The following is a 105496-nucleotide window of genomic DNA, read 5'->3' on the forward strand; positions in this document are numbered from 1 at the left end:
AATACTCTGTAGGTCAGGTAGGATCTGTGCGGAAATATCAGTAAAGGACCAAGGGGAGAACAGAGAGCAAGAATAGTGAAAGAAAGAGCATGGACAAAGCAGAAATGGGAGACTAGGAAATTGAAGAGAAAAATGGAAGATAATATTTGGGTTAAAAAGGTTGGGATTGAGTGATGGGTTTGGAGCACGGGCAGTTATAGCTGGGGGCAGGGAAATTATGATGCGGTGAGGCCTGACTTAGGATGCGTGGATTGGAAAAATAGGCTTCAAGTGAAGAACACAAATGATACGTGGAGATTGTTCAAGGAACAGCTAATGGGTGTCCTTGATAAGTATGTACCAGTCAGGCAGGGAGTAAAGGGTCTTGTGAGGGAGCCGTGGTTTAATAAGGAATTGGAATCCCTTGTGAAAGGGAAGAGGGCGGCCTATGTAAAGATGAGGCGTGAAGGTTCAGTTGGGGCGATTGAGAGTTAAAAGGTAGCCAGGAAAGATCTAAAGAGAGAGCTAAGAGCAGTGAGAAGGGGACATGAAAAGTCCTTAGTTGGTATGATTAGGGAAAACCTTAAGGCTTTCTATAGGTATGTCAGGAATAAAAGGATGACTAGGGTAGGTATCGGTCCAGTCAAGGATAGTAGTGGGAAGTTGTGTGTGGAGGCGGAGGAGATTGGTGAGACACTAAATCAATACTTTTCGTCAGTATTCACTCAGGAACAGGACACTGTTGCTGATGTGAATATTGAGTCTCAAGTGATTAGAATGGATGGCCTTGAGGTACGTAGGGAAGAGGTCTGGGGAATACTGGAAAGGATGAAAATAGATAAGTCCCCTGGGCCTGATGGCATTTATCCTAGGATCCTCTGGGAAGCTAGGGAGGAGATAGCGGAGCAATTGGCCTTGATTTTTAGGTCGTCGTTGTCTTTGGGGACAGTGCCAGAAGACTGGAGGAGAGCGAATGTGGTCCGCTTGTTCAAGAAGGGGAGCAGGGATAGCCCAAGTAACTATAGGCCAGTCAGTCTCACTTCTGTTGTGGGCAAAGTCTTAGAGAGAATTGTAAGGGATAGGATTTATGAACATCTGGATAGGAATAATGTGATCAAGGATAGTCAGCATGGTTTTGTGAAGGGCAGGTCGTGCCTCACAAACCTTATTGAATTCTTTGAGAAGGTGACCAAGGAAGTGGACGAGGGTAAAGCAGTAGATGTGGTGTATATGGATTTTAGCAAGGCGTTCGATAAGGTACCCCATGGCAGGCTAATGCAAAAACTACGGAGGTATGGCATTGAGGGTGCATTAGAGGTTTGGATTAGGAATTGGCTGGCTGGAAGGAGACAGAGGGTAGTAGTTGATTGTATAGGTTCATCTTGGAGCGCAGTTACTAGCGGTGTTCCACAAGGATCTGTTTTGGGACCATTGCTGTTTATCATTTTTATAAATGACCTGGAGGAGGGGCTTGAAGGCTGGGTGAGCAAGTTTGCGGATGACACGAAATTCGGTGGAGTTGTGGACAGTGAAGAAGGATGTGGCAGGTTACAGCGCAATATAGATAAGTTGCAGAGCTGGGCAGTAAGGTGGCAAATGGAATTCAATGTAGCTAAGTGTGAAGTCATTCACTTTGGTAGGAGTAACAAGAAGATGGATTACTGGGCTAATGGTAGACTTCTTGGTAGTGTGGATGAGCAGAGGGATCTTGGTATCCATGTACACAGATCTTTGAAAGTTGCCACCCAGGTAAATAGTGCTGTGAAGAAGGCATATGGTGTACTGGGCTTTATTAGTAGAGGAATTGAGTTCCGGAGTCCTGAGGTCATGTTGCAGTTGTATAAGACTCTGGTGCGGCCTCATCTGGAGTATTGTGTGCAGTTTTGGTCGCCATACTACAGGAAGGATGTGGAGGCAATGGAACGAGTGCAGAGGAGGTTTACCAGGATGTCGCCTGGCATGGTAGGAAGATCGTATGAGGAAAGGCTGAGGCACTTGGGACTTTTCTCATTGGAGAAAAGAAGGTTTAGGGGAGATTTGATAGAGGTGTACAAGATGATTAGGGGTTTAGAAAGGGTTGACAGTGAGAACCTTTTTCCGCGTATGGAGTCAGCTGTTACTAGGGGACACAGCTTTAAATTAAGGGGTGGTAGGTATAGGACAGATGTTAGGGGTAGATTTTTTACTCAGCGGGTTGTGAGTTCATGGAATGCCCTGCCAGTAGCAGTGGTGGACTCTCCCTCTTTATGGTCATTTAAGCGGGCATTGGACAAGCATATGGAGGTTATTGGGCTAGTGTAGGTTAGGTAGGCTTCAGTCGGCGCAACATCAAGGGCTGAAGGGCCTGTACTGCGCTGTATTTTTCTATGTTTCTATGTCCGAACTCTAATTGTTATTGAACGTAGGGGGCAGAGTGGAATGCTCTTGGGAAGATCGAGTGTGTTGCTGGGAAAGCATAGCAACATTCCTGATGAAGGGCTTATGCCCGAAACGTCAATTCTCCTGCTCCTCGGATGCTACCTGACCTGCTGTGCTTTTCCAGCAACACACTCTCCAATCTGATCTCCAGCATCTGCAGTCCTCGCTTTCTCCTCTTCGGAAGGTCGGTGTAAACTCGAAGGGCCGAATTGCCTGCTTCCACACTCTAAAGATTCTATCATTCTGTGAACATAATGTCTGATTAGTGCAATTAATACCAAAGCATCCAATCTTTAAAAATTTTAAAATCAACCTATTCAGAGGTGTTAGGGACACAACACGTAGGGGCAGGAACACTGCCGCTGCACCACAAGAAATTCAACTTCTAATCTCTACTATGATCAGTAAGATGCTGTCGGCTGCACTGGCAAGACCAGCATTTATTGCCGATCTCTAATTGGTGATTAGCTGCTGCTATTATTGTCAAGATTCTGGAGATTTTGACCCAATGATATTGAAGGAATAGTTTTATAAATCCAAATTAAGATGATGTGTGGCTTGAGTAATGTGCAGGTGGTGCTGTTCTCACACATCTGCTGCCCTTATCGTTCTAGGTGGTAGAGCCACATATTAGAAAGGTGTTGTCAAAGGAGCGTGAGTGAGTTGCTGCTGCATATCTTTGCTCTCATTATCCATCGGTAATGAAGGGTGATGAATGGGATGCTAAGCAAGTGGCCTGTTTTGTCCTGGTGGTGCTGAGCATCTTGAGTGCTTTGGGGAGATGAGATCAGTTACTCACTATAGAATTCCTTGTTCCTAACCTACTCTTGAAGCCATAGTATTTATGTTTCTGATCAATGGTAACACCCAGGATTTTGACAGTGGAGCATGTTTTGATGGTAATGTCGTTGAATGTCAAGGTTTAATGGTTAGGTTGTCTTTTTCGAGATGGTTACTGCCTGGCAATGGTGTGCAGTGAATGTTCCTGGCCACTTATCACTCCAAGCATTGACATTGTCCAGGTATGACTGCTGATGGAAACACGTTGCTTCAGTATTTGAAGAGCTGTGAATGGTGTTGAATATTTTGCTATCATCAATAAATACCCCAACTTTGACCATATGTTGGAGGGAAAGTCGTTGATGAAACATATGAAGAAAATCGAGCCTAGGATGTTGCCATGAGGAACTATCTTCCTTTATGCCAGGTATGAAAAAAATTGGAGAGGTTTCCCCTTGATTCCCATTCACTTCAGCTTTGATAGAGCTCCTTGATGCCAAACTCTTGTTAAATCTTGCCTTGGTGTCATAGCCATTAATTGGCACCTCATCTCTGGCATTCAACCTGTTTGTCCAAGTTATTGTCTTGAGCCAAATAAGAGTGGCCCTCGTGGAACCCAACTGAATGTGTGAGTTTTTCTGATCAAGCACCACTTGGTAACACTATCAATGACCCTTTCCATTACTTAGATTTATAGTAGATCAATAGGATTCTGGATTAGTGGTGCTGGAAGAGCACAGCAGTTCAGGCAGCATCCGAGGAGCAGTAAAATCGACGTTTCGGGCAAAAGCCCTTCATTACCTAGATCAATAGGACATCAAGTGTTCAAATTGGATTTGTCCTTTTTTTTGTGTACTAGAATTGCCAGGGCAATTTTCTACATTGTCGGGTGTATGCTGGTGTTGCTGTCAGTCTTACAAACTATTGTTGGAATGTGGACAATCTTTTCAGTATCCAATGCCTTTAGACATTTCTACATATCATGTGGAATAACTTGAATTAGCTGAAAACTGACCTCAGTCGTGCTGGAGATCACATTAGGTGGCTGAGATGAATTATCCACTCAGCACTTTTGGCTGATGATGAGTGCAAATATTTCCGACACATTTATGCTATTGTGCTGGGCTCCCCTATTATTGGGGAGCTGCCTCCTGTTAGATGTTTAGTTGTCCACCATGATTCATGTCTAGATGTGGCAGTGCTGCAAAGCTTGCTGCAGGGATCTTTTGGATGTACAATTGCCTAACAATGTTTGTTGCATGCTGCTTCCACTGTTTTGCCTAAAGTAGTCTTGTTTTGTAGCTTTATCCGGTTGACACCTCATTTTTAGGTATGAGTGGCTCTGCTCCTGGCATCTCCACCTATGCTCTTCATTGAATCAAGGTTGGGATTCAAGACGCGCCCAAATCAAGTACTAACATCAACCCTTTAGACCATCACCCATGTGAAAGTTGAACTCATAACCTTTGTTCTGAAGGATTGGTTCAGAAACTTTTACATTACACCTGTTTACACATTGTAGCCATGGTGCAAATCTTTAAGCATGCAGTGCCAATCAAGTGTGCTATTTTGTTCTGGATGGTCTGAGGCCTAATGAGCGTTGTTGAAGCTGCATTCGTTTAGGAAAGTAGACAATGTTCTTTCAATTCTTAGAGCCTTAGAGATGGTGAAATCTTTGGGAGTCATGAAGTGAGTTACCTGCTACAGGATTTCCATTCTTTGACCTGCTGTTGTTGCCAAAGTATTTAGGTAGCTGGTATAAGTTGATCTCCAAGATCTTGAAGGACGAGGACGCAGATATGGGAATGTTATTGCGTGTCAAAGGGAGTTTATTAAGTTCTCTTTGATTGGAAATGATCATTCCCAAACACCAATGCTGTTCAACTATCAGCAAAATTTATCTCTTTTGACATTATGATGTAAGGAAGTTGAAGCAGCTGACAGTGGTTAGGTCTAAGACACTGTTCTGAGGAACTATTGTAGTGATGCCATAGGACCAAGATGATTGACTTCCAACAACCACAATTATCTTCCTTTGTGCTAAATATGACACCAGCCAGTGAGCTTTCTGTCTGATTTACATTGCAATTAATTTTAATAGGATTCTCTGATGTCACAAACTGTCAAATTTGTCCTCATTGTTATAAAGAAGGTTTTTGCTCAGTCAGTGCTGTGCACTGTTTATGACACTTTCCATCACATTAGTGTTTGACATTTGGGTGATAATCAACAGCATTGAGCATACATGCTTTGCTTTTTGAGGTGATCCCCAATTAACTTTTGTAAGCGGTAGTATCAATTTCTTCCCTAAAGGGAGACATTTGGAATGAATGCACACTTGTCGGTAAGAGCTGTTAATCTATTGGGTATCTGAATTGTTTCCATGATCTCAGAACCTCACATCTCATGTGGGTACCAAGACTGACTACCATATTCTAGATGGAGCTGGAGCTCTGTTTGCCAGTACGGTGCTTTTTGTTATAAGTTTGATCATCTAAGCTGTACATCCTACATACTTTCACAAGCAAAGCTGGATGGAGTGGACTGGGAAAAGAATTTAGCAGCAAAGACAGTTGAGGAACAATGTCAGACATGTAAGAAAATATAGATCATAATTCACAGCAAAGACACATTCCAGTGAGGAAGAAGTTAGGAAGGGGATAAGCCAACCATAGTTAACCAGGGAAGCTATGAATAGCATCAAGTTTGTTGTCCAGTTCCTCCTTAACACAAGTTAGACAACTTCAACAAGAATGCTATGAATGAATTTGCCGAGGTGTCCCACAATACTGAAGCGGTCAAATCACAATGAACACAAGCCGGTGCCAATGCAAAACAGTCCCAACTTTATTAGGAAACCAATTACAAAAGCTTATACTACAAAGCAATGCTGTCTCTAATCATATTCAGCCCCTTAAATGTACAATACTTCCAAAGTCTCTTGTAGATTTGCGCAGTCTCTCTCTTTCTTTCTCTCTCTCTCTCTCTCTATCACTTTCTGTACTCCGTTTTTCTCTGCCTCTCTCTCCAGATGGTCAGTGGGTCTCTGCCATTGGCCTTTTTTTTTAAGTTTAAAAATATACTTTATTCATAAAATATCTTTATATACATATGTAGTCACTGAAACAGCTCGGTTCTGTATAGTCAAGTTTGAAGAAATAAGCAAACATTAGAGTTTGACTGTATCCAACAAAAAACCAATGGTAGTCAGTCTTGGTACCCACATGAGATGTGAGATTCTGATATCATGGAAACAATTCAGATACCCAATACATTAACAGCTCTTACCGACAAGTGTGCATTCATTCCAAATGCCTCCCTTTAGGGAAGAAATTGATACTACTGCTTACAAGATTATGTTTACATACATTTGAGACACCGAGAGGTTCTGATAAGTAAACAGACCCCTGATTTGACTTTGGAAGAAATATCTAGTTCTCGACCTTGGAATGTGCAAGTCTGCAATACTTGGTCACGGTCAGCTCGTTGCTCTGGAAGACCAACAAGGTTCAGGCGCACCAAAAAGCATCTTTCACCAAGTTGATGGTTCTCCAGGAGCAATTGATGTTTGTCTCAATGTGCATCCCACAGAACAGCCCGTAGAGCACAAGAGCCCTGTGTAACAGAGCTGCTTGGGATGAACCGTGATAAAAAATGCTAAATCTTTCTCCAGAATTCCTTTCCAAAGGCACATTCCAGCAGGAAATGTGTGACAATCTCATCAACCCCGCAGCCGCACCAAGGGCAACGTAGAACGTCCAGGTGTACATGAAGGATCTCACATAGTGCCCTTCTCATTAAGCGTTGTCATGGTGCTTGTTGGAAAGATCTGGCAGAGACATTCTGCCAAATGAATTTGACAGTCTGCTCAAGAAGCAACCTGACAGGATCCACTTTCTCCTTTTTCCGCAGGATGTCAAGGGTGCATACTGATCTCCTCAAAAGGTCCATGAGATTAGTCTGCAGATGTACCCTGGTTTTATACCATTTTGGATAGTTTAGTTCTAGTTAATATGATTAAGCAGAGTCAGCATAGTTTTGTAAAGGAGAAATCATGCCTAACAAATTTACGAGAATTATTGGAGGTGATAACAAGCAGGATTAGATTAGATTAGATTAGATTACTTACAGTGTGGAAACAGGCCCTTCGGCCCAACAAGTCCACACCGCCCCGCCAAAGCGTACCCACCCATACCCCTACATCTACCCCTTACCTAACACTACGGGCAATTTAGCATGGCCAATTCACCTGATCTGCACATCTTTGGACTGTGGGAGGAAACCGGAGCACCCGGAGGAAACCCACGCAGACATGGGGAGAACGTACAAACTCCACACAGTCAGTCGCCTGAGGCGGGAATTGAACCCGGGTCTCCGGCGCTGTGAGGCAGCAGTGCTAACCACTGGATAGATAAAGGGGAAGCAGTGGATGTATTTTATTTAGATTTTCAGAAGGTGCTACATATTGGGCTACTTAATAGGATGAGCCCATGGTGTTGGAGGTAGTACATTTGCATTGATAAAGAATTGGCTAACTACTAGAAGACAGAGAATTGTGATAAAGGGGCAACCTGTAACTAGTGATGCGCCACAGGGATCAATGCTGGAGCCACAATTATTTACAATATAGATTAATGACCTGAATAAGGAAAGTGAATGTAATTTAGCTGTATGTGGATGACACAAAAATAGATGCGAAGGCAAGGTGTAAGAATGATACAAAGAGTCTGCAGAGGGATATAGACAGATCAAGTGAATGGGCAAAAATTGGCAGATGGAATATAATGTGTGAAAGTGTGTGTTTATGCACTTTGGCAGAAAGAATGAGGAACTACATATTGTATAAATGGAGAAAGACTGAAGAAAGCTATAGAATGAAGGGAATCACAAAAAAATGCCATCCAATTTCAATGAATAGCAGGGAAAACAAATGGAATGTTGTCCTTTATTTTAATGGGAATGGAGTATAAAATTAGGGATTCTGGATTAGTGGTGCTGGAAGAGCACAGCAGTTCAGGCAGCATCCAAATAGCTTCGAAATCGACGTTTCGGGCAAAAGCCATTCATCAGGAATAAAGGCAGTGAGCCTGAAGCGTGGAGAGATAAGCTAGAGAAGGGTGGGGTGGGGAGAAAGCAGCATAGAGTACAATGGGTGAGTGGGGGAGGGGATGAAGGTGATAGGTCAAGGAGGAGAGGGTGGAGTGGATAGTTCGAAAAGAAGATAGGCAGGTAGGACAAGTCCGGGCAAGTCAAGGGGACAGTTACTGAGCTGGAAGTTTAGAACTAGGGTGAGGTGGGGGAAGGGGAAATGAGGAAGCTGTTGAAGTCCACATTGATGCCCTGGGGTTGAAGTGTTCCGAGGCGGAAGATGAGGCGTTCTTCCTCCAGGCGTCTGGTGGTGAGGGAGCGGCGGTGAAGGAGGCCCACGACCTCCATGTCCTCGGCAGAGTGGGAGGGGGAGTTGAAATGTTGGGCCACGGGGCGGTTTGGTTGATTGGTGCGGGTGTCCCGGAGATGTTCCCTAAAGCGCTCTGCTAGGAGGCGCCCAGTCTCCCCAATGTAGAGGAGACCGCATCGGGAGCAATGGATACAATAAATGATATTAGTGGATGTGCAAGTAAAACTTTGATGGATGTGGAGGGCTCCTTTAGGGCCTTGGATAGAGATGAGGGAGGAGGTGTGGGCACAGGTTTTACAGTTCCTGCGGTGGCAGGGGAAAGTGCCAGAATTGGAGGGTGGGTTGTTTGGGGGCGTGGACCTGACCAGGTAGTCACGGAGGGAACGGTCTTTGCGGAAGGCGGAAAGGGGTGGGGAGGTAGTGGGGTCTGTTTGGAGGTGGCAGAAATGTTGGCGGATGATTTGGTTTATGTGAAGGTTTGTAGGGTGGAAGGTGAGCACCAGGGGCATTTTGTCCTTGTTACGGTTGGAGGGGTGGGGTCTGAGGGCAGAGGTGCGGGATGTGGACGAGATGCGTTGGAGGGCATCTTTAACCACGTGGGAAGGGAATTTGCGGTCTCTAAAGAAGGAGGCCATCTGGTGTGTTCTGTGGTGGAACTGGTCCTCCTGGGAACAGATCCGGCGGAGGCGGAGGAATTGGGAATACGTGGCTACCCCTTTGGTTTGGAGGAAATGGGAGGATTCAAAGGAGAAATTTGTTAAGGGTGAGGACCAGTTCGGCCAAACGAATGAGAGTGTCGGTGGAAGGGTACTGTTGGGGACGTCTGGAGTGGAAAAAACGGAGGGCTTGGAGGCCCTGGTCGTGGCGGATGGAGGTGTAGAGGGATTGGATATCCATGGTGAAGATGAGGCGTTGGGGGCCAGGGAAACGGAAGTTTTGGAGGAGGTGGCGGGCGTGGGTGATGTCTCGAACGTATGTGGGGAGATCCTGGACTAGGGGGGATAGGACAGTGTCAAGGTAGGTAGAGATGAGTTCAGTGGGGCAGGAACATGCTGAGATAATGGGTCGACCAGGGTGGGCAGGCTTCATGGGCACACGTATGGGCCCAAGCTATGCCTGTCTCTTTGTTGGCTACGTAGAGCAGTTGATCTTCCGTAATTACACCGGCACCACTCCCCACCTCTTCCTCCGCTACATTGATGACTGCATTGGCGCCACCTCGTGCTCCCGCGAGGAGGTTGAGCAATTCATCAACTTCACCAACACATTCCACCCTGACCTTAAATTTACCTGGACCATCTCTGACACCTCCCTCCCCTTCCTGGACCTCTCCATCTCCATTAATGACGACCGACTTGACACTGACATTTTTTACAAACCCACCGACTCCCACAGCTACCTGGATTACACCTCTTCCCACCCTACCTCTTGCAAAAATGCCATCCCGTATTCCCAATTCCTCCGCCTCCGCCGGATCTGTTCCCAGGAGGACCAGTTCCACCACAGAACACACCAGATGGCCTCCTTCTTTAGAGACCGCAAATTCCCTTCCCACTTGGTTAAAGATGCCCTCCAACGCATCTCGTCTACGTCCCGTACCTCCGCCCTCAGGCCCCACCCCTCCAACCGTAACAAGGACAGAACGCCCCTGGTGCTCACCTTCCACCCTACAAACCTTCGCATAAACCAAATCATCCGCCGACATTTCCGCCACCTCCAAACAGACCCCACCACCAGGGATATATTTCCCTCCCCACCCCTTTCCGCCTTCCGCAAAGACCGTTCCCTCCGTGACTACCTGGTCAGGTCCACGCCCCCAAACAACCCACCCTCCAATTCTGGCACTTTCCCCTGCCACCGCAGGAACTGTAAAACCTGCGCCCACACCTCCTCCCTCACCTCTATCCAAGGCCCTAAAGGAGCCTTCCACATCCATCAAAGTTTTACTTGCACATCCACTAATATCATTTATTGTATCCATTGCTCCCGATGCGGTCTCCTCTACATTGGGGAGACTGGGCGCCTCCTAGCAGAGCGCTTTAGGGAACATCTCCGGGACACCCGCACCAATCAACCAAACCACCCCGTGGCCCAACACTTCAACTCCCCCTCCCACTCTGCCGAGGACATGGAGGTCGTGGGCCTCCTTCACCGCCGCTCCCTCACCACCGGACGCCTGGAGGAAGAACGCCTCATCTTCCGCCTCGGAACACTTCAACCCCAGGGCATCAATGTGGACTTCAACAGCTTCCTCATTTCCCCTTCCCCCACCTCATCCTAGTTCTAAACTTCCAGCTCAGTAACTGTCCCCTTGACTTGTCCTACCTGCCTATCTTCTTTTCCACCTATCCACTCCACCCTCTCCTCCTTGACCTATCACCTTCATCCCCTCCCCCACTCACCCATTGTACTCTATGCTGCTTTCTCCCCACCCCACCCTCCTCTAGCTTATCTCTCCACGCTTCAGGCTCACTGCCTTTATTCCTGATGAAGGGCTTTTGCCCAAAACGTCGATTTCGAAGCTATTTGGATGCTGCCTGAACTGCTGTGCTCTTCCAGCACCACTAATCCAGAATCTGGTTTCCAGTATCTGCAGTCATTGTTTTTACCTTATAAAATTAGGGAGATTATTCTAAAACTACAAGGCACAAATCAAACCACAGTTGGAATACTGTGAACAATTTTGGGTCCCTTATCTAAGGAAAGATATAGTGGCATTGGAGGCAGTCCAAAAAGGGTTCACTATGCTGGTCCCAGGTATGGAGGGACTGTGTTTTGAGTAAGTTTGGCCTGAACTCACTGGAATTTACAAGAATGAGATGTAATCTTATTGAATGATACAAGTTTCTTTGGGGACTTGACTGGGTAGATGCTGGAAGATTCTTTCCGCTTGAGTGGGGGCGGAGGAGGAGTCTAGAACCAGAGGGCATAATCTCCAAATAAGTGGTTACAAATTTAAGACAAAGAAGAGGAGGAATTTCTTCTCTTGGAGAGTACTTCTCTGCGGAAGTCTTTACCAGAAAAGGCTACCGAGGCCAGGTTGTTAAGTATATTCGAGGCTGAGATAGACTTTTTAATCAGTTAAGGTTTCAAGGGTGACTGGCCACAGAGCATTTATTTCAAATGTATTGCTCCTTGCGGTCTGTTTCCTGTAGAAGGAATACCATCAGACATTTTATGACCCAGCTGATTGCACAGATTGCTGAGCAGAGATAAGAGGCTTTTCCTTTTATATAATTCTGTTACTTCCTACGATTGCTTTTCCCCAAAGAATAGTTTTGTTGAAAGCAACTTTTGATGCAGGCTGTCATAGCAGCATACTACTTTTTTATAATGCAATAATTTTCCAGTCATACTGCTATGATGAATTGTTTTTTGGAAGCTTATAAATTGAGAGGAAAATATAAGCTCTTTGAGAACACTTTCAGTCATTTGTGTGTGTCTATATTACAGTTTTGGCTTTGTTAGAAACAATAATAATGTAAAACCATAAACAACTTATTTATATTGTACCATTAACATCATAAAACATACATAGCTATCCTTTCACATCCAAGATCCTCTACCTTTGCTTGAGAGTTACCCAGCGACTCAACCCACGACTTTGCTAGACCTCTGCTATGGAACTTTTTTATTCTCTGCAGTATATCCGTCCTGGTTCCCAGCCCCACTTGATTCTATTCCTCTGCAAAATATCCAAGGAATTTAATTGATGCATGGCAGATTTTATTTTTGGCATCACTGTTCCTCCCAAACCTTAAACTTTAATACTGTGACAATTTCTCTGTGTGCCAATGCAGAATTATAAGCAGCATTGTTCTCTTTCCTGGAAAAATGACCAATCACCCCTTTCAAAAGTCCCTTTTACTGCCATCTCACATCTAATTTACTAATTGACCTCTACCATCATTCTCAACTCATGACAACTCTGGTAGTTATCTTAACTCCACTTTCCTATCCATACTCCATAATCCTTGACTCGCTTGTTTATAAAAATTGTACCTCACTCAATGTTGAAAAACTTGAATGTCCCAGCTTTCACTCTTTTCTGGAGAAGAACAGGAACATTATATACTGCTACATGATATTAGTTCCTGCACAAGCACCACCATTTTTACCATTTCATTGATGTGGTTTGTTACTTTTATATAAATAAGTTTATCTGTTATATAACAATTTTTAAAGGCAAATTAGAAACTCTGATATAAGACAGTAAATGCCCACATACTTTGACCGTGAATTCAGTATCTCAGTCTGGGCCTTTTTCCATTATCCACTTGGACTTTCTTATTAGTTATTATCTTGCATTTATTCCCGCACATTAATTTTTCATGACTAATTCCGGATGCAAGTTCGTGCAGACTGTGATGCTAACTTAGACTGTGCAACCAAAATGAAAAATTGAGTTGAGATTAGGTCTTTTCTTGTAGACAGCAAATAAAAATTCCAAGTCAGTTCATCTTAAGATAATACATATTGTTAATATTAATCAACTCCTGGTTCTTGTCAAAGGCCTTGGAGCTAGTTGCCTACCAACTATTCCAGCTAACTATTCCAGGTGAGTGATGAAAACTGGAGATGAAAGAAAAGAGACAGAGATAGTGGAAATAGTTTCCATATAAAATCACACTTCAGTCTGTGTCGTAGTTATTTTCAGACACTTGTTTACCTTCGAGAAAACAGTCACTGAAGGATTACTCTTTAATGATCAAGGGGTATCTAAAGCACAGGGAAGAAATTAACCAGGTGTGCCCCAATGACATCAGCCAATAGAATAGCACAGGGATTTCTCCTGTCTGTTTTATAGCTGAGCAGAGAGAACTTGTTACACAGTGATTGGAAAATTCCAGGGAAACTGTACAGCCCTCACAGCACACACTCCACTTCGTTGAGTCAGGAACTGGGCTGCCTAACCAGTGATCCTTGAAGAGGCTGCTGGAGGCCACTCAAAGAGCAGAAAGTACTCCACAAGAAAATCATGTCCTACTGCCAACATGTTAACCCCCCTACCCCCAACCACTACCAGAATCACCCCTGCTCCTTCTTGAGCTATTGGCCAGATCAGTCAGGCAGCTAGCTAACTTCTTGCCATTTCTAAACAATAAGCATTAGCCTGTAGCTGCTTGGTGATATTCAAACACGGCCTAATGCCTAAGTTAGTTTGGGCCACAGCCCACTGCCTCTCTGCCAATTTTGCACTAGCTTTGAATTTGCTTCCTGGTAAGTTATTAGTCTTAAAGTCTTAAAGCTTGGAAATATTAACAATTTGCTCACTGAGTACTCTGCCCTGCCCATGACCCTCTTACTCCAAGTCCCTGTTTGTTACTACTTGCAAACTAATTTCATATACACGCTTCCAATCAATTTGAGCTAATAATTTATTATTGCATAACTTTGTAATTATGATGAAGTAATGATGCATTAAATAGGGATCATTAATGCTGGATATAAATTGGAAATTATGTTTGTTAATAGAAACGTGGTGTCTTGTGTAATTCAGTGAGATTATGGCTGGTCTGTGATGTAACTCCATACACCAGCCAAGGCCCCCATATCTTGTGAATAAAAATCAATGAATCACAGTTTTCAGGTTAACGATTGATCTAGCAGTAATTGCCATTTGATTATAATAATAAGTAGAATTTCAAACTTTCACCACTCATTTCAATCACTCTTCCTTGATACCTATATCAGTATCAGTAAAAGAACGACTGGAGGTTACCTCATCTGTTAAGGAAGCACACAAGTGTAAGTTGAGGATTGCAGTCAACTGCTGCAGGTTACTCGCAGGGACACAGAAGATAACAGAAATATCTTGGAGAGGAGCCAGGGCATTGGAAATCCAACTGGTAGATCTTAAGGGAGCAGTGGCAGAATCTGTCAAATGTTTTATGTGTGTAGTGATTGGAACCAGGTTGATCTTATTGACTATGAGATCCTTGATTGGGGTCATTAACCTGGGCCAGTCAGGAAACCCTCACCGACCAATATAAACAGGGGATTCAAAATCTCCTCACTTCAGGGATTGATTCTGAGCTGGCTGAACACAGCCAGTATTGTGCACGTGCACAGAATTTATAATCATCTCGAAAGGAGTAAGTTGATTAGAGATAGTTAACACGGTTTTGTGAAGGGTAGGTCGTGTCTCACTAACCTTATTGCATTCTTTGAGAAGGTGACCAAACAGGTGGATGAGGGTAAGCCGTTGATGTGGTGTATATGGATTTCAGTAAGACTTTTGATAAGGTTTCCCAAGGTAGGCTACTGTACAAAATACAGAGGCGTGGGATTGAGGGCAAATTAGCAATTTGGATCAGAAATTGGCTAGAAATTGAAAGAAGACAGAGGGTGGTGGTTGGTGGGAAATGTTCATCATGGAGTTCAGTTACTAGTGGTGTACTGCAAGGATTTGTTTTGAGTGCACTGTTGTTTGTCATTTTAATAAATGAACGGGATGAGGGTGTAGAAGGGTGGGTTAGTAAATTTGTGGATGGCACTAAGGTCAGTAGATAATGGACAGTGCTGAAGGATGTTGTAGGTTAGAGGGACATAAATAAGCTGCAGAACTGGGCTGAGAGGTGCCAAATAGAGTTTAATACAAAAAAGTGTGAGGTGATTCACTTTGGAAGGAATACCAGGAGTGCAGAGTACAGGGCAAATGGTAAGATTCTTGGTAGTGTAGATGAGCAGAGAGTCTCTGTGTCCATGTACATAGATCCCTTAAAGTTGCCACCCAGGTTGATAGGGCTGTTAAGAAGGCACACGATGTGTTAGCTTTTATTTGTAGAGGGATCGAGTTTCAGAAACATGAGGACATACTGCAGCGGTACAAAACTCCGGTGCGGCTGCACTTAGATTGTTGCGTGCAGCTCTGGTCACCACATTATAGGAATGATGTGGAAGCTTTGGAAAGGGTTCAGAGGAGATTTACTCGGATGTTGCCTGATATGGAGGGAAGGTCTTATGAGGAAAGATTGAGGGACTTGAGGCTGTTTTTGATAGAGAGAAGTTTGAGACGTGACTTAATTGTGAATGTAAGATAATCAGAAGGTTAGATCAGGTCAACAGTGAGAGCCTTTTTCCTAGGATGGTGATGGCTAGCACAAGGGGGCATAGCTTCAGATAGAGGGGTGATAGATATAGGACAGATGTCAGGTGTAGTTTCTTTACTCGGAGAGTAGTCGGGGCATGGAGTGCACTGCCTGCAACAGTTGTAGACTCGCCAAATTTACGGACATTTAAATGGTCATTGGATAGGCATGTGGACGAGAATAGAATAGTGTTGGTTAGATGGGCTTCAGATTGGTTTCACAGGGTGGCGCAACATCAAGGGTCAAAAGGGCCTGTACAGCACTGTAATGTTCTATATACTATGTTTTATGTAAATAGTTGGTAACTTGCTGATGGGTACTAGCCTCTGTGCAGTTATTTCAACATGCTTCAGGAAAGAATGGTCTATCATATGACTTGGACCATCAGATCCATGTTACAACATTTAATGTAAGGTAGGCAAGGAGCAAAGCACAAGTCAATTTATCACAATAATGTAGCCAAATGAAAAAAAAAATTCAAAATTGATACTCCATAACAATGGATGCCTTGACATTAAGGATTCTTGAGCATTGCAAGGATACAGCAAAGGTGAGGGGGCTCTTGTGATGCAGAGATAGTGTCCCTACCTCTCAACCAGAAGGCCTGACTTCAAGTCCCACCCGCTTCATAGATGCAGTGAAGGTGCATTGCATCCTTCAATATTGCAGGGATAGCGTGTGTAAGGAGCAATCTCAGGAGGTGGGACAGCCCCCTATATTCAGATGGGAGTTGAATTTCTAATGTGACTCATATGTCTTTGACTCGAGGACCATTTTAACACAACCATCCAGGAGTATGTATCAAAGCTAATTAGTACTAAGCTAAGGCTTGCACACATGCTTTAGCTTTCACAGATGTGAGGAGATCAGAGATACAGGCGAAAGAAAAAGTCAACATTTTATTGCTGAAATAAATCAAATTGAAAACCAATTCAATTTGAAAGGAATGTAACATACAGCAAGAAAAGGACTGACTGCCAGGTAAACACTAAAAATAGAGTGCAACAAAAGAAACAGGTATCAGCTTAATGCTTATTGTTGGAAAGATGTTAGCGCCTATTATAAAGGATTTGATTAGATTCCCTACAGTGTGGAAACCGGCCCTTCAGCCCAGCCAGTCCACACCAACCCTCCAAAGAGTAACCCACCCAGACCCATCTCCCTCTGACTAATGCATCTAACACTACAAGCAATTTAGCATGGCCAATTCACCTGACCTGCACATCTTTGGACTGTGGAAGGAAACCGAAGCATCTGGAGGAAATCCACCCAGTCCTGAGGACTGGGATCGAACCTGGGCCCCTGGTGCTGTGATGCAGCAGTGCTAACCACTGAGCGAAAAAGACCTTTGAGTGCAGGTTTGTAGCTCCTTGAAAGTGAAGTCGCAGGTAGATAGGATAGTGAAGCAGGTGTTTGCTATGCTTTCCTTTATTGGTCAGAGTATTGAATATGGGAGTTGGGAGGTCATGTTGCGGCTTTTCAGGACATTGGTTAGGCCACTTTTGGAACATTGCATGCAATTCTGGTCTCCTTCCTATTGGAAGGGTGTTGTGAAACTTGAAAGGATTCAGATAAGATTTGCAAGGTTGTTGCCAGGATTGAAAGATTTGAGCTACAGGGAGAGGTTGAATAGGCTGGAGTTGTTTTCCATGGAGCATCAGAGGCTGAGGGGTGACATCATTGAGGTTTATAAAGTCATGAGGGGCATGGATAAATAGACAAAGTCTTTTCCCTGGGAAGGGGAGTCCAGAACCAAAGTGCATAGATTTAGAGTGAGCGGGGAAAGATACAAAAGGGACAACTTTATCATACAGGGTGGCGCATGTATGGAATGAGCTATGGTGGAGGCTGGTTCAATTACAGCATTTAAAAGGCATCTGGATGGGTATGTGAATAGGAAGGGTTGAGAGGGAGATGGGGCAAGGGCTGGCAAATGGGACTAGATTAGGTTGGGATAACTGGTCAGCATGGACGGGTTGGACCGAAGGGTCTGTTTCCATGCTATATATCTCCATGACTCTACGATTCACCTGCCTGCCTGATTGTGATCCCCCTTCCCCAACAGACTTTGCATGACTTTCATGGTTGACCATGGCCCATCCTACACAGACACTGCAAGGCATCCCTGGATAACCATGGCCCATCTGCAAGGAGACATCAACTGAGCGACCAGCAAGGCCTGAATTGATTTTTGTTGAGTTAAAAGATTAAACATTGCCCAATCCTGGATTGAAAGGATGCCAATCCCTGAACTTGCATTGGACCAACTCTCCTCGACTGAAAATGGAACAGCTCTAGACTGTGGCACTAACCCCTACCTGACTGGTGTCCATCATTGACCCACAAAGCATATCTTCTCTTTCCCATTCACATATCATCATGGTATTCATCCACGTGCACTGCATTTGACAAGTACGCTTCAGACAGATATACCACATCTGACATCAATGAAGCACCATACCCAATACCTGCCCCCCCCCCCCACCCCTATCCGTTTCACTATTCACTGTTTTTTTACAGTCACGTGTCTTGGCTTCTGCATTAAGTTGTCTCTGTCTCCACAAACGAGCCCCCACTCAACATTGAAAGGAGGCTGTTGATGAAGGCATCTTTTCCCCTTCCAATTTCTCACTCAAGGCCTGAGTAGGGATTTCCAGGTTCCCTTCCTGCTGTTGAACATCTTCCAATCTGAAAATTAAGGCTAGGTAGGAAATGATCCAAATATTGCCATTAATTGGCCACTTAAAGGCCTCAATTGGAAAAGGACGGGTCATCCGGCTGAGACCTTGCCTCCTCCCATTCTAAAACTTCTGAGAAATTGGGATAAATGGGAGACCACTGGGTAGGCCACCCAAGAGGTTTACTGGTCTCCATTCACTAGAGAGAAAAAATAAAACTCCCCCCTTAGATTCCAAACCCTGGACGATGACCTTGAGGTGATTGATTTGAAAACTTGTCCAGGGAAGAATTCCTCTGTGCATTACATGTAACAATACTGGTAAACTTTCATAAATGGATTTCCAAATTTGTTTCAAAGAAAATATTCTCCAATATTTGGCCACTAGATGGAGCTGCTCTACAGCAGCAAGGCGGTGTGTTGGCAGGACCAAGGTGAAGATCAATGACGTTTTGATTTAAAGCATGAAGTAAAATGTGAGTGTTGGTAGGTAGAGAAAAATTGAAGTCTGGGAATGAAAGATGCAACACTTAAAAACTAGAAAATGTGAAGAATGAAATTGAATTTGTTTCTAATAAGTGTATTAAAAATTTGGGCATGGGGAATTAGTGCAATCAAGTTTATTTCTAAGAGGTATTGATTACATTGGCACATAAGTAGCAATATAAATAACAGCAGGTGATTTACGTGCATCACCAGTACACAGAATAATGCTTAATCACTGCTGCAATCAGCTACTGTATATCTACTTTTTTTATCTTGCAATTTTAAGAAACCTTTTCACTTTAGCAAATACAGTAATTAGATTTAGACTGGAAAATGTAGAGTGAAATTGAATGTGTTTATAATCACTATATTAAAATTTTGGGCATGCTGACAGAGTGCAATTTAGTTTATTTCGAACTAATATTGATTACACTTGCAAATGATTAAAGTAGCACTATAAACAAGGTACAACCTTCATGGTAACTCAGCCAGTTTGGGATATTTAGCAATACAGTAATTAGATTTCGAATTGAAAAGGGTCTTGGGACTCAGGTTTCACTCTCGCAACTCCAGGACTGTAACCTACAAGTTCCTTTACCATCCAGTCTGTCGATCAGGCCTTAGAAAGATGAAGTGGAGAGATAGTGTTGTTAGTGGAGGGCAGATCTGAGGGAATTTTGATGCTTACCTCCACAAAAGCTCAAGAAATTCAAGGCTATGATTAAGATTACCATTGGGACAGTCAAGAAAATCCACTCGAGCATCTCCTCAAAATATATGCAAATAAATATAGATCAGTATATGAAAATAGTTCAATGATTCTATCTCCTAGTTGAGTTAAGGTCAAAGAATATGTTCAGTGTATAAAAGCCTCAGCTCATTTTAATTAAATTCCTGTATGTGTTCTTCTAAAGGGCTGACTCCCTGTTTATTTTAAATGTGTTAACAGCTCTATTGAGATTGTCATTGGAATGTAAAAGTAAACTAATATCCAGGTTGCACTTGAGATGTTGTTTAAAACATGATGTACAATATTATTTACTAAGATTTATACAATTAAAGTTCATATTTGTTATTGATCAATGTTTCTCTCTACTTATATAATTCTGTTTAATTACAGTTTCAAAATATCAATAAGTTATTTACTCTTGTATTTTTTTCTTACCTTTTTTAAAATAAATGAATAATTACAAGGGCAAGAGAGAGGAACTGACAACAATCGACTGGAAACAGAGCCTAGTGGGGAAGACAGAGCACGAATGGCAGGACTTTCTGGATGTATTTGAGGACACAGTACAGAGGTTCATCCCAAAGAAAAGAAAGATTATCTGGAGGGAGATTAGACAGCTATGGCTGTTTTAGGATTGAGTCCTCCACTATCACCTGATGAAGGAGCGACGCTCAAAAAGCTAGTGTGCTTCCAATTAAACCTGTTGGACTATAACCTGGTGTTGTGTGATTTTTTTAACTTTATGGCTGACAAAGGAAGACAGGAAATGTGTCATTGAAAAAGAAAGAGCTTATAAAATGGCCAAGAGCACTGGGAAAGCAGATACTTTGTGTCAGTCTTCACTGTGGAAGACATGGGTAATATCCCAACAATTAAGTAGAGTCGAGGGACAGAGTTAAGCATGGTAGCCATTACAAAACAAAGTGCTAGAAAAGCTAAAAGGTCTAAACATTGATAAATCTCCTGGCCCCGATGGGTTCCATCCTAGAGTTCTGAGAGAGATAGCTGAAGAAATAGCAGAGCCGTTGGTTGTAATCTTTCAAAAATCACTGGAGTCAGGCAAAGTCCCAGATGATTGGACAATCTCTGTTGTAACCCTCTTGTTCAAGAAAGGATCAAGACTAAAGATGGAAAACTATAGGCCGATTAGCCTAACCTCAGTTGTTGGTAACATTCGAGAATCCATCGTTAAGAATGAGATTTCTAAATTCTTGGAATTGCAAGGTTGGATTAGAACAAGTCAGCTTGGATTTATTAAGAGGAGGTCATGCCTGACAAACATGTTAGAATTCTTTGAAGAGGTAACAAGTAGGTTAGACCAGGGAAACCCAGTGGAAGTTATCTACCTAGACTTCCAAAAGGCCTTTGATAAGGTGAGGCTACTGAATAAGATGGTGTTCAATGTGAGCGACTGACATGGATTGAGGATTGGCTATCTGACAGAAGGCAGAGAGTTGGGATAAAAGGCTCTTTTTCAGAATGGCAGCTGGTGACAAGTGGTGTCCTGGAGGGTTCAGTGTTGGTGCTGCAGCTGTTCACTTTATATATTAATGATCTGGATGAAGAGACTGGGGGCATTCTAGTGAAGTTCACCGATAATATGAAGTTAGGTAGACAGGCAGGTAGTTCTGAGGAGGTGGGGAGGCTGCAGAAAGTTTAGGAGAGTGGTCCAAGAAATGGCTGATGAAATTCAATGTGAGCAAATGTGAGGTCTTGCACTTTGGAAAGAATAATACAGGCTTGGACTATTTTCTAAACAGTGAGAAAAATCATAAAGCCAAAGTACAAAGGGATCTGGGAGTGCTAGTCCAGGATTCTCTAAAGGTTGATTTGCAGGTTGAGTCTGTGATTAAGAAAGCAAATGTAATGTTGTCATTTATCTCAAGAGGGTTGGAATGTAAAAACAGCAATGTGCTACTGAGACTTTATAAATCTCTGGTTAGGCCCCATTTAGAACACTGTGACCAGTTTTGGGCCCCACACCTCAGGAAGGACATACTGGCACTGGAGCGCGTCCAGTGGAGATTCACACAGATGATCCCAGAATGGTAAGTCTAACATACATGAAAGGCTGAGGATCCTGGGATTGTATTCATTAGAGTTTAAAAGGTTGAGGGGAAATCTAATAGAAACTTACAAGATAATGCACGGCTTACATAGAGTGGTCGCTGGGAATTTGTTTCTGTCAGGTGGAGATACTAGGACCTGTGAGCACAGTCTTAGAATTAGAGGGGGTCAATTTAAAACTGAAATGAGGAGACATTTCTTCAGCCAGAGAGTGGTGGGCCTGTGGAATCCATTGCCACGGAGCGCAGTGGAAGCTGGGACATTAAATGTCTTCAAGGCAGAAATTGATAAATTGTTAATCTCGCAAGGAATTAAGGGATATGTGGAGAGTGCGGGTAAGTGGCGTTGAAATGCTCATCAGCCATGATTTAATGGCGGAGTGGACTCGATGGGCCGAATGGCCTTACTTCCACTCCTATGTCTCATGGTCGTATGGTGATAACAATAATTTCTGATAATAACTGTTAGTAGCAGGGCTTTGGGTCAATTATTATGTATTTCTTCCTTAATTTGGTCCCCTTACTTGTGGGAAAAAAAGGAATATAGATATAGTAAACTGCTGAGAAAGATCTTAACGCAAACAGCAAAACAAAGTTTTGACCTGTTTCTCAACACTATCCATTACACATACTAAGATCCAGAGATTTTATACTCCTATCTCAACTCTTTAACCTTTTACTTTTTTCATGAACTGCAGAGACATTTCTACAATTACTTTCTGATTTATAAGTCTGCATATATTAACTTTTCCCAATTCTGAAGGATTGCAACTTTCTCAGTCTAACAACTTGAATACTTCAATGCAAGCTCACCTGGCTTAGAAGTTCCACAGACTAGAAAACACGTCCACAGAGGTGACTGGTTCCCCTGATCTGAATTGTGAAAACTTGATATTTGCCAGGAAAAATTTTATTCTGAACTGAATTGTCAACTCTTCTGATCTGAAATCAAAACAAAGCTCAATCTGTCATAAACGCACCAGTATAAACATCATATCAATTAAATCCATGGGCCGCTGCAAACATAAGACTTGTTAAAACAGATGCACTAAGGTGACTGTCCAATTGACTTTTGACCTGTTTAAAAAATCCTTCACGGAACTGACAAAGTTCCTCTACCTTTGTTTTAAAATCTGACTCACAAAAATGATAATACATATTATCTACCTTTTATCACAACATAAATACAGATGTCAGCTGAATCTTAAAAAAGACATAAATACATAGGCTAAGAAGAAACCAGCCTTCAACATAAAAGAAATTGAAGACATTAATCATATCTATAATTTCTTCTTTTCAGAACTATACAATATTTTAACATTAAAACATTGAGAAATTGGCAAGTTTTGAGAAGATTTGTAGCTCAGGTTGAGGTTCTGGATGTAGGTTTGCTCGCTGAGCTGGGAGGTTCATTTCCAGACGTTTTGTCACCCTACTAGGTAACATCTTCAGTGGGCCTCTGGGCCAAGCACTGTTAATAATTCCTGCTTTCTATTTATATGTTTCTTTGGTTTGGTGATGCCATTTCATGTGGTGATGTCATTTCATGTGGTGATGTCATTTCCTGTTTTTTCTTAGGGGGTGGTAGATGGGGTCTAACCCGATGTGTTTATTGATAGAGTTCTGGTTGGAATGCCATGCTTCTAGGAATTCTTATGCGTGTCTCTGTTTGACTTGTCCGAGAATAGATGTGTTGTCCTAGTCAAAGTGATGTCCTTCCTCATTGGTATGGAAGGATACTACTGAGAGAGGGTCTTGATGTTTTGTGTCTAGTTGATGTTCATGTATCCTGGTGGCTAGTTTTCTGCCTGTTTGAGCAATGTAGTGTTTGTTACAGTCCTTGCACGGTGTTTTGTAAATAACATTAGTTTTACTTGTTGTCTGTATAGGGTCTTTCAAGTTACTAGGTGCTGTTTTAGTGTGTTAGTGGGTTTGTGAGCTACATGATGCCAAGGGGTCTAAGTAGTTTGGCAGTCATTTCTGAGATGTCTTTGATGTAGGGGAGAAATAAATATAAAATGGTGGCCAACACCCAATATGAACCGTTAGTCAAGATTTGACTGGCCTTGAGTAGCAGGCTAGGAAGTGGGGGGAATGTAGAATGCTGGGGAGTCCCAGTGGGTAGACAGAAACTGTTCCCACGAAGCCAAATGTTGTCACTAAGTGGGTTATCCCTCAAACATCTCTCTCAGTGGTCCTATGGAGAGCCAGTGTGTCATTTTTAATCAGATGATACCAAATCCCTTTTCACAGGGTCCCACACTTCCATTTGTACTCAATGCTGATCAAATCCTGGTATTACTTCTATTTCTCTTCCCTGGCCTCCTAAGCATTTCCAGTACATTCTGTTTTTAGTTCAGGTTTCCAATGGATGGAACCAATTCGTGTTACTCCTGGGGATGAAACTTACAGTTTTCTGGCCAAGTGCAGGTTGTATTGAGTTTGATATACAGATTCTTGTCTCAAGATTGAGTATCTCGCTGTATCTTCCAGTGTGTGCCATATTAATCGCCATAGCTCACGTCACACAGATCCCTGTAATATTCTGCTTCAAGTCTTTTTTTCCATTCTCTCATGGGACATGGACATCGCTGGCTGGCTAGCATTTATTGCCGTCCAGAGTTTGATTTGATTTATTACTGCCACATATCGAGATATAATGGAACGTATTGTATTATGTGCTAAGCAGACAAATGGTGCCTTACATGGTACAACAGGGTAATAGAACAGAATGCAGAATATAGTGTTACAGCCACAGAGAAGATGCAGAGAAAGATCAACTCTAATATACGAGAGGTCTGCTCGTAAGTCTGATAACAATGCCTGTTGGCATATGTTTTCAATCCATTGTTATCTTCTGCCCAACAGAAGAGGGTGGAAGGAGAGTATAACTGCAGTGGACAGAGTCTTTGATTATGTTGGCTGCTTTTCCAAGACAGCAGGAATATAGCTGGAGTCAATGCAAGGAAAGTTGGTTTTCATGATGGACTGGGCTGCATTCACAAATCTCAGTAGCTTTTTGTGGTCTTGGACAGAGCGATTGCCATACAAAGCTGCAATGTATCTTGTTAGGATGCTTTCTATGGTGCATCTATACAAACTGATAAAAGCCATTGTGGACATGCCTAATTTCCTTTGCCTTCTGTGGAAGTGTAATTGTTGATGTGCTTTCTTTATGTAGCATCGAGGTTGAGGGACCAGAACAGATTGTCGTTGATATTTACACCTAAGAACTTGATGGAATACTCCCCATTTGCTTGGATGCGCGCAACTTTGACAACACTCAAGATGCTTTACACTATTCAAGACAAAGCAGCCCGCTTGATTGGCCCCACATCCTCAAGCTTCCATTTCCTTCTTTGATGATCACTAGTAGTAGTGCAAGTGATCTGCAAGATGCACAGCAGAAGTACTTATGCAGCACCTTCCAAACCCGGAACTGTCAAAAAGGATAAGGGAAGCAGATACATGGGAACACCAGGACTGCAGAGCTTAGTTCTGATCCGTTGATTGTGGGATCATCTAGCTCTGTCTATCACTTGCTGCTTAGCAGGCAAGTAGTCATGTTTGGGAATTTCATCATGTTCACAGCTCATTTTTAGGTTTACCTGCTGCTACTCCTGACATGCCCTCCTGCACTCTCCATTGAACCAGGCTTGATAGTAATGGTTGAGTGGGGGATTTGCCAGGCCATGAGTTTACAGGTTGATTGGAGTATAATTCTCCTGCTGTTGATGGCCCACAGCACCTCCTGGATGCCGATCCTTGAGGTTCTAGATCTGCTTGAACTCTGTCCCATTTAGCATGGTGACAGTGCCACACAACTATGATGGAGGTTATTCTCAATGTGAAGGGGGGACTTTGTCTCCACAAGGACTGCGCGGTGGTCACTCTTACTGATATTATCATGAACAGATGTGTCAGCTGGCAGATTGGTAAGGATGAGGTTAAACAGGTTTAATTTTGAGACAAATGTCTTTGAAGGATTGTTTAAATTCCATCCCCTCACATCTTTCTTTAGCCTCAAGGTTCTTGCAGTATCTATGTGTGGTTCCTGGCTTGACCTTCTTTATACATAAGCCATTATTCCCTAATACCTAACCCTTCTTAGTCTCTTCCCACCAAATCACACAGAACACAAGATCGATCCCCTTTTCCTCCCCAGCCTTTATTCACTCTGACATTGGCTACTCTACCAGTACTATGCTATTCCAAGTCGAAAAGACAAATCATTACCTTTGTAAACATCAAATGCCCAGTCATTGTCAGAATGCACTTTTTTTTAGCTTTCATGCTTAATCTAAAAGAAGTAATTGGATATACTTATATACACTGTATGAATGTATGTATAATGTAAATTTGTAGATTATTATTGTTTCAGAACTCGATTGTAAAGTAGAGGTGAAAGAGTAACAAAACAGTGAATGCAAGAGAAATTTAGCAGGTTTGACAGCGTCCATCCAAAATGAAATGCTTGCAATCCCTTTAGTTGAGTAGAGATTGAACAGTTAAGATGGGTGTAATACTGTTGTTAAGAATCTGTAAAGAATATTATTGCAAAAAAAGTTGAATTTTTCTTTTCTGCTGTTTAAGATATAATCTTTCCAAATTTTCTTAAATGCAAATATAGTTTTTTTTTGCTTTTGTGTGATAAAGTTATGTTCTTTTTTAAAAGTACCCAGCAGCCTAATGTGAATATGTTCACTAATTGACCACCATGGTAGTAACCAAATTAAAAAAATAAAATGTTTGATCTATCAAACCTATTTTCACTTTGAAATCTGATTTGTCCACTGTTAAGAACAGCTGGGTTCATTACACACATGATAATATTTTGATAGCGATGTATCATAAATAATTGGCACATTTCTTGCTCCTCCACCCCAGCCCACAAATTGATCCTTTGTGTCAATTGAAGCCTCTTATTAGGCAGTGGTCATCTGTCTCCTTTGATATGCCTGGAGTTGATCCAGCTACTGGTTACACTATATCCGTAGTTGTGTTGGCTCCTTGCTCCTAAGTGATTTCTCCACATATGGTTATTCAAGTTATGACTTTATTCTGATTTACCTTATTTTCTCATTCTTTCTGGTCTGGGAACAATATCCCGTACTGTTGGCAATTCACCTGATTTCTCAATTATCAGAAATTAGCTGGTGGTGGAAGTTATAATGGCTCTTATTTTACTTGTTAATGAGATATGATCATTGCTGACAAAGCCATACTTAACTATCCTTAGAAGCTGGTGATGACCCACCTCCTTAAACCACTTCAGTCCGTGTGGTATAGGTGTACCTATAGTGCTGTTATGAATATAACTCCAGGAATTTGACCCAGCAACAATGAAAGACTGGTAATATAGTTCAGAATGATATGTGTCTTGAAGGGAAACTTGCAAAAGAACTGCTGTCCTTCTTCGAACAGAGGTAAAAGTAACTAGTTTAGAATTTGTTGTCAAAGAAGCCTTGGCAATTGCCATCTTGTAAATGGCACACAATGTGGTCACTCTGCATTGGTGTTGGAAGGATTGAATATTTAAAATGGGGAATGGGGTGCAATCAATTAAGAGGTTATTGGTATTGCAATCTCTAAGGCACCTGGAGACAATTGTTTACGCTCCTAACTTGTGCCGGGTAAATGGTGGACAGAATTTGGGGTAGCAGAAGATGGGTTACCAGCCACAGAATTTCAAGCTTCTAGCTTTCTCTCGTGTCCACAGTATTTATATGTGATTCAGTTAAATTTCTGGTCAATGCTTTGCTTTGTTCAAGAACAGGATATTCAAAGAAGGAGATGTATCGATGGTAATGCTATTAAATATCAAGCAGAGATAGTTGGGTCCTCTTCTGTTGGAAATGGTCACTACCTGGAACTTTTATGATGAAAATGTTATTTATCACTTATCAGCCCAAGCCTGAATGTTGCCCAGTCTTGCTGCATGGAGGTACAACTGGCGTCATTGTCTGAGGAGCTGCCAATTGCACTGAACACCTTCAATCATTGGTGAATATCTCCATTTCTGACCTTTTAATGAGGAGGTAGGGGGGGGGAGGTTCTCAAGGTAGGTAATTGATGAACAGCTGAAAATGGTTGGGTCTTGTGGGGTGCAGTGGTAAAGTTCCTACTTCTGGGACAGGAGACCTGGGTTCAAGTCATACTGTTCCACAGATGTGTAATAGCATCTCTGAATAGATTGATTAGAAAATAGGTGAATTTTTTTAAAAGTTATCCTAGGAGAAATAGATTTCTTGTGGGGCTGTGGTAGTCTACCTTTCTCTGAGCCAGGAGACCTGGGTTCAAGCTTGCCTGCTCTGGAGGTGTGTTGTAAACATCTGAACAGATGAATGGAAAATCTGTCCTAGGGAAAGGGGGTTCTTTTGGCACAGTGGCACTGTCTCTACCTCTGTTCAAGTGAGACCTATTCCAGATGCATATAATCTCTGGACAAGTTGATTAGAAATAACTATCCTAGGGAAAGGAAGAGTCTTTTGGTGTAATGGTAGTGTCCTACCTCTGATCCTGAAAGTCAACCCGCCCCAGAGGTGCTCAATAACATTTCTGAACAGGTTACAAAATATAAATATCCGAGTGGACTCCTAAGATATTGTCTTGCCAGTGATGACCTCCAACAATCATGACCATCTGATCCATTTTCTCTGTTGAGAGTTACGACTTCAGCAATGGAGAATGTTCTTATTAAAAACTATAACTCTCAACCCACCTCTTGAATTTAGCGTATTTGTCTGTGTTTGGAGCAAGGCTGTAATGTAATCCAGGGTCAGATGGTACTAGCTAAACCCAAACTAAAGGTCTTTGGCAAGTTGATGCTAGATAACTGCTCCTCATAGCACTGTCAATTGCACCTTCCATCACTGTCTAATAATTGAACAATTAAATAAGAATCATGGAATAATGAGTCTATAAATGGCTGGATTGGATTTGGCTTACCTTCATGTGGATTGGACATAACTGGGCAATTTCTACATTGTGGGATAGATTCCAATTTGTGGCTTTATCCTAACAACTTGGCTAGCTCCGTAGCACAAATCTTCAGTACTAAAGCCAGAATGTTATCAATCTTTGTGGTCTTTATTGTGTCCAGTTCCTTGTGAAATTGTTTGGACTGACATCTTGGATGTTTGGGATCTCAGGAGGAGACCATCTGTTGGCCATTTCTGCTGGAAGATGTTGCAAATACTTCCACCTTTCCGTTTGCATTTATGCTGTGGAATGTAGTCTCTGTAGGCCTGAGAGTTTATATTGATTATTTTTATTTTGGTAAAACTGAGTACAAATTTTTCATTTGAAAAATGCTATGAAATATTGCTTTGTACCATTCAACCATTAAAGACAATTTTACTGATAATAAATAGGTACAGTTCACTTCTGATATTTCAATCCGCTGCACTCTCTCCACTGTTCACTGCATGACGAGTTTTAGCAAATCCCACTTTATTATGTTCACGGTCAAAAATGGTGTAGACTTTTGCAAGGAAAACATCTCCCAGAATCCAAAGAGGTCCTTTAGAAGAGTACATATTTATTGCCTGGAATCCATAAAGGCACACTTCCTGTTCATCGTGAAACTTGAGAAGAACAAAAAAGACATATTTTAATGTCACAAGAAACTGCACACTTTTTATTTATAGTAACGTGTTATAGTAATATTCTCTAACCAAAATAAATAATCCAGTTGAAAGGGATACCTTTTTAATATAGTCTTCTGCTTCCAATGTATATTCCACATCTTTAATAGTGAAAGTCATGCTTGGCAGCTGGGGAATTTTTCTGCATTCTACCTTAAGCTAACAATTTAGAAACAAATATACATGTGTGAAAATATACATTTGAAACATTTTAAAATTACTTTACTTAGGAATGGGCTTCTCTTTTTATATATTGTTTTATTTAAGTACAAAATGGATATAAAATACAATCCTGTCTAAAATTGTTGAAACATTGTGAAACAGATTAGGCTGCTAGCTTTGCTTGTAGTTACCCCAAGTTATTCAAAAGAACAAAACTTTGGTAATATCCAAGTTGTTGGAGGAAGTATTAAAGGCAATCACCGGGACAGAGAAGGACTATTGGGGAAGGTCATTTTAGCGACTGGATAGAAGGGTCATATTTCATCAACATAATTGGATTTTATGTTCAAGTTACAAAGTTGGTAGTATTCTGAAGGTAGAGAAGTGTACTGTACCTTTTAAGAGAGTGAAGGACTTAGCAAGCACTCAGACTGCTGGAGAATTTATAATATAACATTTGGTCCAGCAGCTAGCACTAGCTGAGTTGCTATAAGACAAAATTAAATTTGAATTTGGCCAATCAATTTAAATTATACCCCAAAATACTAACCTCCAATCAAGTTTGAATTTAATATATTGACAATATTAAAAGCCAATGAAACAATCTGATACTTTGGGGGATAAGACCAGGAAAACTTGAACAGTTGAGGGAAGAACTGTCAAGCCACCAACATCTGCAGACTTCCCGTGGAATGGCTCTCTTAAAGATACTTTTATCTAACAATGACCTGTGAGACAGAAATCCCCAACAAGAAGAAAAGAAGACAGAGGAAGATACAAAGAGAAGATTCAACAGCTGGCTGATTTTGAAATTTGAATTTTCTGGTAAATATTAATTGGGGGTTTTATCAGACTAGTATTGTAGAGCGGAGGTAGAATATAGGTGAGACAAAGGAGTTGTAGATAATTGTTAATTAATTATTCTCTGTTAGATTTTTTAAAAAGTTGTTAGTTTTTACTTTAAATAGTGACTTTTCAAATAGTTCTTTGCCTCTTGATTTTTAACAGATTACAAAATGGGTTAAATAATTTCTGTGTTGCAGGCTTAAATTAGCAAGGGGGGGCGGGGTTTACCCATATCCTAACAGTAGATATTGGGAGTCAGATCAACATTATGTATTCTGATTTTCAAAGCCTTTTGACAAAGCTTCACATGATAGATTACTAAATGAGAATCAGTCCTGTGAAACTGATTGGCAGATTATTTTGCTGGGTATGAAACTAGGTGCTCTCTTGTGAACAGAAGAGCTCCTACTGGACATGGAGAAAGTGAGGACTTCAGATGGCCTGGCCATTAGTAGAATCTGGGATAAGTTATTCTCAACAATCTGGGATGAACATGTCTAGAGAGAACTGGATGCAATGGTTATGTTTATAGGACTTGAGGTGAAAATAATTTTGGCAAGCAAATTTAGATATAATATCTACATTTTATATATCTATGTAGGAAGAACTCCAGGAATGTCTCTACAGATTAAGGTCGCTTTTGCACAAATTTTCTGATAGGAGAAGGACCTCGGGTTATAATCCATAGGACATTGATGGTCCACAATTAGTGCTGCAAGCTTAGTACAAAAATAAGCAAGAATTATTGCTAAAACATTCCTTGGGGAGGACAAGGGTGTTTAAGAGAAATGGTAGTTTTACTTTAGAGAAGCATAAACTTCATGAAGACCTGATTAAGATCTTTAAAACAATGAAAAGAATAAGTACAATCCAAAAGCTAGATAGATTAGGATAATAGAAATATGTGTCTTAAGTACAAGTAAGTTAGATGTGAGAAAACTTTTCTTTACCATAGAAGTCTGAATTAAGTTATTGCCCTGAACAATAATGGACAATTTGTTGCTATCACTAAGCAGGTTCTTATGAGAAGTAAGCTTATCTACCTATAAGAATGAAGGTGGATCACTGATACTCAGCCAGCATAGCCTTCCATAGCTAAATTGATTACCATCAGGAGGTGTATACAAGAAGTTTTTTCCAGAGATTTATTTAAACTGTCCCATGATTTCTTTATCTCTCACTTTCTCCCAGGAGAGTGTGAGCCTTATATGTGGGTGGATGGGAAGGGAGGGAGGGGAAGAAATTACATCATGCCTTAATAAGGCAGGTTGAATGAATCAGCTGGTCTTTAAACATGCTTTTTTTGCATTTTTTTAACATCATAAATTATCTGTTCAAATGTGAGCAAACATTATGAAATTTTTAATGCAATCCACTGACATTGCAGGAACTTCAGTTGAATGAAATAGTTTGACTTTTCCCATTTTATGTAGTTGTCTAAACAGAAACAATGCAGAGGACTATGATCAAGAGTTGCATTATATTAAAGAAGCAAAAAACTTAAAAATCAATTGACAGACTATAACTGCAGAAATAAATTAACTCAGCTAAGTTATGCTTTCCTTTATTGGTCAGAGTATTGAGTACAGGAGTTGGGAGGTCATGTTGCGGCTGTACAGGACATTGGTTAGGCCACTGTTGGAATATTGCATGCAATTCTGGTCTCCTTCCTATCGGAAAGATATTGTGAAACTTGAAAGGGTTCAGAAAAGATTTACAAGGATGTTGCCAAGGTTGGAGGATCTGAGCTACAGGGAGAGGCTGAACAGGCTGGGGCTGTTTTCCCTTGAGTGTCGGAGGCTGAAGGGTGACCTTATAGAGGTTTACAAAATTATGAGGGGCATGGATAGGATAAATAGGCAAAGTCTTTTCCCTGGGGTCGGGGAGTCCACAACTAGAGGGCATAGGTTTAGGGTGAGAGGGAAAAGATATAAAAGAGACCTAAGGGGCAACTTTTTCACGCAGAGGGTGGTCCATGTATGGATTGAGCTGCCAGAGGATGTGGTGGAGACTGGTACAATTGCAACATTTAAGAGGCATTTGGATAGATATATGAATAGGAAGGGTTTGGAGGGATATGGGCCGGGTGCTGGCAGGTGGGACTAGATTGGGTTGGGATATCTGGCCGGCATGGACGGGTTGGACCGAAGGGTCTGTTTCCATGCTGTACATTTCTATGACTCTATGACTCTAAGTGTTTTCCATTTGTATGTCTCTGTTTCACAAACTGCAGTTTACTCTTTCATAGATTCAGAAGAAAAGCCAATTTCACTTTGTTAATGAAAACAAAAGATCATTCATGGAAGGTGTCTGACCTGCTGTGATCTCCAGCACTTTCTGTTTTCAGTACAAATTCCAGTAGTAATTTGCTCCTGCTTCTTTTTGTTAATATTTGGCATTGCCATAAGTAGTCTGATATATCTTAAGTATTTTATACAGAAGTGCAATAAGACCATAAGACCATAAGACATAGGAGTGGAAGTAAGGCCATTCGGCCCATCGAGTCCACTCCGCCATTCAATCATGGCTGATGCGCATTTCAGCTCCACTTGCCAGCGTTCTCCCCGTAGCCCTTAATTCCTCTAGACAACAAGAACCTATCAATCTCGGCCTTGAAGACATTTAGCGTCCCGGCTTCCACTGCACTCCGTGGCAATGAATTCCACAGGCCCACCACTCTCTGGCTGAAGAAATGTCTCCGCATTTCCGTTCTGAAATGACCCCCTCTAATTCTAAGGCTGTGTCCACGGGTCCTAGTCTCCTCGCCTAACAGAAACAATTTTCTAGCATCCACCTTTTCAAAGCCATGTATTATTTTGTACGTCTCTATTAGATCTCCCCTTAATCTTCTAAACTCCAACGAATACAATCCCAGTATCCTCAGCCGTTCCTCAAATGCTAGACCTGTCATTCCAGGGATCATCCGTGTGAATCTCCGCTGGACACGTTCCAGTGCCAGTATGTCCTTCCTGAGGTGTGGGGACCAAAACTGGACACAGTACTCCAAATGGGGCCTAACCAGAGCTTTATAAAGTCTTAGTAGTACATCTCTGCTTTTATATTCCAACCCTCTTGAGATAAGAGACAACATTGCATTCGCTTTCTTAATCACAGACTCAACCTGCATGTTTACCTTTAGAGAATCCTCGACTAGCACTCCCAGATCCCTTTGTGCTTTGGCTTTATTAAGTTTCTCACCATTTAGAAAGTAGTCCATTCCTATATTCTTTTTGCCAAAGTGCAAGACCTCGCACTTGCTCACGTTAAATTCCATCAGCCATTTCCTGGACCACTCTCCCAACCTGTCTAGATCCTTCTGTAGCCTCCCCACTTCCTCAGTACTACCTGCCTGTCTACCTAACTTTGTATCATCGGCAAACTTCGCTAGAATGCCCCCGGTTCCCTCATCCAAATCATTAATATATAATGCGAACAGCTGTGGCCCCAGCACCGAACCCTGCGGGACACCGCTCGTCACCGGCTGCCATTCTGAAAAAGAACCTTTTATCCCAACTCTCTGCCTTCTGTTAGATAGCCAATCCTCAATCCATCCCAGCAGCTCACCTCGAACACCATGGGCCCTCACCTTGCTCAGCAGCCTCCCGTGTGGCACCTTATCAAAGGCCTTTTGAAAGTCCAGATAGACCACATCCACTGGGTTTCCCTGGTCTAACCTACTTGTTACCTCTTCAAAAAATTCCAACAGGTTTGTCAGGCATGACCTCCCTTTACTAAATCCATGTTGACTTGTTCTAATCAGACTCTGCTCTTCCAAGAATTTAGAAACCTTATCCTTAATGATGGATTCTAGAATTTTACCAACAACCGAGGTTAAGCTGATTGGCCTATAATTTTCCATCTTTTGCCTGGATCCTTTCTTGAACAAGGGGGTTACTATAGCCATCTTCCAATCATCCGGGACCTTTCCTGACTCCAGTGACTCTTGAAAGATCTCAACCAATGCCTCTGCTATTTCCTCAGCAACCTCTCTCAGAACTCTAGGGTGTATCCCATCGGGGCCAGGAGATTTATCAATTTTAAGACTTTTTAACTTTTCTAGCACTATCTCTTTCGTAATGGCAACCATACTCAACTCAGCCCCGTGACACCCTTTAATTTTTGGGATATTACTCATGTCTTCCACTGTGAAAACTGACACAAAGTACTTGTTAAGTTCTCCTGCTATTTCCTTATCTCCCATCACTAGGCTCCCTGCATCAGTTTGAAGTGGCCCAATGTCTACTTTTGCCTGTCATTTGTTTCTTATGTACTGAAAGAAACTTTTACTATTATTTCTAATATTATTGGCTAGCCTACCTTCATATTTGATCCTCTCATTTCTTATTACACTCTTTGTTATCCTCTGTTGGCTTTTGTATCCTTCCCAATCTTCTGATTTCCCACTGTTCTTAGCCACTTTATAGGATCTCTCTTTTTCTTTAATACATTTCCTGACTTCCTTTGTCAGCCAAGGTTGTCTAATCCCTCCCCGGTTAATCTTTCTTTTCTTGGGAATGAACCTCTGTACAGTGTCCTCAATTATCCCTACAAACTCCTGCCATTTTTGCTCTACTGTCTTCCCGGTTAGCCTCTGCTTCCAGTCTATTTTAGTCAGTTCCTCTCTCATGCCCTCATAATTACCTTTATTCAACTGTAACACCATTACATCAGATTTTGCCTTCTCCCTTTCAAACTCCAGACTGAACTCTACCATATTATGGTCGCTACTTCCTAAGGGTTCCCTTACTTTAAGATCTTTTATAGAGTCTGGTTCATTGCAAAGCACTAGGTCCAGAATAGCCTGCTCTCTTGTGGGCTCCATGACAAGCTGTTCCAAAAAGCCATCCTGTAAGCATTCCATGAATTCCCTTTCTTTAGATCCACTAGCAACATTATTTACCCAGTCCACCTGCATATTGAAGTCACCCATGATCAATGTAACCTTGCCTTTCTGACATGCCTTCTCTATTTCCCGGTACATGTTGCGTCCCTGGTCCTGACCACTGTTAGGAGGTCTGTACACAACTCCAATTATGGTTTTTTTGCCTTTGTGGTTCCTCAATTCCACCCACACAGACTCCACATCATCCGACGCTATGTCATTCAATACCATAGATTTAATTTTGTTCTTAACTAACAAGGCAACCCCACCCCCTCTGCCCACCTCTCTGTCTTTTCGATAAGTTGAAAAACCATGGAGGTTTAACTGCCAGTCCTGACCCCCCTGTAACCAAGTCTCTGTGATGCCTACTACATCATAATCATTCACTATTATCTGTGCCATTAATTCATCGGTTAATATCAGTTGGTTTGATAACTACTGAAACTGGCTAAACTTTGAAAAATGATGAATAGTTAATTCTATTATTAAAAAAAGTCACTCAAATTGTGGAGGTGCCACAGTGATTCCATTGAGAACCCCATGAACCATAATCCCAGAAACAAGAAATGATTTTGTAACTACTGTCACAACCTAATTTTAAATCTCCAAAATGTTTTAATGACAAAAGTTAACTGTGTAGATAAATATTCAAGTTGTATTTCAAAAATATGATTGCTATCTATTTGTAGAATATCAGGACCCAGATTTTCTGATGCTCAGATGGTTAGTTCTGCAGTGTAGCTGAAAGCTCTCCTTTTTACACCCTCTAACCCCAATAGCACCCCCCACAACCAGGGCCGAACAGACTTCCTCAATCCCTGGATCTGACAACTTACCCCACCACCACGCCCAATACCCCCTCCTCCTTACCAGACCTTCACACCTCTTCACAAAACATGATACTTCCGTCCAATCTGACATACCCTAAACACATCACTTACCTGGTACACTTCTCAGCTTGTACCCAGGCACCTTATCCATCTGGCACTTTACCTACCTGTTAGTTGCCATTCTGCCCACATGATGCCCTTACCCACCTGGCTCCCTAACCTTGTACTTACATTATATACTTACTCTTTCACAGGAGCTTTCAAAGTGGCTGCCAGTGCTGCTGGATATTTAATCACAGAGCATAGCAATTAATGCCATGAAAAAGGAGGTGTGGCTTGAATGAGCTGTTAGATTTAAAGTACATTCCCCATTTCTGCAGGAGCTGTAACCAGAATCTCCTTCCTGAAATGTGGAGCTCTTTCTTAATGAAAGAAATTAGCAGAAGAGTGGCAATCTGAATGTAATTGCCACGCTTGGAAAATCCATTCTTTTATGTTTCAAACATCACTTAAGTTATGTGTTGATTTGCCTGAACAATTAGAATTCAGCATGAAACACTACACATTTCTGTTTCTTATAAAATGAAACAGATATGATCAATTCTACAAACATCAAGTTAAAATACATACCTCTCCCCGGCCAAGCTGAAATTCTTTATAATTAGGAAACATAGTTCTTATTGAGCTCGGAGGACCGGCTATCAAAGACGTTCCAGTGTCAACTATTGCAGAACACCCATTCTGACAGATGGTAATCTTATTATATTCTATTCTGGATAGAAAGCATTGCAAAATGTAAGTAATCCCTGAACCATAGGCACAATATATGTAGACCTATATTTGATCAACATACTGGTAATTCAGATACAGACTTTGATCTCAGATAACAGATTGATACTTTGATGAATCATAGAGCTGAATTTTAACTCCCAGTAATGGACAACTTGGCATCATGTCAGTTAAAATTCACAAAATCAGAAATAGAAACCCATGCCAAAATTATCACTTCTGGTTTTAATGAGGGGAGAACAAGGACCATGAGACCAATTTTTCAAATATTATAATGAGGCTTTCTGCCTTCATTTTAACAGTCTGTCTATTTTTTTAATTGTGTCAGCCATGTTTCCCAAGCCTCAGGAAACCCAGTCGGCAAAATGAGGTAAATACCTTTACAACATTTCTTGTGGGCCCAGGTGGAATAGAATTGTTTTCATGAGGCCCTACAAGCCAGCCAGTGAACCCCTACCCTACGATCTATCTCTTCTTCTTCCATCCAAATCATCAGACCTCCCTTTTGATCACAATTGGACCATCACCCCCTCCCTGCAATGGGGATATGTCCCCACCACCTCAAACAGGGCAGTCATAACCACATCCCACAGAAATTGTGATTCAGAACTCCAAACTGTAAGGCACTCTTTAAATCCACTCTTCTGTGTTTTCCAAACTCAAAACAATTCCTGTGTATAGAAAATGTATCCTGACAAAATCTAGGCCAATCTGATCAAACAACTCCACGCTATGCACAGAGCCTGGAGGTAAGGGTTTAATTATGGGGAAGAAATTGTCCAGATCAAAATTATTGCATTTGTTGGGGCAAAGTATAAAGAGATGAAAGAATAAATGAAACATTTGGCTTCAATGATTTAGCTCTCTCACCAAACATGTCTACATTTGTATCATTAATTCTTCATTTAGGATGGATAGAATTGAAGGAGTTTGCAACTGCATTCATTCTCAGGAAAATGTTCCTGTTGCGGTAGGCATACCCAAGCTTCTGTGTAAAAAACATCTTAACTCATATTTTACCTCACACTCCCTCACTTCAAATTTTCTGAAGTAAAGGTTATCAAAAATAAATCTCCATCTCTGGTAATTATGATTTTTAAAAATTAATTCACAGGCTGCCTGCATCACTGCATGGCAAGGCCATTGTTCAATGCCAATTTCTAATTGCCTTTGGGAAAGTGGTGCTATGGACCTGTTTGAACATTTAAGCAGTTAAGAGTTACTCATCTTGTTGTGGCTATGGACTCACACATAAGTCACACCGGGGGGATTTCCCTCCTTAAAAACATTAGTGAACCAGATGAGCTTTCATGACAGTCTAGCAGTTTCATGATTGCCATTTCTGATGCTATTCCCCAGCTGCTGTTTGATTTCATGTCTCTGTCTCATTAGTCCAGACCTCTTATAACATAAGCATTATAATACAATACCCTTATGCTGAATAATATCAGAACAGCCACTCTATTTGCCATTGAAAAGGATGTACTAGAAGCGGGAATGATTGATCTAACTAGGATTCACTGTTGGCTCCTGATTACAATTATATAAATTGTTATAAACCAGGCTAGGCCCCTCAAACGTTTCAAGAAAGTAGCCCAGACTGTAATTTTGCTGGTTGTTTTAAGCAGGCGTGAAGTGGATATTCCAGGAGTGATGCAGCTGGCCCAACCTCTTAGTTTTAAACAAAACATAATTTATTTTCAAGTTTACTGAATGAAACACTAACAAAGAGAACAGAATATAGAATAAATCAATCTATCTGAAAACCCAACAGACTATCCCAACTTAATGATGCTGTTCCAAATATCTACAACAATCCCCATAAACACCCCTTGGCAAAAAAAGGTATAATCAAACACAGGGTCTGACAGAAGAGATACCAGAGAGAGAGAGAAATGGCAGAGAGATTCAGCATGAACACCTTCTTCCATGGAGCTGTTTCATTTTACCAGCAGCCTCAAAACTGACTGACTGCTTGCTCTGATCAGCCAGACGGCTAAAACCCAAAACAAAACAAACCAAACCAGAGGAAAATTCAGCTGGCAGAACTGGCCACTCCCCTTTCATTGTATAAGTGTTCTTTTTAACTTCGAAACTTCTTCAAGTAAATCAAGCCAGCCAAAAAACTAAGGACAACACAGCCTTGTTAAAGGAGCAGCATCGTCTCAAAATAATCTTAAATTTGCATAACTTAACTGATTATAAAGGTTAACCAGCCTTCCTTAACAAAAATATTTCTGATTGGTTTCATATGATGATAACCCCAGAGATAGTCACTGTAGCCACAGAGAATTGATATCTCAATAGGGAGCAAGAGAGACAGAGGTGTTATTGATACTAAATTTAATCTGAGGGTCACCATACCTCTGGAAAGGGGCATGGTTGAGAAGGTGGGGTCTTCATGATGACTTCAGCCAGGTTTGAGAATTGAACCTATATTGTTCATAGCACTTTACAAATCAGCCAACTGCCCCCTCCACATGTTTCATACATCAATATGTATCAAGTCAATAATTGCACACTGCTCACTGTAGTAGTACATTTCAGGGAGTTTACAGATGCTTTATAGTAATATTTTCACACTCACTTTTGCACTTCAATTTCCCAGTAAGCCTGTTGTGAGACAGGGACCCAATTAATTCGGCCTGTGTAATGTGATTGGTCAATGCCTCCGAGGATCAATTCACCACCATTTTCACTGTCTATTTCTCTAGGAGTACAAAAACATGCTTAGTGTAGAAATGAAAAAAGGCTTCATGTTAAAAACAAAACCTGCAGAATTTTTATATTAACAAGAATGCTCATTTAACTTGCATATTTGTTTCAGAAACTTGTGCTTGTATTATTTTGTGGCCCTTTTTATAAATCTGCCTCAACACACAATTATTTAGTTTAAATTAAAATTAAGAGTGTAGTTGGCATTTATATGCTCCATTTGTGATATTACCATGACTGGCTGGAAAGATAGGATTGATTTGTGGAAACTTGCTTCTGTAGAAATTTAAGGTTTCTGTTTGAAGAAGAGGTGGCCTAGGACTGGGGGAATAGTGTGGTTGCCAAAAAAACAGCATTATATCCCTACAAGTTTCTCAAGAGAAAAATGTCATTATTTAATTTGACAGAATTTGTTCCCTTGCAGAGGTGCCTAAGATCATGGGGTCTGTAAGAACATTCTTATCAAATTATATTGATTCCTCTTTTGGATGTTTTTCTGCATGTTCAACATCGCAATACAAAAGTGCATTTCGTATTGCCTGCTGTTAAATGTCTTCATTATCAGACAATGTTTGTGCTTGTTGTGGGCACATGCAAATACATATTCCATTTGTCATTTACAGAAAGCATTAAGAATAGCCATACACATTTTTGCTTATTTTCTTTAAGGTGTAGATAATTGCATTATAAACACCATTTGATTTAATATAATAGAGATGTAAAACAAACCTGTTTATTAGGATGGAAAACATGGGTTTATCCAACAGTCTCTGGTTTATCATTCTGTCAAACACGGGAATGGCATCACCTTCAGCTAAAGACGGATATCCTAAACCTAAAATACCATCAAAATGTGCTACAGTAAATGTCGAACCTGGCTCATAGATAGATTCCCCAAATTCTTGTCCATTTATGGTAATGTTTCCAATCTATGAAAAATGAAGAAGAATTATGGGTGGGCATTTAGAAGTCTGAAATCCACCTAAAGCAATGAACTGAACCCTGAAAACTGACAGGCATATTCACCTTCCAGCCATTTACACAAAATATTTATCTTATTTCACGTGTTGTTGGGTCTAAAATAAATAGTCTGCATATCACAGTATCTATGTAATAGTTCAAAGTAACTACTATACTCAAAACAAGACTAAAATATAATGCTTTAGTGAAGTTAATGCAAATGCTGTCTTGGTATTTATTCCATTAGCCTTCATACAGTTTTGAACTGATAAACAGAATACTATTCAGACTCTACACAAAATACATGGCAGCCACATTTTTAAGTAGAAAGAGATACTATACAATGTTGCAATCATCGTGGGGAATAGACTCAAAGTATATGAGTCTTAAAAGCAATTAATTGAACAGGAAAATAATGTAGATTAACTACAATGAAAAATTAAATACATTCGGTAGAGTCATAGAGTCATACAGCACGGAAACAGACCCTTCTGTCCAACTTGTCCACATCAACCATAAATTCAAACTAAACTAGTCTCACCTGCCTGCGTTTGGCCCATATCTTCCATACACTTCTTATTCATGGACTTAGCTAAATGTCTTTTAAATGTTGCAAATGTACCTACACCTACCACTTCCTCTGGAAGCTCATTTCACACATGAACCACACTGTGTAAACAAAAACTACCCCTTTTTTCTAAATCCTTTTAGTCTCACCTTGAAAATACACCTTCCAGTCTTAAAATTCCCCACCATAGGGGAAAAACACCTGCCATTCACCTTATCTGTACCCTTCACGATTTTATAAACCTCAATAGGTCACCCTTCAACCTCCTGCGCTCCAGTGAAAAAGGTTCCAGCACATCCAGCGTCTCCTTATGACACAAACTGTCCATTCCCAGCAACATCCTGGTAAATCTTTTCTGAGCCCTCTCCAAATTAATAATATCCTTCCTATAACAGGGCGATCAGAATATTCCAGAAGAGGCCTCACCAATGTCTTGTACAACCTCAACATAACATCCCAACTCCTATACTCAAAGATTAGATTAGACTACCTACTGTGTGGAAACTGGCCCTTTGGCCCAACAAGTCAACACCAACCCTCCGAAGGGTAACCCACCCTCTGACTAATGTACTTAACACTATGGAGGAATCCGGAGCACCCAGAGGAAACCCACGTAGACATGAGGAGAATGTGCCAACTCCACACAGACAGTTGCCCGAGGCTGAAATCAAACCTGGGTCCCTGGTGCTGTGAGGCAGCAGTGCTAACCACTGAGCCACCATGCCTCCCTAGGTCTGAGCAATGAAGACAAACATGCTAAACACCTTCTTAACCATCTTATCTATATGTGATGCAAACTTCAAAGAATATGTACCTCAACCCTTAGATATCTCTGTTCTACAACACTATACAAGGTCTTACTTTTAATTGTATTAGTCCTGCCCTTGTTTGTTTTACCAAAATACAATTTCTCATATTTATCCAAATTAATCTCCATCTGCCAGTCTTTAGCCCATTGACCCAAGTGATCAAGATCTCCTTGTAATCTTAGAAAACTTTCTTCACTGTCCATTGTACCACCAATTTTGGTGTCATCCATAAACTTACTAATCATGTCTTCTATGTTCTCATCTAAATCATTTATATAAATGACAAACAAAAGTGGACACAGCACTGTTCCTTGGGAACACCAAGCCTCCAGTCCAAAAAAACAACTTTCCACCATCACCCTCTGTCACCTGCCTTTAAGCCAAGTTTGATACAATTGGCAAGCATTCTCTGAATCCTATGTGGAGCTAAGACAACTAAGTAATATGTGAGAAAGGAAAGTATACATAGGAAAAGCAGAGAAACAGAAAACTACGGGTAATAAATGAATTGAATGAAATTGAATCAGAGGAATAAAAGAGAGAATAAAATTAAATTAGCAAGAACTTATAGAGTCATAGAGTCATAGAGATGTACAGCATGGAAACAGACCCTTTGGTCCAACCTGCCCATGCTGACCAGATATTCTTAAATTAATCTAAATCCCATTTGCAAGCATCTACCCCGTATCCCTCCAAACCCTTCCTATTCATATACCCATCCGAATGCCTTTTAAATCTTGCAATTGTACCAGCCTTCACCACTTCCTCTGGCAGCTCATTCTATACACATACCACCCTCTGTGTGAAAAAGTTTCCCCTTAGGTCTCTTTTGTATCTTTCCCCTCTCACCCTAAATCTATGCCCTCTAATGGGACAGGAAAAATTTCTGCTGTAACAGATGTTCCTTTTTTGAGGTATTTTAGGTGTTGGAGGTGATTTCCTCAAATTCCAGGGGCAGCAATTATTGTTTTATATGCCATTGCATTGTTTCGGAACTTTGGAAAGAAAAATGTCAAAACAACATCCCTTATAAAAGGGAGAAAAACAGTCAAAGGAAGCACATGGTGAGGACAGTGCAGGAGGGAGAGAGAAAGAACTTCTTAAAACTCATGGAGAAATGTATTGCTATGAACCAGCATCAATTTCATTCTGCTGAGTTTATATGTTAATTTTCTTCACTATCATGCAGTACAGCACTGAACATATTTGAAGCATTATAAAATTGATTACAACTCTCAGCAGGCCAGGTAGCATCTGTGGAGGGAGAAATAGAGCTGATATTTCAAGTCTAATATGACTTCTTCTCAACATTTCTGAAAGAGTCATACTGAGCTCAAAATGTTAACTGCCTCTCTCTCTCTCTCTCCACAGTTCCTGCCAGACTTGTTTAGTTTCACCAGCATGTTCTGTGATTGTTTGAGATTTCCAGTGTCTGCACTATTTTATTTCTATTACAGAAATTATTGCTTCTTCCCTGCAAAAGAAAGAACATTTTATGTTCAATCCTTTCTGGTGGCCTAAATGAAAGTATTTGGCCTTTTCAATGGTTCAAAGCTGTACATATTGTTGAGGACGATAATAATATATAGTAAAAACATTTTGACATATGTCATTGAAGCCATTTATCATTTATTAAACAAAAATGCAGCAGTGAAAATATGACTGAGATACATTTCAATTATCTAATTGTTCGCATTGTCCAGTTAAGATAAATTTTAAATGTAAACCTATTAATTGAAAAAAATAAATAGGAAAAATAAAAGACAGAGAGATGAATTTCATGATGAGGACCTCATCATAATCTCTGCCATCCCACCAGTTATAGAAACATGGCTCAGGGATGGGCAGGACTGGCAGCTTCATGTTCCAAGATACAAGTGCTACAGGAAGGACAGAAAAGGAGGCAAGGTAGGAGGGGTAGTGGCATTTTTGATAAGGGATAGCATTACAGCTGTACTGAGGGAGGATATTCCCGGAAATACATCCAGGGAAGTTATTTGGGTAGAATTGAGAAATAAGAAAGGGATGATCACCTTATTGGGATTGTATTATAGACCCCCTAATAGTCAGAGGGAAATTGAGAACCAAATTTGTAAGGACATCTCAGTAATTTGTAAGAACAATAGGGTGGTTATGGTAGGGGATTTTAACTTTCCAAACATAGACTGGGACTGCCATACTGTTAAGGGTTTAGATGGAGAGGAATTTAAGTGTGTACAAGAATACTTTCTGATTCAGTATATGGATGTACCTACTAGAGAAGGTGCAAAACTTGACCTACTCTTGGGAAACAAGGCAGGGCAGGTGACTGAGGTGTCAGGGAGCACTTTGGGGCCAATTACCATAATTCTATTAATTTTAAAATAGTGATGGAAAAGGATATACCAGACCTAAAAGTAGAAGTTCTAAATAGGTGGGGGGCAAATTGAGGTTTTAGGCAAGAACTTTCAAAAACTGATTGGGGGCAAATGTTTGCAGTTAAAGGGATTGGTGGAAAATGGGAAGCCTTCAGAAATGAGATAACAAGAGTAATTCATCATCAGTATTCGCTGTGGAAAAGGACATGGAAGATATAAAATGTAGGGAAATAGATGGTAACAGCTTGAAAAATGTCCATATTACAGAGGAGGAAGTGCTGGATGTCTTGAAACGCATAAAAGTGGATAAATCCCGAGGACCTGATCAGGTGTACCCGAGAAGCTAGAGAAGTGATTGCTGAGCCTCTCACTGAGATATTTGTATCATCAATAGTCACAGGGGAGATGCCAGAAAACTGGAGGTTGGCAAACGGGTGTCACTGTTTAAGAAAGGTGGTAAGGACAAGCCAGAGAACTATAGACCAGTGAGCCTGATGTCGGTGGTGGGCAAGTTGTTGGAGGGAATCCTGAGAGACAGGATGTACATGTATTTGGAAAGGCAAGGACTGATTAGGGATAGTCAACATAGCTTTGTGCATGGGAAATCATGTCTCACAAACTTGATTGAGTTTTTTTGGAGAAGTAACGAAGAGGATTGATGAGGGCAGAGCAGTGGATGGTGATCTACATTGACTTCAGTAAAGCGTTCGACAAGATTCCCCGTGGGAGACTGATTAGCATGGTTAGATCTCATGGAATATATGGAGAACTCACCATTTGGATACAGAACTGGCTCAAAGGTGGAAGACAGAGGGTAGTGGTGGAGGGTTGTTTTTCAGACTGGAGGTCTGTGACCTGTGGAGTGCCAGAAGGATTGGTGCTGGGTCCACTACTTTTCTTCATTTATGTGAGCATAAGAAGTATAGTTAGTAAGTTTGCTGATGACACCAAAGTTGGAGGTGTAGTGGACAGCGAAGAAGGCTACCTCAGATTACAACGGGATCTTAATCAGAAGGGCCAATGGGCTGAGAAGTGGCAGATGGAGTTTAATTCAGATAACTGCAAGGTGCTTCATTTTGGGAAACCAAATCTTAGCAGGACTTATACACTTAATGGTAAGGTCCTCAAGAGTATTGTTGAACAAAGAGACCTTGGAGTGCAGGTTAATAGCTCCTTGAAAGTGGAGGCACAAGTAGATAGGATAGTGAAGAAGGTGTTTGGAATGCTTTCCTTTATTGGTCAGTGTATTGAGTACAGGTGTTGGGAGGTCATGTTGCGGCTGTACATGACATTGGTTAGGCCACTTTTGGAATATTGCATGTAATTCTGGTCTCCTTCCTATCGGAAAGATGTTGTGAAGCCTGAAAGGGTTCAGAAAGGATTTACAAGGATGTTGCCAGGGTTAGAGGATTTGAGCTATAGGGAGAGGCTGGGGTGACTTTACAGAGGTGTATAAAATCATGATGGAGATGGATAGGATAAATAAACAAAGTCTTTTCCCTGGAGTGGGGGAGACAAGAACTAGAGGGCATCAGTTTAGGGCGAGGGTGAAAGATATAAAAGAGACCTAAGGGGCAACTTTTTCATTCAGAGGTTGGTATGTATATGGAATGAGCTGCCAGTGGAAGTGGTGGAGGCTATTACAATTCTAACAGTTAAAAGGTATTTGGATGGGTATATAAATAGGAAGGGTTTGGAGGGATATGGGCCAGGTGCTGGCAGGTGGGACCAGATTGGGTTGGGATATCTGGTCGGCATGGACAGGTTGGGCTGAAGGATCTGCTTTTGTGCTGTACATCTCTATGACTCTATGACTCAGTTGGAAAGTCTGCTGGCACCATGCTGACTTTAACTCTTGCAGCTTCCACCATGTTAATATGCGTTTAATGAGGTAGGAGTGGAACCTCAGTCCCACATCCGAGACTTGCCAGGCAATTTGATCGGGTGTAGCTCTGTAATCCCAGCAATGCCAGAAGCAGCAGCAGCTGCTACTGGGACTGCAGGAGGGAAGAATGTAGACACCAGACTTCCATGTGCATTTTGTTTTGGGAAGGAAATTTACCTCACCCAGGAGGGAGTGAGGGACCAGATTTCGGGGGGGAGGGAATGCATATGGGGGAGGGGGGGTAACATGAAGGGAATTGGTGCCCCAATACCCACAGGAGTCACATTAAAGAAAGTACTTCCTGTTACCTTCCTGCCTTTGCCCAAGCAACAAACTGCTCAACTGGTTGCCATCCCCAGCTGCACATATTATTGAGGAGGACATGGAATGAGGTCCTTATTAAGGGACACGCTAGGCATGGGGGTTAACAGACTGCCTTACCCATCCCCCATTAGATTGGGTACAGGCCTAGGATGGGTGTGAAAGAGGTGGACTCACCACCTGCTTTGGTTAAATGTTCCCCATCTTTAAATTCACTGGCACAGACCAGCCAGATTCACACCCACCCACCCACCCCTTTGGGTAAACCTACTTAGATCTATGTACAGAGTCGACTCAAACAACGCTTGTCTCCTGTGTGATTATTGAGATTCTTTACACGTTAGTAATAGTTGTAATCAAACTTACTGTGATTTTATCTTTACCCATCATTCCCATGAGTTGCCCAGTGCCATATCGTATGGCAAAAGAGTTTCCTTTGGGAGAGTATGATGATGAGAAAAATGATTGAAAGCGTCGATGTCGTTCTAGAAAGAAAAAAGAATGGATACAATATACAATATTTAATCCTTCTGCCATTTTCTGGTTCTCTGTTATTATTTCCCCAGCCTCATCCTCTAAGGAACTTATGTTCACTTTGGCTTTTTCCTACATTTTATATATTTAAAGAAGTTATTGGTATTAGGAAACCCTCTCGCTGTCCATCTTGGTATTACTTACAAATTTATCCTCAAAGTTTACTTCCTCCCTCTTTATTACATTTTTGTTCCGGTAAGGTAAATTTAAAGGTCTCGTGTGAAAATATTAATGGATGGGTGAATGGGTGTTGGTAAATGGAGTAGGTGAGGGAAGGTAAGTGGATAAGTTTACAGATGGGTACAGTAAAATGCGATAAATAGGATAGCTGAGGACATTACAGGAATTGGTGTCCAGTCAGCTGACACTCAGTGCAGAAGAAGACATTGTCTTCCCACACTATCTATAATGTACTTAGCTGAAGCACCTGTTCTGGTTACCAAGGTCTGCTCCCTGTCCATCTCTAAGCACATTTATACAGGGTCCTGAGGAAAGGTCACCTGACCCGAAATGTTAATTTCTGGATTAGTGGTGCTGGAAGAGCACAGCAGTTCAGGCAGTATACAAGGAGCTTCAAAATCGATGTTTCGGGCAAAAGCCCTTCATCTTTCCCAACGGACTAATTCCAATCAGAATGGATGAACCCCCATTATGACTGGACATGACAATCCCTCCTGCCCTGACTCAACTACTCCCTGTCGCACTTCATTAGCTCCCAGTCTATTCACTTTCCACCCTACCTTTTATAAACAAAAACAGAAATTGCTGGAAAGGCTCAGCAGGTCTGGCAGCATCTGTGGAGAGAAATCAAACTTTCCAGCAATTTCTGTTTTTGTTTATAAAAGGTAGGGTGGAAAGTGAATAGACTGGGAGCTAATGAAGTGGGACAGGGAGTACTTGAGTCAGGGCAGGAGGGATTGTCATGTCCAGTCATAATGGGGGTTCATCCATTCTGATTGGAATTAGTCAGTTGGGAAAGTTAGATTTGGGGTCAGTCAGGTTTAGGTTAGCTAAATGAGTGGCACAGGGTAATTGGCGCTAATCAGGGCTGAGGGTGGTCAGCAAGCATAGTTGGGTCAGGTCAGGGATCAGGGATGTGTTAGGGATAGTCAGCAGGTTCAAGGACAGCCTCTTCTCTGCTGTAATTAGATTGCTGAATGGACTCTCACTTCAAATCATGTTCATTTTGTTAATATTGTTCTTGCCTTATGCACATCCTGTACAGAAAAACCTGTAAGCCTCAGTCTGTCCAAGTTCTTTTCACTCAACAATCTGTATGTCCTTGCTTACTATCATCTACCTGTACTGCTCACAAACAAAGCTTTTTTTTAGGTACAGATGGCAATAAATCAAATCTAATCAATTAATCAGGAGATAGTCAGGTGTGAGGGGGATTTGGGGGACAGTCAGGGGAATAGTCAAGCACTGAGTATTGCATTGGGGTAGGGGTGTCAATGTGAGTTTTGGGGAGGTAGTTAACCAGAAGTTGTAGGATTTGATTTGTCTGACAGTTCCTGGGTGATGACCAGGTAAGTATCACAAACTGTCTCAAGTCTGTAACTCTAGATTTGGAAACATCTGGGGAGAAGGGAAATTTCCCATTGGAAATTGAAACTTCCCAAGCAATTCCTACCGGGGTCTCCAACAATGCAGAGACCAGAAGACTTGGGTCCATACTTACATTTAACTTCCAACCAGGAAGGATGGAGAAGCAAACCAAGCAAAATTCTGCAAAGAATTATTCATTTGTAAGCAAAAATATGGACCTAGCCATGAAGGCGAAATTTGTAAGTTGACAAGCATTGCTTAGAGAGACCCCAAACAGATTTGTTTCTATAATGATGAAAGTTAAAATAGGATTGCCATCTGTTGTTGGTTTGAAACCAGCAACATACTGCAAGTCTACATTTCCATTTGACATCAGTTATAATCATTTCTGATCAGAACATAGATCGATATAACTTTGATTTTACTCACCGCATGCCTTGCTGATGCAGTAGGCTGAAGGCACCCAGAGATTAGAGGAGCCAGTGTCAAACACTACAGTAAATGTCTGCGGTGGAGTTCCAATACTAATCTCTCCATAATATTGGGCCTAAGTGTTCAAAGACACAATAACATAAAGCCACTGCACCATCTTAAATATTGACAGTAAATTCTTCAAATCTAAAAGGTCTCCTGTTGAATGCCACAGAATTGCTTCCAGAAGATGCTATCCCATGTACTACTCCCTCAGTTTTGGGTATCATTTATAAACCCTACCTTCAGGTTTCATAACTTTATTCCCTGGTTACATTCACTTCTCAGATTGACTCAACAGGGTAGAGTTTTAATTTACCATCTGGATGTAAAAGTGCTTTTATGAATTGGATCATGGAAAATGAAAATTGGGCAGCTGATCTGTTTTTACTTCAGATTTTCAACAGTGGCATCTCTTCTTATCTCCAGTCATTATTAAAGATAACTTACATCCATATAATTTGACAAGTGCTCTGAAGTGACACCAATATCTTGCATCATTAAAACTTCAGAAGGATAACAGCTATTGTATTTGCGGAAAAAGGCATCTGAATTGTGATTTTGGAGAAATTCTTCTAGTTCATTTCTTTCTCTGAGCACTCTCCTTATTGTCTTAAAACGAATTAGAGGAATCCTGTAAAATACATTAAATTCTCAAATAAATACATCGCACTTGAACAAATGCAAGATACAGATCACAAAACACATTCATGTTCTTCACATGTTAAGATGCTACCAATTCAAATATTTCACTGGCTCTCCCATTATTTTCTCATCCTTGAGATCATTTTGTACTACACATTGTTTATTTACTGAAAAGGCTGGAAATTATTGTCCATTTTTGTCCATGTATCTTGGAAAATACCCTTTAAAGTGATTAATCAAAAGTGTGACATCAAGAGGTCCTTGGCAATATTGAATTGAGAAATTGGATAAGAGGTGCATGGATACTAGTTACAGAAGCTTAGAGTACAAAAGCAAAGAAGTCATCATGAACCTTTCTAAAATTCTGTTCGGGAGTATTGCATCAAAATCTGGGATTTATATTTTGGGAAGGCTATGAATGCTTTGGAAAGGAAGTAGAAAAGATTTCTGAGAATGATACCAGCGGTTTAAGTTGCGTGAACAGATTTGAAAAGCTGGGGTTCCATAGAAATGGTTGCTTTCAAAAACAAAGTAATTAGGCACCTGAGGAGGAACGAAATTGCATGCTGCAGGGTGGACATGTGCGACTAGCAGACCCTGTCGAAAATCTCAAATGGATCTGCCTCCTTCACACCCTCAGTATGAAGCATATTTCAGACCCCCACTTGCAATGTGAAACAAACTTTCCGCATGCCATTGTTGGTTGTTTTGGCAATCACCTTAGATCAATATCACAGTAATAATTTTTAACACTTCTATCAAATCTCCTCTCAAACCTGACCTGCAGGAAGTCAACACGGACATGGTCTCCTTATATACTGTAATCATTTTATGATCTCTTCTATGTCCTGCCTGAATAGCAGCTAAATATTAACAGCCCCTGATGATGGGCAGCCATTTCTCTCAAAGACCAGAGCTGAATTTTAGTCAGCAGAATTCCCACCATGTGAGCAGGAAAGTTTTCACCTCCCCAGCTGTGAAACCCAGGGCCATACTTTTCCAATTAAATAGTTGCCACCAGACCACCTTCCTGATTATAGGCAGAGGCCGACCCCAAGAACTGTTGTCCAATCAGAGGCTTACAGAAATTGTTAACACGAGGGGTCATAGTTTTAAGCTGTTTGGATACTACAGTTGGAGGGGGAGGTGGATCAATGGGCATTCCTCACCTGCACTGTCCAGAAACCCTTGAGTATATGTCTCTGCATGGCTAATTGCAAGGGTTGGATTAATTATCATTAATTTACCAACCGAAGGGGAATTGTCAGGCATCATTCTTGAGAAACCATGACTTGTAAGGCTAAAGCAAGGTTAGTGGCATGAAGTTTTGAAGCAAAACTAGGGAAACAAGATATAAAATGTAGATTCACTGATAGCAGAAAAAACAATTTTGCAAATGTTCTTGCAACAAATATTTGGCAGTCTTAATCAATTGACATTAAAGCTATATTTCTGCAGGAAGATCAGCTCAGCAGGGAAATTCATCCTCAAAAGAGGCACCAAATGCAGTGGGATCACTCTGGAAGTTAAATGAATGCATATATGGTCTAATTGATGCTCTAGAGTTTTGTACTTCTCAGTACAGTCTGTCTGATTAAAATGGGGCTAATTGAGTTCAAAGGTAGACCCTGCTATGTTTACATGGTACCATGAGAGGCAGCTTTCAGGCATCTTTTGATGAACATAAACACTTCTGGTTGAGTGAGAGCCGTGAATTTGAAAACATTGTCATAAATGGGCTTGAAGCAGAATTCAAAATTGGAAACAAACAGAATGCTGGAGAAGCTCAGCAGGTCTGGCAGGTTCTATGGACAGAGAAAGAGACAGTTAATATTTTGAGTCCAGTAGGACTTCTAAATAGTCATACCAGACTTGTATTGTTAACTTTGTTTCTCTCTCCTCATGAAACTTGATGTTTTTAGTAATGCCTCTTCTAAAAATCTGTGGTGGGTTCTCAAATGCAGAAGAGTTTGTAATTTTTCTTGTGAGAAAGGGAGGTATGATTTGCCCTTAGCATGGGAAGCTACAAAGTTTAACATAGAACATAGAACAGTACAGCACAGAACAGGCCCTTCAGCCCACAATGTTGTGCTGACCATTGATCCTCATGTAAGGTAAACCTAATGTACGAACCCTCAAATTTCTGTGACCATATGCATGTCCAGCAGTCTCTTAAATATGCCCAATGATCTTGCTTCCACAACTGCTGCTGGCAATGCATTCCATGCTCTCACAACTCTCCATGTAAAGAACCCGCCTCCAACATCCCCTCTATACTTTCCGCCAAACAGCTTAAAACAATGTCCCCTCGTGTTAACAATTTCTGCCCTTGGAAAAAAGTCTCTGGCTATCAACTCTATCTATGCCTCTCATTATCTTGTACACCTCAATTAGGTCCCCTCTCTTCCTTCTTTTGTCCAATGAAAAAAATCTGAGCTCAGTCAACCTCTCTTCATAAGATAAGTCCTCCATTCCAGGAAGCATCCTGGTAAACCCCCTCTGAACCCTCTAAACCCCCTCTGAAACCCACATCTTTCCTATAATAGGATGACCAGAACTGGGCACAGTATTCCAAGTGCGGTCTAACCAAAGTTTTATAAAACTGCAACAAGATCTCACGGCTCTTAAACTCAATCTCCCTGTTAATGAAAGCCAAAACACCATATGCTTTCTTAATAACCCTGTCCACCTGGGTGGCACTTCTAAGGGATCTATGTACCTGCACACCAAGATCCCGCTGTTCCTCCACACTGCCAAGAATCCTGTCTTTAATCCTGTACTCAACTTTCAAGTTCGACCTTCCAAAATGCATCACTTCGCATTTATCCAGGTTGAACTCCATCTGCCACCTCTCAGCCCATCTCTGCATCCTGTCAATGTCACGCTGCAGCCTACAACAGTCCTCTATACTGTCAACAACACCTCCAATCTTTTTGTCGGCTGCAAACTTGCTCACCCATCCTTCAAGTCATTAATAAAAATTACAAAGAGTAGAGGCCCAAGAACACAGAGCCCTGTGGAACACCACTCACCACTATCTTCCAGGCAGAATACTTTCCTTTCATTACCACTCGCTATCTTCTGTTGACCAGCCAATTCTGTATCCAGACAGCTAAATTTCCCTGTATCCCATTCCTCCTGACCTTCTGAACAAGCCTACCATGGGGAACCTTATGAAATGCCTTGCTGAAGTCCATATACACAACATCCACTGCTCAACCCTCATCAACTTGTCTAGTAACATCCTTAAAGAACTCAATAAGATTTGTGAGGCATGATCTGCCCCTCACAAAGCCGTGTTGACTGCATTTAATCAAGCCATGCTCTTCCAGATGGTCATAAATCCTATCCCTCAGAATCCTTTCTAATACCTTGCAGACGACAGCCATGAGACTGACTGGTCTGTAATTGCCAGGGATTTCCCTATTTCCTTTCTTGAAGAGAGGAATTACATTTGCCTCCCTCCAGTCCTCAGGTACAACTCCAGTGGAGAGAGAGGATGCAAAGATGTTCACAAGCGGCGAAGCAATCACATTTCTCACTTCCCAAAGCAGCCGAGGACAAATCTGGTCTGGCCCTGGTGTCTTGTCAATCTTAATGTTTGTCAAAATTTTCAACACATCAGCTTCCTCAATCTCTATCCATTCCAGCATGCTTACCTCTCCACAATGGTTTCATTCACTACAAGGTCCTTTTCTTTAGTAAAGACAGGAGCAAAAAACTCATTTAGAGCTTCCCCTACCTCCTCAGACTCTATACACAAGTTCCCTATGCTATCCCTGATCGGCCCTACTCTTTCTTTGATCATTTTCTTATTCCTCACATACATGTAAAATGCCTTTGGATTCTCCATAATCCTTCCTGTTAAGCCTTTTTCGTGCCCCCTCCTGGTTCTCCTCAGACCATTTTTGAGCTCCTTCCTCGCCTGCCTGTAATCCTCTAGAGCTGAGCAAGACCCTTGCTTCCTCCACCTTACGTAAGCTGCCTTCTTTCTTTTGATGAGAAGCTCCTCCGCTCTCATCATCCAAGGTTCCTTTCTCTTACCCCTTCTCGCCTGTGTCAGAGGAACACATTTGTGCATCACTCACAACAACTGTTCCTTAAACACTCTCCACATGTCTATAGTGCCCTTTCCATGAACAATTGCTCCCAGTCCACGCTTCCCAACTTACATCTGATAGCATCATAGTTTCCTTTTCCTCAATTAAATATCCTCCCATGGGTAAAAACAATGACTGCAGATGCTGAAAATCAAATACTGGATTAGTGGTGCTGGAAGAGCACAGCAGTTCAGGCAGCATCCAACGAGCAGCAAAATCGACGTTTCGGGCAAAAGCCCTTCATCAGGAATAAAGGCAGTGAGCCTGAAGCATGGAGAGATAAGCTAGAGGAGGGTGGGGGTGGGGAGAAAGTAGCATAGAGTACAATGGGTGAATGGGGGAGGAGATGAAGGTGATAGGTCAAGGAGGAGACCAGTATCCTCCCATGGGTGCCTGCTTCTCTCCTTCTCCATAGCTATGTAGAATGTGAGGCAGTTGTGGTCACTATCACCAAAACGCTGTCCCATCGCAAAATCTGACACCTGCCCCGGCTCATTGCCAAGCACCAAATCCAAAATGGTCTCTCCCCAGTCGGCCTGTCAACGTACTAAGTTAGGAAACCCTCCTGAACACACCTTACAAAAACAGCTCCTTCCAAACCATCTGCTCGAAGGAGGTTCCAATCAATATTGGGAAAGTTAAAGTCACCCATTATAACAACCCTACTACGTTCACACTTTTCCAAAATCTGCCGACCTATGCTTTCTTCAATCTCCCTGCTGCTATTGGGGGCCTGTAGTAAACCCCTAATGAGGTGACTGCTCCCTTACTGTTCCTAATTTCCAAGGAGAAAGTGAGGACTGCAGATGCTGGAGATCAGAGCTGAAAAATGTGTTGCTGGAAAAGCAGGAGAGTCGACATTTCGGACATAAGCCCTTCTACTGAAGAAGGGCTTATGCCCGAAACGTCGATTCTCCTGCTCCTTTGATGCTGCCTGACCTGCTGCGCTTTTCCAGCAACACATTTTTCAGCTTTGTTCCTAATTTTCACCCATACTGACTCAGTAGGCAGACCCTCCTTGACAATGGTAACTTCTGTAGCTGTGATACCCTCTCTGATTAGCAGTGCTACACCCCATCCTTTTCTTCCCCCCTCACTATTCTTTTTAAATATTCTAAACCCTGGAACATCCAGCAACCATTCCTGCCCCTGAGAAACCCATGTCTCTATTATGGCCACAACATCATAGCACCAGGTCATGATCCATGCTTTAAGCTCATCACTTTTATTCCTGGTACTCCTTGCATTAAAGCAAACACACTTTAACTGATCTCTTGGATCTTTCCCGGGAAATTCCTTCCCACTGGCTGCGCTACCTCTTGCTATTGCCTCATCTCCATCAACTCTCACCACCAGTATATAGCTCAGAGTAAGAAGAGTGGTACTGTAACCAGAACTGTCACAGCAGAGATCCTCTCTCTTTGTGAGGCTAAGAATTTGAAAGAAAGTTCTAGAAAGATTTTGGCAGCAACACCCATTGCAAGTTACATTGATAACGATCACTATGGAATAACCTGCAACTGAAAATGCGCGAATGAAAAAAGATTGGGGATTGCTGTTGCAGTTTTAAAACCAATACTGGAGAATGGATAATATTAAAAGTGGGTGACATGGTGGCACAGTGATTAGCACTGTTGCCTTACAGTGCCAGAGACTCGGGTTCAATTCCCGCCTCAGATGACTCTCTGTGTGCAGTTTGCACATTCTCCCCGTGTCTGTGTGGGTTTCCTCCGGGTGCTCCGGTTTCCTCCCCCAGTCCAAAGATGTGCAGGTTAGGTGAATTGGCCATGGTAAATTGTCCATAGTATTAGGTGAACGGGTAAATGTAGGGGAATGGGTCTGGGTGAGTTGCGCTTCGGTGGGTCGGTGTGGACTTGTTGGGCCGAAGGGCCTGTTTCCACAATGTAAGGAATCTAATCTACTGGGGAAATCTTCAAATTAAAATGGATGGAAAGCAGGGGTCAGCTGTTTAATTTCTTTAAATAGCAAGCTCTAAAAGAACTTGTTGAACATTCTGGAAAACAGATGCTTGCAACTTTAATACGTAAATAAATAAAGGAGAACATTTGTTATTGCTTTGTATATTTTCTTTTGCCTCCTTTAATTATATAATTCATATATTTTAAAAGGGGAATTTGTTATCATTTAATGGTCAGAAGAGAAGCCTGAGAGCTAATGAAATGAAGAAACTGGTGAGATTTATTAATTCAGAGTTAATTGGGTTTGAATTGGTAGTATAAACATGGGCAGCTAAAAAATCAGCAGGGTATGAGTTTTATGAAGTGTGTTTAATTGAAATAAGATCTCACTAATGACTTGGCCTCTGTTCAGAAACATTTATCTTCTACTGTATAACATTACTAACTTAAATAGGAACAGAAAACATTGGAGAAACACTGCAGATCTGGCAGTATCTGTAGAGAGAAAAAAGTTAACACTTCGCGTCTGGTATGACTCTTCTTGCGAGATGTATCTGCAAGTTCACCTCAAAGCACACACTATCCTGGAATTAGAACAATATCTTTTCACTTTATTATGTCATTGGATATGAGCATGGCCAGCACTTGTTGCTATCCCTAATTGTCCTTGAACTGAGTGGTTTCCTAGGCCATTTCATAAGGTGGATATTGTTATGGGTCTGGAGTCACATATAGGCCAGATTGCAGATTTCATTCCTAAAAGGATATCACTGAATCATATCGGTATTTACTTCAATTGATAATTTCAGTAATTGTGACATGAAACATCTTCATATTCCAGATTTAATAATTGAATTTAATTTCTAACAGCTGATAAAATTACTTATTGTCATTCTTTTATTGTTGGGTCAAAGTCCTGGAACAGCCTTCCAAGCAGTACTGTGGGTGTACCTACACTGAAAGGACCACAGCAGTTCAAAAATGCAACTCATGTGTAGCACTACTGCCTCACAGTGCAGGGACCCATGTTTGATTCCAGTCTCGGGCGACTGTCTGTGTGGAGTTTGCATATTCTTCATGTGTCTGCTTGGGTTTCTTCCAGGTGCTCCTGTTTTTTCCCACTATCCAAACATGTGTAGGTTAGGTGAACTGGCCATGCTAAATTGCCTATAGCATTCAGGGATGTGTAGATTAGGTGCATTAGTCAGGGGAAAATATAAAAGTAATAGATAGGGGAATGGGTCTGGGTTGGATACTCTATGGAGGGTCAAGGTAGACTTATTGGGGCAAATGGCCTGTTTCCACACTGTAGCAATTCTATGATTCCATGGTTCAATCATATTTTCAGGGGCAATTAAGGATAAGCAGTAAATGATGGCTGTGCTAGTGATGCCCCCATCTCTTGAATGAATAAAAAATACATCCTCATGAGAAAAAAAGGCTCGGAACTCTATCACCCATTGTATGGAAAAGGACTTTCCAATTTCATGTCTGCACCAAACTTTAAGATTGTGCCCCCACATTCTGGATTTCTCCATCAAACAAAATAATTTCATTTATCGATTGGGCATAATGGCAGTTACCTTTCCATGTGGAAAAGTGTGAGGATCGTCCACTTTGGATTCAAATCAAAATGTTTCCTGAGCAGTGAGAGATGAGGAACTACAGAGGATTATTGGGATTTTGATGCCCTTGTACACATAGAGTGAAAGCTAGACACAGGTTGAAGTAATTAGATTCTTTGTCAAATCTTTTAGCGTTTTGAACACTATAGTTAGGTTAGTGAAGAACCTTCTAATGCAAGGGAATACAAGTCAACTTCATGAAAATTGTCCTGAAATTAGCCCTTTAAGCTTCACCGAATTCTGTACTCATTGCCTTTCAAAGTCAACATATCTAAAAGGTACAATATTCAAAACAGCAGTATTTCCAAACAGGTCTCATGAAGGATTTATACAACTCAAACTTGCTTACTTTATTTTCCAATTCCCTTGCAATAAAGTCAATATCATTCACTGCTTTAATTTACTTTTTGTATCTGTGTATTAACAATCTATGTACATAGAGACATTAATCACTTTTCCACATTTCATAGTCTCTTGCCATTTAAATATTGAAGTTGCCAATCTTCAATCTATTGTGAAAGTACCAGCTATTTCAGCCCCTTTTACCAGGGTCCGCTCAATCTTTTTGTTGCATAAAGCCCTTTAAGTACAGAGTTTCAACCTTGCCACGCACCCAATTCTGAATTTTCCATAACTTTTACTCGTGAATCTGACATCAGTGATGGCATCATTTTGAATAGGCCAACCCTACGATTTCTGACCAAAGCAGCAAACTGCATGTGCATAAATGTTCCTATAGTGCTTATGATGCTTTTGCCAATATTGTTCCATATTTTGATTGTAGTTAACTTTTATAAAATGTAGTTTTACATTATTGAATTATCTTCTAAACTAATGTTTTATTTGGATGCTGTTTCATACTTTGCCATTAAACATAAATATTTCACATTCTTCAAAGCATGCGAAGTGCAAGGAATTTCCAAACAAAAGTTCCATGCACAAATATAGTGTCCAATACTCACTGGTGACTTTAAGTTATTGTTATACAATAGAAATTAACAGCAAGTACAAAAATAACATTTAGTTTTTATTTCACATATTTTCATGCTAATCAAAAGACAACTAGGGCACTATTTTGATTACAGTACCTAACCATCAGTGATATACTGACATTTAGAATAGACTGACATTTAGAATATTCAGTTTATTTAGTTCCACTGCTATTAAAAAAATTGCACTTGTATCTGTTTAGCTAGACTAAAAAACATGAACCATAGTGTAACATCAATTATGTCCCAATTTAAGAACAGAACCCTCTGTAATGATGGGATTTACATACTGGTTTTTCAGTTTGGTGCATTTGCTTCCATGCTGCTGCCCTGAAGACATCACTGACACTTAGTGGGAGCAGCTTCCAAGTGCTTTGCACCACTCTCCAGTACCGAGAAGTGCCTAAAAATAAGCTAAACCCTTTTTTTAAAAAATAATTTCTTGGAAGAGCAGCGAGATCGATAAGATGTTTTGATGCAGTTAATTTATGTAGAGCTCAAATCTCTTTTTATTTGTTCCTTTGAAATAACTGCTACATTATTTAAGTGGTAGAGAGATGCATTATTCTTTGTAATTGATTCCTGCAAATTGAAAACTCACTTTAGGAATGTCATTTAAAATTGCCCAATTGCCCAGAAAAAGTGAGGACTGCAGATGCTGGAGATCAGAATCAAAAACTGTGGTGCTGGAAAAGCTTCATGCCACATTTTGTTTTTATAATGAACTTTCTATTACAAGTTGCAGCAATATCATAAAATCAAAACAATGCTGATGCTAAGGATCCAAAATTGAGAAACAGAAAGCTATAGAGAAACTCAGCAGTTTACTGTTTCGAGTCCAGTGCTTTTTATTCAGAACGCAAGTGATCCAAAGGAGAGTCATTGGACTTAAAATGTCAGCATGGTTAGCAGTAATATTGTTCTAGTGTTTAAAACATTAATAACTCAGATGGAAACAAGACAAGAACATGAACTGCTAGCTCATTAATTCTCTATTGTAACTTTACAATTAGACTTTATCCAGTCTTCTAGAAAGATCCATATGAGTTTATTTCTGTCTAGGTGAATGTTTCAAGTTATGTATTTGACTCGAGATATTACATTCACTTCTGTACCTTTAAAACAATCAGAAATCACTCACCTGATGACAGATTCGGTAAAGTAGACTGAAACTAATACTATTATTAACCACTTCATTTCTGCTTTGACAGAACAGACGTAACCGGAGCTGGTCACTTCACTGCAGGTCAGTAACATTGAGAGGCGCAGTGAATTTATTGAACTTTCTTCAAGACCCCGTGGTAGACAAGGTAAACAAAAGGCATCGTCACCGTTTGGCAGCATGAAGTCCACAGTTTACATTATGCAATAGTAATTCTTTGGTTTGAAGTTTTTATGACTTCAAAATAGCCACTGTATTTTAGATTAGCAAAACAATGATCAAATTACAATCTTTTTCTAAACAACTTTTGGTCTAATATTGGCATCTGTTTTTCAGTTTGGTGCATTTGCTTCCATGCTGCTGCCCTGAAGACATCACTGACACTTAATGGGAGCAGCTTCCAAGTGCTTTGCACCACTCTCCAGTACCGAGAAGTGCCTAAAAATAAGCTAAACCCTTTTTTAAAAAAATAATTTCTTGGAAGAGCAGCTAGATCGATAAGATGTTTTGGTGCAGTTAATTTATGTAGAGCTCAAATCTCTTTTTATTTGTTCCTTTGAAATAACTGCTACATTATTTAAGTGGTAGAGAGATGCATTATTCTTTGTAATTGATTCCTGCAAATTGAAAACTCACTTTAGGAATGTCATTTAAAAAGCTGGTAATTACATGAATAGAGTCACAGAGTCATAGAGATGTACAGCACGGAGACAGACCCTTCGGTCTAACTCGTCCACGCCGACCAGATATCCCAACCCAATCTAATCCCACCTGCCAGCACCCGGCCCATATCCCTCCAAACCCTTCCTATTATATACCCACCCCGAATGGGTGCAATTGTACTAGCCTCCACCACTTCCTCTAGCAGCACATTCCATACATGTACCACCCTCTGCGTGAGAAAGTTGAGTTATTTTTATAGTTTTTTTTAATAGGTCTCTTTTATATCATTCCCCTCTCACCCTAAACCTATGGTCTCTAGTTCTAGACTCCCCCACCCCAGGGAAAAGACTTTGTCCATTTATCCTATTCATGCCGCTCATTATTTTGTAAACCTCTATAAGGTCACCCCAAAACAACAGTTTTATTTACAATATGTTCATTTGATGTTGGCATCGCTGGTTGCTTTAGCATTTACTACCCATCCCCAATTGCCCAGAAAAAGTGAGGACTGCAGATGCTGGAGATCAGAATCAAAAACTGTGGTGCTGGAAAAGCACAGACAATCAGGCAGCATCCGAGGAGCAGGAGAGTTGACGTTTCAAGCATCAGCCCTTCATCAGGAATGTTGGTGGCGCCCAAGGAGGCGGAGAGATAAATGGAAGGGGGGTGGGGCTGGGGGAAGGTAGCTAGGAATGCGATAGGTGGATGAAGGTGGGGGGGCGGATGATAGTGATAGGTCAGAGTAGAGGGTGAAGCGGAATGGTGGGAAGGAAGATGGACAGGTAGGACAGTTCAAGAGGGCATTGCTGAGCTGGATGGTTGGATCTGGGATAAGGTGGGGAAAGGGGATATGAGGAAACTGGTGACACCTACAGTCAGACCCCACCACCAGGGATATATTTCCCTCCCCACCCCTTTCAATATTCCACAGAGACCATACCCTCTGTGACTCCCTTGTTAGGTTCATGCTCCCCCCCCCCGCCTCCCCCCCACTAACCCACCCTCCACTCGACACCTTCCTTGCCACTGCAAGAGGTGTAAAACATGCAACCACACCTTCCCCCTCACCCTCATCCAAGGCCCCAAAGGATCCTTCCACATGCGGCAAAGATTTTCCTGCACCTCCAAACACCTCATCTACTGTATCCATCGCTGTAAATGTGGTCTCCTTTACACTGGGGAGACAGGACGCCAAATTGCGGAACATTTCAGAGAACATGTCTGAGACACATGCACTAAACAATCCCACTGTGCTAGGGCCAAATACTACAACTCCCTATCCCACTCCGCCAAGGACATGCAAGTCCTGGGCCTCCTCTATTGTCAACTCCTAGCCACCCGATGCCTAGAGGAAGAACACTTTGTCTTCCACCTCGGGACCCTCCAACCACATGGGATCAATGTTGATTTCATCAGTTTCCTCATCTCCCCCCCCCCCCACCTTATCCCAGATCCAACCCTCTAACTCGGCACTGTCCTTTCTGTCCATCTTCCTTCCCAACTATTCGTGCCACTCTTCTCTCCGACATATCACCTTCACCCCACCTTCATCTACCTATCGCCTTCCCAGCTACCTTCCCCCCAGCCCCACTCCCCTCCCATTTATTTCTGTGCCCCTTTGGCACTCCCCCCTCCACATCCCAATGAAGAGCTTAGACTCAAAACATCAACTCTCCTGCTGCCTGACCATCTGTGCTTTACCAGCACCACACCAACTGTCCAGAGCACAGTTAAGAGTCAATCACATTGCTCTTAACTTGGAGTGACATGGAGGCTAGAAGATAAATACAGCAGAGTTCCTTCCCTTAAAGGTCATTGAACCAAATTGGATTTTTTTATAACAATCAACATGGTTGCCAGATATTTTAAACAGACAATTTTAAATTAGCCATGGTGGGATTTGAACCCATGACACCAGAACAGTAGCCTGGCCTCTGGACTACTAATCCAGCGATATAACCATTACCTTTTTTATTGTCCTTCCAAACAGGTGTCGCACTTATCATGAGAATTTTGAGTTAAGGTAAATATAGATCAAAAGACATTTTTTAAAAAGATACATATCTGTTAGATCCTATGTCTGACCACTATATTTGCTTCTTGCATTTAGTTACGTTATGATGTTTGTATGGTCACATGCCATCTTAATGTTAACTGTATGGAAAATCTTGCTGCTTGTGTAAGCAGTACAGTTGTTGTGAGGAGTCCTGATGGGTAGGTAGGGACTCACCCACGAGGCCGTGGATTCTTGGTAACTCTGTGCTTGCCCAATGGGGAAAGTTCCGCCTGAATGGTATCACTTTTCTACAAGGAATGTATTAGAACATAGAACAGTATAACACAGACCTTCGACTCTTGATGTTGTGCTGACCTTTTATCCTACTCTAAGATCAAACTAGCCTTCATACCCTTCAATTTACTATCATCCATGTGCCTCTCCAATAGTGCTTAAATGTCCCTAATGTATCTGACTCTATTACCACCACTGACAGTGCATTCCATGCACCCACCACTCTCTGTGTAAAGAACCAACCTCTGACATTTCCCCTGCATCTTCCTTCAATCACCTTAAAATTATGTCCCCTCATGATGGTCATTTCTCTCTGGGAAAAAGTCTCTGATTGTTCACTCTATCTATACTTCTCATCATCTTGTACACCATCATCAAGTCATCTCTCACCCTTCTTTGCTTCAAGGATAAAACCCCTAGCTCCCTCCCTTTCTTCATAAGACAAGCCATCCTAGTAAATCCCGTCTGCACCCTCTCTAATGCTTCCAAATTCTTCCTCTAATGAAGCGACCAGAACTGAACACAGTATTCCAAGTGTGGTCTAACCAGGGGTCTGTAGAGCTGCAGCGTGACCTCAGGGCTCCTAAATTCAATCCTCCTACTAATGAAAGCCAAGACACCACCCACCTTCATAACAACCCTGGCAACTTGAATGGCAACTTTGAAGGTATTACTTGTTATGGACCAAGCCAGACCCACTCAAAACATTTCAAGAAAGATGCCTGGACCCTAACTTTGCTAGTTGTTTTAAGCAGGTGTAGTGTGGATATTCCAGCCGGTCAATCCACTTAGTTTTAAAAAGAACAAAATTTATTTACAAGATTACTGAATGAAACAAAAATAAAAGAGAACAGAATACAGAATAATTTAACCAATCTGAAAATCTAACTGATTATCCCAACTTAATGTTGCTGTTCCAAATACTTGCAACAATCCCCATAAACAGCCCTTGGCAAAAAAGGTAAAAGCAAGCACAGGGTCTTACAGGAGAGAAAGAGAGAGATGGCAGACAGGTTCAGCAGGGAACACTGTCTTCTATGTAGCTGTTTCTGAAACCAGCAGCCTCAAACTGACTGATTGCTTTCAGTGAACAACCAGACTGCTAAAACCAAACCTAACCAGAGCAAAGCTGAGCTTGGAGAACTGGTCACTCCACTTTCATTGTACAAGTGTTTCTTTTAAAAGCCTGGAAGCCTTTTGTCTGAGGCAGTATCTGTTAGCTAGAATTATATTGGCCCTAAAACCCATTGAAAGCCAGACTTTTCAGCATTGCTGCTTTTACAACCTCTCTGAAAAATAATGGCTAAGGACAGCATAACCTTGTTAAAGGAATAGCATCATCACAATTATCCAGATCTGGTGCATCCATGCATGACTGGTTTGACAGATTTATTTTTTCGTTGGGGATGTTCAAGTACTTCATTGAATTAAATCTGTAATGTGATGTGAAGAGCCATCCTTACAGCAGAAGGGTCACTTGACCTGAAACGTTAACTCTGATTTCTTTCCTCAGATGCTGCCAGACCTGCTGAGCTCTTCCAGCAATTTCTATTTTTGTCTCTTACAGCAGAAATGTCCTGCAGGTTAACCTAGCTAGATGGTATGGTGGCAAGCAACTCTCTAGTGAGAAACACGCAGCAAAGATATCATTCATCTGATGTGCCCAGATAGAAGTGTGGTGCAGGATACTGATGAATATAAAAAGTACATCAGGTGTTGATGCATGAGCATTTGATGTCCTGTCATGAGTACATTTTCCTCATTTCATTGTGTGTAAATACCTCAAAGTAATTTCCATTGTAAATATATTATTTGTTGCAATTTCAACAATTGTGCCAGCCATTAAGAATATTGGGGAAAATCTAAAAGAAAAAATACTCATGCCTAAATTGCACTACTTTACAATTAAATAATAATGCCTTAAATGAAAATTAAGCACTGGAGTCATAGAATCAGAGAGGTACAGCACAGAAAAAGACCCTTCGGTCCAACTCGTCTATGCCAACCACATATCCCAACCCAATCTAGACCCAACTGCCAGCATTCGACCCATATCCCTCCAAACCCATCCTAATCAGATACCCATCCAGATGCCTTTTAAATGTTGCAATTGTACTAGCCTCTACTACTTCCTCTGGCAGCTCATTCCAAACACGTACCACCCTCTACATGAAAAGGTTGCCCCTTAGGTCTCTTTTATATCTTTCCCCTCTCACCCTAAACCTATGCCCTCTAGTTCTGGACTCCCCAACCCCAGGGAAAAGACTGTCTATTTATCATATCCATGCCCCTCATGATTTTATAAACCTCTATAAGGTCACCCCTCAGCCTCCGATGCTCTTATCTTTATTAGGAAGGTCATTGTATGAAACACAAGTCCATTTTTGTGGTGAGCTGAGTAAAAATGGGGATAAATATAAGGCATGAGACTAACTGGGTTTGATCAATATAATGTGTATATCATTTTGAGGCAGAAGGCCACCAACGCATATTCCTTTCTCGCAGTTTTCTATGCTGTGAAGTTCAAATTGCATGAACCAAATATTCTTCCAGCATACATCTCTATCACTACATCATAAGATAATATTCAAAAGTCTACAGTCTCAGACTCTCAGATCTGGCACACCTTCTGAGTTAAATCTGAATAATATAATTGGATTTTGAAAAAAATGTCATCCACTCTGAAGATGTTTTTCATTAAGTTGCAAATGCATTAAACCCTATGTATATCTAAGTGTAGGATAAAATGATAACTGTGAAAATCTCAACTGGTAGTTAAGATCAGTGACATATTTGGCAGCTTGGTTATCATCTTACTTTGAAAATTAATTTTCTGGATATTTTTATCTCATAAGGAAACCCTTACATTTTTCTATGTTATTTGATTTTGTATCAACAATATTGATTTGTAACCTTCACTTGCAATCTGTTGGTTCAGCACTAAAGGGACAGCTTGACCTGCTACTGCTGATAGAACATTGCGATACAGCATGTTATGTTTACGAAATTCAACAAAGTATTGGGAATGTAAACAAGCTACAGGAAAATTAACCATTGTAGTGTCAGCATATGTGCAGTGAACATTTATGCATTTGAACATTTTCACTCTGGGCACTATTTTAATAATTGCATAATTTACAGGAACAAAGCTAATAGGATCCTTTATTTAATGTTTATTTTGTAGTGTATACCTTGGCTCAATAATTGCACCCTTGCCTCATGGGTTCAAGTCCAATTCAGGGACGTTTGCACATAATCGAGGGTGACACTTTAGCAACATCTCTTATGTGAAATATCAAATGTGGATCCTCTCTGATCGTTTGGGTGATATAAAGCATTTCATAGCACTATTTGAATGGGGGAGCTGGAGGACACTTGGGGATGGAGCTCTTCCAATCTGATGGCCAAAGTTTAGTTCTCAACACACTACTAAAACACATATTGCTTCTTGTGAGATCTTGATGTGCATGAACTGACTGCTATACTTGTTTACATTTCAACAGTAATGTTGAAACACCGTTCTCCTGTGATGCAAAGCTCATTGGGAGTTATGAGGGTGTGAAAGGTACTGTGGAAATGCTATCTATTCATTTCTATTGACTTGCTGTGTGACTGAGTTCATTGTTTTTAATACTTGGTACTTGTTAGCTTTTAGTTACTTTATTTTGACAGAACTGGAATGACTTTTAGAACAACTATGTATATAAAGAAGCACAGTAATAAATATTCAGCATTCTTGGATTACAGCTACATAAGCTTCTGAGTGCACTGCTTTTGAATAGATAGTCTAAAAGTCTTGTTATAGGTACAAGATTTTTAAATTAACCTTTTGAGAAGTGTTACTGCGTACCCAGGATTTCGATGTTTCAGGTGTGATGGAAAGAGATGTAAAAACAGTGGGGGAGTTGCATTACTGGTAGAGGAGTATTTCACAGGTGTACTGATGGAGGATACATCAGACAACTCAGAGGGGCAGTATGGGTAGAACTCAGGAATAGGAAAAAAAGTGAAATCAAACTGCTGGGGGTTTACTACAGGCCTCCCAACAGCCAGTTGGAGATAGATGAGAGAACATGTAGACAGATTTTAGAAAGATATAAAAATGGCAGGGTTGTTGTAATAGATGATTTTAATTACCCCTGTATTAACTGGGAATTGTGGGCTTAGACAGTGCAGAATTTGTAAGAACAATTCAGGAGGGTTCCTTGACACATTATGTAATCAGTCCAATCAGAGAAAGACCTAGTTGAGGGAAATTAGCCCAGCCAGGTGAGTGAGGTTTCAGTGGGGGATCATTTCAGGAGAGGTGACTATTATACTGTGCATTTTAAGATACTCATGGATTGAGATAACAGCAGTCCTTGGGTGAAAGTGTTAAACTGGGGGAAGGCAAACTACAACAATATTAGGCAGGAACTGGAGAGTATTGATTGGAAGTGGCTTTTTGAGGGTAAATCCACATTGGACATGTGGGAGCATTTCAAATGTCAGTTGATAGAGTTCAGGAGTGGCGTGTTCTTGTGAGAATGAAGGATAGGTATGGCAAGTTACATGAACCTTGGATGACCAGGGATGCTATGACCTTGGTCAAAAAGAAAAAGGAAGCATATGTGAGGTCCAGGAGGATGGGAACTGACAAAACCCTTGAAGTATACAAGTCGGAAAGAACTTAAGCAAGGAGTAGAAGGACTGAAAGGGTTCATGAAAAGTCATTAGCAAACAGGATTAAGGAAAATCCTAAAGCTTTTTATACATATATAAAAAGCAAGGGGGTAGCCAGGGAAAGGGTTGGCCCACTCAAGGACAAAGAAGGGAATGTATGTGTGGAGCCAGAAGAGGCCTTAAACGAGGTCTTAAATGAATACTTTGTATCGGTATTTACCAAAGAGGAGGAATTAGTGGAGGATGATCTCAGGGAAGGGTGTCAAATTTCTAAGTCACATTGCTATTAAAAAGGAAGAGGTGTTATGCATCTTTAAAAAAGTATTAAGATAGATAGGTCCCTGGGTCCTGATAGGATGTACCCCAGAATATTGAGAGAGGCAAGAGAACAAGTTGCTGAAGCATTGATGGACATTTTTGTATCCTCCTTGGCCATAGGTGAATTCTCAAAGGATCGGAGAACAGATCGTGTTGTCCCATTGTTTAAAAAGGTTAACAGGGACAATCCAGGAAATTATAGGCCTGTGAGCCTCACACCAGCGGTAGAGAAATTATTGGAGAAGATTCTCAGAGACAAGATCTATAAGCATTTAGAAGCAAATGGACTGATTTGCGATAGACAGCATGGTTTTATGTGGGACAGGTTGTGCCTCACTAACTTGATAGAGTTTTTTGAGGACATGATGAAGATGGTTGATGAGGGAAAAGCAGTTGATATTGTCTACATGGACTTCAGTAAAGCCTTTGACAAAGTTTGCCTCAAGGCAGATTGGTACAAAAAAATAAAGATACATGGTATGGGGTAAGTTGGCAAGATGGTTACAGAACTGACTTAGTCATAGGAGACAGAAGGCAGTGGTGGAAGGTTGCTTTTTGGAATGCAGGGCTGTGACTAGTGGTGTTCTGCAGAGATCATTACTGGGACCTCTCTGTTCGTGATTTACATAGATGATTTGGAGGAAAATGGAGCTGGTCTCACTAGTAAGTTTGCGGATGATACAAAGATTGGTGGAGTTGTGTATATTGAGGAGGATTGTCAGATAATGCAGTGGGATATAGATCAGTTGGAAGCATGGGCAGAGAAATGGCTGATGGAATTTAATCCAGACAAATGTGAGGTGGTGCATTTTGGAAGGTCTCATACAGGTGGAAATCATACAGTGAATGGTAGAACCCTTAGGAGTATTGATTTACAGAGATATCTGGGTATGGAGGTCCATAGATCACTGAAAGTGGCAGCGCAGGTAGATAAGGTAGTAAAAAAGGTCTACGGTATGCTTGCCTTCATTGGAAGGGTCATTGAGTGTAGAGATAGACAAGTTATGTTGCATCATTATAGAACTTTAGTTAGGCCACACTTGGAATATTGCATAGTATTTTGGTCACCACAATATTGGAAGAATGTGGATGCTTTGGGAAGGGTTCAGAAATGTTTACCAAGATGTTGCCTGGTACGGGGCATTTTAGCTATGAAAAAAATGTTGGATAGACTGTTTTCATTGGAATACAGGAGTTGAGGGGCGGGTTTTGCACCAGTGTTTACTATTGAGAAGGCCGTGGAAGATAACGATTGTGGGGAAATGGATGGTGACATCTTGAAAAATGTCCATAATACAGAGGGGGAGGTGCTGGATGTCTTGAAATGCATAAAAGTGGATAAATCCCCAGGGCCTGATCGGGTATACCCTAGATCTCTGTGGGAATTGAAGGAAGTGAATGCTGGGCTCCTTGCTGAGACCTTTGTATCTTTGATAGTCACAGAGGAGGTGCCAGAAGACTGGAGGATGGCTAACATGGTGCCACTGTTTAAGAAAGGTGATAAGGAAATGCCAGGGAACTACAGACTGGTGAGTCTGACATCAGTGGTCGACAAGTTGTTGGAGGGAATCCTGAGGGACGGGGTGTACATGTATTTGGAAAGGCAAAGACTGATTAGGGATAGTTAACATGGCTTTGTGTGTGGGAAATCATGTCTCACCAACTTGATTGAGTTTTTTTAAAGAAATAACAAAGAGTAGATGAAGGCAGAGTAGTAGATGTGATATATATGGACTTCACTAAAGCGTTCGACAAGGTTCCTATGGTATACTGGTTAGCAAGGTTAGATCTCATGACGAGCCATTTGGGATACAGAACTGGCTCAAAGGTGGAAGACAGAGGGTGATGTTGGAGGTTGGAGGCCTCAGATTGGAGGCCTGAGACCAGTGGTGTGCCACAGGAATCAGTGCTGGGTCCACTACTTTCCATCATTTATATAAATGATTTGATATGTACATAGGAGGTATAGTTAGTACGTCTGCAGATGACACCAAAATTGGAGATGTAGTGGACAGCAAAGAAGGTTACCTCAGATTACAATGGGATCTTGATCAGATGGGCCAATGGGCCAAGAAGTGGCAGATGCAGTTTATTTTGGATAAATGTGAGGTGCTACATTTTGGGAAAGCACATCTTAGTAGGACTTATATACTTAATGATAAGGTCCTAGGGAGTGTTGCTGAACAGAGACCTCGGAGTGCAGGTTCATAGTTCCTTGAAAGTGGAGTCGCAGGTAGATAGGATAGTGAAGAAGGCATTTGGTATGCTTTCCTTTATTGGTCAGAGCATTGAGCTGGGAGGCCATGTTGCGGCTGTACAGGACATTGGTTAGGCCAATTTTGGAATATTACATGCAATTCTGGTCTCCCTATTGAAAGGATGTTGTGAAACTTGAAAGGGTCCAGGAAAGATTTACAAGGATGTTGCCAGGGTTGGAGGATTTGAACCATAGGGAGAGGCTGAATCGGCTGGGGTTGTTTTCCCTGCAGTGTCAGAGGCTGAAGGGTAACCTTATGGAGTTTTATAAAATCATGAGAGGCATAGATTGTGTAAATAGACAAAGTCTTTTCCCAGGGGTGGGTGAGTCCAGAACTAGAGGGCATAGGTTTAGGGTGAGATGGGAAAGATATAAAAGGTACATAAGGGGCAACTTTTTTCCTACAGAGAGTGGAGTGTGTGTGAAATGAGCTGCCAGAGGAAGTGGTGGAGGCTGGTACAATTACAACATTTAAAAGGCATCTGGATGGTATACGAATGGGAAGGTTTAGGTGGATATGAGCCAAGTGCTGCAAATGGAACTTGATTAGGTTAGACTATCTGGTCTGCTTGGACAAGTTGGACTGAAGGGTCTGTTTCTGTGCTATGACTCTATGATAGACATTTATAAGATTGTGAATGGCATGGATAGAGTGGAAAGTCTGAGGCTTTTTCCCAGTGTGGAGGGGTCATTTACTAGGGGACACAGGTTCAAGGTGCAAGGGGGGAGGAGTTTAAAAGAGAAGTGTGATGCACATTTTTCACACAAAGGGTAGTGAGTGCCTGGAATGCATGGCCAGAGGAGGTGATGGAAGCAGACACAATAGAAGCATTCAAGAAGCACCTGTGAATACATGAATAGGGAGGGAATAGAAGGATGCAGATCCTGTAAGTGAAAATAGTTTAATATGGAAGAGTAAAATGTGTCAGTGCAGGTTTGTACAAAGTTAAAAATCACACACCAGGTTATAGTCCAACAGGTTTATTTGGAAGCACTAGCTTTCGGAGCACTGCTCTTTCATCAGGTGGTTGTGGAGTATAAGATCATAAGACACAGAATTTATAGCAAAAGTTTACAGTGTTGGTAACTGAAATTATATCTTGAAAAAGACATGGATTGTTTGTTAAGTCTCTCATCTTTTAGAATGACCATGTTAATTTCAGTTCTTTCATATGTAAATCACAAAACCTTTTTAAAAGTTACATTCTCAAGTGAACTTTAACAATTGGTGTCATGTCAGCCCAGATAAGGTGTGAGACTGTTTGTGCCACAATGGTCAGACTGATTCTAATCTAAAAACGGATTTACAGAATCTTACATGGATTCATGCAGTTTTTGAGCAAAGTGTAATTCTGCAAGTACAATTCACCCCACAAACATATCTGTGTATGTGTGTGGGGGTGAGGGGTGGTTATGAGTGTCTGTGAGAGAGTGTGTGTGTATGACTGTAAAGGGGTAAGTCTGTGATAGAGTGCATGTGTGAGTGTATGAGAGAGGGTCTGGTGAGTGTCTGGGTCGGTAGGAGAGGGTGTGTGTCTAAAGGAGTGTCTGTATATGCAATGGGGTCACCTGTAGAGTGACATGAACCCAAGGTTTGGGAAGTCAAAAGGCCTGTTCCTGTTCTGTATTGTTCTTTGTACCTCTGCAGCACACAGCTCCTGGCTCAGAAGTTGTCACTCCACCAATAAGAGCCCCTCACTTTGATACAGATACATTATTTTCCTAATCAACCTGTTCACAGTTATTGGTTATACACTTTTTCATCCCTTAGGGCTTGAACCCAAGCCTTCTGGTCCATTGGTTCAGTGCACCACATGAACCCGTTGGTGTCTTATCAATCAGGTTAAAATGTATACATGTTATTCTAGGAAGACAGCAATTGTATAATTAATTATGCCATTATTACAATGAGCATTATTCGTGTTAGAATCTCTTGTGAGTAGGCCATGAATTGAAATTCCAGGGGAAGAAGAAAATGGATGATTTAAAAAACAGGGGACTAATTGAGCAAGACAGATATCACAAATCTATTGTTCTCACTTCAAAGTTAATATAACGTCTCTGCGTGAATACAGCGCTTTTTGTATTCTGACATATGGTATATTTAGCTGTTACCTCTGATTAAAGGTAGCACACAAAAATACCAGCTGGGTGTTTCTGTTCGGTAACGCTGATTTTTAAATTGGTGCATTTTGCCTGAAATCCACAAAAGAATCGCGGAATTTTAAGCACAAGTTCTACTCAATGCATCTCGTGACCCTTTGCAAAAAAAACATTCAATCTGGCCAAGCTGCCAGCATGAATGAATCACCGCTGAGAGTTTATATTCACCAGGCTCGTTTGCAGACTTCTGAACAGATGAAAAATTACGCTGAGTCGACTTGGTGCAAGGAAATAGGATTGTCCTAAGAGATTTTAAATGTTTACTTTTAATTGCACCAAGAAACCGACCACTCCTCCCGCTATAACCGACGTTTTATAGAAAGTTATTCATGTAAAGTCAGGTCGCTCGCAAATAGTGATTAAAACATCTTTTTTGCAATGAATCCATTTTCAACTGCATTAATCAAATGCCAACCATTTACCGCTTGCAAATATATCATAGAGTATTTTTCAAAACTGTGTTCGGCGACATCTAAATAATTTTAAGATACTGGTGGAAAAAAAATGCACTCCTCGAAATGACATCTCCGATTGTGTCAGACTGGAAATGCTACTGCCTGATCTGAGAGAGGTTATGAATTGAGCGAAACAGGCAACTGAGCAAAATAAAGGCAGGTGGAATCGAAGTGCAGTTGACTGCACCTGAAGTAGATGGTGCTGCATAGATTATATTGAAAAAGCGGAGGATTGAATATGACTACGAATCTTAGTCGAATTGGGTTTTCAACGTGTCCAATCAAAGCAAAACTGCATTCGCTCATACATTACAAAGCTGAACTGTATACTATAGCTTCAACACTATAACATGAGGCAGTGGAGCTGGTGCCTTGATTAAATGGTACTTTGGTATGATTTCAATTTGATTACCAGTCTAGTCACAGAGAGACAGAGAGAAATTGTGAACTCAGGAGGTTCAAATGCTTTGAGGGTGATCCTTAGAAGGACACAGAAGACTGCATAAGAAAGAAAGATGGCTGCAAAATATTCTATTCCCATTTCGAAACAATCCATTAATGTATAGAGGCATGTCTAGGGATAAAGTAGGTCCATAAAATTGCTTCAAATTGTCTGCAGAATGAGGGTAAGCATGTTCATGTTGGTAGAATACAGATTTAGGACTAATATTTGCGAGTTCTTCACACACCGGGTGACCTATACATGGAGTGAGCTTTTAAGTGGAGGCAAAATTCTGGAACATTTAAATAGAATTTGGTTGGGATTTCTTTTTGCTCTGTGGGCAACATTGGCAAAGCCACCACTTGTTACCTCTCCCTGCTAGATCATGTCAGATGGCAGTTAATAATCAACCAGATTGGCATAGGTCTGGAATCACATGCAGGTTAGACCAGGTAAGCGTGGTCCCAAAATGGGCATGTGATTGACAATTAATGATTGTCACTACTCAGCTATTCCAGATTTATTAGTGGTATTTACAATCCATCAGCTTCCATGGTGGGATTTGAATCTCTGTCCTCACAACATTACTTGGGGCCTATTGGACTAGTTCAATGACATAACTTCAGGGCCAACACTGCCTCCCTCCTCCAGTTAGCTGGACATTGTAATAACAAGTTGGTTTTCTAAATAGAATATTATCATTTAACCCAACAGAAACTTGGGACCTTGTGTGATTAAATTATTTGCATTAACCTCTCGTGAAACTTCATGTAGCATAAAATAACCATGCGCATCGACAATATGATGTTTTAAATGGAAAAGAATGGAAGAACATGTGCATTCTTCGTTCTTTTCTATAATGTATGCATAGGATATGGTTCTCACTTTTTTTTGTCTGGAGTGACTTGTTAGGCCATTCCAGGGGCAGTTAAGAGTCATTGCTGGCAATACATTGTCATATGTAGACAAGATGAGGTAGGGACTGTAGTCTTCATAGAATCATTAAGCTTGGAATTAGACCCTTCGATCCAACTTGTCCATGACAACTAAGTTTCCCTCACTAAATGAGTTCCACCTGCCTGCATGTGGCCCATATCCCTGTAAACTTTTCCTATTCACGTACCTGTCCAAATGTCTTTTAAATGTCGTAACTGCAACTGCATCTATCACATCCTCTGGCAATTCATTCCTCACATGAACTACCCTCTGGGTGAAAACGTTGTCCCTCAAGTTCCTTTTAAATCTTTCTCTTCTCATCTTAAACCTATGCCCTCTGATTTTGAATTCCCCCACCCTAGGGAAAAGACCTTTGCTTCAGTGGAAGTCCCAGCCTTTCTTTATAACTCAAACCCCCCCCACCCAGTCCCAGCAATTGCTTTTTTGAACTGTCCCCAATTTAATAATATCCTTACTATAGGCAGGGCGACCAGAACTGTACACAGTATTCTAAAAGTGGCCTCATCAGTGTACTGTATAAACACATGACGTTGCAACTCCTATTCTCAATGGTCTGAGCAACGAAGGTATGCATGCTAAATGCCTTAACAAGCTGCAATTTTCAAAGAATTATGTACCTGAACCCCAAGGACTTTCTGTTCGACAGCATTACAGATCGACATCCTGGGCTCTACCATTAACCTGCCCTTGTTCATCTTACCAAAACGCAATACCCCGCATTTATCCAAAACTTTATCTGCCACTTCGCAGTCCACTGGCCCAATTAATCAAGGTCCCTTTGTAATCTTAGATGACTTTATTCACTGTCCACCAATTTTGGTGTCATCTGCAAACTTACTCACCAAGCCTCCTAAATTTTCATCTAAACCATATATAAATCACAAACAAAAGTGGACCCTGTACCAATTCCTGTGGCACACCACTGGTCACAGTCCTCCAGTCCAAAAAACAACCCTCCGCCAACACCACCCTCTAACTCCTACCATCACACCAATTTTGTATCCAATTGGCAAGCTTTCCCTGAATCCCATGTGATCTAACTTTACTAACCAGGTTCTGCCATGCCTTGTCAAAGGCTTTACTAAAGTCCATGTAGACAATGTCTACCACTCTGCCTTCATCTAACTTTTTGATCATGTCGTCAAAAAATTCACTGAAATTAGTGAGATACAATTTTCAATGCATACAGTCATGCTGATATCCCTAACCAGTCCTTGCCCCTCAACATGTATGTAAATTCTAAAGGATATTAGTGAACCAGCTGGATTTTTATGACAACCCAGAATGGTTTCATGGTCACGTTTAAGGCTTTTAGTTACAGATTTTTAAAATCGAAATCAAATTCTATCATCTGCCATGGTGGAGTAGGAACTTGGGGCCCTACTACATTACACAGGATTAATAGTCCAGTAATAATTCCACTATCCATTGCCTCCCTTTAGAGGGTATAATTCACGTTGGTCAGACCGTTAAGGAATGGGAGTCGGCCATTCAGCCCCTCAAGCCTGCTTCACCATTCAATACGATCGATAATGCCTTATCTTGACCTAGGATTTGGTGGAATCGATTCGTTTCTGGCAGACGTGATCAAAATGCAAACGGTGGTGGAAGCGAGATAAGGCGGGGTGGGGGGAGCAGCCATACATACGCAACAAGAAAATATCGCAGGCTCTTGTTCAGAGAAGATGATGAGAGGCAGCACTGGCTGCCAGCTGTTGTGTCAGCATTTCCTACAAACCCTGTGGTGTGGCGCACCAGACAGAAAATAATAAACAGTTTCATTGATAAAAACGAGTGCTTATAAAATCCCCACGTTCACTCTGCCACATTTCTTAATTTATGAGAAGCAAGTTAAGGACAATGGTTCTGAGGATTTGACTTGAATTAAATGTTCTGGATTAGTGGTGCTGGAAGATCACAGCAGTTCAGGCAGCATCCAAGGAGCAGCGAAATCGACGTTTCGGGCAAAAGCCCTTCATCAGGAATAATGAAGGGCTTTTGCCCGAAACGTCGATTTCGCTGCTCCTCGGATGCTGCCTGAACTGCTGTGCTCTTCCAGCACCACTAATCCAGAATCTGGTTTCCAGCATCTGCAGTCATTGTTTTTACCTCGTTGAATTAAACGTTGCCTGAACTTTGAAAAATCGAGTCATGTGTGATAGCCCTGGCCGCGTAACAGCATTTCAGTGGAGTGTGATTTATAGCCGACTGCCTTCAGGTTTGGCAAATATCTCTGACAAGAGCAGCACTTAGCTCTGTAGATAAGGAAGGGCGCTGACAATGTGTGCTGGATTCTTCCAGTGAAAGTGAACTTATATGGTCCTCACTGTAAGGTCACGTCCAACTCGCTCTGCAGCCGACACACAGTGCAGTTATCAGGAAACCTCTCGGTGAGTTCCAACCATTTTGAAAAGCCAGGGGAACCTTTTCTTCCCCACTTTGCAAAGCTCAGGAGCAGGGGGGGAGCATTCTGCAGTTTGAAGGAACATGCAGCGGGCGGGGGAATGGGCAACGCTCTGATGTCCGTCGTCGCCTTCTTCCCGTCGAAATCGTGCCAGAAGCTCGTCCTGGGCGGCGACGTCGAGGAGATGCCGCCGGACAAAATGCTGGACCTGAGCGGCAGGCACCTGCGGAGGTTCCCGGTGCAGGCCTGCGCCTTCACGCAGCTCCTGAAGTTGTACCTCAGCAACAACAACCTGAGCAGCCTGCCCGCCGAGCTGCAGCTGCTGGGCCGCCTGCAGATCCTGGCGCTGGACTTCAACCGGTTCCGGGAGCTCCCCGCCGCGGTGTGCCGCCTCCGCCAGCTCTCCATCCTGTACCTGGGCAACAACAGCCTGTGCGACCTGCCGGCCGGCCTCGGCGCGCTCGCCGACCTCAAGACGCTGTGGATCGAGTGCAACCGCTTCGAGCGCGTGCCGCAGGTGGTCGCCGAGCTCCGGCAGCTGCGGGTCCTCCACGCCGGCTGCAACCAGCTGGGGGAGCTGCCGCGGGAGTTGCGGCGGCTCCGGCAGCTGCAGAGCATCTGGTTGCCGGGCAACCAGCTCGGCGACTTCCCGCCGGTCCTGCTGGAGATGGAGAGCCTGGAGGTGATCGACGTGGACCGCAACAAGATCAGGTGCTTCCCCAGCCTGGCGCACATGAAGAACCTGAAGCTGGTGATGTACGACCACAACCCGTGCAAGAACGCCCCCAGGGTGGCGCAGGAGGTCAGGAGGGTGGGGCGCTGGGCTGACTACCGCCCCGAGGACCACCTTAAGTCACCGGGGGAGGTAGCGCCCGAGCAAGTGGGAGAGAGCAGGGACGTTGAAGCAGCAGAGAAGGCTGGACAAAACCAGGAGTTCGCTTAAACAAAAGGTGTAAAGTCCTTCAGACAATTTTAAACCCCAATGTCACACGTGAGAAATGTAATTTTCAGGCTTCCAGTTTCGCTTTAAAATATGCAGAAAGTACTAAAGCATTGATTTGTTTTCTTCTGAGGAATGTCAACGGAATGGGACACTGATATCCACCCCCTACTCCCCCCAAGGCCTCCATTACAAGTAGCAATAATTAAGCAAGGGAGGGTTCTTGGGCACAGTGATAGTGAGCCTATCTCTGAGCCAGGAGGCCCCCAGATTCAAATCCCAGCTGCTGCAGAGGTCCGTGGAGTCACACAGCACAGCAACACAGCCTTCGGTCCAACCTGTCGATGCCGAACATAATCCCAAACTAACCAAGCCCCACCTGCCTGCTCCTGGTCCACAAACCTTTCCTATTCATGTACTTATCCAAATGTCTTATAATTGTGCCCACATTCACCATTTCCTGAGGACGTGCATTGCTCAGGCGAGCCACCCTCTGAACAGGTTGATTTGAAAAATACCTAAAGCTAGAAAATGCAGCAAATACTCATCAGGTTATGTAGCAACTGTGAAGAGAAGAACAGAATTAGTGATATTAGAAATTTAAAACAATTGCAAGTACAAAGTGGGAGGGGTTTGGAACATAACACTTAAAGGGGAATTAAATGCAAAAAGAATTGCAAAGGAAGTAAAAGGAATGGTAATAGGATACTCAAAAAAGAAACCTAGGATTGATATCAAAGGTAAGAACAGTCAGAGCAGAATAATCACTACTGTTCTATTTTATTAAGCAAGGGTATCAAGGCAGGCATACGGAGTTAGGTCACAGATTAGCCATTTTCTTATTGATGGCCTACTTCTGTTCCCATGTTCCTAAGTAGTGTTGAACTCCATGTGGAGTCTGAAAGACCATAAAACATATTGCCAAAAGATAACGTTCTGTACCTCAAGTTTCAGTTGAATTTCATTGGAAGTTTAAGAGGTAGTAATGTTAGAGTAAAGTGAAGAGTTGAAAGAGCAGGGACAGGAAACTTAGAGCAATTAGTTTATGAGCTAAATGGAGGTATTTTGCAAAGCAGTTCTCCAGTGTGCATTTGGTCTCCCTCACATATAGCGCCACAGCGTAAGCAATCTGATCTTAGCCCTCAGAGCTGATTTTCTGTGTTGGCTTTCACCTTATTTGGTGTCTTCTCATCTACATTTGTGACTATTGCTTGAAACGTTTTAAATCTCTTTGCCTTTTCTGGTTCTGACGAAAGAACATTAGATTATTTGCCTTAACTAGAGTTCACAGTACTCTCCCTACAACCCAGTCTGCTGGTAGTTAAAACATTGTTTTTATGCCAAATTTGAAACATCTACAGTATTTTGCTTTTGTAATTTAATCTTTCATCTCATTTTTATATTATAAATAATGGGTTCTGTGGTGCAGGGCTGGACATTCATCACCAAAATCTCTGATCAAAAGATGAAGTACACTAAAGGCCCCTAGGCAGAACACAAGATTTGGAGAAAGATAGGGTGGTAAAAGGAATAACACAAACTGTAGAATTAATAAACTATGTCCCACATGCACTTTGATGTGGAAAACAAACCTTAGAAGCTAACAATGGGGAAACAACATTACTGGTCTTTATGGGCATACCAGAATATCAGTGTTTTCACAATCAGATCAAAAATGTCATGAAAAATTGCAAAAATAATATTTGTCATTCTAAGTCTCCAGATATCAAAAGCACCTCAAAAAAAAATAACAGCCCCTGGGGGAATCTGATGCCTCCCAGAATACAGCCATTGCTTTGTTTTATATGGTTGCTTCTGACAGTATACTTGGCTTTGGAAATTAGGACTATGACGTGAAAAGAGCATTACTGTGCATCTAACCTTCTGTCTATCTGGTCTACGAACAAATCACTTCAGCACTTCATATTCTAAGTGAATATGATTTAATTCCACAGCACCGATACGACTTGATCACAAGAATTCAGAATTTCATTTTAGTATGATAGCACTAGGGAGACAAAAAGAAAGCCTTTGCAGTGTCAACCATGTCTTTACTAACAATATTTCAGCAATTATGCAATCAAAAAGTGATGGCTGCCATGCCTTGCTGCATTAATCTGAGAGCAAAGTGCAGATCACTTTTAATTTATGCATCAAACAGTACCTGGCATTCTTATTTTTTAAGAATTTAGAATGCAAGGCCACTATTTGGAAGTGCTTTTTCTGACCTCAGTGGCATAGGCTATGTATTGCAATATTGGAGAAATCCTTGTTTAAAAGAAAAAGAACCTTGGGTTCAATGCATCAAAATTTTCCAAATATCTTTTCTCTTGAGTAACTCCTAAGAAAATGCTTTGTGATATGGTGATGTCTAGTTCTCCACAGGGCACTAGCTATCATGTGATTTAGGATTTTTGGAATGACTTAACAATTCATCTCTAACACAGCAAGGAATCACAGTTTCTGAGCAACAGACCCATTCTCAAATCCCAGATATTCACAGTTGCTCCATTGTCAAAGTAACTGCACCAAAACAGTGATTGATCACCATCAAGAGTCTATTTAATTAAGAAGCATTTCTATAAGGTCAATATGCTATCCTCTTGGTCCCAGTGTGCCAAAAACCGTGGTGCAACATTGGCACCAAAGGCACAGTGTAAATGACAGCATTAAACTGCAGTGCAGATCTTATTTTAAATGATCTCTCCTTGATATTTCAAGTATTAACATCGCCCTTACTCTTGATGGACAAGAAATTTTACAACGATGTATTTTTTATAATTGTTTTTAAATTGATCTGACTTGATTGTACTGTCATGTGTGCTAAAGTACAAATGTACAAGTCCATGGTGCATTAAAGTTTCCTCTAAGATACATGTGTTTACATTTCATGAGATTTAAAGAAGGGTGCTTTGTTTGAACAATCATGTTCATGTGGTAATTGCTGTATAACTTCGTGAATTTCCAGTCCTTTGTTTTGTTTGTGATGACTTGCTTTACTGTCAATATATTTTGCATCACAATAATATTTATGGTGACCTTTTGTATATCACTGTAATGCATTGAGGAAAGTATGTTATCAGTGAGAGCCTTCAAAAAGCCTTCTCTACTGTCTCCTTCACTCATAGCTTCTGTGGACTTTAGGGTTAATGAGGATCTGTGTTTTTTTTTCCTTTCTCACACTCCATTGTAGAATCCTAATTCTTTACTTTTAAATTGAAAAATACATTTGGAACAATAAATCATTTTAGATGAACACTAGCTTTCCTGAAGGTTCACTCAGTAAAGTCGACTTAGTATATTAAGTCATACAGATCAGAAAGACTTTTGACTTAATTGCTGGTCAGCACAACACACATTAATGTCTTCAAGTGGTTTCTGTTGGTCAACACAAACAAATGTGCCATGTTTTGTTATATATATATATTAATATATATGCTGGGTGAAACAGAATGAAATCATTTAAGATGCTTTCTCCCATCACAGAATTGTGATCAACTCTGATAAATCTACACCCCCTTCAGCCCAAAGACCAAATAATAAAAACATTTACATTCAAGGAAGTTTTGAAGACTTATAATTTGTGCCAAATTTGTGATTAAAAACTATACTTCAACATATTTCAATGCTTGTGAGGGTTAAGGGATGGGGAGTAAATATGGCACATTGTTAACAAACATTTACTTAAACATAGTACTAAACCAACAAGATTTTTTGATTCTTACCAAATTCAGATTAAGCATTGATCAAGAGGACATAAAAATAATAATTCCAATCATGGTTCATAAATTCAGTTTTATGTTGTCCCTCACTACCTGAGAGTTGTTCATTGGCTTTTTTAAAACAATACCGTAATTGGTAATTTATCAACAGTGAATGCAAGTCATGAGGAGAGAATGCAAAACACCAGTCATGTCACAAATTTGATTTGAGTTTTTTGAAGTAACAAAGAGAATTGATGAGGGCACAGTGGTGGACGTGATCTATATGGACTTCAGTAAGGCATTTGACAAGGTCCCCCATGGGGAGACTGGTTAGCAAGATTAGATCTCATGGAACACAGGGAGAACTAGCCATTTGGATACAGAACTGGCTGAAAGGTAGAAGAGGAGGGTGGTGGTGGAGAGTTGTTTTTCAGACTGGAGGCCTGTGATCACAAAAATTGGTGCTGGGTCCACTACTTTTTGTCATGATTTGAATGGGAGCATAAGAGATTTAGTTAGTAATTTTGCAGATGACACCAAAATTGGAGGTGTAGTGGACAGTCAAGAAGGTTACCTTAGATTACAGTGGGATCTTGATCAGATGGGCCAATGGGCTGAAAAGTGGCAGATGGAAGATTAGATAAATGTGAGGTGCTGCATTTTGGGAAAGCATATCTTAGCAGGGCTTATACACTTAATGGTAAGGTCCTAGGGAGTGTTGCTGAACAGAGACCTCAGAGTGCAGGTTCATAGCTCCTTGAAAGTAGTAGCAGGTAGATAGGATAGTGAAGGTATTTGGTATGCTTTCCTTTATTGGTCAGAGTATGGAGTACAGGAGCTGGGAGGTCAGGTTGTGACTGTACAGGACATTGGTTAGGCCACTTTTGGAATATTGCGTGCAATTCTGGTCTCCTTTCTATCAGAAGGATGTTGTGAAACTTGAAAGGGTTCAGAAAAGATCTACAAGGATGTTGCCAGGGTTGGAGGAATTGAGCTAAAGGGAGAGGTTGGAAAGGCTGGGGCTGTTTTCCCTGGACCTTCAGAGGCTGAGGGGTGATCTTATGGAAGTTTATAAAATCATGAGGGGCATGGGTGGGATAAATAGTCAAAGTCTCTTCCCTGGGGTGGAGGGAGTCCAGAACTAGAGGGCATAGGTTTAGGGTGAGAGGGGAAAGATATAAAAGAGATCCAAGGGGCAACCTTTTCTCGCAGAGGGTGGTATGTGTATGGAATGAGCTGCCAAAGGAAGTGGTGAAGGCTAGTACAATTGCAACATTTAAAAGGCATCTGGATTGGTCTATGAATAGGAAGGGTTTGGAGGAATATGGGCCAGGTGCTGGCAAGGTGGGATTAGATCAGGTTGGGATATCTGATTGGCATGGGCGAGTTGGACCAAAGGGTCTGTTTCTGTGCTGTACATCTCTATGACTCTCTCTCACTTTCGGCACTTCACAGGTCTTGGCAACCCATGTACCGGTTGTCTACATACCTGTCATGAATGCTTCAAGCTGGACTTGAAAGTGAAAAATTGCTCATTATGGCTTCAACAACGATGTTACTTCGAAACGTGCACATTTTTTGCTATTTGAAGGTGTAATCAAATGAACTTTTCAAAAACAACATTCAACTCAACTATTAGCCTCAGCATAGCCAGGCTATAAATGGAACAATGTAAATGTGGTAAAAACACCTCATACCAATCTGTCAAGATATGCTTAAATGAAGATAAAAACAAGGTCACCTAGATTCTGAGCTTCCAAATGTAATCTTTAGAACACCAGCAAACATTACTCACCCTCTGTCAGCAGACTTATTTCCTTATATAGAAATTGCTTGTATACAACAAATGATTTCATTCACACTCCGCATATGATTGTATTTTCATAATGCCGACAAATCAAAACTCTTGAAACTTCCTGTCACAAACTTTTGATTTGTGGGCATTCAAGCAAAAAAGTCAATTTTGAGAGTTAGCCCAATGATTAATATACTCTGATATATACAAAATACAATATGCTTTACTCCTGTTTAAAAAGAATTGTACAAGTAGTCAGCTTTGTCAAACAATGTTAAGTATTTTCATGTCCTATTTATATCATGGCTTGAAGACTGGAATACTTCCAAATTCCTTATCACTATACTTCAGAATTGACAGTATTAACGTTGATTATTCCAGACGAAAATTCTGTGGTCTGCACAATTTGATAGATCGGAATAAAATTCAAATTGAAGATGGACTCATAGCAAAAAGCTATGATAACATATGTAGGTTATTAGTAAACATTTGAAATAACCTACTTTTATAAAGTCTGCATCAAGACACTGTCACACCATATGTTCAATTTCCTTTTAAACTGAATAGAAAGCTTCTCAAAGCTTTAGCTCAATGCGTCTGTGATGTGATTGTCAAGATTCTGCCTTTTCAATTAGCTTTTGATGAGAAGTATACAAACTGACTCCAAATTTAAAATGTATAGAACACTGGTTGCTGCGCTTTCAGAAAGATATTATTAACTTGGAGAGGATACAGAAAAGATGGACAAGGATGTTACCAGGTCTGGTGGGTTTGGATTATAATGAGGGGCTGGATAGGCTAGGGATTTTTTTCATTCGAGCATGGAAGGTTGAGGGGTGACCTCATTGAGGTTCATAAAATCATCAGCATAGATATGGTGAATGAGTTGCCAGAGGAAGTGGTTGAACTGGTACAATTGCAATATTTAAAATGTATTTGGATTGGTATATAAATAGGAAGGGATATGGGCCAAGTGCTGGCAAATGGGACTAGATCAGGTTGGGATATCTGGTCGGTGTGTACAAATTGGACCAAAGGGTCTTCTCTATAACAATGCCAGAAAACAAATCAGCATTTAAATTTAAATATTTTCCAGATTAGACACAGGTTAGATTAGTAAGGGGACAAAAAGTAAACAGAGACAACAGGAGGTAAGTTAGAATTTGAAAAGTGGATATTAGCACAAGGAAAATTAAAGAACATTTTAAAAACAGTTCTAGTTTAGTATTACATCAGTATTGCTCATGGTTGAGAAAAAGAACTGTCATGATTCTGGATGGGAGGGAAAAGCATAATGAAAGCATAGGAAATAGAACAGTCTTGTCAACCACAGTGGAGGTTAAGGTATAGGTAGAAAATCAGGTGGAAACACTGATTTGGGATGTGGCAACATCCATACAGAAAGATCAGAGAAACTGAGAGAAACAAACAAATTTCTTATAGGAAGCAAGGTATACAAACATGTACCTAAGGGTTTACGGCAGATAATGGTTGATTGTCTACATTTCTGGGGATAGGCAGAGATGTGATGGAAAAAAGTCAGCAGCAGATCATAAACAGGGAAGGGTGGAGATTGGAAGTTGATTTAAATGTTTCTGTTTAGGCCAAGAGCAGGAAAATTACACCAGTACATTTATTAATGCACTGTGTAAGGAACAATGTATATGCCTATTTTGTATGTTTTTCTGTTTGGCAGGCTGTGGGGAGACAGCATGATGTTAGGTTGATTTTTCAAGAAATGTTCTTGAGCTTGGTGTTAGAAGTCTTGACACCAATTTGCATACGTGCACATTTAATCAAATTTCAAAATCCTTGAAATGATGGGACTTAGTACTTTAGTGCATTCAAAGCAGTGGTAGGAAAAAAAAAGTTGCCCAATGACAGGGGTCCCAGCACACCAAATCAGTCAGTGCTTGTTCATGCTTGTAATGGAGGCAGGCAGTTTATACTATCTAGTAAGAAATCATACAAGACTGCTGAGGAACTCACTTCAGGGAAATTAACATGTTTGCAGTTTGTTTTAGTGTCTCAGGAAGGGATACCAACTGAAGAAAGACCATCTAAACGAATACACAGAAATTTTCTTGACGGAAACTGATTGCAACTGTGCCAACCTGAGCAAGAAGCCTTCGTGTGGAGTTTGTTCATTTGTAGCAACTAAATGCCCCATTTCTGTCTTAATAGACACTGACATTTCCCAATGACTCATTCTGTGATAGACTGAATATTAAATATAAATAGTTTTCTCCTTGAATTTGTATTTTGTGAAATGTGTGCACAAAACAAAATGTCTTTTATCAGCAATACTCAAATACAATTTACCCTTTGGAATGATCCTGATTTTAGCACTGAATTGCCAATCTGCTGAAATTCTTAATTTCTATTTAATGCCAGTTATTACCTTTTGGAACAAAACTTAACTACCAGACTTTGGATCCTACCATTGATTTATTCATTGTTGTGGTTGTGTTCGCCGAGCTGGGAATTTGTGTTGCAGATGTTTCGTCCCCTGCCTAAGTGACATGCTCAGTGCTTGGGAGCCTCCTGTGAAGTGCTTGTGTTGTTTCCTCCGGCATTTACAGTGGTTTGTCTCTGCCGCTTCCGGTTGTCAGTTCCAGCTGTCCGCTGCAGTGGCCGGTATATTGGGTCCAGGTCGATGTGTTTGTTGATGGCAGTCATCCACAGATTCTATCAATGTTAATGATTAAAAACCTGGTCTGCATTTTATTTTAACCTGAATTGGAGTCAGGTAAAATTAAATGATTCGTGGTTTAAATAAATTTTCACAGTTGTGACAAATCTGTGAAAAATGGGGTTTGATTTTCAGCACACTACCCAAATTAACTGTGACAAGGGTTTGTTACTCTTGCAGGAAAATATAAATAGATGCTTCAAAATTTGAAATAGAAAAGCATTAGAACTTGTGACGACAAAACTTTAATGTATGATACTCTGAATACAGCCTCAGCTAGAAGAGTAAAGGAAAGATTAGTCAAATGGAACCAAGACATTTACTTAAACGTACTGAAACTTTATAAATACAAAACTTCTATTTTAGTTCTACTGGATGATGTCTTGTGTTCACTGCTGACATGAGTCCAAATGTTCTCCTTATTCATGTTCATAACTTAGCAAGGATGTTGATCAGGTACACGTTTCCTGAAAGAGAGATAGTCTGCATTACTAATAGTCATTACATTGAAGTAGATTCGGTTAGTAATGTTACTACATAGCATAGCTACAGAAAGCGAGCAAAGGTGTAAACAACATATAGGACTTTTTATTGACAAATTGAACTTTACAGATTAGAGCACATGGAACCTTTAGTGGCATTAGAGGAACACAAAAAATTAAGTCCTACTTATGAAGTGTTCCTTTTTTTAAGATCAGATCATGTGTACATAGGCATTATTTTCATCTAAACATTTTATTTAATTATTTTGAGTCAATGTCTGGCATGAAAAAAGCTTTACCTTGGAGCTGCCTTAATAATATCATCCACTCGAAGGATCATTTCAGCTGCCTCTGCCGCACTCAACAGAACTTGTCTCTTCACTTGGAAGCTCTCTGTAATACCCATTGCTGCCATGTCTCCAATGGTGCCATTTGTCATGTCTAAAAATAGAAATTGCAGAGTTTAACTTAATGTAGAAAATAACTCAATAATACCCTGGACTCATTTAAAATGCACTATTTCAACCAAAGTGCTTTGCTGGATTTCTTACCCAATCCATAGGTTGTTTGCCCTTCACTATGAGCAGCTCGCAACTGAGCCACTAAATCTGCACTATCATACCCAGCATTATCAGCTATGATGGTAGGAAGCTGTGGAGAAAGAAAATAAATGCACCATATAAATTAATTGTTGCAATTTAATTTTTTTTTTACAGTGTAAATAGATTTGTTTCTTTCACACAATTTGCAGGATTTATGATCATTGTGGATAAATAATTAAAATCCAACAAGAGACTGTGCAGTTTAGCATGGTCTAGCATTACATTCAAGAATCATTCAGCTTGACAGGAGTGTGCTAACAGCAAGTGATAAGATGCTTTTCAAGTATAACAGCTAGTCTTGAATGCTAACTAGCATATCAACTGGAAAGAACATGCATAGTGAATAGTGCTATAATCTGAAATCATTTATTTATCATAGAGAAGTTAAAAATTTGATCACAGTTACTCAATGATGCGTAGAATAGCTTCCCTGCAATTAATTTTCATTGATAGATGCATTCTAGGTTTATCTAGAAACTGTAATTGGAACTTAATGTTACGCATATAAATCAACAAAAACACTTAACATCTATATGTGCTTAGAGTAGACACACAAACTATGAAAGAAAGTGGAATTCCAGTTTGAATTGCTGTATTAAATTTCAGCCATATGAATCAAACATGGGTATATAATATGGACGGAATAGAGCTGCTACACATTCTTTTCTTGTGTTGTATAGCAGCAAATGCAGGAAAATCTTTAGCATGGATTTGAGATCAAATGCTGTAAACCTCATTTCTGCATAAGCAAAATCTTTCATACAACAGAACTTACAAACAAATGATTCTGGAAAATTTGTTAGTTTTAGAAATTTGCATTAGGCTGTCAAGTAACCAAAATGGATGATTGCAACTATGATTAACTGCTGAAAGTATTAGTAATTCTGAGCAATCCCCAGAAATACCCATAACATATTTTAGTAAAAGATATGATTAAACATTAATAATCAAAGCTTAAACAAACAGTAAAAGACAAAACTAGATAACTATCACTTACAAAATTATTTTTTATATAGTTATGTGCACAGATTAAATCTGGTAATTAAAGTGAGGAGTGAAGGTGGCTACTTGAAAGAGTAGGAAGGAGAAAGCAAAATGCAACCCTGTAATGAAACTTACCATTGCTAGTGCTTTAGCGAATGACTCCATTGCTACAGCTTCTTTGCCTGGTGTTCTGACAGCAAGTTCAGACACAGCTTGTGCCATTAACATCTCTGAACAGCCTGGGAAAGATTAGGAATTATGAAAACTTAATTATTGTGCTGTGCAACAGAAAATCTGGAACAATAATTGCATTATAACAAGCGAGCACCGTACCTCCTTGGAGTGCTTCTGATTTTATACAAACTTGAAGAATCAGATGTAATACACACCAAGAATGATCAGTTCCATCACGGCTGTTTGCCATTAAATTATTCTAAAGAATATCAATTGGAAACCAGCTTTGTCTTGATGTTAAACACACAACCACCTTGATGTTGGCTCACACCTTTTTGCTGTGGCATCTTCTGTATGTGAAAATTGCCATCCTGGCAAGTTGCAACACCAACTTTGCATTCAATTTAGAACTGACCATCAACCCAAAGCAGAGAAAACTTACATTTATATCACTTTCTCCTATCACTGCACTGGCACATGAATATAATCAAACCTGTTGACTTTATAATTGTACATCCATTGCCCCTTGCTTGCTCCAGTTGCTGTTGGTACATGCAGTCCAAATAAATTTAAAGGGATAGGAAGGTTAGAAGGGATTTGAGGTATCATGTCCCCCATCTACAGCATGGAGTATTTCTGGAACACTGAAGACTTGAAACATTATAGGAGACAAGGCTATGTGCCAGGTGATGGATAATGGAACCAAAGTAGGTATGTGCTTAATGACCGGCACAGACACAACGGGCCAAAGAGCTCTTGCAATTTTGTATTACTGACTTTAAAAACAATTCCACTTTAGATGTATGGCTGCATCAATGCAGTCACAGTACCTGCAATATCACTGCCAATGTTCTGCAGGTAGGTGCCTACATCAAAGAATAATTAAACTGAATTGCAATGAACAAAAGTTGTTTAAAACGTTTGATAAATTTTACATCTACGGAAATCCCAAAATACTTCACAAATAATGGATTACTTTTGAAATGCACTGGCATACACAACAACCAATTTGCACAAACTATTTGAGGTAAAATGTTGACCAAAACAAAGGCTTGCTAAGAAAGTTGACACTTAAGTGTTCAAGACCAAGACAAATTTGACAAACAATCAGGGGTTGACCTGGAATAAGATATGGAAGATGTGGAGATTTTGATGGAATGAATGTTTACCACAGTAGAGGCATGGAGGCCTGCCAAATGTCTAAGGGAATAGTCAAGCCTTTAGTGACCATTTGGAAAAGGTGGCAAGAGTGGTAATGTAATTGGACTAGTAGCCCAAAACCCCAGGTTAATGTCTGGCAAAATAGGGTTGACACCAATTGTGGCAGATGGTGAAATCTAAATTCAATTTTTAAAAAACCTGGAATTAAGTTGGTCTAACAATGCTCATACAACCAGTACTGAGTGCCGTAAAAGCTCCTCCAGTTCACAATGTCATTTAGAGAAGGAAATCTGACAACCTTTTGTGCTGGCCTGTGTGACTCCAATTCCAAAATATGGTTCACTTTGAACTTCCTTCTTGGGTATTAATTGCTGGACTAGCCAGTAATGCATGCATCCCATGAATGCATGAAAACAGATCTGTAGCCAGTGATGCGAGGGGAGCACGTCTTGTTACAGAAGCTAATCAAGTACATTCTTCAGATTAATAAGAAAGATTGCAGGGTTGTAACAGATCTATATAAAACACTACAGAGTAGTGGTAAATCACAATTGCTGCTTTAGGGGCAATTTAGACATTGGAGTAATTAGCAAACCCTCAAAAAAAAGTTTTAAAAAAACATACCTCCACCATAAACAGTTCTAGTTTCTTTCACTGTCTGAGCAAGCACACAGAGGGCATCATGCAAAGATCGTTCAGCCTCATCTAGAATCTGCTGAGTTGCTCCTCGAAGAACAATGGTACATGCTTCACCTTTAGAGTGTGAGTGGAAAGACATAGCAAGTGAGCTACACAAATATTATAATCAATAGGCATTATAAAATTTAACTTTGCCAAGAATTCTGAAAGAAAAAGTGTTGTTCTTATTCTTGAGCTATTAAGTTTCTTAGTAACATGAACAGTTACTTACCAAGCTCCACTCCAGAGAAACGAACTAGCTTATCCTCACCAACCATGACCTCTTCAATAAGTTTACAATGTCCCAGTTTAACCAATTCAGGATGGTCAAATGTTGAAGCAATTTCACCACCTGAAATCAGTCAGTTATTTCAATAAATGCATATCAAATTCCTAAATAAAATTTACATTCTCAATATTACAATCACTTCATGTTTGAAAAATCTTGAAACTGGAGTCAGAGATATAGAGCACGGAAACAGACCCTTTTGTCCAACCCGTCCATGCCGACCAGATATCCCAACCCACTCTAGCCCCATCTGCCAGCAACCGGCCCATATTCCTCCAACCCCTTCCTATTTATATACCCACCCAAATGCCTCTTAAACGTTGCAACTGTACCAGCCTCCATCAATTTCTCTGGCAGCTCATTCCGTACAAGTACCACACTCTGCGTGAAAAAGTTGCCCGTTAGGTCTCTTTTATATCTTTCCACTCTCACCCTAAACCTCTGCCCTCTAGTTCTGGACGCCTGACCCCGGGGCTTTTGCCCGAAACATTGATTTCGCTGCTCGTTGGATGCTGCCTGAACTGCTGTGCTCTTCCAGCACCACGAATCCAGTATTTGATTTTCAGCATCTGCAGTCATTGTTTTTACCCAGGGAAAAGACTTTGTCTATTTATCCTATACATGCACCTCAATTTTATAAACCTCTATAAGGTCACCCCTCAGCCTCCGACGATCCAGGGAAAACAGCCCCAGCCTGTTCAGCCTCTCCCTTTAATTCAGATCCTCCAACCCTGGCAACATCCTTGTAAATCTTTTCTGAACCCTTTCAAGTTTCACAACATCTTTCTGATAGGAAGGAGACCAGAATTGCACACAATATTCCAACAGTGGCCTAACCAATGTCCTGTACAGCCACAACATGACCTCCCAACTCCTGTACTCAATATTCTGACTAACAAAAGAAAACATACCAAACACCTTCTTCACTATCCTATCTACCTGCAACTCCACTTTCAAGGAGCTATGACCTTGCACTCCGAGGTCTCTTTGTTCAGCAACACTCCCTAGGACCTTACCATTAAGTGTATAAGTCCTGCTAAGATTTGCTTTCCCAAAATGCAGCACCTCGCATTTATCGGAATTAAACTCCATCTGCCACTTCTCAGCCCATTGGCCCATCAGGTCCAAATCCTGTTGTAATCTGAGGTAACCCTCTTTGCTGTCCACTACACCTCCAATTTTGGTGTCATCTGCAAACTTACTAACTGTACCTCTTATGCTGGCATCCAAATCATTTACATAAATTACAAAAAGTAGAGGGCCCAGCACCGATCCTTGTGGTACTCCACTGGTCACAGGCCTCCAGTCTGAAAAACAACCCTCCAACACCACCTTCTGTCTTCTACCTTTGAGCCAGTTCTGTATCCAAACGGCTAGTTCTCCCTGTATTCCATGAGATCTAACCATGCTAATCAGTCTCCCATGGGGAACCTTGTCGAACGCCTTAATGAAGTCTACATAGATCACATCTACTGCTCTGCCCTCATCAATCCTCTTTGTTACTTCTTCAAAAAACTCAATCAAGTTTGTGAGACATGATTTCCCACACTCAAAGCCATGTTGACTATCCCGAATCAGTCCTTGCCTCTCCAAGTACATGTACATCCTGTCCCTCAGGATTCCTTCTAACAACTTGCCCACCATCGAGATCAGGCTCACTGGTCTATAGTTCCCTGGCTTGTCTTTACCACCCTTCTTAAACAGTGACACCCATTTGCCATCCTCCAGTCTCCAGCACCTCACCTGTGACTATCAATGATACAAATATCTCAGCAAGAGGCCCAGCAATCACTTCTCTAGCTTCCCAGAGTTCTTGGGTACACCTGATCAGATCCTGGGGATTTATTCACCTTTAACCGTTTCAAGACATCCAGCACTTCCTCCTCTATAATCTGAACATTATGCAAGATATCACATCTATTTCCCTACAGTCTATATCTTCCATATCCTTTTCCACAGTAAATACTGATGCAAAATATTCATTTAGTATCTCCCCCATTTTCTGTGGCTCCACACAAAGGCCGCCTTGCTGATCCATTGAGGTATACAGCACAGAAACAAGTCATTCATGTCAACCAGATATCCTAAATTAATCTAGTTCAATTTGCCAGCATTTGGCCTATATCCTTCTTAACCCTTTCTATTGAGATAACCATTCAGATGCCTTTTAGATGTTGCCATTGTCCCAGCCTACACCAAATCCTCTGGCAGCTTGTTCCAGACACGTGCCACCTTCAACGTAAAAAAGTTCCCCTTTAGTTCCTTCTCCCCCTCACCTTAAACCTATGCCCTTCCCCACCCTGGAGAAAAGACCTTTTCTGTTTACCTTATCCATGCCCCTCATGATTTTATAAACCTCGAAATGGTCACTTGTCAACCTCGGATGCCCCAGGGAAAATAGTCCAAGCCTATTCACCCACTCCCTCTAGCTCAAACTCTTCCAACCTTGGCAACATTCTTGTACATTTTTTCCAAACCCTTTCAAGTTTCACAACATCCTTTCTACAGCAAGGAATCGAGAATTGTATACAGCATTTCAAACGTAGCCGAACCAATGTCTTGTGCAGCCACATGACCTCCCAACTCCTATATTCAACGCACTGACCAATAAAGGCAAACATTCCAAAGTTAAGCAATATGAAATTGTAATGTTACAATGGAATGCTACACTCCAGAAATTGCTAGTGAATAACAGAACTGGAGCAAGTTATGACACACCTTTATTATCAGTTACACATTAAAACCACACTCCTTTTAACCCAACAACCAGTTTCAGTTTATCTGTTTAATGCAGCATAGTAAAACCACTAGTTAATGGGTCACATCCAACACACAAAATTGCAAAAAAAATTTCTATACACTCCAAAAATGCAATGCAAACATTTAATATTTATAGCCCTGTAAATGCTTATTCAAAAGAGCCCTCTGATGCAAAATATGCAAAAGGGTGTCTATGTCACATAGCACATCTGTCAGGTACTATATTATCGTCCTACCTGTAACATTACTAAAGACATGGTAGATTCAAAGATTTAATCAAACTTCTCAATGATCAGTTGCTTAATTCCTAAACTTATTACTCAAATCATTTGCAGGTGGTCTGGGATAGGAAGAAACTGTATATGGCGAACAAGCTATATACCAACAGAGCTGAAATTGATAGTGCTGTGGAAAGATTAACCTGTGCTATGGGGGATATTTTAAGCTAATCTTTCAAAGGATGAACACAAAGATGAAATATTAGAGAGAAAATAAAAAGGTGCATAGAGAACCAGGAAAAACAAATAGCCCAAGAGTTAAAGAACATGTCAGGAATAGAAGAGAACAGCCGACAAATTTAAATGATCTAAGGCGATTTGGACTGCATGTAATATACACAGTGTGGCTGAGTGCTGCAGGTGCAATTTGCCACAAGAGATAATATGGTGACAGTAATAGGCCTGGCTCAAATGGGGAGAACTTGAGCTGAAAATTGGTGCAGAGGTATTCAGGAACTTTAACCATATAAATTTCACAATAATGTTATTTTGGAACTGTATCTTTAAATTGAAGGTAAATGAATGGAGTCATGCAACTTTCTCTGTAGTCTGCCTGACAGTGGCTTTGTGACTTGATAACAAATACAAGCAAAGTGTTGCAGAAAATCAGGTCTGACAAAATCTGAGAACACAGCTAAAATTGAGTCTAAAAGGAGTCTGCTTTGAAAATCAAGGAGGCTGGAAAAATGATGAGCTTTTTGTTGTTAAAAAAGGGGTGGAGAAGAAGGGCCACAGGGCAGGGCTTATACAGTTAATGGTAGGGTGTTAAAGAGTGTTGTCTTGCATTGAAGAGGTGAATGAAGGTACGTGGTTAATAATTGACAATTCCCTTGAAGATCCACATGTATGTAGTATCACAATTGGCTTGCTAAAACTCAATGTCATAGGCGTAAAGGGAGAATAGCAGCATGGATACAAAATTAGCAAAGGGATAGAACATAGTAGTTTCAGACAGGAAGGTCACATTCAGCACTTGGAACTATGAGCACTGATTTAAAAGAAAATACATTTATGTATTTTAAACACTATATAGTGGCATGGGTAAATAAAACTTTTTCAAAACTTGCAGATGATATCTAACTCATAACTGTGGCGAACAATGAAGATAGTAACAGACTTTTGGAGAATTGATTGGCTCAATTTTCAATGGGGTAAAATACCACCTACAAACATTTGTATGGTAGATTGCTATTTTAAACAAAAACAAATTGACTCGATTGATAAATGGATACAATACAAAAGCATGCAAAGCCTTTATAAAACATGACTGAGGCCTCAGTTGAATAACTGTGATCAACTCTGTAGGACAAAAATCTTAGGGAGAATGTAGAAAGGATTCACCAGAATGGTACTGGGAATGATGAACCTCAGTTATGTGGAGAGGTTAGAGAAACTGGGGATATTTTCCTTAAAATAGAGAAATTTAAATGTAAACGTGCTAAAACCATTCACAAATTTGAAGAGTAACAGAAACACATTTCCAATGGAAGGAGGTCAGAAGAGACAGTATTAAAGAATCAGAGGAGATGGGAGGATTCTTGCATTTGAATGAAAACAAAATTATCGTGCTTTCGGCTAAGAACAGAAGAGTGGAACTAACTGGATGCCTCTACAAAATCACTGGTATTGACAACGGACCTTCTGTACTGCAATATTCTACATTTGTATAAAAACTAATCTAATACACAAGCTGCAAGATTTTATGTATTTGACAATGAATTTGTGACACTACAAAATAATATAAAGTGCCACGTTATTTGTACTTAACTTTCTATTTTAAAAGGAGGACAGTTTAAGGTAAAAAAAATTGAGAATACCTGAAAAATAAAATACTCAGGAAAGTTAAACAATAATGAACAAAGAAGGTATCAATTTTTTTAAACAAGTGGTTCTAATACTGCTCACCATTTAACTACAGGGCAAACATATCTTGAGAATTACTTCTTTGACTTACCAGTTACAAGTGCAAGTCGCTCTATTCCAGAAAAGTCAGCATGTTCAATAGCCATAACACCTGCAGCACCAAACAACTGTTCAGGGTAATTATAAATAAGCTGTCTGAAACACAAATGGAAGGGTATTCATACAATTGCAATGAACTAAATAAAAAATTTTGAAAATAACAAATGCTCTTAAAATTAAAAATGTCAGTTCTACCTATTGATAAAACAATTAATTCCATGTTTTAGGATGCGATCCACTTTTTCTTTCATTTTCTCCTTTTCAGCCAGTTCAATTTCTGCAACTTTTGCAGTAGAATCCACCCGCACTCGGGAACCAAATATCTGTCAAAAGATAAACATGATCAAACTTAATAATAGAATTCTAATCATTGCACAGAGCAAAGATGAGTAACGTTTCATACAGATGACAGAAATTGAACATCCAAAGAATTCTCACACCTTAATTTTATCGGTATCCATACTAGTATTTGCTATCAGAATTTTCGCATTTTCAATTTTCTTGGGTTGGTTAACTCCAATTTTCTTATCCAAAAGAAAACCTGCAAATAATTGTACATAGTAATGAAAAAAATTAGACACAACCTTGAGAAATCTAAAAAATGTTATTTTTAGAATTATCTGTAACTACTCTCTCCATAGAACACTATTACCATTTAATTTACAGCAAGGTGACAAAGTCTATTCCATCAATTATCAGTGAGCACGATGAAAAGGTTTACACTGATTATGACTTGTCATAGATTTAAGAAAACAACTGTGCAAATCATTTCCCTCATTTGTGTAACATAGCAATAAATATTCAACTATAGAATATTGAAAATATACTATATGCCAGAGTGCTTTTAAACCATACCAGAGAAATTTCAAACTTGAAACAAGAAATCCTGGAAGGGAAGGTAAAGAAAGACAAGAAACACCTTTGTGGAAATCCACAAAATGCACCCAAGAATATTATATAATCTGTGACCGACAGTTAATTATTTTTTCAAAGTGAATTTCATCTGGATTACAGAAACAGATGTTTCAAATATCAATGATGTACTTTTTTTTTCAAATTCATCACCCAAATTCTACTTTCTAGACATTTATCTAGATTGTAACCTTTTCTAATGGATTATGAGCTAAATTACCTTCATCCAGGTAGGAATCAACTAAGCTCCCTCCAAGTTTCTTTATCACGTGAATAGCTTCAAGATTACCAGAACCTTTCAGTCTGACCACAGCGTCCACAGCCAGACTAGAAAAGTGATCTTTATAATGAGTAAGCAGCTTTGAAGAGAGTGTGGTTCTTGCAATATTCATCAAGTCTTCATAAAATTTCGCTTCATCATCCCTAATAAAATGTAGTCACAGAAATATTATAAAAGTTATAAGAAAACAATAACAATAATAATTTATTTCAGCAACCTCATTTCAATTCTTTTAACCACATAATTATGCAAATTGATATAAAATGCCCAAATGATTTAAGATAAAGTGATCCAACAAGTAAATGGTAAATATTTATGATAGTTGGTAATTCTCAGCTTTCTGAGCACAAAATACAAAGGCTCGAGTAGGACAAGTAACACTCACCCCACCCCAATAAGAACAGTAGTGATTGCGAACTAACAATGTGCTAATTTGAAAATTAGAATTACTAACACATTGGACTTAAGTTTGCACATTACAAAACTCAAATAATAGGAAGAATAAAGAATGAGACATTTTCTCAAAATACAATTATAAGGGTGCTATAGTTTTCCCTTTACATTTGACTGGCGAACAGCACCACAAACTATAAATTAGCATTATTGACTGATGGTTTAAAAATCTTTTTTTTAAAAAAATGTAGAAAACCTGAACCAGCTGAAATTTCTTCAGGCATCACTATACGTCTAAATCATGTATGTAGTTCAACACTGAAAAGTTGGGTGCAGATTATTTAATTTTACACTAAGCATTTTAAAAATAAATTATTTTGTATCTGGTCTGTAAAGATTTAAGCAGCAATCAATGGAATTCCAAAATTTTAGAACTGAAAATTTGTCAAAGGTATAACATTAGATGTTTTGCTTGCAACATTTAGCAATAACTTGAATCAGCAGCAAATTTTGTTCACTTTATTAAAGAAGATCCCTTTCCTTTCATACTTTTTGAAAAAAATATAAGAGTACAAAAATCTCACCCATGATCCACTGCAGCTTTTTTCAAAGCATCTCTTGCTGCTTGGGTTGCTTTCCTCCAGCCAGAAATGATTGTCTGAGGATGAAGCTTTTTAGCAATAAGTAATTCTGCTTCCTAAAGGATAAGAAATAGCTACGCAATCAATAGTGACTCTAACAATGAATACAGTTTAATAGCAATTTTTACTGACAACTAACCAAGCATATGATCATAACATTCTCAATTCAACAAACTGATTGGATTATTTATTTAGAAGCAGAAAATTATTCAGAAATATGGTGAGCAGTAAATAATTAAAGGCTCAAAACAGATCAAAACAAATTTGCAGTAAAAATGGTGATTGTACAGGACTTGTTTTTATATAAAAAAGGATAAGAGCAGATGCTCAAACATATAGAAATTAAGTTTTATCTGTTAATTAATTTGACCTAACCACATTATTATTCTGGTGCATTAATCAGATTAGCACAGCAGCACTCTTAAATCAAGTTTCCAAATTTGATGACAAGACACAATGTGGAGGCAATGTGAATAATGAGAAATATTCTGACAGCATCATCTTGTACACCCTCTCGTGACATATAAAAAATTGCATTTGTAGAAGCACAGTCCAAGGCTCTCCAACTTTCCTTTTTGTTGGCAAAAGTAAATGTACTCAGTCACTATAACCATTAAGAATAAATTAACAGGAAAATTTACATTAAGGATACTTACTTGAAAGAAAATTATATGCCAAATGCAATTGCACTTCCATTACGTTAGTTGACATTTCTTAAATGCCTTCTTACTCTACTGAAATTGAATACAGTTGGTTCTGCCATAATGTGGTAGTTCCGTTTTCATGCAATCCCACATTATAATAAAATCGTGTAATAGCAGCATCATTTTAACTAATGGGGCCGGAATCGCGTTCTAACCAAGACCCACTTCAAACGTTCACACTACAGAAACAATATCCCCAATTTGTCAATCATGTTATAGCAAATTTGCATCAACGAAACACGCATTATAGTGGAACAACCGGTTGTACTTTGGGTACATCCACTCAAGTCCAAGATTCTACCTGCGTCAATTAAAACTTCAATTTTAATTTTTTTTTTCAGCCCAGTGACATTTTTATTGAAAACTGTTTCTCAGTAAACCAGTATAACCAACATCATCAGCACTCCTCAAGCTGCTTCAGACCCAAATTAGAAAGTGAGCTCTAAAATTAATGATACAGATTATCGTTAGCACAATCATACTAATCTCTGAACAAATGTCAGCTCAGGCACCCAAACACTCAGTTCTTCAATCTTTTATAACCAACTGAACTGAAAGAAATCCATCAGAAAAATGACACCTCAGACAATGCAATATTTCCTTTACATTGCATTAGATATTATCCTGCTTGATACTCGAAAGTAGGTTCATAGCACCATCATCAAGCCATAGTGATACCGTAAAACTCCACTATGTCTCAAGTTCATATTCCCCAGCAGCCTTGACTATTACATTCGCTTAGTCACTTCCACCTCTTAGTCAAGTTCACTAATATTAAAATTGCCTGACAGCAGGAACTCAAAGTTGTTTTCTTTTATTTCTGAGCATGTCCCCAGGTCTCCCCCACCTTGAAAGTCACATTAACCAAAGAAATTGGTGCTTCAAGACCACCTGCCCTTCAATTACTGTCAACTGAACATTACATTTCATTTTGGCAGTTTCCACATTTCCTTCTGATCTTTCCATCCTTTGCAGATTGTGCACAATCACATCCGAAATCATTTAAAAATCCATGAAATCCCTCATTACTTTGCTCCACCGATGCCCTGCTATCCCAGTCCCTCATAGCAATTCCTCATCTTTAAAATAGCAACATCTATTTCTCCCAGAACTGGTACGCCACATTCTTCTCCACAAAAATGTATTCTAAATCCGCCATACTTCCCAACTACCAATGTCAGACCTCCCACTCTCCTCCAATGACTTGGAGAAAACATTACCTATATATACACACCATATACAATTAACCTTTACTGCTTCTTATTGGAGTCTCTAAATATAGTTTATGGAGAGCATAGGTCTTTCCTATCCATATTACTTTCCTACCATATGTAAAATCTTGCAAAGAGTACCAATTGCAAAGTGTTTCCCTTTATTATTCAATAAATTTAAATTTCATACTTCCATGCAAAACAAAACACTAGGCTTGCAATTTGGAAAATATAGCAACTCAACAAAATTTGAAATATCCAATTATCTACTCAATGTTTCTGTACTTTACTCTGTTCAATTATCTGATTTTCATTAATCCAAAATTAATTTCCCTAACTCCTCTCAATTTACAACCAATTACTAATTTAACAAGCAGGCAAGTTCAATACAATTAACAGTTGTAAAAATATAGAAGTATTCTGATGACAACTTCTTGCAATTAGAAAAAAGAAAACATTTCACTTACTCTCAAGAGTTCAGCTGCTAACACTGTCACAGATGTAGTACCATCTCCAACTTCTTCATCTTGTACCTTGGACAACTCTGTGTAAAAGATCACTCAATTAGCAAAGCATCTCCATTAGAACTCTTCAGCCAAGAGAGTGTTATTCAGCCACAATAATAATTGCTTTTCCTTCTCTACAGAACCCATTTTTTTTGCCAAAATTACTGATCAGCCAAGCTCCAATACAAAAAGGTGCAAACTAAATAACTAAAGAGAAAGTCATTTCAAATTAACATGTAAATTTGAACACAGCACACCAGTGTTGCCTTCAGCAATTATCTTATTTGCCTGTTTCTATGGGGGTTAACTGCCATGCTCTCTAAATTGTCTTGTACCTTTTGGGAGAATCCCCTGCAAAAGTTCATCCAGTCAATTTGACATATATGTACGTTGGTACATTAGAAAGCAACAGCATAAAGCCTAAGTCAAAGAAATCTTCAACAGCCTCATGCACAGTTCTACACAGAGGCAAATTAAGTTGAAGGCCAACACGCCACATACAGTTTTTTTTTTAAAAAGGTCCTTTACAATTCTACTCTTGACTCCAACAACAAATTTCAAGGCTTATTCACAGCCTGTCTGCACAACTGATAACCTTATAAATTCACAGAATCCCTACAGCATGGAAGCAGGCCATTTGGCCAAACGAGTCCACACCAACGCTGAGAAGCATCCCTCCCAGACTCACCTGCCCTATACTATCCCTACAACCCCCACCGCTAATTCACCTAACCTACATATCCCCACAATTATGAGCAATTTAGCATGGCCAATGCACCTAACCTGCACATCTTTGGAGTGTGGAAGGAAACTGGAGCACCTGGAGAAAACCCACGCAGACAACGGAAGAATGTGAAAACTCCAGACAGACAGTCGCCTGAGGCTGGATTTGAACTGGGTTCCTGGCGCTGTGAGACAGCAGTGCTAACCACTGAGCCACTGTAATAACTTACCAACCAAAATTCTAGCCGCTGGATTATCAACACCAATAGCTTTAAGGATTGTTGCTCCATCATTGGTTACTGTCACAGAAGAATCTCTTCCACCACTCAGTAGAATCTTGTCCTAGAACAGGAAAGTTAATTCCTTTGAATGGGATATCCAGTTTTAGAATAAATAACACCTTAACTACTAAGCACCCCAAAGAATATTCTCTCTTATAAATCTCCAATAATAAAATTAAACAGGAATGTAAATAACAATAAAAAGCCCAATCTCAGGTCAGCTATAAGCTTACTAAAAAAAAGTGTAAACTTTTAAAGTGTGAATTTTGCTACTTACCATGCCTTTTGGACCCAAAGTACTTTTAACCAAATCTCCAACTGCAATGGCCCCAATAAAAGATGACTGAAACAAAGCATACACATCACGCTGAAAATATTTTGTCCAAAGCAAAGTAGAATTATAGTTTTGCAATGTTGAAGAAAAATATTCATAGTCTGATATCCAGTGATCAATTCAGTTCCAGATCTTATCACTCTCCAACATGCCACTATAGAATGCATGCGATTGTCAAATAAATTTAGGACTCCAATGAAGTTGCAGAACATTCTTAAAATAAACTTTGTTGTTTTTTCTTCTTGACACATCATGGTGGGGTACAATGAACTAAACAGAAATGTTCCCAGACCACCTGCCCAATTATTGACCCGAACAATAATTCCTCAAGTTTCACACACACACACACACACACACACACACACACACACACACGCGATTACGTAGAGATTTTGAAGATATGAAACAGACTGCTCATTAGTTACTCCAATAAGGTAGTGCACATTTGAGGCTGTGTAAAAACATATAAACGGTACTACACGCTGAAGCGAATAAAGTGGAGCACACAGAAAATTTAGAACGACCATTGCTTCAGAATATCAACAAGGACTGAAAAGTTTCAAAGCGCATAGAGATCAACCACCTATACTAATCAAAATAAAACCAAACCTTCATTTAATCAGACAGGGCTGATAAGGTTATTGTTGAAAAAGATAGCCATGATTTCATTTTAATGCCTACAAATATTTTCAGCAAACCACATCACCCACCAATGCTACAATTTTGCTTTTAATTTTTTTCCCCCACTAAATGTGTCTTGCTAGATGTATTATTCCAAAATATCAATATGAACATTGAAAAGCCATTAATTTAAGCATTATTTGGACTGCTTACCAGACGTGCTGTCTCAGCTTTTTCTTCATCAGCTCCAGCTTTGAAGATGTTCACAGGGGCAAATGAAAGGGAAGCCTAACAAAACAATTCAACTTTGAATTAATATTGCAAATTTCAATTATAAAAGAAGTACTTTCAAATGACTAAATTACCATAGCCACAGCATTTTGTATTTTCAAATACAGAGCACTATCTTGTTGAAAAGTTGAACTACCTTTATTTGCACTTGAACCACTGTATTGCTTGAATAATGTCAATCAAGTGTATGCATGTCAGATTTAAGCGCAAGAATTTGAGAACTTCCAAGTTAAGCTGCAGTTCTCAAAGGAATGTAACTGGGAAACTCTAGTCATAAGACCACAGCAATTTCACTAAGTTAGTAAAATTACATAAGAAAACTGAAAACAGATAATGAAATTACTTTTTGCCCTAGGAGCAGATCAACAAACTCTCACCTCAGCTTTTATCACCTCAAAATGTTCTTCAGGGTGGCTTCCCATCATCCACACTTGAAAAACCTGATCTGAACCATAACTCTGTAACCCGTACCTTAACTTGGAATATCTATCACTGACCTATGTTTGTTCCAAGTGCATAAATATGCATATTTAATCCATGTGTTCAGTTTTTTCCTTCTTAATGGTTTCATTCTTTTCTCTCTCTCAACAACCACCGCCAGCGTCCTTATGCAAGAAAGGACATAACTGCATTAGAAGCAGTTCAGAGAGGGTTCATTCCACTCATTCTTAGGATTAAGTGCTTATTTTATGTAGAAAGGTTGAATAGGTTGAGCCTATTGCCAGTGGAGTTTAGAGGAACGTGGGGCATCTTAGTAAAAAATAAGATCCATACAAGTACGAAAGATGAGTACATAAAAGTTAAGGCCACAATCAAATCAGCTTCAAAGACACAGCAGACATAAGAGATCAATGACTAAAGCTCCAAATTCATAAGTTCATAACCCTCAGAGAGCACTTCAATTATTCAAATTCGGGCCTCCTGTACATGCAACATTCCGAAAGGCCTGGCACTCAACTTGGAACTCCATAAACAAACATGTAGAGTTAGACCCCATAAACCAAACACTAAAAATAAAAACCAGGTATGATTCTACCCACCTCAACAAACCAGGACACACAAATAGCAAGCGGGACAGAACACCAATGCTTCACCGGAGGTGTACTGATGTTACCTAGTATGGTGACAAAACGTCTGCAAACAAACTTAACAGCTCTGCGAGCAAGTCAACAACCTCATGCAATATTTCCTTCAGCCCAACACTGACAGCAATATCGTTAAATGTCTCTGCTCTAAGTTAGCCAAGTCCTTTCTCCTCTTTGACTCATCTTGGTTTTGCTGGCTGTGAACTTTCCATAAACTAATCCATTTTCTCTAGATTCTACAAATTTGGCACAAAGAAAACAGCTCTTTCATCATCTCTTCACCATGTCCAGTGCAATCACATATTTCTTCTAGTGCAGTGGCCAGGGTGACATGTTGTAAACCCACCATTTTAATAAAGTTCTGACATAACTTTAGATTAGATGTGAAAAAGGGTCACCTAACACAAAACGTTAACTTTGCTTTCTTGGCACAGGTGCTGCCATACCCGCTGAGCTTTTCCAGCAACTTATGTGTTTTTTTTTGTTTCTGATTGACAGCTTCCAAAGATATGCAGCTTAGGTGAACTGGCCATGCTAAATTGACTGTAGTGTTAGGTGAAGGGGTAAATGCAGGGGAATGGGTCTGGATGGGTTTCTCTTCAGAGGGTCGGTGTGGACTTGTTGGGCCGAAGAGCCTGTTTCCACAGTAACCTAATCATCCGCAGTACTTTCGTTTTTAAAAAAAATAACTTTAGATTTAAGTGGAGCACAAACATGGGCCGGTTGGGCTTTTGTTTGTGTGCTGTATTCCTGATGAAGGGCTTTTGCCCGAAACGTCGATTTCGCTGCTCGTTGGATGCTGCCTGAACCTGCTGTGCTCTTCCAGCACCACTAATCCAGTATTTGGTTTTCAGCATCTGCAGTCATTGTATTTACCTTGTATACCCAATGCAATTTACCACCTTTTAAACGTTGCTGGGCCCTGCTAATCCTCTATTCTAGGCCTCAACAACCTCATCTGCTTGGGGTAAGAGACTGGGGGTGGTTGATTTAAAAGAAAATGCAAGAGGTAGTTGTTGCCCGGTTCAATTTAATTCACAGTTTGAGCACAGCGGGGGGGGGGGGGGGGGAGAGAGGCGGTGCCACACTTCCTGGATGGAGCTCCACCCTCAGCAGTGCTAGAACTTTCGGCGATGCGGCTTCTGTCCCAGAGCTGGGGCATCGGTGGTGACCCTCCGCCCGACACGTGGAGGGGGATAAAGGAGCGGCCAGAGGGCGGGGCGGGGCGGGGCGGGGGGCTTTCTCGGCCCCGAATTTGATTGTCCTCAACCAGAGCCGATTCCGGCGCTTCCAGCCTGAAGTCTCTTCCCAATCGTCCCTCCACACACCAACAGATACCAAGCTCCCATCCCAGCGGTGAAAAGCTGTTTGGGGGGGGGGGGGGTACCGGGAATATGCCCAACACGTGCTCGACCGAGAAGATCAAAGGTTCAACTTCCCTCCGTTAACCCGCTTTTCAAAACACGGGGGTGGGGAGGAGGAGGAGGAGGAGGGTAGGCTGCTGGCGGGGGGTGGGGGAGACTCCCAGGCGGTGTGTGTGTGGGGGGGGACTCGGGCTGCAGGCACCTACCATTGTCGGGAGCTCGAGCGTCGTTGTCGTCGTCTGCTCAGACTCGACCCAACCGCCGGAAGCTGCGACCTCCCCTGACCCGGAAGTTGTCCGAGCCTCCGGGAGCCCGGATGGAGGCCGCTCAGACTCTAACGGAACCGCTGTGTTCCCGCCCCAAGAGACGTTTATTGTCACCTGTACTTTTAGACGAAAAATACAGCGAATAGTTTTACAAGTCCCACCGTCATCAATGACAACAGTCATACTTAATAGAAACAAAATAAAATTAAGACGCAGTTTATCACAGTTTAATGATACCCATGTATCACTATGTAGAGGTGCCGGTGTTAGTGGACATTCTTTTAAAAAAATCACAACTGAAGGTTATAGTTCCAAGAGGTTATTTAGAAATACTAGCTTTCGGAGCACTGTTCCTTCATCAGGTAGCTGGTGAAAGAGCAGTGCTCTGAAGCCAGTACTTCCAAATAAATCTGTTAGGTCTATAACCCGCAATTATATGAATTTTTTTTAACCTGTTTAATGATTTTTAACTCCGTTCGCCTGCCGCTTACCCCACACAATGCAAGATCCAAAAAACTTAATTTTGTACAATCCCGCCTGTGGAAACAGACCCTTTGGACCAATAAGTCCACACCTAACACATTCCCCATTACTCTATATTTACCCCTGAATAATGCACCTTACCTACACATCCCTGAACACTATGGACAATTTAGCATTGCCAATTAACCTAACCTGCACAGCTTTGGATTGTGGGAGGAAACCAAAGCACTTGGAGGAAACCCACACAGACACGGAGAATGAATGGCAACTGTCTGTTTGAAGTTTGCACAGAGTCATAGAGATGTACAGCATGGAAACAGACCCTTTGGTGCAACCCGTCCAGATATCCCAACCCAACCGAGTCTCACCTGCGAGCACCCGGCCCATATCCCTCCAAATCCTTCCTATTCATATACCCATCCAAATGCCTCTTAAATGTTGCAATTGTACCAGCCTCCGCCACATCCTCTGGCAGCTCATTCCATACACATACCACCCTCTGCATGAAAACGTTGCCCCTTTAGGTCTCTTTTATATCCTTCCCCTCTCACCCTAAACCTATGCCCTCTAGTTCAGGACTCCCCAATCCCAGGGAAAAGACTTTGTCTATTTATCCTATCCATGACCCTCATAATTTTGTAAACCTCTATAGGGTCACCCCTCAGCCTCCGAAGCTCCAGGGAAAACAGCCCCACCCTGTTCAGCCTCTCCCTGTGGCTCAGCTCCTCCAACCCTGGTAACATCCTTGTAAATCTTTTCTGAACCCTTTCAAGTTTCACAACATCTTTCCGATAGGAAGGAGACCGGAATTGCACGCAATATTCCAACAGTGGCCTGACCAATGTCCTGTACAGCCACAACATGACCTCCCAATTCCTGTACTCAATACTCTGACCAATAA

The 105496-nt window shown here is 40.7% G+C and overlaps 3 protein-coding genes across 4 annotated transcripts; 1 reads left to right on the forward strand and 2 right to left on the reverse strand.

The window, feature by feature from the left end:
- Positions 1-29004: 29004 nt before the first annotated feature.
- Positions 29005-59483, reverse strand: LOC140458283 (cathepsin E-A-like). Its single transcript, XM_072552686.1, has 9 exons — positions 59368-59483; positions 49399-49582; positions 48907-49024; positions 46762-46880; positions 40225-40424; positions 39368-39490; positions 36622-36763; positions 29332-29430; positions 29005-29211 (listed from the first exon to the last, which is right to left on the reverse strand). The coding sequence occupies exons 1-9, from the start codon at positions 59481-59483 to the stop codon at positions 29020-29022; spliced, it is 1293 nt and encodes a 430-aa protein (XP_072408787.1). The 3' UTR covers positions 29005-29019.
- Positions 59484-76039: 16556 nt separating this feature from the next.
- Positions 76040-84686, forward strand: lrrc10 (leucine rich repeat containing 10). Of its 2 annotated transcripts, none has more exons than XM_072551704.1 (2): positions 76040-76949; positions 84453-84686. In XM_072551704.1, the coding sequence occupies exon 1, from the start codon at positions 76100-76102 to the stop codon at positions 76940-76942; it is 843 nt and encodes a 280-aa protein (XP_072407805.1). In that variant the 5' UTR covers positions 76040-76099; the 3' UTR covers positions 76943-76949; positions 84453-84686. The 2 variants fall into 2 exon arrangements, with proteins under 2 accessions (XP_072407805.1, XP_072407804.1); XM_072551703.1 differs by having other exon boundaries at positions 84463-84686.
- A 673-nt stretch (positions 84687-85359) lies between these two features.
- Positions 85360-104617, reverse strand: cct2 (chaperonin containing TCP1, subunit 2 (beta)). Its single transcript, XM_072551702.1, has 17 exons — positions 104604-104617; positions 104053-104231; positions 101320-101394; positions 100429-100494; positions 100101-100212; positions 99109-99185; positions 96670-96782; positions 95633-95835; positions 94941-95041; positions 94696-94823; positions 94493-94596; positions 89444-89563; positions 89158-89286; positions 87334-87437; positions 86164-86263; positions 85912-86053; positions 85360-85597 (listed from the first exon to the last, which is right to left on the reverse strand). The coding sequence occupies exons 2-17, from the start codon at positions 104053-104055 to the stop codon at positions 85567-85569; spliced, it is 1608 nt and encodes a 535-aa protein (XP_072407803.1). The 5' UTR covers positions 104056-104231; positions 104604-104617; the 3' UTR covers positions 85360-85566.
- Between the last annotated feature and the right edge of the window lie 879 nt (positions 104618-105496).

The sequence above is a fragment of the Chiloscyllium punctatum genome, chromosome 32 (assembly GCF_047496795.1).
Source record: "Chiloscyllium punctatum isolate Juve2018m chromosome 32, sChiPun1.3, whole genome shotgun sequence".
Classification (NCBI taxonomy): domain Eukaryota; kingdom Metazoa; phylum Chordata; class Chondrichthyes; order Orectolobiformes; family Hemiscylliidae; genus Chiloscyllium; species Chiloscyllium punctatum.

Bases quoted from the DNA above. Each gene is read 5' to 3' on its own strand.
- LOC140458283 (XM_072552686.1), bottom strand. From the start codon at position 59,483: ATGTTACTGACCTGCAGTGAAGTGACCAGCTCCGGTTACGTCTGTTCT. The intron at 39,491-40,224 runs GTTTGTTTTACA...TTGTACTCCTAG, and splicing joins TTTTCCATCCTAATAAACAG to AGAAATAGACAGTGAAAATG. The intron at 29,212-29,331 runs GTATCCCTTTCA...GTTCTTCTCAAG, and splicing joins CAGAAGACTATATTAAAAAG to TTTCACGATGAACAGGAAGT.
- cct2 (XM_072551702.1), bottom strand. The intron at 100,213-100,428 runs GTAAGTAGCAAA...TTCCTGTTCTAG, and splicing joins CTTTGGGTCCAAAAGGCATG to GACAAGATTCTACTGAGTGG. The intron at 87,438-89,157 runs GTATGTTTTTTT...AATCTTTCCCAG, and splicing joins TAGAACTGTTTATGGTGGAG to GCTGTTCAGAGATGTTAATG.
- lrrc10 (XM_072551704.1), top strand. From the start codon at position 76,100: ATGGGCAACGCTCTGATGTCCGTCGTCGCCTTCTTCCCGTCGAAATCG.